This window comes from Lissotriton vulgaris, chromosome 9 (assembly GCF_964263255.1).
Source record: "Lissotriton vulgaris chromosome 9, aLisVul1.2, whole genome shotgun sequence".
NCBI classification, from domain to species: Eukaryota; Metazoa; Chordata; class Amphibia; order Caudata; family Salamandridae; genus Lissotriton; species Lissotriton vulgaris.
In genome coordinates, this window is record NC_141697.1 from 818,610,376 (window position 1) to 818,754,554 (window position 144,179).

Genomic DNA, 144,179 nt, shown 5'->3' on the forward strand with positions numbered 1-144,179 from the left:
TTGACTTACCCCTAAACAGAGCATGGCTTCTTAAGCGTTTTAGCGAGATTGAAAGTCTTCATCACATTCAATCTAGGGACATTGAGTTAGTCTCTTTGTATGGTGGAGTTAGGGTATTGAGTATAAGGGTTAAATTCTATTCTCCTATTATAGTAAATCTGATATTACAGCAAGCCGAGAATTTCCAACGCACAGGTATTGATATTCTCCCTATTTTTAACCTTGGTAATACAAATCCTTCCCTTGGGATGGTATTAAGGGGTGATGAACAAAATGGGGTAGCCTCCCCTCTTAGAGACCTGAAGATTTGGGTCTCTAGGAGAAAACGTTCGGTCTCTCAGGTAAAGCCACTCCCGCTACCTCAGAATTCCTCCCTCATTGAGGATAACAATCGGTGGAATTGGCTGCACAGTGCTTTATCCACAAAAACCAAAGATAACCCCAAATTGTTTCATCATCTTTAACATCCCATTGAAAATTATTTCTTGGAATGCGGCAGGGATTCACAGCAGCCCAGAGAAATTTGATCTCTTATTCTCTCTGGGTGCAAACGTGATTTGTATACAGGAAACGTGGTGTATTAATAGGCTGAATGTTTCGAAGGATTTCTATGCCCTGGAAGTGCCAGCTGCCCCTTCCAAGAAAGGCCACGCTAGGGGGGGAATTGCTTGTTTACTATCAAATAAATTGCATTGGAGATTTTCCCATTACATCGACCCAAGTAAACTTTTTCACGCTATAACTATTGAAAATCTGTTTAACAATTGTATAAAGTCACCCATTGTAATCCTAAATGTGTATATTCCTCCAGAAGAGCGTTTTAATTCCATATTGAAGCAGGTATTTCGATATATTGATCAAATCAAAAATGTGTCATTCCCTCCGGAAATTATTCTTGTAGGAGATTTGAACTGCAAAATCTCCAATGCTAGTCTGAAACTTTTTAGAAATAAATCTAAAGAAGAGGTGCATTTTGTTCCCCAACCACTCTTCCCTGATAAGTTAGTGACTAATAAAAGAGGGAAGATTTTGTTAAAAGAATTAGCGGCCGTTGATGGTCTTATATTAAACGGGAGATTCCCGTCCGACGTGCCCGCTAAATTCACACATAAATCTCCTTTTGGGTCTTCTATCTTGGACTATGCAATAACGGACTACGGCTTGTTTCCTTATATTCAGGATCTTAAGATTATACCTACACCCCTGAGCGACCATAGTTTACTGTTTATAACTATTTCTTTAAATCCCATGATCACTGCGCCTTGGTCTCTTAACGGCAGTGACGCTGCTTTCCACGCTTCCTCGGGAAGGTGTTTCTGGAATCCTTCCGCCATTAATGGGGTACAGGATTTATTATCTGAAACCTTAATAGAATTAAATGAGTGGCGTGGGCATGAAATAGTTTATTTCGAAAAATTCATGCGAAACATCATTTTACATGTAAAAAAAACTTCTCGCCCTAGAAAAGGGGTAGTGGTGCCTAGTATACTGCGTATCCTGAACAAGGAAATAAATAAACTAGTCTGTGAACAATATCTAGATAGAGTTATGGAACGAGAAAAAGAAATTTCTAGGTTAAAAAGAAAGAGATGCAGACTTAAGGTGAAAATAAAAAAGGAAAAGGAGGATAATGTTTGGATCAACTTGAGGGAATCTGTTGTTCATGGTAGGATCAGAGAATTTTGGGCAATAATCGGGAAGGGATGTGGTACAAGACTAAATCCTTCTCCCATCCCTATAGCTGAAGAGATATGGACTACTTATATTCGGGACCTTTATGCAGGGAATGGTATTACAGGTGAAGATATCTCCCTAGATGCAACACCTGAAGGACTCATCAATTACCCCACAGAAGAAGAACTTGAGATGGCTATAAAAAACATGCGTGCCTCTGGGGCAATGGGCCCTGATGAACTCCCCATGATGGTCCTTAAACAGGATCCTTTAAGGTGGAGTAAAATCCTGTATCCACTGTATAAAGCCTGCTTTTTGTCTAAAACGGTGCCTACCTCCTGGAGGGGAAGTATCTTGGTCCCTATTTTTAAGAAGGGAACTAGGGATAGCCCCAGCAATTATCGCCTGATAGCCCTCCTCGACTCCATCGGAAAGGTCTTTGCGAAATGTCTTTTAAATTCCCTCTCCGATTGGGTCGAGGAGAACAATATCTTGCCGTTTGAACAGACTGGCTTCCGTAGGGACCACGGTACGCTAGACAACCTCACAGCTCTCCATGTGGTTACTGATAAATACGTGCAGGTGAGAGGTGGGGTGGTGTATGCCGCTTTTATTGATTTCTCCACAGCGTTCGACAAAGTAGATCGCAGAACGCTGTGGAGATAATTGGCAGCTCTTGGTGTCCCAGCATATCTGTTGGAGCTGGTTCGGTCTCTCCATACAGAGACCTGGTGTAGGGTCTTGTTAGGGGGCGAAAGGGGGCTATCTTATCAAATACCATCTTTGAATGGCCTTAAACAAGGCTGTTTATTGGCTCCCCTTTTGTTCTCCTTATATACGGTGGACCTACCAGCCGCCTTGTCTGCCAGAGAGGGCATTGCCCCGGTGGTGGGGGGGACCCCTATATCCTGCTTGATGTATGCCGATGACGTCCTTATTTTAGACTTGACCCCTAAAGGACTTGCAAATCGGCTACATGCTCTTCATGTTTTCGCTGCTGCCCATTGCATGAAGATTAATATATCCAAAAGTAAAGTTATGTGCATAGCCGGTAAGAAGAAGTGCCGATCTGTAGATTTTGGTTGGTTTATCGGCGGCCAAAAACTGGAGGTTGTAAACTCCTACACCTTCCTGGGGAAAATCATCACGGCTAACTTGAGTGAGAAGCTCCATATTGAGCATAGTTCACGCAAAGCCCTTGCCCATGGCAAAGGTTTAAATTCCCTCTATCAGGCTACGGGGAAAAGGCACTTCTCGTGTTTATTGGAGGTGTATAGATCTAAAATCCCCGCAACAATATTGTATGGTATAGAACTTATAGAGGTGAAATATTGGGACTTTTGCCATAAGATTGAGGGGAAACTTCTAAGATCTCTATCTTCCCTAAATACTGCGTGCTCTTTGGCCACCTGCAGGCTCGACTTTGGTCTTAGGAGCAGCTGGGCTCAGGGATTATGTGCCCTAGTAAGATGGGTGGCCTGCCTGGCTAGAGCGGAATCAGGGACGATGAGAGCTCTCCTCAGAAGTGAATTATTGGGTAAGAGTTTTCTCAACTTGTAAGTAATTTTAGAAAAGCTGTAACCCTTCTAAAATTAGATGAAAACACTTTGTTTTTGTATTCTCTCTTACAGTTAAAACTCGTCTTAAAAGAGGCCTCGTGGGATCTATGTTTTCAGTCTGATAAAAAGTTAATCTGTGAAAAAAGGAATGTAGACCTTCTCCTTAATTCCTATGTGATGAAACGGCCCCACCCCTATGTTACATGGAACCTGCCGCATGGTATTCGTAGATTTTGGTTTCTTTTACGTTACGACTTAGTACCTTTAAATCTACTCTTATCCAAATGGTATGGCTCTTCCTCTATGTGCAATTTATGTAAATTGAGTACCCAGGACTGTATGCATGTTTTACTGATCTGTCCCGCGCTCCGTAAATTGCGTCTCAGATGGTTAAAATTTATTTGTATCCGTCTGGGCATTTCCACTTTAAACGGCTTTCTTCATGCACTTTATTGCCCTCCCAATGAAATATTCTGTTTCCATATTTTTAATTTTTTTAAAGGTTTTTTAGCTATTTATTAACATTCCTTTGGAGATGTTTGACTTTGCGACCTGCTGTAGATTTGTCCTTGTATGTTAGTTTTGTACTTAAACATGTCTCTCAAACGTCATAATTTCTGATATGTAATTGCTCTGTTGTTTACCCTGTAAATTTTATGTGGCCCTCTTTGGAGAGCCAAAACATAATAAAATAAAATTGAAAATTGAATTGTCATCATATATAACTTTATCCGGTCATTTGTACAAAACGCCATCAAAGTATACAAAGATAAAAACATAAATAAATACACAGTTAAAATAGTATTAAACCATTACAAGCATAGGTACAAATGACATCCAGAATCAAATTAAAAACAAACATTTGAGGATACATAAATTCATTCGGCCTAGTCAAGCTAAGAGGGATTCTATGCAACCACCTAGCATTTAGGGTACTATACCATATGTACAGACTTGATATTTTGAGATACATGTACAACATAAGGAAGGAAAAAGTTAAAAAATATTACCTCAATACTATGATAAAAATGTTTTGCACATCAGCCAAAAGGAAAATAAAAAGCGACTGAGGGCAAAAACTATTGGCTCTGAAGTATCTACTTTTAAAATGCTAGTCTGGTGCTGCCTAGCACACAGATTTAAACATAAAGGTTGAATCCATCTTCTGCGCAGCTGCAGTAACTTGGTGCAAAAAAACCGGATGTGTTCTTCAGTTTGGTTGGCATGGCGGCAAGCCGGGCAATGATCTGGAGCTAAGCCAGTCGCCTCTTTCCCTGGAAATTTCAATAGCAGATTGCCATTTCTAAACCTAATGTACAAACTCTTGGCAAAGTAGGATGAAATCAGGTCAAGAAAGGGTTCAAACAGAGGGCTAGATTTGATATTTAAAAAGTTAGATGTTAACTTTCCGCTACTTTGAGTGTTAGTATAATTTTCCCCTACTACGCTTCAGTATGTGGCTTTAAGGGTCAGAATATCACGTTTAGTGGCCCTTTCTGGGTGCTCCCACAAGACCGTCAGATTCAATAGCTTACACCACTTAGCGATATGTCTGAACCAAGGTAGTTGTTTTGCCCCATTATATACTAGGACCTCCCGCAATGAATTACAGTAATCGGTTAATTGTAGAGTGGTCCATAGGCGCAGCCAATAAAGCAGTGGTCTCAGGGCTGCTAGATCACCTATTCTCTTAAACCCAAGTTCATAAAAGAGTGGGGTGAGCGGCGTAGTAACAGGTAGCAAGATGAGAGCCCTTACAAAATTATTTTCGCAAATCATTAATTTGTTTACAGAGATGCATCCCCAAATCTCCATAGGGGCACCACTTTGGGCTTTTGCACAGTAAATTTCGAGGGCTGGTGAGAGGGGTTGGGTATATGATTGTTTTAAAAATCTTAATACTGATTTAGATCTTTTGCATAATACTGGAGAGCTCTTCCTCAACTGATAATCCCAACTGAGCATCTCATTTAGACCTATGCATAAATAATCAAAACTTTTTACCCGCTTGTTAGACCTGGCATCTTTGGCGTGGATTCCCCTTATCCTTTTACCTCTACCTCCTGTATTTTTGATGCTGTGCTGGATTTCGTTTTGTTGGTTTAGATGCTTTGGACACTCTGCCACTGCTGATCAGTGCCAGAGTGTAAGTGCTCCCTATGTAAATTGTTATCATGATTGGATATATACGATTGGCATATTTGTATCACCACGAAGTCCCTAGTAAAGTGCACGGGGTGCGCCAGGGCTGGTGATGACAAATGCTACTAGTGGGCCTCCAACACTGATTGTGCCACCCACATGAGTAGCTCTAAAATGGAGTCTCGGGCCTGCCACTCCAGTGCCTTTGTGCAGTCTAGGAACTGCCGTGTCCTCCTGGTCAGTGTCCCCACTGATCAGGCCTAACCCTTCCCTTTTTGTGCACATTAGTCACCCCTATGGAAGGCCCAAGGTACCCCCCTGGGCAGGGTGCAGTGTATGTGAAAGGTAGAGCATGTACTGGTGCAGGTGACATGCTCTGGTAGTAAAAGGCAGCCATTTTCGTTTTTCACTATTGTAAGGCTATCTTGCTCCATAGGTTAACATGGGGGATGCCGGCTACAGTGGCTACCAGCATTTCTTCCCATAGGAACAAGATAGGACATAAGAGTCTAGTATCCCTGAACTCAGAATTTAATAACACATCTTTTAGGAAAGGTTGTTTTTATATCCTGTGTTTGAGAACAGCACTTTTAGAAAGTTGCTGTTCTCTTGTCTGACCCTTCTGTGTGCCTTGGCCTGTTTGTGTATTGACTGTCTGGTTTGAGAGTGACAGGGGCTGGGGATTCCCCAGGAGGCTGGCTGAGTCAGCCCTAGGCTGAATGACTGCATTTGCAACCTGAGTGGTGGGAGGAGTTAGCACCTGTGCCTGAATAGGGCTGTGCCTGCCTGCCACAATGCAGGCTCCACCTCCTGCTGGGCGTCTGACGACCCTGCCCCTCACTCTGAAAGGAAAGGAGAAGCCAGGAAAACAAAGTACTCAAGAAACACCCAGAACTGGTTCAGACCGGGCTCAGGGCTCATATGCACAAAGAGAACAAAGACTTTAAGGGGTATAAGTACAGGACCCCTGACAACAGAAAATTAGATCATCCTGGAATCAAGAAGGAACCTCTGCCAAGGAGAAAGCTGAATCTGAAGAAGGAATACTTCCTGCTGTTGCTCTGCTGGACTGACCTGTTGCTTTGCTGCCAAGGAGAGGGGAAGGACTTTGCTGTTGTGCTGTGTCCCCTGTCTTGAAGGAATCTCCAAGGGCCTGAGAAGAGCTGGCTCCCTGTTCTGAAGTCCCAGGAACAAAAGGACTTCACCCCCAACTTCCCTGAACTCTGCTGAGAGAGTTCTGTCCTTCCTAGAGTGCTTGATCCAGTTTTGGGGCCTCTGGAAGTTATACCTGTGCTGGGAAGTTTAAGACTAAGCTTGAGAGACTTTTTGCAATTGAAAAGTTATCGCATCGCTCGCTGTGGAGCGCATCCCCGACAGTGCGAGAAGTTTCCCGCCACTACGAAGGTCGAGATCGTCGCAACGCCTGTTGCCGCTGTCAGAGCCGTCGCATCCTTCGTTTGCGGGACGTACTCGATCGGTGCGGGAAGCCTAACATCGCTGCGAGTGTCGTCGCAGAGCCTGTCGTCGCTGGGTGAGATCTCTGCACTGCTTGCTTGCGGACCGCATCACGTCGCTGCGAGTGTCGTCGCAGAAGCCATCGCATCGAGGAGCTGCGAGAGAGAAGGTCACCGCTGGTTTGCCCATCGTCGCCCCGGAGATCGTCGCAACTCCAGAGATCGCCGCATCGTGCCTTTGCGAGAACAAACTTCCTACGGAACCTACGTACCGGAATCCATACAAGTGGCCTTCGTCCCCATACAGACCGGATTCGTTGCAACAGGCCTGCTGCTGCATTAGGGCTGTCGCATTGCCTCCCCAGGGTCTCAGGAGCAACGCATCGCTTGTTTTCCACCGCACCAGCTTCTGCTTTTGGAACTTTGTCACAACTAAAGGTACTGTGTCTGAAACGTGACGCAACTGTGAACTTTTCACGCAACTGTGGAACTTTTCATTACAACCTTAAGAAATCTTTTGAAACCATATTCTTGAACTGTGTATGTTGGATTTTTGTTGTTTTGGTCTTGTGTAGTTTAGATTAAATACCTTTATTTTTCTAAACTATTGTGGAGTCAGTTTGTGGTTTTTTCACTGTGTTACTGTGAGTGTTGGTACAAATACTTTACGCATTGCCTCCTGAATAGCCTTGACTGCTCGTGCCAAGCTACCTAGAGGGTGAGCAGGGGTTTTCTCAGAGGGTTTCCTCCTTACCCTGACTAGAATCAAGGGTCCCTATTTGGACAGTGGTACCCACCTCTGCCAACTAGAGACCCCCAGTTCTAACACCGCTCCAATGGTTCGTGTAAAATCTTAACCTCTTGTATACCGCCCTAGCTTTTCCGAACACCATAAATTTAGTTTTAGAGGTGTTCAGTACCAGTTTCTTTTCTTTGCAAAAGCACATAAATGTATCCAGTAGTGCTTGTAAGCCCATGGAAGTTGTAGATATCAATAGAAAGTCATCAGCAAAGAGTAAGATGGGGACTTTTATATCGTTCATCGAAGGGGCATCATTCTTACAACCCATTAAATAACTAACAACATCATTAATGTACAGGGAAAACAGTGTGGGGGCGAGAACACACCCTTGGGGCACCCCACGTTGAATCGGAATCATTTCCGTCAGTTCCCCATTTTTCCCCCACCTGATCTGGACATAGTTATCCTTGTGCAATCTAGCAATCATTGACACCAAGTTTTCCGGGGCTCCTTGATCAAGCATGGTCTTCTACAGCAGATTACACAGAACCAAATCAAATGCGGCCTGCAGGTCCGCAAATGCTACCTAGAACCGCTGTTTCCTGAGTAGCACATACTTCCATGTCAGCATGGAATACCTGAAGGCTTGGTCACACGTGCTAATTTTTGCACATAAGCCTGCTTGAGCAGGGGACAATACCATGTTAGCATCCATCCAATCTTGGAGTTTGTCTAAAACTTGCCTGGCAATAATCTTCTGGAGATTATCGATTAGACTAATAGGTCTATAATTGGAGGGGATATTGGGATTGCCCCTTTTAAAGATAGCTATTACCTCTGCCCCCTCCAGGTTTCAGGAATATCCCCACCAGCCAGTATACAGTTAGACAAAAGGTTTCTGTGTTGTCCACATATCGCCAGTTCTGATTTGCACAAATCCCCCGGTATCAGATCGGGTCCTGGAACTTTGCCTGTTTTTAATTTACTAATTGCAGACCTACTATCCTCTAGGGTAAAAACTAGCGAAGGGTTTTTATTATTTGTAATCTTGTTGAAAGCGGTGTTAGCTACAATTGGGCAGCCTGATCAGTATGTGAGTCCGTAGTAGCTGTATCATCAGAATATCAACACGAAAAATGTCCCACCCAAACATCCTGTTGAATATGATGGTTATTAGGGCTAGGGTTTGCCACATTGCCCTTAGATACAATAAGCCAAAACATGCAGCTATCTCTGGCATGAGCTGATAAGACCAGATTATTCCAATTTGTATTGGCATATTTGCACTTTGCTTTGCTGAGTGTTACTCTATAGGTGTTGCGGGCAGAAATTATATCCAATCTAGAACACTCCCTTTTTGTAATGCCTTTTTGGCTTTCTTACAGTCATTGTTAAACCAATTGCTGTCCCTTACGCTAGCAGGTCTTCCTGCACAACTCTGTTTTAAAAAAACTGATTGTAAGCCCTGGAAAAGTTCTTTATGTACTAAGATAACATACAAGGCATCAAATAAATCAATACTATCCTTGTGGCTTCACAGGTTAGTTAAGGAGGCAACTAAGAACTCAAAGATTCTAGCATAAAGGTCCTGGTCAGCTTGAACTTTCGGCCATGGGACTCTTCTGCGATTATTAGTTGGGCTTGGCTCTATTGATTTAGAAATGTGACGATAAGCATCCCTATCCAAGGCCTTGCCCTTTAATTTTAAAAGCAAGGAATTATGGTCACTATCTGTCCTTGGTTCAATGATCATATCCTCTAATAATAGCCATATTCTGACATCAACAAAAATTTAATCTATTGTACTTGAGTAGGTACGTCTCTTCAAAGTAGCCTTCCGTCCTATGTCCGATTGAGTTCTTCCATTACAAGCCTGTCCTTTCTTCTGGTTGGGTAGGCTTCAACCTAATGCGAGAAGATGCACACAATCACCAGGACATATCTCAGCCCGTTGCACACAGACATTTTGACGAAGTACATCTCCATTCTGTTGAATTGCACTCCTGATCTTCCTATATGATTCAATGTCACTGTAGTGCTTTTCCTTATATTCATCTGTTGCAACACAACATATCTGTGGCATAATTCTTCAGTCTCCAATCTAAATCCGGGATTAAACAAATGCTGTCTAAACAACCTGACCATGGCATCCCTCCCAATATGAGGGGGTCAATGGAAATGTCCTGCCATTGGGGACAACACTCTGTCTGGCTACATTGGTCTGCCATCCTCATAAAACCAATTATAATCAGCTCTCTCCACACATCCTGCTTGGATCTAACCCTGTTGTTCTGCCTCTGACACTTCCTCCTGCAATCTCTTCACTTCCTCCCAATTATCAGTTGTTGACACTTGAGGGGCCATTAGGATGACGGGCGGACTTTGTCTGCCCGTCATCCTACCGGTGATCTGGACCGCCCGCCATAAGGGCGGGTGTCCCGTGTCCAGTGGCGGGCGCATCCAGCATTCCAACCATTGTGGCGGGCGGTGCACTGAGCACCGCCCGCCAAAATGGCAGGAAGGCATGCTGTGCACTTCCATGCACAGCATGGCAGGCACCCCGTAGTGCCTGCCATGCGGTGCATGGAACTGCTGGGGGTTACCATAGGTACCCCCATGTGCACCCCCACTCCCCCAGAGTCCTTGGGGGCCCTCAACAGGCCCCCACAAGCAATTCCCGCCTGCCTGTCGCCACAGAAAGGCATCTGCAACAGCCCATCCTAATATGGCTGGTGGTGTCTAATAGACACAGGCACCATATAAACCATTTTCCACCCCGGCCACAAGGCGACCGCTGCAGAAAGGCGGCAGATGGTGTTTCCGGCCGCCGCGGTCCCCCCCCCCGCCATAGTAATGGGGGGGAATGGGTGGCGGGCGGGCAAGGATGTTGGGCGGATCCGCCCGACATCCTAATGGGCCCCAGAGTCTCACCTTCAGACTCATTCATGTATTCACCATTGAATGTTTGTGACTCATGAGCACAGTATCTGATGACATGTTCCCCATTGCAGATCGGGGATCCAGATGGTGTCATAAATCCTCCTTGCGACCATAACTGTCTGAAGTCATGAACGAAACCAAAACCATACTGACTATCTGGAAATATAGGCACTCTCAGCTGTTCAAAGACACAGCAAGACCTAGTAAGAGCTATCAATTCAGCCACTTGTGCAGAGAACACCCCTCGAAACCTAGAGGCTTCTCCTACCCCTAAGACTGCGCAGACCGCATACGCAGCTCTCAAATTTCCTTTGTTGTGTCATAAACATGACCCATCCACAAACAGTATGTGATCAGACTCCACCAATGGTTCATCTCGTATAGCTGGTCTTGGCTTGTTGCATAGTTTAGTGACATCGTGACAATCAACCTCACCTTCTTCATTTTCATTCTCCGGGAGAGGCACTAAGGTGGCAGGATTCAAGGTAGCACATCTTCTAAGGGTAATATTTTCCTTCAAAAGCATAATTTATTCATATTTTCTCAAGCAACTGTTGGTTAAGTGGTGTGTGCGGGTATGCGTCAACAAAATTTCAACTGATTGGGGCACAAGAACAGTTAGGGTATGTCCCATCACAATACTTTCACACCATTCTATGCTAACACCAACTGCTGCCACAACTTTAAGGCACCCAGGCAGCCATGTGGCTACAGGGTCAAGAGTATAAGAAAAGTAAGCCTCCGCTCGTCTTGCATTTCCATGCATTTATGTAAGCATCGAGAGAGCAGCTCTCCCTCTCATTTCAGAAAAGAGTTAAAGCTTTATTGTAATCAGGTATTCCCAGTACCGGGGTACAACAGACTGTCTCTCAGCTCTAGGAAGGCAATCAAGCATTTATTATACCCTGCTATCAGATCCAGCCCATCCTTGTGAGTCAGCCTCTGTAAAGGGTTGGCCACTAGGAAAATGGTTAGTATCCATTGGCGACTGTAGTCCACCATTCCCCAAAACATCCGGACTTCAATCTGGGTGGTTGGTGGATTCATTTTAAGAATCGCCAAGATTCTTTCTTGCAACACCTTCCTCGCTCCTTGCTCCATGTGATGTCCTAGATACAAGACTTCTTTCTGACAATACTGCAACTTACTCGGGAACACTTTATGCCCATTCTCAGTTAAGTGGTTCAGCAATGCAATGATGTCTCGTTTGCAAGCTTCTTCGTTATTTTATGCCCCTAACAGGTTGTCAATATAATAATTTAGGACAGAATTACAGGGCATGATCACAGCCTCAAAATTCTTTTTGAGGATCTGATTAAAAATTGAGGGGCTCTCTGTATACCCTTGTTTGATTCAGCACCATACCAAAACACAGATTCTGGTACCAGAATGCAAAGAGGTACTGGCTGACCTCATGCAAAGGAATAGAGAAGAAGGCCTGATACAAATTGATGTCAGTGAACCACTCAGTCTCACTTGGAATTTTAAACAAAATCAGAGCTGGATTCAGTACCATGGGACAACAGGGAACAACACTGTGGTTAATTCTTTTAAGGTCCTGCCCAATGCAGTACTTACTGCTAGGTTTCTGCAAGCTCATAATGAATGAATTACATGGACTCCCCATTATCTCCTTCAAAATACCTTGCCGTATCATTAACTCAATCACCAGAGTAATCCTAGCAATTATTTCAGGGGTCAGATTATGCTGTGGGGTCTTGGGTAGTCAACATTGGGTTTTACTTTTATGCAAACACGCTAAACTCCCTTTAGGAGACCAATATCTTTCCTGAACAGTCCCATACCTCAGACTTCACTGTATCCTTGAGGTATGGCGGCAAGTTCTCATTTGTCATTATGGGATACAACCCAACTTCTGGCCATTGACTTATCAGTTTAAAGCCTACATTTTTATCATGGGTCAGAAATTCTACTTCTTTCAAAGTACAATAGATAGTGCAGTTTAATTAGCACAATAAGTCACATCCTAGTAAGCTCACAGGACTTGAATCACACACCATAAACTGGCCAAAGGGCCATTATTCAACAGGTACTTCTGTTGCGGGGTTTGCAAAATACAGCTTGGATTCTTTTTCCTGAGAGGGGTAGGTTGGTAACTCCATTGTTCTAACAGTAGAGTGGGTAGCAGCAGTATCGATCAAGAATGATACAGGTTGATACTGGGGGGTGGACAGATGTGAGGTCACTTTGATATGAAATGAAATGCGCCACCTAGAATGCAGTCCCTTACCTTGGCTAAGGTAGTGGACATTCTCCTAGAAACACACTCATCTCTCCATATGATGGGGTGACTTCAATGATGAAATGCACACATCACTTGATCCTTATGAGACTCCTGGAGGTCCTACGCACACTACCCTGTTGGCACGTTTTGCTAGCACATTAGGAATACCTGATCTATGACGCCACCAACATCCACATGATAGACAATATTCATAGTTCTCATGGGCCCATAAAGCGTACTCCAGACTGGACTATGTATTTGTGCCCACAGTTTAGAAGGACAAGATAGGACAGGCTGAATACTTAGCAAGGGGCCTCTTGGATTACAACTCGCTCCTGGTGCGATTGGGAACAAGGCCCAGTGGTCCAAAAATGGGGTGGCAGCTTAATGCCTGGCACTTGAGGGATACAGAAGTTCTAAGGGGCCTTCGGGTCATCGCATACATTTTCTTTGTGGAGAATAAAGACACAGTCTCCTCTTGGGTTATATTGTGGGAGGCCTTTAAAACCATGTTCCACGTCAAGGTTAAAAATTCAATATCCCGGGGGGGCGTGGCTTGCACGTCAACGGGAGAGGACGGCTTCTCCGTGAACTCCGCTATGGACTCGACCCGCGGATGCCGTGAGAGCTCCTTTTGCCGTTTGTCGAACCGCTGTGTTTGCTGCAACATCGGCGGAAGGTGCAGAGACCCCGAGGACACCGATATGAGAGGTCTAATTGCAGCGCGTCCACTTTAATTATCGGCGGTTATTTTCTTCTCTCCTGAGACTCGGGCGGCCGCCATTTTGGCCACTGAGCCCGCGTTTGTGTTTTTACACACATTTCTTCCACCGCTTCATCTGCAATGCTTCTAACACTGCTTGGCATAATTGCGTTGCTTATTTCAATGACTTTTCAACTGTATCCTTGATGTTCTTTGCGGGGTGCTTCATGCCATTGAGTGTGCAATGTTTTACCAATATTTTTTGTGAGGAAATACGGCCGCCATTTTAGGGATGCTGGTCTTGAAGAGACAGTTTATTTCTACCATGCCTTTGATGTCACAGTGAATTATAAAGTGAAATGTGCCTTATTGTCTTACAATATACTGCTGTTGGCTAGGGCAGGTGCTTCCTATGATGGTTTCAGACTATTCTCTGTGCACCCCTGCATCATTTACTAGCGGTCTCTCAGCATAGTGCTCAGACAGTCATTCAAGTGATTTTTGGTCATTTACCTAAGCTTCTACTGTCAAACCTGTTCAATTGGCGCATACTTTCTGCTTGAGCACCTTTGAGCTGTGAGGTCACGTCAGGTTTATTGGCAATCTCTGTTTTGCGTAGTGCACGTCCTGCTCTGCTTTTGGCACACCTCTACGTTTTCATTATGGCCAATGACTCACATACTCCAAAACTGTTGCACACTGGTGCCAAACCTAAGAGACCTAAAAATTACCCGCCTTCGCCCATTCAATCGTCCTCAAATCCTGTCCTGGATTCCATTCTTGAGGAGGTTCGTGGTCTCCTACCCTTCATGACTGCTACCAATGAAAAAGTTAAGGAAATTGAGGAGCCCTGGGTGGTTATGGAGGGCAAGGTTCTGAATTTGGAACAACGTGTGGGTGATATTCAAGATGCTTCAGCTAAAATCCCATTACTGGAGCAAGAAATCCACAAACTCAAACTACACACTGAGGATTTGGAAAATCGTAAGCGTAGGAATATTCTACGCGTTTATGGTATTCCGGAAAATTTGGAGGGTTGAGACATGGTGTCTTTCATACGTAAATTCCTGCAGGAACTTTTGGATCTTCAACCTGCGTCTCACCCTCTCAATATACAGAGAGCTCACCGTCTAGGCTGTATAAACTCCAATTCCTCCAAGCCTCATGGCATCATCTTGCTTTTTTTAGAGTTCACAGAGTTAATGTCTGTTTTGAAAGCCGTTAGGCTCAAGAGGCGTCTCCAGTGGTCTGGCCATACCATCTTTATACAATAATTGAGAAAGCGGAAATTCCACTTGCAGGTGGAGGTGTGCACATCTATACCATGACCTGGGTCGTCTTTTGCAATCTTTTTACCATTTCCATAATAAAATCCTTATGACTTTTTCTTGATTTCAAACATGATTTATTTGTTTTACTTTCTTTAGTTCTTCAAAGTAAATTGAATTAATCCATTCTTTTATGACGGTTTACAATTTTAACATTCAACATCTACCCAATGCATTTCGGGTCAGAGTCGACCCTTCCTCAGGGGTCTGTGTAGGAAAACAAGGAATATAATGAGCTATACAGCTACTATTTCAACATAATCGTCATAATACAGTCATCCAATCAAGTACTGTCTAATGTTTTATCTAACAAGATATCCAAGTGAAAACATACATAGAATAATAAAGCCGTATCATTGCGTTCTCATCCCATCTTGATGGTAAACATTGCAGAGAAAAATAACTTTGCCCCTACTCGTGAACTACTGACTCAATAAATCCTAAAGCGTGAAAAGCATACTTCTCACAAAGTAACAATCAATTGCTTAAAGTCCTTCTCGTTACTTGAGTCTAAAGAAAATTAAAGCTCAAATTGAAGGATTAACGTACGAAAACTCAACAAACATTTGTTCTACACTTACAGCCAAATGTCAAGTATTGCGCGCCGCGTTCTCTCTGCCAATCCGAATGCCGGTGTCTTACTCTGGTATACTGTCTCTAGTTTTAAGCGATTTGATAGGTTCAAACCGCGATCACGTGACCGCTAAACAGTTGAAGCCAACCCTGCTCTATTTTCATTATTAAAACATGAAGTGCGGATAAAGAGGGAGCAATTGTAGTAATGAATACTGATTTTTACAAAGACAGTGTGCGCATTCACCTACAAGATACTAACACATATCAGAAAGTAGAGGAGGATCCCACCAATGCATTTTTTGCTACTCTCAAAACTATTCTGGACAAAGCATTAGCAATGAAGTGGATTACAACCAAGACACATCAATTTTTGAATATCAAGTATCCAAGGAGACCTCAGTTTTACATGCTCCCAAAAATCCACAAAAACACAAACAAACCACCCTTTAGACCCATCGTGTCTGCATGTGGCTCACTATCTGAACCACTAGGTCAGAGGTGGAGAAGTGTGGCTCAATGGTTAGAGGAGGCATACCCGGAAGCTGAGGTCAGACCCGGGACCATGGTTCAATTCCCGACGCGGCAGGGTCTGAGCCCAAGTGTCCACGGACTCGATAATTCTCACTTCGGTGCCTACTCGAATCACGGGTTCACACTCTGCAACTCTGGGCAATAGCTTGCTTAATCTCCACTACGGCCCCCTGCGGCGGGATGCCTGGCTTTCACCTTGGGGATGCCCAGTATGGGCTATCTCACAGGGAAAAGCCAGGACGGGTTCCCAATGCAAGCGCCGGGACACCCCAGTTGGGGTAGCTGTGCGCTATATAAGATACACTAAAAAAAATAAAAAAATACCTAGATTGGTTTTTACAACCATTGGTACAAAAATGGAGCACTCATATTAAGGACACCACTTCCTTTTTGAACATGCTGGCGACACTTGAGATCCCAACCAATGAAGGAACATGGCTATGCACTATTGATGTGACAGCATTGTACACGTCCATTCCCCATAATGAGGGAATCGAAGCGATGGAAGGGTGCTTACTGGAAAATGAGATCAGTGGATCAGATAAAGTGTTCATGTTAGAACTGTTACAGTTCACATTACTTCACAGTTACCTTCAATGGGAAGGGGAATTATATGGACAATGCAGTGGCACGTCTATGGGTTTTGCGGGGGCGCCGTCCTACGCGAACACCTTTATGGCGAAGTTCGAAAGTGACCACATACTGAACAATATAAACTGGACACCGAATCTTATCACATTCAAGAGATATATTGACGATATCTTTATAATCTGGCGAGGGGCAAAAGAAAAACTGATTGAAAACATTCAGGTCTTGAATTCACAACATGAGAGGCTTAAATATACATATCAAATGGATCAGCATGAGTTATCTTTTCTGGATGTTCTGATAAACATTAAACAAGGGAGAATCAACACCAGTGTATATACCAAAGAAACAGACAGAAACAGTGGTTTACACTACAAAGGTTTTCATCATCATTCCCTCAAAAAACATTTACCTCTATCCCAATTTATTCGACAAAAAAGAATCACGTCAGATCCTATCAACTTATCTACCACTTTCGAAAACCAGATCCAAAAATATCTTAAACGAGGTTACCCTAACACCTTATTGGAAGAATCTAAAAACAATGTTTTAGCAATGAACCAAGAGACCTTACTTCAAACCAAAGAAAAATCTGAAACCAAACTTACAGTGTGTGTGTTGAAACATTCTGTACAGACTATCAAGATTACTAACATCATGAGACAACACTGGTCATTGATCACGCAAGAACCAGAACTACAACCACTTTTTTCAAAACAAATAACATTTGCATATCATCGATCTAAGAATTTGAAAGAGTTACTCAAAAAACAACCTAACAAGGAATTGGAGACCACTCATAAAGGTATGCAAAGATGCGGAAATTGCATGCACTGCAATAATGTGATAGTTGGGAGAATATTCACACACCCAATGACTGGCAAGAAGATTTCATTGCTACATTCCAGTACTTGTGTCACGAAAGGAGTAATCTACGGCATCAAATGCCCATGTGGGAAACTATATATTGGAAAAACTGAACGCAAGATTAAGATAAGAATCACGGAACATAAAAGCAATATCCGTCTGAAAAATGTTAAGTCTACTTTGGCAACACATTGGGCAGAAGCAGGACACAATATAGCTCAGGTTCGTTTCAACGTACTAGAGGTGATCAAACCAAGACCAGATTTGGATACACACAAACAGAGATTGAGATAGGAATATTTTTGGATTCATAGAATGGGCAGTCTACACCCGCATGGATTAAATGACAGGATAGAATTATCCTGTTTTCTATGAACATTTTTTGGGAAAGCTTTTACTGGTTTCCTGCTGACTTTGTAATGGACAATGAATTATAGTCCCATTCCAAAATGGCCGATGGATATTGAAAAGCTGGACTCTTCACGTTCTCGAGCATTGGGTTTTTCTATATTTTTTCAAAAGTTTTTTTGTTCGTTTTATGCATTGTAATGTTATGGTTGATATATATTGCATTTTGAACTCAGTATTTTATTTTATATTCGCAGCGCGTAAAACAATTCTTTCACAGAAGCATCGTGTTTATATTAATCTGGTTCACTGACTGTTTTTGTCACCAGTATGATTGATTATTTAGCTTGCACTTCATGTTTTAATAATGAAAATAGAGCAGGAATGGCTTCAACTGTTTAGCGGTCAAGTGATCGCGGTTTGAACCTATCAAATCGCTTAAAACTAGAGACAGTATAGCAGAGTAAGACACCGGCATTCGGATTGGCAGAGAAAACGCGGCGCGCAATACTTGACATTTGGCTGTAAGTGTAGAACAAATGTTTGTTGAGTTTTCGTACGTTAATCCTTCAATTTGAGCTTTAATTTTCTTTAGACTTAAGTAACGAGAAGGACTTTAAGCAATTGATTGTTACTTTGTGAGAAGTATGCTTTTCACGCTTTAGGATTTATTGAGTCAGTAGTTCACTAGTAGGGGCAATGTTATTTTTCTCTGCAATGTTTACCATCAAGATGGGATGAGAACGCAATGATACGGCTTTATTATTCTATGTATGTTTTCACTTGGATATCTTGTTAGATAAAACATTAGACAGTACTTGATTGGATGACTGTATTATGACGATTATGTTAAAATAGTAGCTGTATAGCTCATTATATTCCTTGTTTTCCTACACAGACCCCTGAGGAAGGGTCGACTCTGACCCGAAATGCATTGGGTAGATGTTGAATGTTAAAATTGTAAACCGTCATAAAAGAATGGATTAATTAAATTTACTTTGAAGAACTAAAGAAAATAAAACAAATAAATCATGTTTGAAATCAAGAAAAAGTCATAAGGATTTTATTATGGAAATGGTAAAAAGATTGCTATAAGACCACCCACGTCATGGTATAGATGTGCACACCTCCACCTGCAAGTGGAATTTCCGCGTTCTCAATTATTGTATTTTAATAGAGTGTTCCTGGACAAAACACTTAAAAGGAGTGAGTAGCACAAAACCAAAATAGTGAAAAAACAAGAGAAGCAAATAAAATTAAGCGAAGTGCCAGACGGACAACAGCAAAGATTGATTCATACCATCTTTATCTCACAAGATCTTTCCACTGCCACGAACGCCAGACGCAAGGAATTCCTGAATCTTCACCCTCTAATGAGACAGCTGAACATTCAATATGGGATACTGCATCCGTGCTTCTGCAAGATCACGCATAATGGCCGCACCAGATCATTTGATGATGCTCAAACGCTTCGCACTTACCTACAGAGTGTCTCTCCTTCCAATATGGACACTGCTAACTAATGTTTCTCTTTATCTGGATCTTCATTGGGGTTCTTCTTGTTGTCATTTTGGCCTTCCTTGGTCTTTTTCCTCCTAATCTCTGCTCTTCTTCATGTGGTTCCTCTCTTACCTTCTTTTCTTTTTTTTTTCCTGTTTATGTCCCGTATTTGGCAGCTCGTGGGGTTGTGTCCCCTCTCTGGTGTATCCTCGCCCCAGATGTCTTGGTTGTTCTTCTCTTCTCCGATCAGGCTCCTGTGCCTTGATCTGTCTACTTTTTCATTTCTTTTCTTTATTTCATTCCCTTCTTTCTCTCCTATTGCCTTTCTTTCTGTTACCTGGCCTCTTTGCTCTTTCTTTCTCTTTCTCTGCTACTCTATTCCTAAGTGGTCTCTACTTCTAATTTTTCTCTTCATGTTGTTATTTTTTTTTAATTCAGGTGTATTTTGCCTCAGTAATATGAGTGTGTCGGGAGTTCCCTTCTCATGTAACGTATTTGTTTGTTATTTCCCTTTTTGTAGATATCCCATTGCCATTTGTCTGCTCCATGTGACGCTCATCATTTCTTCCTACCATCATGTGTAACTTTGTTTCGTGGAACGTTCGAGGTCTTGGTCACCCTGTCAAGCGTCAAATGTATTGTCTCACTTATCTAAACTTAATTCACAGGTTGTTTTTCTTCAGGAAACGCAATGTTCTGATGTTGAATCTATTAAGCTGAAAAGGCAGTGGGTGGGTCAGGTTGTGTTTTCTCCTGCAGTTCATAAAAAAGGGGGGGTTGCTATCCTATTTCATAGAGCTTTAAATGTTCAGATTGTTTCTTCGCAGAATGACGATGAAGGGCGTTGGGCATTGGCTAAGGTTGTCATCCACAATAAGACAATGATATTGCTAAACGTATATGGCCCGGTGCGCCCTGATCCCAAATTTTGGAAAGATATTAAAGTCCTGATTTCGTCTATAGACTGTCCTGACTTTGTCATTGCTGGTGACTTCAACCAATGGTTGGACCCATTTTCAGATAGATTATCCTCCTGTAAATTTCAACCTGATAAATCTCACAAGAGGTTTCAATCTGCCATTGCCTCACGTCCTTTATACCACTCATGGAAAATGTGTAATTCTGATTTTTTAGAATATACTTTTTTCTCTAATGTGCATCATACCCGTTCGAGAATTGATTATATTATGGTTAGTAAATCTTTACTCCCTTCCCTTCAAAAATCTGTAATTGGTTCCATATTTATTTCCGACCATGCTCCTGTTTCCACTGCACTTGACCTCTCCCACATCTCATCTAAATTTAGTCGCTGGAAATGTAATTCCTTTCTTTTATCAGATACTGTTTTTATGAAAGAAAGTGTGGAGTTTTTTAACAAATTTTTCTCCTTTAATAATCCCTCTGATACCTCCATTCCCAATAACTGGGAAGCTTTTAAGGCTGATTTTCGTGCATTTACTATATCATATGTCTCTAAGAAAAAGAAACTTAATAGGAAAAAATATGAAGATACACTTCAGGAAATTAAGCGACTTGAACACTCTTATTTTTCCTCTAAGTCCTCCTCTGCCCTACAGGACCTAATCCTAGCCAAAACGGATCTAAACAAAATCATCACTAATGAAGCTTGCAACACTCTCCGTAAAATCAAATCTAAATTTCATGGTGGCCAGAATAAAGTGGGAAAAATGCTAGCATATTATTTAAAAATCAAATCGGGACGTAAAAATGTAGGTTCTATCTTTAATGACTCTATTATTAAGCTTGTTTCATCGGATGAAGATATTGCTGAAGTATTCCATAATTATTACCAGTCCTTATACACTGATGATACGCACCCTTCAGATTTAAACTTAGCGTCCTTTTTTGAAGGCCTTCCGCCTCCCCCTTCCCTTCCAGATGACTTTGCTCAATTGGAAAGAGATATTACTCTTCAGGAAGTAACTCGGGCCATTATTTCTCTCAAAAAATCAAAGCCCCCCGGACCAGATGGCCTACCTGTTGAGTTTTATTCTTCTTTTCATACTTTTTTTGCACAAAAACACCTACAATTATTTAATTCCATTATTTCAGATGCTAAGGCCTCTGGATCCTTTTTGGATGCTCTAATTATCATAATTCCCAAACCCGTCAAAGATCATTCACAATGTAAAAATTATCGCCCTATATCTTTAATCAATTATGATTGCAAAATTTTTGCTAAAATCCTGGCTTTGCGTCTTGACTCCATTATTCCCCGTCTAATTAAAACGGACCAAGTGGGGTTTGTGAAAGGTAGACTTGCTGCTGACAATGCTCGCTTATTTTTCAATGTCATTGCTCATAGTAAAAATCTTAAAGTTCTGTTGGCAGCTCTATACCTAGATGCTGAAAAGCTTTTGACCGTATTAACTGGCAGTTCATGTTTCGTACCCTAAAATGGTTTGGATTTGGTCCCTCTTTTATCTCCTTAGTTAAACTTCTTTATTCGTCACCCCCTGCCAGCATTTTTGTTAACAATCAATTCTCCAAATTTGTTTCTTTAACTAGAGGCACGCAACAGGGATGCCCCCTCTCTCCATTATTATTTATTTTATGTCTGGAGCCTTTTTTAGAAAGAATTCGTTCAAATCCTAGGATTATTGGCTTTAAAATCTCTTCTATTGAAACTAAATTGTCTGCTTATGCGGATGATGTATTGGTTTACATGTCTAACCTTGAATCTTCCCTTCCACATTTCCTGGATGAGGTTCGGTTGTATTCCTCTATATCGGGATATAAACTCAATCTATCCAAAACGGAAGTTCTGCCCCTAAACTCGATTTGTTATCAATACATGTTCAATAATACTGACTTTACATGGTGTCCTTCCAAAATTAAATACCTTGGAATATGGTTCTCATCATCCCTTGTTGATACCCTTAAATTTACTTTTGATTCCCTTTTAAAGAAACTCCAATCCCTCCTTCAAATTTGATCTCCCTTATTTCTTTCCTGGTGGGGTAGATTAGACACGATTAAAATTATGATTACCCCTCACGTTCTTTATACTGTCCCCATGCTCCCTTTTAAAATTTCTAATTCATATTTTTCCCGCATAAATTCTACTTGTACTAAATTCTTATGGAATGACAAGCATCCCCGAATAGCCTTGCATAAGTTGATTTGTCCTAAAACTGAAGGTGGTGTTCGATATCCCAATTTTAAAACATACCACTCCGCCTTCCTGATTAAACTATTATTTATTTATTTAATTTACTATAACTAAATACCCTATTATAAAATACTCCCAAACAGTATTACACAATGTTTTCTCTTCTACTCTTTCTCCTTTACAATGTTTTTTATAATCTGTTGTGTGGTATAACAAATTCCTTAGATACAAGGGCAAATCGTTTTACTTTAAACACTGGAAAGAAAAGGATATTTTGTTTGTTCATCAGTTTTTTATTGATGGTTCTATCATTCCGTTTCCGGTAATGCAAAATTTATTTCATTTGCCTTCAACATTTATAAATGAATATACCATTATAACGTCTGCCATTCAGTCCTATTTATCTTCTCTCTCACTGCCTGATATCTTTCCCTCTTTCATCCCTACCACTCCACTTTATCCTCTATTTTCTACTCATCAACCTAAGGCTGCTCTTGTTTATACAATTTTATTATCAACTAATAAGGATCATCCTAAATCAACAATTGAGACTGCTTGGGAAACTGACCTTGATGTTTCCTTCCCCGTTTCGTTGTGGGATTGTTTATGGTCCAAATTGTTTAAAGTATCTATTGCTGCTTGTATTACTCAATCTTTATTTTTCATATATCATAGAGTTATTATTACCCCTGTTAGTATTCATAAGTTTCCCCATACTTCCTCTTCACTTTGTTGGTCATGCTCTAAAGAAATTGGGACGCTTAAACATCAATTATATGAATGTTCCCCTGTTTTGTCATTTTGGAATGAAGTTTGGAATATATGCATGCCAATGTTTTGTTGCTCAGCTTCATTATCTCTACAGAATGTTTTTTTAAGATCTTTGTCAACTGATATTGATATTGTATCATCTTCTGCGAGATTGTTGGACCTGTTTATTGCTATTGCATTTAAAGTTATTTTATTGTGTTGGAAAGATAACTCTAAGCTTTCTGTTCATACTTGGTGGAATTACATTTGTGATGAACACAGGATCGCTATTGCTTCATCCTCTTCTGTTCCCCTAAAAATCAAATCTGATCTCCTCTGGCTCCCCTTCACCACTTATCTTTCTTCCAACTCTACTACTTGACTGCTTTATCTTATTCCCAAGTGTTACTCATGTTCTCTCTTTCTTCTCCTTTCCTTCTTTCATTTCATCCTTTCCTTTCTTCTTCTATCTTTTCTATTCCCCTTCTATCTTTCTTTTCCCTTTCCCTTTTCCTTTCTCAACCTTTACTTATTTCTTGGTACATCTGTTTTATAATATTTATTAATATGTACTTTTTCCCAATATTTATGACATATGTATCGTTTCCTATTTCAAAATTATTAATAAAAATGTCTTTTAAAAAAATAATAATAATATCCCAGAAAACAAGAGGGTTGAGGAATTGGAACGATTAAAGCATCAAATCCTTCACTTGAGGGGCAGTCCATTGACATGTGGGACCCCTTGGTCACATGATAGTTAGAAGCCCTGCAACTAGACTATAGCGTCCTGGCACAGGACAATGGCAGAAAGCAGAGACTGGCGACTCTACACCGACTAGATGAAGTCGGAGACAAGGCAGGGAAACTTGCCTGGCTCATTTGAAAGAGATGGAGGCTAGATGGATGCAGGGTCTTACTGATGACACATGAGCTGCTGTTCAATTGCTGAGCACTAATATTTTGGAAAAAATGTTAAATAAACTGCCAAGCATTTATTAACCTGCAAATAAATGCTTGCCCGTTTATTTATCATGTTTTTAGACCAACTTTCACAATCGCTGACCCACCCAGACCCCCTAATGCCACCCTGTTGGCATCAGTGGGGCCCTTGGTCACACTGCAGACTGTACTTTGTGGCCCCTGGGCCAATGTTTGTGAGTACCCATGGCTTAGAGGGTGTCCTATGGCCCTGCTTTTCCAGCGATTTGATGTCTCGAGCAAGTTTATTTTCCACCAAGCGGGACTTCCGCGTGCGGGTGATGGAATTGGAAGTGATAACGCCTCGGATTGTGGCCTTGAAGGTGTCCCACAGGACATGCCTGTGAGTGTCCGGGAGGTCGTTCGTGGAGAAGTATGTTTGTATCACCTTTGCGAATTTTGGCCACATCGACCTGGTCCCAAAGGGCATGAGGGGGAAGGCGCCACCTTGGAACCGAGCTGGGGTGCTTACCCATTCCATCAGAGTAATTTATAAATGGGCATGGTCAGAAATCGATATGTCTGAAATCGCTGTGGACTTCAAAGAGCGAATTATAGACTGGGACAGAAAAAAATAATCGATGTGGGAGTACGATTGGTGGACATGGGAGTAGAAAGTGTAATCCTGTGCCTCAGGCTCCTTGTAGCGCCACATGTCCCTGTGGCCCAAGGCTTCAAAAAATAACACTTGAGGGCTGCCAACATAGCTCTGGTGTCTTGAAAAGACAAGGTTGTGTGGTCTAGGCTGGGATCCCATACTAAGTTAAAATCACCCTGAGGATAATAGGGTCAGGCTCCTGGGAGAGCGGGTTCTTAATCAAGTTCTGTAGGTATGCATCCTAAGCGTAGTTAGGTGAATAAACATTAAGCATCATGAGTGGCTTATGTAGAAGAAGTGTGAGTTTTGAAAAACGTCCCTCGTTGTTGCGCATGGCTCGAGTGACCTGCAAGGGACTACCCCTGCTGTCTTAGTCTGTGCGGAGGCCCAAATTTGCGTGGGGAATCTCGGGTGGGAAATGCGCTGGGTGTCTATGTTTAAAAGATGAGCTTCCGGGAGGAAAATGGCATCAGGATCATGCATCAGGATGTAACGCCATATTTGTCTCCTCTTGTTAGAGGTGTTGATGCCTTTTACAATAAGGGAAAGACATTTGAGGTGTGCCATTGTCTAATACAAGTGAGATCAGGCGCTGGCAATTGTGTAGGTCATTGTTGGAACTGGGGGTCTCTAGTTGGCAATGGCTTGCACCTTTGTCCAAATAGGGACCCTTGTTTCTAGTCAGAGCAAGGAAGCTACACTCCTAAAATAACCCCTGCTCAACCCCGTGGTAGCTTGGCAGAAGCAGGATGACTTATCTCAGAGGCAGTCTGTAAAGCATTTGTAAACAGATACACTAATACAGTAAAAACAATACAGATGGAAACAACACAGGTTTTATAAAATAGGTATTCTTTATATAGACTTAACACAAAACCCAAACGACAAAAATCCACAATACAGTATTAAGAAAATGAGGTAGAAATAACTCAGTTCACTTTAGATGGTAAATGCGACACGTTTCCCACAAAGTACCTTTGGATGCATCAAGCAAGATAAACAAAAGGTTCGCAGGGAGATTGATGTGTCGGTTCCTTGCTTCGGGGGAGGAGATGCGTTGGTTCCTCAGTGCTTGCGCAGAGTAGGCGATGCTTCTGTTCCTTACCGGAGAGGAGGTGATGAGACAGTATCGCGGTGCAGCCCGGTTGCGTTGCGACAAAATGGCGCCCTGCTGCGATGCGATGCGGTGATCCGGTGCGATGTGAGAAGATGGCGCCTGTGATGCGATGCGACGACGTGAAGAGGATGCATGCACGTCCGGAGGCCGTGCCATGACTCTGTATCTTTGGAGCCGCAACAGGCCCTGCGACAGGCTTCTCTGGTAATGCGACAACACACAGCTGCGACAGAGACACCTTACTCCGGTGATGAGACTGCGACCCCTGTGGTGGCAACACGCTTCTCCGATGATACGACGGTGACAGCTGTGGATGCGACATGCTTCTTCTGTTTGAATCGCGCTTCCAGCTCCCAACAAAATGCAGGATTCTGCAGACAGAATTCCCAGCAAGGAAATTCAGGGGAGAGCTGGTGGTGAAGTTTTGTATCCCTGAGACTTCAGCAGGAGGCAAGCACAGTTCAAGCCCTTGGAGATTCTGCTTCAAGATGATAAAAGTTGCAAGTAAAGGCCTTCTCCTTTCCTTGTCAATAAAGAAACCACTGCAGGCCAACCTCAGCAATTACAACTGGCACAGAGGAAGTAAAAGCTCCTGCAGGTTCTCTCGTTCTTCACTTGGCAAAAGTGCCGTCTTGATGTCCAGAAGTGAATTAAAGTTCTGGGGTCTGGGTCCCCCTTTTCATACACACAAATCCTTTGCCTCTGAAGGCAGAGAGTGTCTGTACCTAGTCCAAACCAGCTCTGGGTGCATTCTGCCAGTGCTCATCTTCTTCCTGTGTCAGTGTGGGCCAGGGTCATCAGTCGTACCATAGGAAGTGGAGCCAGCATTGTGAAAGGCAGGCACAACCCTATTAAGGCCCAGGTGCTACTCCTCCCACAACTCCCAATGCAGAAAGGTTTATTCAGCGTTGTGCTGACTCACCCTGTCTCCTGGAGCTCCCTCAGCCCCTGACACTCACAAACCAGACATGGAATACACAACCTAGCAGAGGCAGGCGTGGATGGTTAGGCAAGAAAATACCTACTTTCTAAAAGTGGTATATTCACCTACAGACGAGGGATATTGGGATAATTTCTGATTGTGGACTGTTTTCAAAGGGGTGAGTAGCTGCTTTATGTTCTTTAAGTAGGTGCTGTTGTAAATACTTCCTGGTTACAATAAAATTAAAATTGGTTAACTTTTTTTAGGAACGTCGTGATAGGCGGAGATATTAGTATACTGGTAAATATTGAATTGGATTCTACATGGATAAGGAGCGATGGTGATGGAACTAGAATTACGGTATGGAAGCAGAGATTTGACCTTTACTGGATGGAACCTATTGAGAGCTGTTAGGGAATTTAAGTACTTATGTAATATTGGTACATTGTAATTTACAGGTGAATAAAAGCGTTTATATTCATGGATACACGGAGAAGTAAGACAAGTGTGTAGAACAGGTGATTTTAATATTCTCTTTCATTTCTCTTTCACACTCCTCGTTTCATTCTTATAAATCCATTACATTTACTTTAATAATTCTAGTGGTGTTTGATCATACGCAGAACGGTTGCCTTACACATTTGGGTGACTGTGGGAATTGCTCCTATCCTTTGTTTTGTTCTTTCCAAGCACGGGATTCCATGAATACAGTGTGTTAAGGTATATCTACGGTACAATGGGATATTATGTGGTACCCTCATGGTAAGTGTATAATACTTATACACTATTTATTTGGGTTGCAGCCCTGAGGAAGTCATAAGTCCTTCAAAGAGCACGACGAAACACGTGTTGGCTGTGTCTGGCTGCGTTTTGAAAATTACAAGTGGATGAATAAATTCTGACTGAAAAACAAGGACTATTTGCTTACATCTCAACAAGGACTGGAATGTAATGTCTTCCTGTATTTTGAGAACTATATGATCTTACGGATATATAAGACATTATTTAATATTTTGAGTGCTCAGGGGGAATTATTATTAGTTTTTTCTACCATGTTCCCTGGATGAGTTAGGATTACAAGATGTTTTAATCAAACTGTCCATTCGGGCCTATGGGGACAGGCAGCCTTGCAATAGTGAAAAACGAAATTGGCTGTAATTCACTATCAGGACATGCCACACACACCAGGGCATGTCTTACCTTTCACATACAATGCAGCCTGCCCTAGGGCCTATCGGGTGGCTAACATGTAGAAAAGGTAAGGTTTAGGGACTGGTAAGTGGTGCACTTACCAAGTCGACATGGCAGTACCAGGCTGCACACCGGCTCTGCAATGGCAAGCCGGAGACACACTTTACAAGCTGCTTCTGTGGGTGGCACAACCAGTGCTGCAAGCCCACTAGCAGAATTTGATCTACAGGCCCTGGGCACACATGGTGCACTATACTAGGCGCTGACAAGTAAATCAAATAAGCCAATCATGGAGTCACTAATCCATTACATCAATATAACATAGGGAGCACGTGCACTGTGGCACTGAATAGAAGTGGCACAGTGCCCAAAGCATCTAACCAGCAAAACATATCAAAAACAGAGGAGACAACATCAAAAAATGGAAGAGAGACTCACGCCAATGGTACCTGGTACAACAGTCATCACTCTCCTCTCCCACTGTCCCCAGTTCCCGCAGAGCAGTCATCTATTGTGGTGGTGCAGGGGAAGAATGGTTAGAGATGCACAAGCGAGGAACAGATCAGGTCCTCTCCCATGTACAGATTACCCAACCAAGGCTATAGGGTATCCTGATGCATTTGTGCTCTCTCCCCAAGATTCCAAAAGAGGAAAGAAAAGAAAGAGAAAAGAGCGAAAAGGATAGATGAAAGGGGAAAACAACAAGTCAAGTCCTCCTGCTTAATTTGGAGTTCGATGTGTTGCTCCTTAAGCGCACTCACGCAGCGCCAGAGCTCCTCCTGAACCTCCGTTCTTGTGTCGAGGGTGCGTTTGAGATTGTCCACTCTTGTGCCGATTCCGGCTACATCTCGCAGAATGTCCTTGAAGCAGGTTTTAACCTCCATTTTGAGAGAGCTAATTTCTGTCTTTATCTCCTGCAGGAAATTGGACATGAAGGCCTGAGTGATGGGGCCAGTTTCACCAACCTCCTGCCGTGTGGCCATCGTGGAGTCCTCCTGAATAGGCGCCAGGGTAGTTTTGGCCCACAGATCTGCCACTGACGTGTCCCTAGGTGCTGCCTGTCCGTCGCTTTCCCCAATTCGCTGCGGGCATGACGTAGGCTGAGAGGACACCCAACCCACAGAAGCCCACGGCAAGGACTAACACTGAGATTCCACCGCCACCAATGGGGTACTACTCTGCCCGGGGCCCTTGAGTGGGGCGATGAAAGCGAACAGCCCAGGACTTACTGCATTACCTTTATGACGATAAAGGTACTTCGGGCGACTTCCAATGATGCAAGTCACCCTGGAAGTATGGGAACAGGTGACAAAATCAATAGGATGGGCCCGCAGAGTCACTAAAGCAATGCCACTATGGAAAAGGACAAGGCTCAGAGAACCTTTTATGCTGAATACAGGCTCCACAGGTCCCAATTTATCAAGTATGCACAATTGCGCCATGTGTGGTTAGCAGAAGGAATAGCATGTGCTGAGCTACCAGAATATGCACCACTTGAGGGAAGATTATTGCAGGAGGAGCTAACAAGCAAAGCGGTGTCCCTCACATATAAGACACTGAATAGTAATATGCCCGATAATCTTGGTAGAATTTGGGAGAAGGGTGAGAGTGATACAGGGGACATGGAAGATACTGATTGGAAGGTGGCCCAAATGCACTCCAGGGAGGAAGCTATTAAGCTCGACTACGCCTCATTCAATATAAAATCTTGCTTAGGGTGTTTAAGGATAGAGATCAATTGCACATGATGGGGAGGACAGAGATTTTGACATGTCTTTAATGTTGGAATGCCAGTGGAGACTTTCTGTATACATCGTGGGGATGCCCTGTCATACAGGTCTACTGACAGGTAATCTTTGAGGAGCTTAGTGTAATCCTAGTGTTGTCTCTCTTGGCAGACCCCAAATGTGTCCTTCTGGGTGGCCCAAATGATGCAGATGCTACTAGATCCAAACTACTCTTTAGTGCTCTGGGCCGACTTGTGGCTAAGCGTGACTTGGCGAGAAGATGGGGGACAACCAAGGTTACCACATTCCAGGAATGGAGAAAGGGGGTGAACCCCTGTATCGTTGCAGATGAAGGTCACTTATAAAAGAGGGGCTGCCCTTGGAAATTCCAAAAGGTTTGAGGTTGTTGAATGAGCTATTATGGGTTTGACCTACTTGAATAAGCTCAAGAACCCCCTATAGATGCAGGCGTGGGCACAACCATAACCTCTGTATCAATCAAAATAAGTATGGAGCATTGTCGATGTACTTATGATGATGATTTGAAATGGAAAGCTCTGTGCCTTTTAATTGTCTGACTAACTATGTGGAATCACTGGTGCCGCTATAACAATGTATTTTGAGAATGTCCTCTATGTGACGATTGTTACTGTTGTGATGACAGTGTGTTTGTTATATAGACTAAAAATAACAAAAGATATTTGACAAAAAAATTGCAATATGGGGTGGCCATTTACCTCACCTTCTACAAATGGACCACTCTGGTCTTTCTCCACGACTGCGCCAAGTACGCAATCTTACTTCCCCCACAGGCACCGTTATTGTGACTGATCAAAGTCGTAGCCCTCAAGCGTCTCAAACATAGGATATTGCTGAAACGCATTCAGATTTTGGACGAAATTCTGATTAAAATTTGGGATTTATTTGGATTAAATCAGGGATCATTTGCATCTTGCTGCAGCATCTGGGCTTGTGGAATCTGCATCACTGGAGGTTGGCACACATTAAACTTTTGCATTCTCAGTCTCTGTACATTCTTTGACTGGGTTATTACTCTGGTTACTGTATAAACCCTGACATCTGAACCTGGCTCTCATTCATCACTCTCTTGGTATTAAGACGACATTCCCACTTCCAATGCCCTAACTTATTGCAATAGTGGTAAGGATTCAATCTCTTCAAAGGTGCCACATAAATCCCAGTACTCAAATCAATTGGCACACCACGACCTCTACCGTGTTGCGGAAACCCATTTCCACTTTGCATCTTAGGAGCTTCCTGCTGATACACACCTTGCACAGAACCAAGATTTTCTACACAGGGTTGACTCTGACTTCCTCTCTGCGCTGCTCTCATCTGTGCCACCATCTATTTCTCCTACAATCACATCTGCCTCATTTCCAATTCATCACTAGAATATAACGCATATCTTAAAATATCATCATTCAATTTATTCTACCAACAAATTAAATGCTGCTGAATCATCAAGATAATCTCAGGTCTCAATCCCATCACAAACCAATTTCCCATGTCTTTAGCTTTGAGAGTCTCCATTCCACTGTGTTGAATAAATACCTACAACAATCTCTCATAATAGGCATGCACGGGGAACATCACTTACAACGCATTTTTTACAACGCACTACCATTACATCGCAACCATTACAACGCAAACCATTACAACGCATTGCGCTGGGGGGCGCTCTAGGATTGGGAATATATTTAATCCTCAGCACAACAAAACCTGTACAAGGGAATGAACCCTTCACTCATTCAAGTAACTGTGGTAGGGATAAGGGCAATGCAAAGGAAGTGTCTATATTGGAGATCTCAAGCTCCCTGACACCTGATACATTAACTACTGAAAGAAATTCCAACATCAAACAAACATCTTTTCAAGAACAGATACACAGAATACTATCCAGCGATCAGATCACACTGGAGCCGGCAACCGCTCTTAACAACAATAATGAACAAAGTACAAAATCAGAGGTCGAGCCAGACACTAAAATCAACTTAGAATCAATAATTACATTACACAAGGCATTGGGATGCATACTGGAAACATCGATAAAAACTTTAAACATGCAGTCGGACAAGCTTGACGTACAAATATATCTAATGGGATCAATGGCCGAGCATATAGCCGGCATAAATAACAAACTTGACAAAATGGCTGGCTCCTTCAACATCTTAACGGAACAAATTGGCTCAAGTCTGCCAGTACACTCCTGCACCTGCCATCCAATACTGGAAAAACTCCAGGATTTGCCACTCATCTTGAAAGAAATTCTGCAGGAATGTAAGCAGACCAATTTAACTGCCACTAGCATTCAACTGAACGACGATTTGATTTCCTTTGATGACAACGCAATTCAAACAAGCAATGCCTGCAAACCTATGATTCTAGAGGCAGTCAACATAACTGTTCCCCACCAACAGCCGGCAGAAGGCAACGACATACATACCAACCTGCGCATTACTTCAAAATCTGACATCGCCCTAACCATTCAACAGAGCAGCACTAAACCTGTTACCACACTCCAACCACCAGAAGCAGAGAACGGAATAAAATTAACCAAACGCCAGAAAAAAAGGGCTAGAAAAAACAGAAATCAACGTCCAAGTAGTGAACTTGAGCACAAGCAGACGTCATCACTCTTCCCTATCTTCACACAAGCCAAAGTTAAAAACAAGAGTGTCACAACGACCGACTCAACCCAGATGACGTCATCTAAAGACAGAAAAACCAAGGATCCGATGACACTCGCAAAAATAAAGGCTCGATCAGTGCGACCAGATTCACCCAATAAAATCTCTCCAAATAAACCACTCCATCTAGTGGAGGTCACCTCTGCAAAAGCCCTGTGCAAAGGGCCCCCCGTGGGTTCAGAGCTCCGCGACCAAACGGAATCAAACGTTTCCACCGATCAAGATGACTCTATTGACGACCATTCAAACAAGCCGCCAGCAGTCAGTCAATCCACACTGGGTAAACCCGATCCTTCCCCTAAACAGATATTAAGCACACAGAATCGGAGCAAGCATCCCACAACTACTGGGAAAGAACTAATAAACAAAAACCATGGAAAAGAAGGACCCAACAGTCAGGTTGTGGAAATGACAATCATTAACGACACAGCACCCCCATCCTCAATCACCGTCCCCAGTTTGGTCACTGACCCCAATAGACGCTTGGCAATTACCGCGACTAGGGAAAACCTTGACCTCATTAGAATAACCTTCCCAACTGACCATAAGGGCCCCAACCCGGAAACCAGTAGGAAAGCAGGGGCTAGTCGCCGCCCGGAGAATTTGTTCGATGCAAAAGAGTGTCCGCTAGCAATGAGGCAAATAACAAGTAAAGTACGAGAAGAAAACTTATCAATCGTACCACGCAAGCGTCCCCTGCATAGTGTTCAATCGCCACCTGAAAACTGCAACTCTAGCAACATGAAAGTTTCAGGGTCTTGGAACCAAACGTACCTTCGCCAAATTGTCAAATTTGGTGACAATTCACCAATGGCAAAGGAGGGTGCCCCCAACGCAGGGAAACTTCTTTTTATTCCCGAATTTGAACAACAAGGTCTGCAAGATCACCTAAACCGTGGAAACATACTTCGTTTAACATCAGCCATCCCTAGTCTTGGCTACCTTACCTCAGCAGACCTCCTGTCGTTTGAGTTTATAACATCAGAGAATGACCCAAAAAAAGAATGTACAGTTACGACATGGAAGGAGGCCGGAATGGTAACCCACATCGTCTCTGAAATGACTAAATTTAATGAATGGGGAATCCTCTTGAAGGAAATAGTCAAGGCAGCGTACCCATCTCCTCTCCTGAAAAGGCAGACCAAGAGCGTAAACTTACCACCAAGGAGTCGACCAACGCACTCGGTCCTACAAGGAACAAGGGGAGCTGGAGCAGCAGATCACGAGCTTCCTCAGTCACAATTGCTACTCCCAAATTGAAAGCCAAGCAAGCCAACTAACATTGCTAGTCATGTCATAAACATTCTTTCCTGGAACATTGCGGGTGCTAAAGACATCATGAACAAAAATGGCAAAGCTGCCAACTGGGACTCCTATGCAATCATAGCCTTACAGGAAACGTGGCAAACTGACCCAACTGACATACCTGGCCGCTGGGGCTATCATGTAAGCGCAACCCGCCTCCAGCGCTTTGGGCGAGCCCGCGGGGGCCTCTCTGTCTACATATCAACATCTTTAAACGTCAGAGTAACACAATCTCCAGACTCAACTGCGGACATGCAAATCTTAAAAATAGAGAGCATAATAATGGCCATAACCAGAACCCTAATTCTAATGAACATATATGGAAATCCAAAAAAATCTTCCAGAAAATTGCTATTCCAACGTATTACCCTGGTAATCACCAACATGCGTTTAGAACATCCAGACTGGGAGATAATCCTCACGGGCGACTTCAACGCAAACCTCCTACAAACACCGGAGGACGAAGTCAACATCAATGCTGCAAATGAAGTCTGGAACGTCCTGCCGCAGGCAGTTTCTCAAGTAGTCAAAAAGGACAAGGAGGGTAAACAACTCATGTGGGACCTCGAAAACCTTGGTCTCCGAGCACTAAATGGAAGAATCAACCAAGATAACCCCCCTTCAATGACCTACATCGGCCACAAATCCTGTTCAGTACTGGACTATACATTCGTTACCTTACCCCTGCTCAGTCAAATACAAAACTTCCACATCATCTGTTCTCTGGATAGCGATCACTCCAAACAACATCTTGAGATCGCAACGGAATTACCCGAACTCGAACTAGCTCCTACACTACCAGGTAACCTCACGACGACTAACTTGAAGCGACTCAAGTGGACAAGTGAATCCCTCCCACAAGTAGCTAATGGCGCCCAAAAACTATTAGAAGACCTTCTGTCTGAGAATGTCCTGAGCCCGATCATCTGGAATAATTACTTGATGCAGCTCCCCAGGACCAACTTAAGCAACGCAACAAGATCCTCTACTAAATTTAGGAACCAATTCAATAGATCAGCACAACCTTTAAAGAGACACCTGAAAAAACTCATACGTCAGGCACGCGGACACACCAAAAACGCTAGTGTTTGGACAGCAGTACGCAAGGTCAGGACCCAATACAAGAAATTAATATGGACGGAAAAACAAACCCTCCAAAATGAGTTCTGGTCCAAGTTATTGCATAACATCAAGAAAGCCGACTCGCGGGCCTTCTGGCTGCAAGTTAACTCTGAAAACAGGACAGCCCAATCAATAGGCATGGCCTGCATAACCTAATCCCAATGGTCCCAACACCTAACGGACACATTCTCAATTAACAACAAGAGTGCAGTCACCATCTTGCCTCTTGAAGCAACAGACAACACAGTGTGGGAAGACATCGCTTCAGTCCACCAAGGGACCAGTGCAAAGGTAAATGGTCCAACAGCTTCATGGCCTAGGCATGATGGCGAACAAAGTATTTTAAAAATAACTGGGAAAAGCAGGCAAGACAGCGCCCCAGGCCCAAATGGCGTTCCGCAAGCCATCTATAAGACTGACCCGCAGTATTGGGCTAGCAAGTTCAGCTTACTGTTCCGAACAGTAACCAACACAGGCAGTATTCCTGAGAGCTGGAGGGGAGCTATTATATCCCCGATCTATAAAGGTGGCGAGCACAAGGATCCAAACAACTATCGCCTGATTGCTCTCCTCGACGCAGAATCAAAATATTATGCGTCACTGATACTTGCGGACCTGGCTGAATGGTCAGAAACGAACAGCAAAATACCATTGAACCAAACCGGCTTCCGGCGCGGCATGGGAACAACGACGAACGCCATGGCCCTATGCCTTATTGCTGAGAAAAGTCTACAGAACTCCCACGATCTGCATACCTGTTTCGTAGACTTTAAAGCGGCATTTGACCGCGTCAACAGACAAATGCTTTGGGCGAAATTAAAGCACCAGGGCCTACCGGACTCAATTCTCTCGCCCATTATTAACCTTTACACTGAAACCTGGATGCAGGTAAAAGTAGACAATGGACGACGTCTGACCAGGAAGATCTACACCGTTGACGGACTAAAGCAAGGATGCATCTTGGCCCCACACCTATTTAATTTATTTATGAGCGACCTGGCAGAAAGTCTGGACAAGGTTAACGCACATCCTCCCAAGTTAGACACCCTTCGCCTAACGCACTTATCGTATGCGGACGACGTGGTACTCCTGAGCCAGACAAGAATCGGCCTCCAACGCCTGTTAGACGACTTGTCCGCCTACACAAAAAGGAACCTGTTAACCATAAACATTAAGAAAACAAAGACAATGCTCATATCACGCTGACGCAAAAATCCGCCAATTTTTCAAATAAACAGCAACCAGCTGGAATCAGTCAATGACTATAAATATCTGGGGGTACACCTAGACAAGCATTTAAATTTCCTGGTGCACTTCAAAGCCATGGAAAGAAAGGGGGCAGCATTATTACATGCCTTCACCAACTTGGCAGCTGAGCTAAAGGGCCCTCTTGTCTCCCCCCTGCTAATTGTAATGAAAGCCAAATTACTGCCTACAATAGCGTACGGGAGCATTTTGCACCATGGGAAAAGCGCCACCCTCCTGGAGAAAATACAAACTAAAGTCTACAAGCGGGTCTTCTTCTTACCGAATAATTCTTCCCCAGCACAAGTCAGACTTGAATTTGGTCTACAATCCCAAGTCTTACTGAAAAAATATGAGGCCATTAAATTTTGGTACTACGTCTGGAGGAACAAGGAGAATAAAATGAATGATGCACTTTGGGGAGCGATCCAGACAAGTCCGAACTCTGAGTACTCAAAATATTTAAAGCTCTCACTGGAGGAAACTGAGCTCGGAGCATTGTGGGAAACAAAACTCCCAGCCCCTTTATTTAACCAGGTAGTCAAAAGGACTGCCAAGAAGCACTCGTTCCTCAACGACAAAATAATTTTCAGTACCCGGTCCCACGCCTGGATGACTATTAAATCGTACACAAAGCTAGCGCCAGCCCCTTATCTAGACACGGCATTCTCGTTGAACCTTAAAAGTCAATTTCTCCATTTAAGGCTGGGCATTTTACCCACACGAGTAGACCATCCTAGATGGAGACCACAAGTAACAACTGAATGCGATCTCTGCGGTGCAGATAACCAAGACTTTACACACATAATCTGCATCTGCCCAGCTATGTACTACGGACGGCGGCACTGGCTCAAGGACAAACTTAACGAGCTAGGAGTCCGCACCTGCCGGTCCGCGATAGTCCAAGCCTTATGCTCAGCGGACGCCCAACTGATCTGTAGACTAGTAAAATTCCTGGACAGCTTCGCGGAGAAAACAAGGCAAGCTGCTGCTTGCCGGACCCCCATCGAACATTAAGATCACTGTTGATAGATAAATCTGTATCACACCAAATCCTGCTATGACCGGCTTTTATAATGTAAACTTTTCTTTTAACTCCTTTCCTTTTCCCATTTATTTCCTTGATAATATTTTAAGAATTCTGTTTTAAATGCTGTACCATACCTTACATTGTAATGGTTTTAATTAACCAAACAATAAAGAAATTTACTTGCTTACTTACTTAATTTACTATCCAACACCTTCCCTGCTATCCACGGGGACTGGAGTTGGAATAGTAAATTAAATAATTCACTATCCAGCGCCTAAAAGCATTATGCGTTGTAATGGACTGCGTGGTAAAAACCGCGTTGTAAAGGCATGCGATGTAAAAGCATGCGTTGTAGTGACACCAATCCGGCATGCACTGATTCTTTCGGCTCTTGAGTAGTCCTGTCAATTTTGACCTAATCAATGTCTTTAGCTGGTATTTTTCCTTTCAAAAAGTCCATCACGTGTTGATACTTTTTCATCACCAACGGTGATAGGGCATGTAAAATCGGGATTCTCTGGGATTCCTTCGCCAGCCACTCTATAGCCACTTTTAAGTTATGACCACAAAATCATTCGGTACCAGAGTGTAAAAGAAAGTATTCAAATCCATCCAAAAGACTTGTGAAATCTTCACAAATCGCTCAACCTGTGAATACCATTCCAATGGCTTTTCTCTCAACTTGGGGAAATCATTGGTGAATGATGCAAGATCACTCCTACTCCAAGGCACATGGTTGTAACCCCCACCAGGCATTGCCCTCAATGGAAAATTTGAAGTACCCTCTCCATCCACTAAATACAGAGATGACTCTCCTTTTGTTTTCTTTTGATCTCTCCTCTTCACCCATCTGCCTTCTCACTTATCTAGCTCACTCCATTTTTGGATCCAATAATGAATCCCTTAATTTGCGTTTTCATTCCTGGTGTACACATACGGCAAATGTCAATCCCATCAAAATATACACAATTAACTTTTCTGCAATTTCTAGGTTCTGCTTAAATCTACATCATCAAGCTTGCTGCCAATTCAGACAATTTATCTTGAGCTTGTCCTGTTCATTTAGTGACATCTTTACACATATTTACAAGTTTGTTCTCTTGGTAGGTATCTAATTGGGAAAGATCAAGGGTTCCTAATATCATTTCATCCAGTTCTATTGACCACATCCACTTTATTTTCCCTCATCTGGGTCTGAATTATATTTTTGCCTAATCCTAAATGTTCACTTTCTCTTGGGGACTAATTTTGGAATCTAATAAGGCCATCTAGTTCTCAGGAGTTATTACCGTTCCGTACATCAGAGGTATTAGATGCTATCCTTTCTCTGGGATTACTATTGTTAACACTCTGAGGTGAAGCTTCTTCGTTTGGACTCTCCTATAGGAGCAAATCCTGTCTGATTGATAGTTGATGCTGTAGTGGCAACATAAGGGGTATTTATCTGAGTTGGGACTAAAGACGTACTTCCTATTCCTGGGACCAAAGGAGCATTAGCTGATGTATCTACTCCAGTAGGGGCTGTCAAAGTATGTGTCATGGTTACTACTGACTCTGGTTTATACAAAGGAACTACAGGACCAATAGTGACCAGAACAGCTATTGCATCTGGGGTATGGGATTGGTGGAGTTAACAGGGGCACTGATTTCCGAACTCTCTCCTATCAGGCTCTGACTCGTATTCACTCCCGTATTTACTGGTGCAGTAGCTACTCCAGAGTGTCCGCCTTTAACTGCACCATTAATTTCTTCAGGTTGGGACACATTATATGGAGGTGGATGTTTTGATATCCACATCCACCTGATATCTAGGAAATCATCATAGAATCACTATCGCTATGTTTGGCTGTGCTCTCTAGGTTTCCTGTCTTATCCTCTGTCTTCTTCCCCTTCTTTTCTTTCTTTTTCTGGGGTTCTTCACTTGTCAGTACTGGGTATAGTCTAGTTACCTCTATTATATCAGTTCTCCATCGTTGTTGTTCTGCATCCCATCTAGTATCGGCCCAGCTACACACTGCCTTTCGGACTTTTAACCAATTTTTTTCCCTTTGCGCAACATGAGCTGCACGCTCCCAAGCATTAGGTGCTTCGAACTCTGTGGACCTAGAAGGAAGTTTCATTTTGTACAATACCCTTCTCAAATTATCAACGATTTTCAAATGAAATGTACCATAGCGTTGAAACATCAAAGCTCCTTCTTTTTCAGTGACTGTATGCCATTGACTCAGCCAAATACATGTCTGAAGGCCCACAATTATGGCATTATAATAACCTGTTGTGTCTTTGGTGGTGTCTTTACCCCCTTTTGAACAGGTATTCTCACATATCCCCTAATACGATTTCTAATAGCCTCATAGAATTTCATTTTCCAACAATGGCAACAATCCCAAATAGAATTTTGATTCAAACAGAAAAGAATTTATTTTTGCCCACATTTCTCATCCGAAGTTAACAACCAATACCAGTGTGGCACTCTATGAAGTATCAACCAATAACAATGCAGCACTAACGCCAACGGTTAAATCTCAGCGCGGCACACAGTGACATTTTTCTTACTCCTCACAGTGGCTCACCCTCATTTACAATTTTTCTTGAGTGTTGCAATACAAGCACAGTAAAAATGCAAAGAATATTTAACAACTTTGTCTGCTCCACTAAATAATCAATAGTATTTAATCACACAAGAAATGGTCTGGAGCGACATTTTCCGTCCTACTCTGATTCACACTCGAGTGAAACCTTGACCAGCGGGAAATCACCCAGATAAGTGTAGCTTCATCTCTATGCAAAAGGATCCATCGCATCAACCATACCTTACTTTCGAACAAAGGTATACATCCTTATTTCAATTTTGCAGCTGACGACTTCTCATGACTAGTACCTTTAGCAGACAATTGCAACCTGTGCTTTCTACAGTGATAACTTCCTACTATCCTGGGATATTAGGCTACGTCGAGCCCAATAACCACTTCAACTCCTTTGCATTAAGTGCTTCCACATCTGCACAACAATTTAAAACATCACCGCATCACACCACATAATATCAGCAAAACACTGCAGCTAGACATAAGCAATTACAATGTGCAACCCTATTGACACTCTCTCCTCTGCTGTTACAACTTAATTTCTGGAATTGCTGGAATATCTCTGGTCCTCCACATCGGGACATGGGCTTTGGGATCAAAACTGGTCTTAGGCAAATCTAGTGCCCTCACATGAATACAATAACTCCCTCTGTCTCAATAATAAACCTTCTAATAAGCTACCATCTGAGAGCATGCAATTGCTTGATTTGCAACCTCTCATCTGATAGATCTTTTTAAATTGACTGAGACACCAAAGAAGTTAGCAATAATAAAACAATTGAGTATTCATGACGTGCATTTAGCCACACAATATGGACCAAGGATCGGTGATTGAAATCTGTACAGTCTCAACAGGATAAGATACACATTAATCACAGTCACAGCAATTCAGAAACTGAGAATTAGAAATAGAAATAGGTGTTCCTTAAAGAAACTCTGATTCTCTCTCCTAAACATGAATAAGTTCTAAAGTTCATCTAATCAAGATTCTAGGTTTATAATAAGGATGTTTCTTAGAATAGGAGTAAAGGTCAGAAGAGGTTGACGCATTTCAAACCCCCAAAAGCGTCTAAAGCTCAACCGTCACAACGAATTCGCGTTCCCTCCCTCGCTGCAGGCTTAAATAAGTATGCGTCTAGAACAAAAGAATACGTTCTTTACGAACCTAGGTTTCATTCCGCCGTGCTCCTAAACTTCCGCCACTTCTAACCTCCACAGGACACAGGGAGAACAACCAGGAGGCTTCATTTCTAGCATAAGTGACGCGGGCTCGATTCCCCGAGCTCGTAAAAACGACTCCATAGCCCTGGCCAGGTTCCCCCGGTAAAACACATAAAAGGTCAGTGCAAGCTTACCCAGCATAAGTTGTGGGCGCAGTTTTTAAATGAGCAGTGTGTCACGAGTCTGTTCTGTTTTTCTATGTGTAGAACATTGTGAAAGCATCTCAACATCCATCCCATGAGACACCATTTACAGGATTTAGAAGGTAGGCGGGTCTGAACCGAGTGGTGGCTTTGTTTGGAGTGATTAATCTCGGAACGATTATGGATTTTAATTTGATATATGCATATCTTTTTGTCTCGTAGAAGTCTTTTTTGGTCCTGAGGAGAACCCCGCAATTGGGGGTTCGAAACGCATCGACCTCGTCTGACCATTGTCAACAATAAAAATTAGAAGGACTGTGTTAGGACATTATAGGATTCATTCAAACTGATTTCTCTCCTTTCTTTGATTACTCAAGTTCTATGAAAAAGTTGGGTTCATTAATTTGGTTTTTCGAAGCGTTCTTTCTTTGACAAAGGTCCATACCTCAGTGGTATATGTTGTATGTAATGTGAATGTATGGAGTGAGTAAGGTATGTTGTGGATGTCATGTCAATCTGTAAAGTGATCGTTTCTAATGAAAAAAACTGTATTTGTTTGTATATATTTTGTATATATTTTGCATATGCACAAGAAATGTCTCTGAAAAAAAATTAAAAGTAACATGATAAATTAAAAGAACTGACTACGCTAGATAAAATCAAGAGGGGGCGATTTTGCGGTGGGGGAAGAGGGAAGCGGCAGATATCTTACTGCTACAAGAGACGCACATGATGGGGACGAAAGTGCTTAGCCTGCAGAGATTTGGTTACCAACAGGTCTTCCATGCTGGGTTTTCCAGGGGCTCCAGGGGAGTCGCCATCTTGGTCCATCAGGTTGGCTTACATTCACGAGAGACAGTGGATAGACCCGCAGGGCCGGTACGTCTTTGTTAAAGGGACGGTGGGTACGGAATCCGTTGTGTTTGGAAGTATATATGCCCCCCCCCCGTTGCAGTGGTCCCTGGCTGAAAGGTTGTTTGCGGTGTGGACGGAAATCCCGGAGTCCCTAGCAGTGCTGGGTGGGGATTGGAATGACGTGATGGATGTGCATATGGACCGTCGGAGACTGCGGGAGACGCTGACTGCTGCAGCCCCAACCCAGCTGAGTGCGATGGTGGAAGGATTAGGCTGGGTGGATGTTTGGCGACACATGCATGCTAAAGCCCGAGAGCATACCTATGTTTCTGCTGTGCATGGTTCCTTCTCGCGACTGGACTATGTTTTTGTGCCCTGTGTGTTTCTGAGTAGAGTGCGGGAGGCAAGTATCTTGCCTAGGGGGCTGTCTGACCATTCCCCTGTGGCCGTGGAGGTTGATTTGCTTAGGAAGAGACAACCGTTCTGATGGAGGATGTCTTCGTGGCACCTTCAGCAAGCTGAATATGTACAACACATGCGGGGTGCGATTGCACACTACTGGCAGGAAAATCTGGTAGCGGACACAGATGTGGCGTGATCTGGGAAGCCATGAAGCCTACTTTGAGGGGAATTGACATTGCGTGGTGTGCGGCGGCCCGTCGCCGGCGTCGAGAGGCCATAGTTGCGGCAGCGGCTCATGTGGAAGTTCTGGAGCGGTGGTGTCAGAGGGAGGGAGATGATGTGGCGGTGCGGCTGCTCCTGCAGATGCAACAGTCCTATGCGTCCGTGTTACTTGATGAGGCTCGACAGGCGTGGCTGGCCATGCGGAGTAGGGTATATCAGTGGGGAGACAAGTCCTGTACTATGCTCCACAGGCTGTGTCAGCGCACCCTGCAGCCACTTGCCCTGCCTGGACTCACGGATGGGGATGGTGTTACCATAACAGACCCGGTTGAACTGGCAGCTAGTTTTGCTCAATACTACGCGGGGCAATATGCGCCGCAGGATTGCCTTTCGGCCGATGCGGTTGATAAATGTATTGCCAACCTGCCCCCGAAGGCAGTCTCCGTCGAGACGCGAGCGGCGTTAGACCTCCCCCTTAAGGCGGAGGAGCTGGCGGATGCGCTGGGGCAGCTCAACACAGGGAAGGCACCCGGGCCGAGCGGCTTCCCGTGTGAATTCTATAAGAAGTTCCATCTCCAATTGGGGTCCCATTACAGGACTGCGCTGGAGGCAGCGCGGGAGCTGGGTCGGCTGCCAGCTGACTGGTGCCACGCTGAGGTGGTGGTTTTTCAGAAGCCGGGTAGGCCCCCTAATCGACATGACTCGTATCGCCCTACATCTTTTCTCAATATCGAAGCTAAACTGCTGGCTAAGGCGTTGGCGAACCGTTTCCTCCCCTACGTGGCCGATCTGGTCCACCCAAATCAGGCAGGCTTTATGCCGCGTAGGGCGACGCGACACAATATTCGACGGGCGCAGACTGCTGTGGACGCAATGGGGGCCACTGGGGAACGGGCAGCCCTGCTGTTGGCAGATATAGATAGGGCTTTTGATTCTGTGAGTTGGACCTATCTGTTCGTGCTCCTGCCTCCTCTTAATTTAGGCCCGGTGTTTATCTTGTATGTCAAACTGCTATATACCGACATCACAGCGTCCGTGCGTGTCTCCGGAGCGGTCTCAGAGAGATTTCCCATCGGCCGGGGGACCCGTCAGGGATGCCCGCTGTCCCCGTACCTATTTGCACTGGCCATGGAGCCCCTGGCCTCTTGGGTACGCATCGACGCTCAGCTGCGGGGCTTCGTGTGGGATGAGGGACTCACTGATAGGATCGCACTCTATGCGGACGACGTCCTCTTCTTTCTCACGGATTTAAATAGATCGGGCCCGAGTGTTGGAAATCATGCGTATATTTGGCGAAGTATCGGGCCTCTATCTTAACCCGCGTAAGTCCACCCTGTGGGTCCTGGGAGACAGGGCAAGTGCTGGCTCGTGGGCGTCGGCCTTGCGGGTGGCGGCTGGGGGCATGATGTACCTTGGAGTATTCTTGTCTGAGTCCGAGACGATCTCGTGGGAGCATAACATGATACCGGTATGGGAGAAGGTCCAAACGGATATTAAAACATGGTCCCGGATGCCTCTTACCATATATGGTAGGTCTGCGATTTTTAAAATGGTCGCACTCCCGCGCCTTTTATATCAGTTGCAGAACCATCCACACCTGATTGCACCTCAGTGGTTCCAGCAGGTCAACTCTATCCTAGGCCGCTTCTTGTGGGCCGGGGGTGCCGCCAGGGTAGCGCTGCGTACGTGCTTCATATCCACATATTGTGGTGGCCTTGCTACGTCAGACCTACTGTCATATTACCAGGCCTCCCATTTGCTAGTACTCAATGAATGGTAGTACGGTGATGGAGGAGACCCGGCATATGCTCTAGAGTGCTCGCTGATGGGGGACAACACGTTGCACACAATCTTATACTCGGCCAGACTCCGGAGGCGGCTGCCGTGTGCCACACAAGTGGTTTTTGCGGTTTGGCGACAAGCGCTGCGTCGCATGGGCTGGTGGGGTAGGTTGACGGTGGAGACCCCATTGTGGCATAACGGGCGGCTCCCGCGCTGGCCTCGCTGGCAGGGTTTGGCGGATGGGATTCTATCGGGATCTCTTCGCTTGGGAACGTTATGTCCAGTGTAACCCTCAAGTCATTCCAGGAGCTCAGGGATGAATTCCACATGCTCAAGACCCAATTTTTCAGGTATCTACAGTTTCGTCACGCGCTCGCACCTAGTCTAGTTGGTTTGGAGTCGCTGCCGGAATTCAGCCCCGTGGAAGCGAAGGTTTTCATGGGAGATAAAAAGGTGTCCCGTATCTACCAAACGCTAGTCACCCACTGTTCCTCCTCCCTGCTTCCATTGACAGACACCTGGGAAAAGGATGTCGGACCCCTAGATGAGGATGATTGGAGGGAGGCATTGGAGTCCCCGCGTGGGACCGCTATCACGGTACGACACCCACTCATCCAATTCAAATATTTGCATAGGGCTTACTATACACAGGAGCGGCTGTGGAAGGCGGGCCTGATTGTGTCCCCAGAGTCCCTGCGATGTGGAGCTGAGATAGGTACCCTGCTGCATACTGTATGATCTTGTGCTTGCTTGACTAGGTTCTGGAATGGTGTATGGAGCTGTCTGTCGGAGGTACTGGGATGGGATCTCCCCTGTACCCATCGCTTGGGTCTTCTTCATGTGCTGGAGGGTGTGGGAGGGAATATTTACCAACGTCACCTTTTGTTATTGGGTCTAGTTGTGGCCAAGCGGGACTTGGCACGGGCATGGAAGAATGAGCGAGCCCCCCCCCTGAGCGCGTGGAAGGCTGGACTGGACTATTTTATGGGGCTAGAGCGCCCAGTGTTCGAGGCCAGAGGATGCCCCCGGAAACATTACAAAATCTGGAAAAGGTGGGCCGATTATAGGGGTTTAACTATGGAGCCTCCAGCAGATCCTGACGACGGTCCTAGAGAGACGCATAGCGCCTGGCATGTTATCAGCACTTACAGGAGGCTTACTGTGATCGCGTGCACTGGGTTAGGGAGGGATAAGGGGTGGGTAGAGGGGTTGTTGGGTGGCTGTGGGAGGTGGGGGGAGATAGGGGGGAGTTGTTATTTTTATTGATTGGGTTTCCAAGATATTGAGACATGTGTTGATATTTGGCAGTGATCTCCTGACTGTGTAGAACTGTATATATGCCTTTACCTGATCAATCAATAAAATTTGTTGTGACAAAAAAAAAGAACTGACTGCAATAAACTAGTGACGTTAGTTCCAACAGACTGCTATGTTTTGTTCATAACGGTTTTTGTTCAAAAGGTATTTAGTTAAGTCCAGCACTGGCAGTTGTGTTGTTGTTTTGATAGATTTGACTTACCCTTACTGGTTAAGAGTCAGGACCCTGTTTTGTTCTCCTGTTCATGTTAAACTGAACATTAGCACACGTTTATAAAATTCTAGTTTGTACAGTAAATACATTTCATTAATACATTTAAAAGTTCACACATGTTAACATTATTAAGGCATACAGTAGATATAGTGTCAAATTATAAATGCAAATTGTGCAGTGATGACGTGTAAGGAATGGAGTCTAAAGTGCGCTACTCCAGGTCTCAGCTTTGGGACCTATTGGCTTTGCCAATGGTTTTTAGCCAAGCTGCACAGCAGGCCAGCTGCTCTGTAGCTTGGGTACAGATAAAAAAATAGAATTTTAAGCGGTGTGGATGGTGGGTGGAAGCAACATGCAGGGCGTGGGTGGACAGGAAACAATACCGAGGGCATGGGTGGGGTGGTAGAAGCAACACAGAGGGGCAGGTGGGTAGAAGCAGCATGGAATGGGGAGCAGAAGCAGCATGGAGGGCATGAGTGGGGACAGAAACAACATGAAAGGCACAGATGGGAGAAAAGTAAACAGGTGAGAGAGATCAACGTAGAGTGCACCAGAGGGGGGAGAAGTTGATGAGGAAGACAGATGGAAAGCACATGCAAATGTAGTCTTTGGAAAGCACATGCAAAATGTAGTGCTTGGAAAGTGAGCAGTGGAAGGGCACAAGTGGAAGCTCCAAGGGAGGGACGAACACAAGAACAGGAAGGAAAGCCCACAGAAGCTGACAAATAGGAAGCAAGCAAATGGAGTGACAATAAAGCCAACTAATGGTAAGCAATGGGCGGGCACTAAGCCCACTAATAAGCTAACGATATGTCTCTCAACAGACCGCCAATGCACGGTCTACTAGACAACACTTAAAAAAGAGACAGCAAACAATTCACCATCAAATTGGGTGCCAAAATTGCAGGAGAATAATACATATCAGTTTCTTTCAAAGATAATATACAACAGTAATATAAACTAATAACAATAAAGACACATCTAAAGAACTTTGTTACTGAAGAGAAATTGACTATTTTTAAGGAGAAGTGAACAATAGAGCTATTCACAAACTGCACTTTGTATTATACAATAGAACGACTCACATACTACAACATGTTAGTCACAAACCTACTTGTAGAGACCACCACCTCTGTAGGCCACTCTATGCCAAGTTCACTGCATCGGCTGCGGAGGTCTCCGCAAACATATGTACATGTTTTAGCGGTAAATGTGGAAGGAACCTGGGGGAGTAGCAGAAAAAAGGGGAATCTTACTTTTAAATTGGAGGGGATTAGCAAGAAACATGTAAATACAGACATCCACCCACAAAAGAGTAAGCTCAGCACAATTCACATACTGCACTTCTAAAGTTACAACAGTCAAAAGGGCCCAAAATAATTGTAAATGCATTCCAGGCTAGCAGTGGCGTAGGTCCAGCACCAAATCTCCTTATTAAGACTCCTGAGATCAATGCATAGGCAAATCTCGCCATTCCTCTTGCGCGCAACCACCAAGGGACTAAGCCACAAACTAGACTCGACAGCCTCAATAATTCCACTTTTCTCCAACCTTTCCAATTCACCCTTAAGATCTGCCCTTAAACTAAATGGAACAGACCTAACCTTGTGTTTCACCTGCACCGAATTACCCTTGACTTTGATCCTATTTTTGAAACCAGCAATTTTACCAAAGGAATCAGAGATAACACCAGGAAACTCCTTTTCATCAGGCATCAGGCATATCCTGCACAACTAACATCTGTTCTCTGGCCCCAGGTCTCAACACCATGCCAAAAAGTCCCTGATGGTACCAACCTAGTATGTTCAGACCACGTACCGCTACATACATTTTACCATGTATCTTCCTTTCCTTAAATTCCAAAACATCTTCGATGTAGCCTTCCAAATCAATCTTGCGTCCCTCATAAGAAACGGGTGCTCTATCCGGAGGAAACAATTTTCTATCCTCCCAAGATTCCTTGAACAAATCAAAGGTAATCATTGTTATCCTAGCACCTGAATCCACAAGAAGCTTTAAACACACATCACCAACCAAAACATCAACATAGGGATCTACTCATTCAGCAGGATCACCCGCACCACCCCATCATCTGTGACAGTAACTATCATATCCTTGAAATTTTTAACAATACCATTCTCAGAAACATGCTCGTCATCCACATCACAATTAACGTTTTCAGCCTTATTCATATTAGATTGGCAAACTTTCGCCAAGTGACCAATCTTGCCACACTTGTAACATTTGGAATTCTTCCCAGGACAAAACCTATTTTCTTTACTATGTGGAGAATAACTACATCTGTGGCAAATATTTTTTTTTAAAGTACTTTTATCATTAATCTTTTCTCTCCTAGCATTGCTAACTTTAGACACAGAGGAAACTACAGCATTGACACTTTCTTTGTTAACACTAGTTGCACTCAATTCCTTGATCGAAGTCTGAGCGAGCTCAAGACTCTTTGCTACTTTTATAATCTAATCAAGCGTGGGATTACCCATTGTGAGTAACTTTTGCTGTATATGTTTGTCACTGCAATGTGCAATAAATTGATCTCTAACCAACTGATCACGAAATTCACCAAATTGACATTCAGCACACAACTTGGGTAATGCACTTAAATACGAATCAACATCTTCACTTTGAAGTTGCGCTCTCTTAAAAAATTTGTGTCTTAGCACGACCAAACTTGGCTGTACATCAAACTTAATAACAGGTTTCTTAACAGTTTCCTGATATTCATCAAGAAATTCCTCTTCACCTAGGCCCAAATCAGGTAAATGTTTGTACACCTCCCTTCCTTCAAATCCCAAAGAGTCAAAAGCAAATATTTTTTCCTCTCAACTCTATATTGTGATGCTCCTATAGCACCAATATAGGTCTAAAAAGCATCAAACCACTGCCTCCATTGTATTTGTGGTGGGCCAGGACTTTCCAGAAAAGGAGGAGGTTGATTCACCGATTGCATAGTGGTTCAGAACATGCGGTTGCCCTAAACAAAATAGCAAAAAGGAACACCCAAGAAGGCACTAAAAAAAAATATATGGCAACAGTAACCCAATTGATGTCCCGTAAACAGCGTGCACAAAAAAAAAAAACGCAGTTCACCGGTTTACAGCTTTAGTACTTATGAAGGTCCTGAAGAAAGTACACAATCCTTTATCGCAAAGTACTCCATGCTAGAAAGCGGGTAGACTCCTTACTTAACAGACGGTGTCACATTCCACAGTAGACACCCCCATTAATGGCTCCAACTCCGCCAAGAATCAGCTTTCACCTCCCAGTCAATAAAATTGAAAACGCGACCCCTACACGTCAGACGCGCAACGCTCTTGCACAACGACGTGACAGGAAGGGTCACGCTGCTGACTGGATGATGCGTAGTCAGTTCACTGAATCCCCTTGCAGATTCGAACACGTCATCACTTGTTCATGGAGCTTGTCCGATAACGAGTGTTCTCGTCTGTCAACGAGTGCAAGGAACAGTCACCCAGCGCCACGGACAACACCAGGAGATCCATAGATATCTGCCAACACCTCAGAAGCTGGAACAGCCAGTCTCGGCAAACGCCACCCCTCAACCTCCTCACCTCTCAGCAACGTCCAATGCTGAAACCGCCGCTGGGGAAACACAGAGATTTCCCTACTATAAACACAGCTGCTGGAGAAGGTAGGAGAGGGTTTATTTTTTTCTTTTTATGAACAGCAAAAATCCGCTTTTTTCATCCGTTTAATACTACTGTGCAAATGAATACTCTTTTTCGACATGAACACGTTTCAAAATCGTCCCGTTGCAGTAGCTCGTAATTCCAGGACACCTCGTCGCCAAAATAATGTGGTATCTTCATATAATAAAACACGAAGTAAACTCCAATTGTAAGTTCTTGTGTTTATTGTAAGATAAATGAGCCACCGCTCCTCTCGCTAAGCCAGAGAGGTACCAACTGTAAAACACAGAACTCGAACCCCACCAGCCCCATGGCAACAGCGAAGTTCTAGAAGATGTGTAACAAACAAGCATATCTAAATACAACAAACTTCATATAAATAAAAGCATTCATGCATTGATTATTGAATTATACACATTTCATGAATTTGTCTTTTCAGCCCCATTAACTTTAAATAAACCTTTATGGTTTGAAAACATTACCATTCTCTGTCTTCCTTGTGGAGCCGAATGTGCTTCATGTAACTAAAAATGATTTGCAGACAAGCTTCAGTTGTAAACTTCATCAGATAGTGCTCTATAGGACCCACATTTGCACAAAGAAAAGCACTTACATGCAGATGTTCCAGAGAGATAAATGAAATGTGTACTAGCTTCTATAACTAATATCCAATACTTATTGACTGTATAGAAAGTGAAAGTAAAGGGATTTTGAATAGCAAAGGAACAAAGATAATATAAATAATGGGCAGCTATGTATTATGCCCAAGTTGATAAGTTACCAAGATTAAGCTTCATTACTATGAATATTCTGCAACACATCTTCTCCCACCTAGGATTTCCACACAAGCACCAAACCACTATCTCTCTTGTAGTGTCTTAACTTGATTACGCCAATGGCCTCTACCACTGACCACCTCTATCAACTATGAAAAGACTTCAAGGAATTCTCAACTCTGCTGCCAGACTATTCCTACATATAAGGTCACAAGCAAACATCTCACCTGCCTTAAGGGCTGTACATTAGTTACTAGTTGCCTGAAGATCCACCTTCAAGCTGCTTTGTATCACCTACAAAGTAATAAATGAAACAGGACCACCTTTTATCTGGAAGAAAATCACAAAATATATATAACAAAGAAACCTCCATGACCAGATTGGCGCCTCGTCACAAAATCCCAGCATACAAGTAAAAAAAAAACATAGATTTTCTGTTGCTGACAGTGTGCTCATTGGTGGACTTGACGGCACCATAACACGATACGTGACACATAGGAGCAGAAGCCAGGAGGTATGAGCATCGAGGTGTGGAAAGCGAACAAATTTCAGAGGGGATTCCAGAGCCTTGAGGTTCAGGGGGAGCAGTAATAAATTATAAGGCTTGTCTGCTGCAGTTACTTATCGTCCGCTAGCTTGCTTGTTGGCTGATCGCTCATCGCTCCCTTGCCACCTTGTTGCTGCTTCAACGAATGGAGAGGCTGGCAGGGGCCATGCGAAGTAGAACTGAGGAGAGTCTACAGGCTCCCTCATCTCCAGCCCCTGTCAAGGCCCATCACCTACCCCAACGCCAGCATCTATCAGCGCTACAGGATCGAGATCTGGACATGGCAAGGGGGGGTGATGTGAGGTGAGGCGGGAGAAGGTGTCCGCAGTTTGAAAAGGTTAGAGATGCCTGGGAAGAGTGGGTGGCAAGGCAAACTTGCAGTGCGTTAGATGCAGCACTGCAGGGTTGAGGGCCGAGGTGGGCGTAGGCGGCCTGCATAGGCTCTCATAGGGCTTTGACACCATGGCTCTCCCCATCCTTGCCTCACTCCAATCCATACATTCATCCATTCTCTTCTCCTTGTCCTCTCTAACGAAGGGAACCAGGAAACCCATGAAGAAGAGCTTGTGCTAACTTAAGAGAGGATGCAGCCATGCGTGCCCAGAGGACCCCAAGAGTTGGGGTTGGGCTGTTTGAGGTCTCCAAAGCACTATTAGGTGCAAACAGGATTGACTGGAACAGCAGGCAACAACAGAAAATAGGTGGCAAATCAGGACAACTGGGAAAGAAAAAAGAGTTCTGCGTTAATTGCGCTAATTGGAAAAAAATCCATTAGCACAGAGAGCATCAGTGCTACCAATATTCTCAGAATTCCATATACATGGGGCAATTGTGGAGGACTGAAGCCCACTGCCTACCATAGCCCTCCTCCTTCGCAGAGCTTTTTTTTCATTACCAGCTGGCCAAGGTAACCCTGCAGGTTCGACTTCTGACTCAAATGCTAAGGATAATGAATCAAAATGCATGAACTCAACATCCACAAAATCGCCCCGATTGTAAATTCTATTTTCCCCAAATCTCACAGCCAAAAATGAATTCTTTACCGCTGATATACAGTGCCTGGATTATTCTATGCTACTCAATGCAGAGTCTCCCACACATGAAAACCCAAGTAGCCACAGGGTTGATTCCCAACTGGGAAGAATAACATCCGACGATTATGATTTGTGCAACAAAAACAAAAAACTATAGGCAATCTATGAGACAGGTGATCAACCCATGTATCAAATAAGTACTAAATGGACCAACCTATACTGAGTATCATGAAGGTCATGTGCAAAACGTTGGATATTATCGCAGATGCGATCACGACGCAGGCCTCATGACTTGACATCCAGTTGGAGCTCACTGTAGTGATGTTAAATGAAGATCGGGTCATGTAGGTTCTTGTAGAAAGTTGTATTTATTAATCAAGTTGACATGAGGTGGAAGTTCATATATAAGATAAGATAGTAAGAATAATCCTGAGGTAAATCCCCTAGTAAATCCCCACCAGGAGCTGTCACCAGTCAGCTCAATCCTCAGCTCCTAACTGACACTAGCATCAGAACATAACATTCCAATCTGTGATAACATTCCAAATGATGACATATGTGAAACAACTAGAAAGCCAACACTACACATCTTCCCCTTATACACATTTAACAATTGCAACCAAAAACTAAGATGTTAAAGAGCAATTACACATAATAATATGATACAGAAAGGAGGTACGTAAATATAGGAAAAGAAGATAATTAAGTAACAATGAAGAAAAAGAGAAGGTCAATTATAAGAAAAGAAAAATTACAGTAACATCTAAGAGGTGAAAAATCAAGCAAGATCAAAACCAAGAAGAATCAACAAAGAAAAATCAAGCAAGATTAGAAGCAAGAAGAATCAACAGAGAAAATCAAACAAGATTAGAACTAAAAAGAATGAACAGAAACCAAGAAAGAAACGGAAAAGGAAAAGAAGAAAACGATAATAAGAATATGGACACCGAACACAAAATTCACGGAATCAGCAAACACACCAATTGGCCAGACTGGCGAAATTGTGAAACAATGAACAGAGTAGTGAAAGGTAGAACCAAGTAAAGCACAAATATGAGAAAGTTAAAAATAAAAAATGCTCTTACATAAAAACAATTCGAAATCCAAGAATCATAGGAAGAAAGGTGAACATTAACATCTAACAAGAGCATGAACAGAAGAAAGGTTACCAGCAAGAATAATAAATTCTGAATGAAACCTGTAAAAACGGTTAGAAACTGACATAATAAACATAAAACAGAGCTACTCGCATATAACACTGAGGAAAAGTTGCCAGAAAAAAATAATAGGTAGTGAAAAACTGGCATAATAATCTCTCAACAATATCACATGCATATAACCCTGAAGAAAAATTGCCAGAAAGAATAATTAATTCTGAAAGAAACCTGAAAAAACAGGCAAAAAACTGGCATAGTAATCACATAACAGAATTACATGCATGTGACACTAAAAACTTTTAAGTAATAAATGAATAATGACAATTCATGTAACGTACGTCTATGCACATAAAAAGTCTTGAAAACCTTTGCGCAAAGGAGAAAATCATAGAGCTCATATATAATCAATAAAATAAGGTTTAGTGCACTGAACCTTTAAAACTGACGTCAGCAATCAATTAATAAACCGGTAAAATGTAGACAATAGAGGTCCACTCATAAGAGAAACGGAACCATTTACTTTAAAATATTCTGTATACCAGAAAAACATTGAAGAAGCAGAAAAGAATACACCAAATAATCACTTGCACTATGCATAGCTCATAAAATCCAATGTACCAAATGGAGAACACCTGTGAGAACAATAAAATAAGAAACTAAAATAAATAAGGTAGTCACCGTTGACTATCATCATCAATAATACAAGAAAATGGTATAGAAGTGCAAGTCAATGATAGCTGTGATATAAAACATCTGCGTCAATTTTAAGAAGGTGCAACCTGAAGAAAAAAAAATATTTGCTGCCTCGCCCTGCATACACAATAATTATGAATAGCTGAACTTACTGTAAAATATAAATGCCTTTGACGGTGTGCATGTCACCGAAAACATGCGTGGCGTTGATGTTGTTGCACTGCCATAAAGCATATAATTAAAATAGAACTCGCTATCAAAATAAATACCTCTCATGGTGTGCATGTCACCGAAAACATGCAACGTTGAAGTAGTTGCACTATAATCACAAATGATGAGAAAGAATAAAACAGTACTTGGGATGTGAGTGAATGAAAACCACTAAGATTACCAATATCCTTGCAACGTGGTTGTCAGCTAAAATCACGAAGGTCCGGTGGTGCCAGACAAAATGGAGGCACGCAAAGCGACGTGGCACCGGGTGGTTCCAGACGGGTCTGCGCTCCTCGAAGCTTTTAGAGCATAGGCCAGTCATAGGAGAGAGTGCAGGCATCATCCCGAAGAGAGGAGAAGCTGGAAGCCACATGAAGATTGCATGCGTCATCAAGAATAAGTGACAGCACAAAAGGTGAGCGCGAGCCCTCTTGCAGAATTTTAAACTTTGTTGAAGGCGGTTCAACTGCCAATGGATGTTACTCAAAAGGAGGCATAACAATATAATAAAATTAAACCAAGATTCATTGTAAATGTTCATCATACATAGATGCGAGCAGAATGAGACGCTTTTTTTTCCTTAAACTTCAACCGTACTTAAAAATGAATTTCGCTTGTAGGTAACAGTGAACGGTAGGTTCGTTTACCTCTAAAGATGTAAAAAGCATCGATAACTCGATAGATTGTTAATGAGCTGCTCATTTAGATCTTAGGACATTACATGAAATCATTGAAATTGAGGCAGATGTCAGGAAACGAAAGCAGAGAAGCAGCACACGAAGGAAAGGCTCTTCATCCGACATCAGCAAAGTAGGATATACATTGCCAGCACATAAATCAGCTGGTCAATACATCAGAAGCAGATGCGTGTAAACGATCCTTCCATTCTCTGCTACTTACCAACACATATTTTACTTTGAACAGCAAATGGTAGTTAAAAAGAAAAAAAAAGGCGTCTCACTCTTCAAAACGCGCATGTTTTTTTTTTCTCTACTAATGATGAAGGTTCGCAATGTTTTTAAACTATGGCTGTTGGTTAATTACTATTTTTCGTTATGCCTCCTTCTGTGTGACTTTCATTGGCAGTTGAACCGCCTCCATCTTAGTTTAAAATTTCCTCACGAGGGCATACAGAGCCGCATGCGTTTACCTTCAATGCTGCCATCTATTCTTGATGACGCTAGCAACCTTCGTGTGGCTTCCAGCTTCGAAGATCCTCCTCTGTTCCTGATGACGTCCCAACGCTCTGCAAGTTTTGAGGAGCACAAACCTGTAAAGAGCCATCCGGCGCAACGTCGCTCTGCGTGCCTCCATTTTGACTGGCACCACCGGACCTTCGTGATTTTAGCTGACAACCATGTTGTAAGGATATTGGTAATCTTAGTGGTTTTCCTTCGCTCACATCCCAGGTACTGTTTTATTCTTTCTCATCATTTGTGATTATAGTGCAACTACTTCAACCTTGCATGTTTTTGGTGACATGCACACCATGAGAGGTATTTATTTTGATAGCGTGTTCTATTTTAAATATATACTTTATGGCAGTGCAACAACTTCAACACCGGGCATGTTTTCGGTGACATGCACACCATCAAAGGCATTTATATTTTACAGCAAGTTCAGCTATTCATTAATTATTGTGTTTGCGGGGCGAGGCAGCAAATATGTTTTTTTTCTTCAGGTTGCACCTTCTTAAAATTGACGCAGATGTTTTATATTACAACTTCTATCATAATTCAATGGTGACTTTCACTTCTATACCATTTTCTCGTATTATTGATGGAGATAGTCAACGGTGACTACCTTATTTATTTTACTTTCTTATTTTCTTGTTCTCACATGTGTTCTCCATTTGGTACATTGGATTTTATGAGCTGTGCATAGTACAAGTGATTATTTGGTGTATTCTTTTCTGCTTCTTCAATGTTTTTTTTCTGGTATACAGAAAATTTAAAGTAAATAGTTCTGTTTCTCTTATGAGTGGACCTATATTGGCTACCTCCCACCCTCGTCGCCAATTGTAGTGATGTTAAATGAAGATCGGGTCACGTAGGTTCTTTTAGAAAGATGTATTTATTAATCAAGTTGACATGAGGTGGAAGTTCACATATAAGATAAGATAGTAAGAATAATCCTGAGGTAAATCCCCTGGTAAATCCCCACCAGGAGCTGTCACCAGTCAGCTCAATCCTCAGCTCCTAACTGACACTAGCATCAGAACATAACATTCCAATCTGTGATAACATTCCAAATGATGACATATGTGAAACAACTAGAAAGCCAACACTACACTCACCAAGCAATTATTTCTTCCATAGTGAAAATCGACTACAGGTTGAAGATGTTGTAAAAGAAAATCTAAGAACACACACCATCCAAGGCACACTAGAAAATCATAGTTGCCTCCCCTTGCTGGAAGTCCCAAAGGTCATAAATGGAATCATAGAAGATTTTCGCAAAATCTGACAAACACCCATTACGTCAGCCAGGAACCAGTTCCTGCATGTCCAATAGCCACCTTCAAGACAGAATCCTCGACGTAAAAGACAGTGGCTCAGTCAAATTATCATACTTGCACGGGAGACAAAATAGAAGAATCATGAAAGTCTTACATGTCCATCATGGCGACACCACTTGCTCTTAACAAGATTTTACAACAGAAGAGGAAGAAGCTAAAGCTAAACGCAACAGCCCATAGAAACAAATTTTAAAATGGTACTGTAAAAAAAACATCAAAGCGCCTTTCCATTCTTCCAACTACATCGCAATCTCTTCAAACCATCACACCACCTCCGGTAGAGCTAAAAATCCAAGAAATTGGGGAAGACCAAAGCAGACATCTGAAAAAGTAATGATAGGTGATCAAATTGAAGATTTTGCAAATCAAAATCCAGGACTGTTGTGCAGAAAAGTGTGCACTCTTCATTCACACATAAATCAAGTATCAACAGGCTTTAGGTCAGAGGGCTTCAATCTGTGGGGCACGACCCCCAGGGTCGCCGTGGAATTCTTGCAAGGAGGGCATGCATTCCACAGCCTCACTTGTGACTGGAATCCAAAACGTTTGTGCTTCGTTTTGATAAAAAGCCAAACGTCCCAGGATGGTTAATTCCGATCAATGAAATGCTTCAGCTGAAGTTTCATTAATTGAGTCTCCTGTGCTGTGAAAAGCCTTCCTGACAGGGTGCCTGCTTGCCTGAATGAAATGCAAATGTGCGCTGTGAGTTAATCTGCAAATGTAAAGGGTGCTTGGGAGAAAGTTCTGGCTTTGATTGATCGAAGATTCTCTCCAAGCTTTGGGATGACAAAGATTTAGTTTGTTTGAGTGGTAGCGCAAAGTTATCAACTGGGCTGTGAATTGGGTGCTTTTAATCATAATTGTATTTAAATAGCACTAGTACGCCGAGGAGGGGTTGAAGGGACCGTTATTTAAAACAAAATTGCATTGCATAGCTCTGGTTTTACTAAAATCTACATATTCACAGTGCTCTTTGTCACAGGCTGTGATCTCGTAGTACTAAAAATACACAAGTCACTATTCTCCACTGCACCAGCCAAGATTTAATCATGTGGCTTTTTGATTACAGACAAACCCCTGCAGTGCATTAACTAATAGAGGTTTATAATGTACTACAATGCATTTCCCGCTGAGTAACAACTTTTTATTTTATTTTTCATTGAAGCTGCCCATTATTGTATATGTAGCTACCTGATGGTGAAACACCTAAAAAACTTACAGAATATTTTAGAGATTATTTATGAGAGGCTTGCACCGCCTGAGCATCACTTTTTTTATGCTACAGCAGTGCAAGAGTCTCAACCATACTTATGAGGTGGTGCAAAGTCACCCTGGATGGCTATGCATGGCCTCATAGATAGGGAGTAATACAAAGCAGCGCAAGTCACTATGTTGCCTTACTCTGCATCAAGGAGGCGTTCCATGGGTGTTCCTATGCTATACCCATGAATTTTGATGCTGCCCAAGATTTACAAACTCACATAAACCTGGGACAGCGCCTAAACCTTATGCCTCCCCAGCGGGGGAGTATCAAGGAGAAATGTTGTAATTTCTCCTCGCTTTACCTATTTCCATGTGTGCTGAATTCTGCAGCTCACATAGAAAGAGGAAAACAACTCTTGGGATTGTTTTTGTGAAGGATGGTGCCCCTTCCTGCATAAACACATTCCTGCCTACACTGGTGCTAGGCAGCAATTTGGGCACCAATACAAGGGAAAATGACAGGAATGCACCGTATTTCATAAATACGGTACAATCCTGCCCTTTCACATTAGCGTAGGGCAGAGCAGCAAGATGACTTGCGATACTGCCCTATGCCAATTCCTTATAAATTAGGCACTTTGTTTTTAGCTACACCTTTGATCATGCCCCCATGCTCACTGACCTTTGGTTTGCTAAACACTGTTTAATAATATTTTCCCCAAGTAAAAAATGATTTGCTGTCAGAATTTGGGGCGTTTGTGGTTGTTGATAGTTGGAGATGATGAGGAGTACCGGGTTCTAAAAACCTTTATCGGAGAAGGGGTTCTTACACTTAAACAAATTTGATGAGGGGGTCTCAGGATCAAAAAGTTTGAGACCTATGCTTTAGGTTAATTCCCCTAGCTAATCTAGAAACTGGTAATGGAGAAAAAGCATCAATAGCACAGGACAAAACGATGCCACCACCTCCAGAGGGTGAACATCATGAAACTGACCGAATACAGGAGACTCAAGAAATCACACCTAATAAAGCCAAGCAAACAAGCTATATAATCCAGTTAAACACTCTAAAATCTCCTTGTGGAGCTACAAGCAGCAATAGCCCCTGCTGCCCAGAGTTACAGATCAGTGATCCTTATTCAAGACCACACCCCCCAAATGAAGGAGCTTGCCCACTAATTGAAGTAAAGATGTAGATCTCAGCATTAGAAAAGGCATCCACGGAAACACCTAAGATTTGACCCCATGTGATTCAACAAGCCTACTTACCGGCTAGTTAGTGTCGATTCTGAAACCCCCTGGGCAAACATAGCAAATCCAACGCATAATAGGGGTCAACCACTAACAATGGGTACTTGGAGATAATCAATAAATGGACCCTGACTAAGCACATGCAGATAAGCACCCCATGTGAAGCCATCCAGGGTAGAAAAAGCAGTATTAAAGAGCTGTTGATTACCATATTCACTCCAGATAACATATTGCACGGGAATCAAGATATTCTCAACAGAGGAAATATCCTGCAACTTATATACTCCTTGTCAGGCCTTCAAAACATAAGATCAAATGACCTGCTGGTGGTAAGCTTCGCTCAATCAAATAAACATGGTGAGACAGAATCTACACACACAATATGATTCAGTAGAAAAATAACAAATGAAATCCTCAACTATGCAAATTCGTTGAAAGCATGGGGTATTCTAATAGTGTCACCAAAACTTTAATTTTACCTCTTTCTTTTTTTTAGAGCACCCAAGTTAAAAAAAAAACGAGTATAAGTCAAGTCAAAGTTTTAATCCATTATTGCAAGCTTCAGCTGGCCTTTACCAATCCTTTCCTCAGCGAGCCAATCTAACCAAAAGGGAGTTCTGTGTAGCGAATATCGCATCACGAAATCAGCAAGCATTTAAAGGAATGCAACAACATGTTGTCCCTTCAAACCAAAACTTTAATCACTTGCCACTATGAAAACCATCACTGGCCGATCAAGTAGCAAATTGTCAATAGGATAAACCCAGAATCTTCAATCCAGAAATTGGACCGAAAGCATACTAAAAAATCATGCGCTGGAATATAGCAGGCTTAAAGTCAAAAATGGATATTACAGACTGGCTTTCTTTTTTAAAACAACAGGACATTTGCTGCTAGCGAAAACCATGGTCTACTGACATCATAGATCTTGACAGTTACTCAACATATCATTTATCTGCCAACAAACAAAACAAGCATTGGCATAGCCAATAGGTCTGGCTTCAGGAACCTTAAGTGTTTATTTAGAAGTAATTTCGAAGCCAAAGCTGCAAATGTTTCAAGACTGTCCCTCGATTCTTCTACAGAATATTAGCCTCATATGGAACAGGTAAGTGTGCGTGCTAACACGAAGACAAATTAGGGCTGCGGGGCGCCGCAACTCTCCGTGAAGGCTTAATGCCGATAAAGTGATTAAATAATACAAACAATGCAGAGCAGTCGAAGCAAGTTCCTCACTTAAACAGTGCAGACCAACTGATTCAAGGACAGCTCTGTCCCTCTGAAAAAAATCTCACGCTTCTCCACGGAAGCCAGTATCGGAAAGGCAGGGGGATGCAGAGGCTCACAGGAAAGCACAAGCCGAATGCTGAACCATTGGGCTTGCATCGCTGCTCATGATGAAAGGCTGAAGTCGGGAGAGCATGTAAACAGGAAGTCTTCAGGCATCTCTCCTGCAATGATAATGAAGTCCAGGGATCACTGAAACAATATCGATGTCAAAAATATTGATATACCAAAATATTGAGTAAAAAATATAGAATGCCAAAATATCGAATTAAAAATATCAATGTTAAAAATATAGACAGTCAAAATATCGACTTTTTTAAATAGTTAAAAGTAATTTAAAAGTAATAAAATAATAAATATAACTAACTTAAAAATACTTAAAATACTTAAATAACATCAGAACTAATAGATAATTAATAAATATTTTAAAGATGCTGATCTTTCCCAAATTCTTATGTCTATTTCGCACAATTCCTTTATTGTTCCCGGTATCCTACTTTTCTCAAATGGATAGAATGGCATCGAGATTCTTATGGAGTTATCATCGGACCAGACGAGCCATGAAATGGTGTTCCCTCCCGAGAATGAAAGGTGGCTGGGGGTCCCTAACTTTCGGCTATATTATTGGCCCATTTTATTAAAACATATGGGCATACTAATATTTTCTGATATTATTATTGACGAAGCGATCCATCCCTCAATCTATGAAATACTATTAGGTGAGGAAGTTTCCCAATCTTTGGTTAAAATCTTAGAAATTATTTATTACAAAAAGACTAAGTTCAAAATTATATTAGCGGCCGCATCAATATGGAGGCAGATCAAGAAGAAATTTATTAATTGTGAAGATTTTAATTATTATACTCCAGTATTGAAGAATCGGTTACTCCCCGAGATTTTCAATGACCAAATTATAAAAAGATGGTATGCTGCAGGGATTCGCATATTAGGAGATCTTTATGATGGCATTCAACGTTGTCCTTTCTCTAGCTTACAAACAAAATATAATTTGTCTAGATTTGTTTTTTTCAAATATCTTCAGCTTCGTAATTTCTTGGAATCAAAGGGTTTACTCGATCATATCTGTATGAGCAAGAATAATATTCTAGAAGTAAGTAGAAGGGGGGGAAATTGGATTAATATATCAGCTAGTAATGAATCAAATGGATGATGATCTAAGTGTTATTGAGAATAAGTGGCAAAGGAAATTTGGAATCGAAAATGTTGATATAGTATTATCTATTGAACTATAAACTAGAGTGTTGTTTAACGGCTCATTTATTAGTATGGCAGCTTTTCGCTTTTGTATCACTTCTCGTTGGCTTGATCCTGAATCTCCTGTTTTCAGTCAGTGGCAAGCTAAAATGTTGTCCACATATCAACTCCAAATGGCCATTTATAGATCTAAGAGTGTTACAAGGAAAGGATTTGGGCTAAATGTCTGGGCTCCAGTCCAAAAATTGATTTAATTTTCTAGGTCGTAGAAGCTATCCGTCGCCAATTGAAATAATCTATTATGTATCATTATTATTATCTTCATGTTTATTAATTATGTACAAAGATAAGTATGCTGTGATTCATGTACAATGTCTTACTGTTTGCTGAATTAAAACTAATAAAAAAAATAAAAATAAAAAACCAATTATATTTTAATTAATTACCAATTAATTCAAAATAAATACCAATAAATAAATTAACATATTTAATTAATTATAATTAAATTACTTCCCGCCCTATTCCCCTATAAACCCACAACCCGCTACAGAAAATAAATTACAAAAATTAACATATTTATCAATTAATCAATTAAAATTAATTACCACTTATATTTTAATTAATTACCAATTAATTAACAGTTAATTCAAAATAAATACAAATAAATAAATTACCATATTTAATTAATTATAATTAAATTACTTGCCACACTATTCCCCTATAAACCCACAACCCGCTACAGAAAATAAATTACTAAAATTAACATATTTATCAATTAATCAATTAAAAATAATTACCAATTATATTTTAATTAATTACCAATTAATAATTAATTAACAATTAATTCAAAATAAATACCAATAAATAAAATAACATATTTAATTAATTATAATTAAATTACTTCCCACCCTATTCCCCTATAAACCCACAACCCACTTCAGAATTATATTACGCAAACATTAAAAATAATATTAACTTACTTATCTCAAATTCGATATTTTTGTTGTCTATATTCTGCCCATTCAATATTTTTGTATTCTATATTCTGTCCATTCAATATTTTGTCCATTCTATATTTTTAATTCGATATTAATGCTATTCTATTCGATATTAATACTATTCTATTCGATATTTTGGTAGTCTATATTCTGTCTATTCGATATTATGTCTATTCTATATTTTTTACTCGATATTATTGCTAATCGATATTAAAAACTCGATATTTTGACTGTACACCGAAGTCCGGACATGCAGGGAAAAGGTTCCTCTGGAAATACTCAAACGAGTCCGCAACAGTGCAGGAGCTAGGGGAGTGATAAAAAAATGCTGTTTTTTTTAAGTCAGAACGTGCAGCAGCAGGGGCAGAGGAGAGAGGAGGGGGCCTGCGTGATTCCCTTGCGGGAGCGAGCAGCAAGGCGCGATAATTGGTAACATATGGCACCAGCTGCTCGCTCCGGCAATTGAATTGCCAGACTGGCACGCGTTGCCATTCGAAGCAATGCAAGTGCACGTTTTTGACGGGAAAGCTGTGCCGCTTACTTAAGGTCTCTTTCCTATGCAACGCATGCGGGCTACGTAGGCGAGACCTAAAAAGGGCAGACCCACAGGGTGCTTTACCACTTGGATAACATCATCATTGGGAGGAAATGCTAAAACAACCCATCCCATAATAAACAAGAATATACAAATCATCGACCTAAGTAGCAAGGTGTGGTCACTTGGGATTCTGAATGTTTATTTTCATCCAGGTGAATGGGCTCTGGTCAAGTCCGATGATGTCCTGCTCTTCAAAGGCCAGCTTTTGGCGAACAGATTGGAAGAGGTGCTGAAGTTGCAATGCGAAAGCATGCACGCAGTACTCACTTGCACTAAAAACAATTACATATTGGTTTGTGGCGACCTTAACTGAAAAATACTCCCTCTAATGCTGGATCAGTGGATAATTGGCAAAGATAGCGCATGGATCATCCTCCTACCATCCAAAGAGCAATGCACGGGCACAAAGAAGGGGGATTTTATCTTGGAAGCTCTAGTCGGGGAGGCATGCGCCCACTGAACCGTCGTACACCATCAGACAACCATCCAAAGCCCTATTTTAGAGCTGGTCATAAGGCTAAGTACTATTGATCATATGGTGATAAATATCGAAGCATGACACTTTGACGATGACATGAGAGTCAATGGTAGGATTAAAAGCGATTATGACCCACTACTCTTGATCAAAGAGTATCCAAATCGGGCTCTCTCTAGACCTATTTCAAAATAACATGCAAGCGGCCTAAACAGTGCCCTGAAATCAAACAGGAAGAATATTGGCGACATCAACGACAAATGCGAGATAAAGATTTATTTACACTTCTAGCCATAAATGGATGACCCTGCAAACTTCGATCCTAATTCCAGATAGAGAAGAGGGGGAACAACAGCTGGAAATATTCGAAGAGCTGTTGGCTCTTATATAGGGAACTGTGATTTGTTGATGTTGTGTATTAATAAGTTATTTTATTCAGTCACGTACATGAAAGATAAGGTGACTGCGTAAAAAGAGAAAATAAATTTAAAAAATGAGAAATTAATAATATAATATAATAACAAGTGAGGGTTTTCTTCGTTTCACAATGGGTACAGTGCCACATGGTCTGTGCTGATGCTCTGTGCCCAATAGCCCTGGTCGAATTACAAACTGAACACTGGCATTATGCATGGCGTTGTTCATATCCATTAGCAAGGATATATAAGCTTCCCTGCTGAGGCATGTCAAAATAAATTGAACTTGTTTTTGTGAGTTTCTAAAATAGCAGATCTTCTTAAACCCTTTGTTGATTCTTGTCTGCTTCCCAGTGCATCTTTTAGCACCACCAATCAGAGACGTTTTAAGGCATGGGCAATTGACCTTTGGCCCAGGGCCCCAGCCTTTCAGGGAGCCCCTTGATAGAGCTAGCTCGGTTCTGCAGAGTCTTGCCCTGGTAACCCTGAATAATTCTTGCACAGATTGTAATAGACTCTCACACACCACCCATATTCAAAATAAATTAAAGGAAAACAGTATTTAAAAACAGACATTTTGCAGAGAAAAGTTGCGTTTGTTTCATTCTTTCATATCAAAGCAAGGCCTCACATATTCATATGTAACGGAGATTATTTGCAGTAATATAAGTGCACTGTTGCTGTGCCAATTCACTATCCCTAAATATTAGATGTAAACACATTTAGAATATGGACCAGTGTGCCTGTCCACTGTCAGTGGCCTAGCCAAAGAGGTCATGGAGGGGTAAAAATGGATCATAAATTCAAAGCTGTCCCGATCAGGGACTCCCATAATACGTTTGCCCCAGGGTCCCCCAAATCCTTAAAATGTCCCTGCCACCAATCCTTCATGTCCCTCCCAGATCTAGAATCCTGAAGCCGGTACTGCTTTGCGGCCCTACGTACTGGTTGGTACGATTGGACAAAAGCCTTTTAGGGACACTGATCGAAACGTATTTACACAAAGTAGGAATACTTGGGCGCAAGGGATTATCACGGAAAAGGAAGCCTTACACTGAACAGGGTGAAAATAACGCGTTCGCCCCTGCCATCCACGACCCTATCTGTTAAAAAGCAAGTGCTGAAAACGAGTTAAGTTACGTGGAATTGATGTTATCGTGTTTAATGTAACCTATGAACTCATTTTCAAATTGCAAACAATTTTAACATAGAGAGAAATAAGTAAGCTCTTTTAGAAATACACATTAATGGCATTCAATATCGTTTTAGACAAATGGTGCTTTAAAATTGCAATTGTGGTGTTTATTTTCCAAACGAAACCTCCTTATCTGCAGGAAAACTTACTGTAGGTTAGACTAGATGTGCCAATTGCCATTATAAAGTGCTGCCAAAAGACAGAATTACATTTTAGTTTCATCAAGTATTGAAAAAATAACAAACTCCAGCGCCTGCGAATATCCCAAGCAAGTTACTATAGTGCCCTCTTGTGGCTAAGAGAATTAACTGACAGATTGCCCTAATTTACTTTACTTTCTCATGAAAGAAATGAACCAAAACCACAAAATTAATGAGGCATCTTTTTTAAGGACACGAGTTTGTAGGCATTAATAGTCTTTTAATGGCAAGATTACACCTCGTTAGATGCCCAACAAAAGGCTATAGGTTGTTCGCTGTCAAACACTACGTATCCGTAGCACTTGTTTTGGGCGATCAGGACTTACTTGTCATCATAATACTTTGACCCACAGAAAGCGGTGTAGAGAGGCCAAAAAGAGCGATAGAAGGAGGGAGAGAAAGATAGGAAAATAGTGACATAAGCAGATTGGATCAGAGATGAAAAAGAAGCCATCCAGAATGAAAAAAAGAGAATTTTGGGCTGTCAGAAATAAGAAGCATGATGTGGAACTTCTAAACTAGGCAAACTTAATAATTGACAACGCCCAGCATTTGGTAGTGGCAGGCACCAAGAGAAGTTTAGGCTAGTGTACCTTTTTTTCATAAAACTACTCAACCACTGGGTGCAGGTGACTTATAACGAGAAGTAGTTTCCTTTGACCTGCGAGAGGTGACTGTTGTTTTTCTTGTAAAATGATTTCACTGGCCCATTACAGGGGTCTATCAATTCCCATGAGTGTGTGCTGTGGTTGTATGTGTGATGCCCTGTTTGTGGACACATCTCGCTCAGCAAAAGATGGAGGATCCATGCAACAGACTTAAGGCCACACCTGGGCGTCCAACGCAAACATTGCAGCCAGAGAACTCCACACGTGGATCTCCAGCTGTGTAGACAAGCTCACCCAGGCACACAATGCCCCAAGAAAGCCACCTGGTTCACCACAGATCTCCAAGATGCCAGGCACACCGGCAGACGCATGGAAAAGAACTGAAGGAACACCAAGACTTCCGACAACCACTCCACCTACGAGAACACCATGACGGACTACCACAACCAAATCAGAGCAACCAAAAAGAACTTCATTCACAACGAAATCCTCACCAACTTGAGGGAACACTTCAGTGTCATTCAGGAATTCACCAAACCACGCAGCGAAGCCACAGCATCACCCCGTCCTAGGAACTCTGCAACAAACTTGGAATCTACTTCCACCTCAAGATCAAAACACTCTATGACAATTTCATCAACCACCCACCAGACACCACAGCCGCCCGCCTCCCCAAACCGACAGCCAGCATCATCTCCAAATGGACACCAATCACGACCAAGGACTCTGCCACGACCATGAAAGGCATCCACTCGGGGGCCCCCACCAACCCCTAATGCACCATCAACACCTCCTTCAGAACAGGTGGAACTGGAGCGGGAGGTGACTTGTGCTAAGCTACATGTCCTTAATCTTAAGCAGCATGAGTATAGATCGTTGGTAGATATCAAGAGCGTGTACAGAGTTCCCCACACGAAGTGGAGTAAATTAAATAAGGGAGTGACTCTCTCTCTGAAAAATGTTTGGTCGTGCAACAGGGAATAAGGTAATCCCTTGACGGAATTAAGGATGCCTCACACAATTAAAAGGCTGGACGACTGTTGCCATCCTACCTGATGATTGTATTGTGTCATCATTGGCCTCCTGCTCCAACGACAGGCTGGCGGTGCAATGCCTGCCGGGTAGCACAGAGTGCTACTCTTTGGCGGAGTTCTTTTATTCCTGGCCAATAGATGCGTGTGTGTGAGGGGCCTAAAGAGTGCAGTAGTGAGCGTGAGTGGAGAGTTAAAAGAGGTCAGTGGAGTCCATTGAGAAAACTTTAATGGTGTGGCTCACTGCCTCGTTAAAATGGGTGAAGGGAGGGGTACCGAAGCACAAAGAATAAGGTGATTTGGCCTCGTTCAACCCTCGCCTATGGTGCGGTCAACATGTTTCATGCCTCTAAGGCAATTCTTCAGGACCTAAGTAAGCTCATCAACTAGCAGGAAATTTCGAACCATTAGAAAGAAACTTCGCATACAACCTGCATGGTATGGCAGGAAGGAATCCTACGTGAGTTCCCGCCCTAGGTATGGGAAGAGAAGAAAAGAAGGACACAATCATTCCTGGGCCCATCAAGTGGAAATTTGCACGTGGAAACATAATGCTAAAATAGGTATGGTTCAGTGGCCTATACCAAAACACAGTGAAGGTGCAAGAGAGAGAGAGAGAATAAATGGGGAAGGGGTTTACACTGTGTGTGCCATATGTCATCAATGGTATGAATACATTAGTTTGATATACATCAGGCTTTACACTCCATGCTTAGTCACTCATCTGTGTTTTACAGCCAAGGGGTAGTGTAATTGTTAAGTTAAAAAAATTGGAAACAGAACCATGAGCACTTCAATGGGGGAAGGAATAATGGGATCACCAGGGTGGAACACTATCAAGAAGTCCTTACCCTTAATCCCTGGTAGACGGTCCCCACAGACTGTCCTTGTGGGGCCTGAGCTGTAAGGTGGTTACCTAAATAGGATACAGAATGGAACAGCGGTGGGTGCATCGTCTCCAGACAGATGCACATAGGTCCTAACTATAACTCCCTACTGGTGACCGCCAGTAGGATATATATATATATATATATATATATATATATATATATATATATATATATATATATATATATATATATATATATATATTTCCCGGTCCCCCCCCTCTGTCATGTGGGAGGATTGTTTCCAAGGCATAGAACTTGAGAAGTGTCCAGTCTCCGTTGTGCAGTTGTTCCATGTGCTTGGCCACAGCGTTATTACGATCTTTATTCACTGTCGCTCTCCCACGTCACCTCTATCACAAACACAGGAAGTGACGTTTTGTAAATGTTTTTGGCGGTACCCTATTGAAATAGGAGGGGCTCACTAATGTTTGCTGTATTGACCGTGAGAAAGCTGTGAGTGCACAGCGAAACGCGTCGGTGATTTTTTGCTGAACAACTGAATGCCATTTGGTAAATAAAATCGAAGGAAATCTATTTGACACCGGGAGTGCGTTTTCATTTCTTTTTCTCGGAGGAGAGTTGGATATATTTAATTAAAGGCTGGGCTCGGCCGAGGATCACGCACCGGAGTTAAGCAGCGCCAGGGGTCTGCCAAACCGGAGCCAAACTGGGGACATATATATGTATATATATATATATATATCCAAACCAAACCTCCTCTCCAAAGACAAAGGGGCCGACACATGCTCGGTGCTTGACAGGAGACTTTAATTTGCCAAATTCATCTGCTAACAGCAAACAACGTTACATCAGTGAAACGCTGGGCAGACGCGTTTCAGGCCTTCGCCTTTCTTCAGTGCCGGTTTCACTTCTGCGCTGACATCGCACCTGGGGGCCAGATTTAAATACGGCAGTCCACTCCTACAGGAGTTAGTTGTTACGCCCATTACCCTTACATGCAGAAGACGCAGGTCCCAATCCTAGTCCACTTCGGGTTTTGTAAGAGCCGCTGCAGGATCCTTAATGCAGTGATTAGGTTCCGAACACCATGTGGTGCCCCACTTTACTAGCCACGGAAACAAAACACCTCGGACAGTCTTTTGGGAGGCATTGCTGGTAAGTCTCTTTAAAACACACCTTTCCCCATTTGGTGCGGGGACCTCTCTCCCCAACAGTGGTGAAAATCGCAGTCGATGTTTGTGCCTGTTGGGGGGGCGTCGCGCTGTATTTTCAATACACCACCAAAACTTGCACAAGCTGGCGCGAAGCTCCAGAACGAGAGGGCGTGTCGGTAAATCGGTGCTTGCAAACCGATTGATACGTCCAAACCAAACCTCCTCTCCAAAGACAAAAGGGGCCGACACATGCTCGGTGCTTGACAGGAGACTTTAATTTGCCAAATTCATCTATATATTATATTACCGACTGGCGGTCGCCAGTAGGTAGTTATAGTTAGGATTATTTTCAATAGAAAATCTCAACATTCTATTGTGAATAACTTTGGCGCCGGTTGAGGAATCTGCATGAAAAATTCCTCAGATTTGCCTCGCGGCGCTCCGGTCCTTCCCTGAAAGTTTGGGGGGGATTTGTCAAGCGGGGGCCGAGAAAAAAGGGGGTCCCAAAACGTGTTTTCCCCATGTTAATTTCCATAGGGCGGTCAACCTCACTTTTAGCCCGAACGGCTGAATGGATTTCCACCAAACTTGGCAAAATTGTAGGGACTGGTAGCACGATGTGCCTTTGCTATGTATCAAGATATGTGCTCCAGTGGATTTTGACTAATTTAGGTTCCAAAAACTATATATATCTATAAGCGCGCCCCGGTACGCGCACCGGGGCGCGAACCAGCGCGCTGCGCGAGTTCGCGCGCGGAAAGCTGATTAGCTCTCGGGTGTCTGTAAACATTCCAAACAGTCCGGAGCGGCCGCCATCTTGTGTCTCGGTAGGATCGAGACACAAGAGGTGGCAAAAACAATGGGGGAAATGACCAAAAGGGGGCAGGGTAGACCCCCCCCTGACCCCCTAGGTTTGATGTGGGGGCCATAAAAATTTTAATTTTTTTTTTTTTTTTCGCGGGTGGAGCACCGGGGAGCATACCGGGGAGCGTACCATGGGGAAAAAGAATGACAGTTTTTTAAAAAAGTCGCTGTTTTAAAATAATTGTTCTTTTTGTTGTTTTTTTTATTTAAGTACCTACATGTAGGTACCAATGTAGAGACTAAAATTTAATGTACACCGTCTTCTCTGTAGATATCTTGCATGTTGTTACAGAAGTTATTGTGGTATATGGAATCCATACCATAGTCTGTCAGGAAAGCAGAAACAGATACTTTACGCACTCCCTGAGAAGTCCTGGGGGATCATGGGTAGTCTATCCTGCTCCCTTATGATGAAAAAGAGATGTAAAATACACAAAGGAGATAATATAGTGGGAGAAAGGTAGTAACTATGAGCAAACTTACTATGTAACACAAAAAAGTTGCACAGTATACTATAAGTCTCACTTTAAATTATAATCATGTTGGTACTATTTCATGAAATACATATAATAATGAATAATGTCTCAAACAATTTTTAATTATTAAATATAAATGTATTGTTCTGATTTTTCAAAATTTAAAAGAACTTCTAACATTAGATCATCTGGAATGTCCTCATTTTGATTCAATGATTTTATTGTTTCAACACTGTCAAGTAATTGTTGGTCCAGAGACTGATCCATAAAGTCCAAGTCATCCATATCTTCCTCAGGATTGTTCTCAACAACAACTTCGAAAGAAATATTAATTTTGTCTTGTTTTCCTTCCATTTTCTTGCTGTAAATTTCATAAAAAATAACTATATCAGTAGAGTTAGGGTACTGTTGGGTTTAAGTTCAGACAGGTACTTCTGAGTTTTTAACAGTGAAGTAATTTTTGGGCAGTGTATGGTTTCAGGCAGGAAGTAGAACTATTAAAAAGTGCATGTGATGAAGCCTAAGAAAATTCATAATTATACCAGAGAAGCCTAACTCAATCCATAATTATAACAGAGAAGTCTATCTCAACCTCTAACTCTTACAGAGGGACAGTATATAACTATCAGAAAACGTTTTCCCAAATTAACTTAAAGTGCACAACATAGTTCCCCTTCCAAATTAACAACTTACCTTTTTCAAAGTAGTTGAAGTTTTCTGTGAAAATTCTTTCAAAATGTAACTCAGGTAGTATTAGTCAAAATGGCTGTGTTTCCCTCTCATTTTTCGTATAAATTCACTAAATTGACAACTTGTATCAAAAATGTTGTGGCTTCTCAGTTATCAATTTCACGAAGAACCTTTGCAACTGTAGCTATTATTTATCATGACGGTCCTTCAACAACATCAGGGCATTATACAGCTTATTTAAAATGTCGAAAAGGTTGGACTTACTGCAATGATACTCATTTGACTTAAAACATTCTTACCTAGTGTTTTTAGAACCAAAGTTTAAGTAAAGGTAATTGGCCTATGAAGACGGGAGCAGTTAATAAAAGTTAGTCTACTGTTTAAAATTATATTGTGAGTAAAAGTGATCAACATAATATAAAAAATCCAGTTCTCCTATAAGTACTATAAGTGGATCTCATAGTAAGTGATATAAGTATTATAGGAAATGTTGAACATGAGTGATCCAAAGATGGGAATATGAATATTTAAACATTGTGAAAATGTCGTATGAGCTTCCTTTCAAAACATCGGGTAAACGGTAACTTCAGAGTTTGATTTGAGAAATTTAAAAACATACTGATATATCTGACACTATTTGGCCGTAAGGAAAGGTGAAGGAATGAGCAAAGAGTCATGACTTAGCACAAGGAGGAAATGAAAACGTTGAGAATTATTTCAGATGTTCTAGAGGTTTTTTTATAGAAAGTCGATGACATGGAAATTTAAAAGAACAGCAGAGTATTTTCCAACGAAAAGGACCTTCACGATCTACTATTTGGCCTCAAGGAAAAGTAAGTGAATGAAAGATTAGTGTACATATATGATTTGTAAGTTTATATGGGTTTTTTAAAACACAATCTTTTAGATTGTGTTTTTTTCCCGCTGTCATATGATGAATAGTTTGAACTCACTGTTTTTAGTGAAATTCAATATATTCTGAGAACAGCAAAAATAAACTATCTAACATGTTGTACAAGTTATTCTATAGTTTGTATTGTGTAATTTATATTGTATTCCCATTGTCTCACACTCACTTTCCTTTTTCCATCCTTTTTTCAGCTCTCTTTACTCACTCGCACTGCCTTTCTCTAACTCTGTTACATCGCTGTTCCTTTACTCCACTTCTTTCACAACCCCTCAATCCCATTTCAACTGTCTGCATCCCCTCTCTCCCTTGCACCACTTTTCAGCTTTCAGTCTGTCTACTTTACTTCCTTTTTCCGTCTTTTCCTCCTTTGCTCTTTTACTAATTCCTCTTTACTCACTCACCTCTTTTGTCGCACTCTGTCACGATAACTCACCCATTCTCCCTCACTTATCTTTCTTTGCTTCTTTCTTTTGTCCTCTTTTTTGTTCTCTACCTCTATGTCCTCAGTCCCTCACTCTCCTTGTGTTATGCTCACTTGTGTTTATCTACCTTCTATCATTTCTCTTAGAACAACTTCACTGCTCCTCTCTCATCATTCTTCACCCCAGTTCTTTTACTCCAGTTCCATTATTACCCCGCATTTCCTATCTTTCAGTGTCCTTCTCTTTACTTTCATCACCGAATCACATTCTCTCAGTACCACTGCTTTAGTCCTCTTCCCCTCTCTTTCCTTCTTTTGCTCCTTTACTCATTTTCCTTTCTTCATTCATTGTACTCCACTTCACTCAGTCCTTCCCTTAGTCCCTCTGTGTACTTACTTCCTCACTCCTTTTCCCTCAATCCATCTATATTATCCTCACTCCCTTCATCCCTTCATTCTGTGACTCCCCTTCACTCACTCTGTCATCTTCCATTCCTCTTTTTTTGTAAATGGATCCTCAATCAGACTCCTTTCCCTCTCACTCATTCCCCTTTTACTTACTCCTCTTTCCTGATTTAGTTTTGCTAACTCACATTCTTTTAGTATCTTACTTACCTTCAGTTCATTTCTCTCTTCTTCTCTTCCTCTCTGTCACTGAATTTATCTGCCTTACTCTTAGTAATTTGCTCTCCTTCTATTTCTTTTTCCCTCTTTTTGTCCTTCCACATTACTTTATTTCCCTTTCTGTATCCTTCACTCTTGCTTTATTTCTCAGTACACTTTATGATTTTTAACCTTTTGACCTGTCTCTTCTATTTTAAAATATATATTTTACTAATTATAACTTATTTTTTCTTCTCTCTTTCACAGATACAAAGAGTAGAAAAAATATGTAATTAAATTTACATTAATTATATGTTAAGTGTGACTAAGAAAATGTAGTTTGTCATCACCCTTTGCTTTAACCTCACTACTTTTCCCTCACCCTACCTCACCCCTGTTTCCTTACTCTGCTTCCCTCACTTATTCTTATCCTCCCTGTTTACTTCTCTTTTCCTTACTTTCCTACCACATTCAACTTCTTTCAGTCTCCCTGCTCACCTACACTCCCTCACTTACCTTTTTTTTCTGGTTCACTCAGTCCCTTTCTGTCACTCCTTCCTTTACTCTCTCTGTCCTTTCTCTCTGTCACTCCCCATGTCTTTCCTTTTCTCAGTTACTTCCTCTAACACCTTTTCTCTGTCTTACTATCTATTACACAGTCCCTCTGTGTTCCTCCCTCTAGCTCTCTTTCTCTTAACACCACTCTCTCTGTCCCTTTTCTCCATGCTCACTCCTTCATTATTTTCTTTTCTGTTTTTTTTTGACGCGCCCCGGTACGCACACCGGGCCTGCCGAAATACTGCGCTTACCAGTGAGCGCACCGGTATGCGCACCGGGAGCGCTCCAGGGCAAAAAAATAAAAAAATATGAATATACATAAAAAAATAGTATTACATAAATATACAATATAGGATTCATTTTATAAAATATTACATTTCATAGCTATAGAAATTTGCTATTAAAAAACCTTTGAAATTCACTGAAAAAACCATAGGTTTCACACCACTTATAGTTAGGAATTAGCATTTTAAAAACCTATGAAATTCACTGAAAAAACCATAGGTTTCACACCAGTTATAGTTAGGAATTAGCATTTAAATAACCTATTAATTTCACTGAAAAAAACATAGGTTTCACACCAGTTATAGTTAGCTGGAAATTTTACTGACATAAAACCATTGAAATTCCATGTTATAGTTAGTTGGACTCACTATAACTTGCGCGCCTGCAATGCACTTCTGATGACGTCACATATTACATCACTCATGACATCGTCAGTGACATCACTCATGACATCACTGATTACACCATCCTTGTGACAGAGTAACAGACCTCCTTTCAGTGTAATGTAACCCTTGAAACACATATTCAAAAATAGAAACAAAAATTTTCATATAAATAGAGATACCCTTACCAGTTACAACAACCAATTCAGTAATACCACCATTTATATACACATCCACTCATTCACCAACAGTTCTATATAGTCACTCATACATATATTCACTCATCATATGTAGTGAAACACCTATACATCTTGTTACACACTGACAGTCACCCAAAAGTTACTCACACACATAATCACACATGCAAATAAACTATTGAACATCCATTTATTTACATATACAGCTATACACACACTACCACCGTACTTCTAAGGAAACTTGCACATACTTACTCTCTTAAACAATCACTTATAGAAACACATACTTATTTAAACAAGAACTCTTTCAATCTCTCATTCTAACATATACTCACTTATATACATCAATACTCACATATACTAGATTAAAACATATGAAGTTACTGATAAAGACACTAGTGAGACAGTCTTTCACTCACTAACACACACATATACACACTCATCCACCCATACAGTCCTGCACATATGCTGTCTTCAAAACACATACAAACAGTGAGTCAGTCATTGATGCATCTATGTGCTAAGTCATACCCCACCAAACCATACAGACACTCATACTGATACTAAAAACAACATCTAATAACCCATATACACACACATGTATCTACTCACAAACCCATGCAGCCACTTATTCACAAAGTGAAACACTAATACATATATTTAAATATTTAAACATTTCTCACTAATATATGTATTCACTAAGATACACTTAATAAGCCAGTTAACCAATCAATTTTTTTTTAAACATCCATTTAGACACTTATTTAAACATTTATTTTTCCATTGACTTTTACATATACATATATAAAACATATTTCTTTTTCAGAAAGACACACATTCACTGGAAGGTGTCATCAGTGATGTCATGAGTGATGTCACTGACCATGTCATGAGTGATGTAATATGTGACGTCATCAGCAGTGCATTGCAGGCGCACAAGTTATAGTGAGTCCAACTAACTATAACGTGGAATTTCAATGGTTTTATGTCAGTAAAATCTCCAGCTAACTATAACTGGTGTGAAACCTATGGTTTTTTCAGTGAATATATATATATATATATATATATATATATATATATATATATATATATTCACTGTTGTGTGGCCTGGAGTACGTCGCGATTGCAGCGTGTTTCCGTGATGATTAAACAGGAGTGCTTGACAACACTTCAAACCGGGCCCAGATCCGTGTGGGAGAGGCGCTCTGTTGTCGGAGGAGTTACAGAAGCGTGGAGCTTAATTAGAGTGCCCCCCGGCTGCGAAAATTCAAGGAACAAAGTTTAGATGGAAGGGCCACCGAGTGATGCCCGCCTCAACCAAGGAAATTGACTTTTAAGCAGCTAGGGTTTGCGGAGGAACTTTCCGAAGCACGGCATACTGGTTCTCATGGCATGAAAGAAATAAGCTGCACAGTGGTTGTGAGACTGTATTTGCACACGGTAACCGAGGTAAGGAACTTTCCCTCTAAAGGCACGTGTTGCACTCGGTTTACGGTGTAAAAAGTGTGGTTTTGCCAAGATCGACATTGGGAATCCAGTGATGTGAACTGAGGACAGTCAAAGAGAATTCTGGGAAGTGTAGTCCCACATATGAATGCTGAAGCCTACAAAGAACTTTTACAGCAAAGGACACCTTTATAATTCACCATTTGGGGGTTACTGTGAACCTGAATGAAGAAATGGTACTCACCTTTGCAGTTTCAGGGTAAAATGACAATTAGAACATTAAAAATGTATGAAGAGAGAACTGTCCCCTTTAATTCTGGAAGTATTAGGACTTGGTCCCTTCTCAGTGTCTAAGGAGTTACGTTGTATCAGACTCTCAACGAACCCACTGATGCAGCTGATGGCATTTGATGAAGAGTTGTGATACTCGAAACGCGTTATGCCTTACTCTTTTAAATAAAGCATTTTGACAAGTATTGCTTGTGTGGCCTGGAGTACGTCGCGATTGCAGCGTGTTTCCGTGATGATTAAACAGGAGTGCTTGACAACACTTCAAACCGGGCCCAGATCCGTGTGGGAGAGGCGCTCTGTTGTCGGAGGAGTTACAGAAGCGTGGAGCTTAATTAGAGTGCCCCCCGGCTGCGAAAATTCAAGGAACAAAGTTTAGATGGAAGGGCCACCGAGTGATGCCCGCCTCAACCAAGGAAATTGACTTTTAAGCAGCTAGGGTTTGCGGAGGAACTTTCCGAAACACGGCATACTGGTTCTCATGGCATGAAAGAAATAAGCTGCACAGTGGTTGTGAGACTGTATTTGCACACGGTAACCGAGGTAAGGAACTTTCCCTCTAAAGGCACGTGTTGCACTCGGTTTACGGTGTAAAAAGTGTGGTTTTGCCAAGATCGACATTGGGAATCCAGTGATGTGAACTGAGGACAGTCAAAGAGAATTCTGGGAAGTGTAGTCCCACATATGAATGCTGAAGCCTACAAAGAACTTTTTACAGCAAAGGACACCTTTATAATTCACCATTTGGGGGTTACTGTGAACCTGAATGAAGAAATGGTACTCACCTTTGCAGTTTCAGGGTAAAATGACAATTAGAACATTAAAAATGTATGAAGAGAGAACTGTCCCCTTTAATTCTGGAAGTATTAGGACTTGGTCCCTTCTCAGTGTCTAAGGAGTTACGTTGTATAAGACTCTCAACGAACCCACTGATGCAGCTGATGGCATTTGATGAAGAGTTGTGATACTCGAAACGCGTTATGCCTTACTCTTTTAAATAAAGCATTTTGACAAGTATTGCTTGTGTGGCCTGGAGTACGTCGCGATTGCAGCGTGTTTCCGTGATGATATATATATATATATATATATATATTTATATACAGCTCCAATTCCTTGTAGTTTAACAGGAAAATAGTACTCGTAAACGAACTGATGCTTGCACTCGTGTTTATCAGCACAGAGTAAACAGACGCGTTTCGGCTTCAAGCCTTCCTCGGTGTCAATTACACTTCACAGATTAGCCATACATATTGTGTTTGTTAAGCGTCAAACATAAAAGATGGACTACATTAACAAATCATACTCGGGAGCCATGTGGGACTGGGAGCCACAATATATGCCATTCGCTGTGCTGACCGCATTAAGGGGAGGGAACACAGTGCCTCGAGATGAACTTACACAGAAGGAGCTAATTGGGGAGAGGCTCGTTAAGGAGGAAGACGCTGAGGAAGGCACATATGCCGAAATGCATTCGTCAAACCCGGGACCCTGAAATAAACGGAAGCCTGTTCTCGACTCCCCGTGTGGCCTCTTCTCTTTTCTTTGGGAAAGTATGAATGGTGATTTATACTGCGCAGCCAGACGCGCAGAAAAGAGGCCCTGCAGCTTCAAGTGATACTGGGTTTAACTGGCAAACACGCTGCTTGCAGCTCAAGGACTATCGAGGGATCGATTAACCCAGATATCCGCCAGGATTTTCAGCGCGGTGGTAACTGACAGAGGTATTTCATCTCGAGGGGGCAATCTGTCTCGCATCTGACAGCCCCAGTTTTCTACTAACCTGAGAGGAGGGGCGCTGCAGTCAAACGGGGACACAGAGCTGGCACCGCGATGTTCATCGTCCTTCAAACCACCCCATCCATCTGCAAGGGCACAAAACCACGTTGTTCTCCACTCCTCTACACCAGCCACCTGACATTGCAGACACTATGCATGCTGGGATTTGGAGTCCGCCAAATTCAAAACGGGCTGCCATTCGCTGTGCTGACCGCATTAAGGGGAGGGAACACAGTGCCTCGAGATGAACTTACACAGAAGGAGCTAATTGGGGAGAGGCTCGTTAAGGAGGAAGACGCTGAGGAAGGCACATATGCCGAAATGCATTCGTCAAACCCGGGACCCTGAAATAAACGGAAGCCTGTTCTCGACTCCCCGTGTGGCCTCTTCTCTTTTCTTTGGGAAAGTATGAATGGTGATATATATATATATATATATATATATATATATATATATATATTCTTTCATACCATGCTTCACGATAAAAGACGGCGCTGACTCCGTGAATCTTAATCCAAACTTTTATTCTTGATCAGTTTCTGCTTAGACGCGTTTTGGCTTTCCCGCCGTGTTCACTACATCTGCCGTGTGTTTAGGGCGCACATATATACAGAAACATCGGTGTGTCATTGTCTTTGTGTTACAGGTTAAAACCAGATGTTGCCATGGTTACACTTTGGCATTTAGTTCATAGACATAAACAAGTGCATGACTTGCACTTTAAACCTGTAACGTTAGTCTTTTCACACTTTTTTTACAAGGCAGGTTTAGAAAAAACATTTTAGAATCAGGTATTTTTTCACCAAACAACCGTGCTTTCGTGTTTATGACATTCTCTTCATGCAGCATGTTTAAATTGTCACAGCCGCATTAATAGTCATATTTCACCAGTTTTTTGAACGAACAGTGGAAAAAGGTGTTTACACAATGTTCTACGTAGCCCCACACGTCCCTGCCATTGTAGTTCCGATCCACAGGTCCCTACTATAGTTGGCCGTATGGTTTGCCTGTATGCTTATTCCCCGCTCGGAATCATTTAGGGAAACAGTTGCCGTATGCAGAGGGACCCTGACTGTTTCCCCGGGTTGTGTGTGTGGGACTTATACTCTCTCGTGTCGTGTGCATTCGGTGAGTCTAAGTAGTGTGTGGCACCGCAGTCATTCACAGGATACGAGACGCGCAAAGTGCAGTCTCTCTCGCTATGTAAGATATAAAACGCATGTTTATTTAAACGATCTCTCCTGTATGTACGTTTATATAAACGGAAATATAAATAAGGGTGCACGGACATAATATTGACCCCACCAGAGTTTAATGGCCAGGCACGATTGAAGAACCCCCTTAGTGAGTGGCATAATGTAGATAAATGCCCAGGCATAATGTTATATTGATCATGCATTAGGACCCTCCCAGGTATATGGATTTTCAGCTTGAGCGCGTGTCAAATGGCAGTGTTCCATAACGCTTAGGCTTGGTAAACGGAATGACTCAGTAGTCCTAGATTACCGTTTTATTGGTGGGATTTAGGCTGTAGGTTTAGGGGACCCTTGTGAACAACACTCCTGCGCATACAGAGTAAACAGACGCGTTTCGGCTTCAAGCCTTCCTCTGTGTCAATTACACTTCACAGATTAGCCATACATATTGTGTTTGTTAAGCGTCAAACATAAAAGACGGACTACATTAACAAATCATACTCGGGAGCCATGTGGGACTGGGAGCCTCAATATATATATATATATATATATATATATATATATATATATATATATATATATATATATATATATATATATCCGTTCCAACTCCTACTCCTCGGCATAGGTACCGACTCCTCAACGTAGGTACAGACCACAAATACTGCGCTTTTTTTTAAATTAAGGGTGATTTATTGATCTTCTGTCCCCAGCATGACGCGTTTCGGCTGCAACACGGCAGCCTTGATCACATGACTTAAAAGAACCAATAAGTGTGCTTTATATACTGTGAATGTCCCCTTTGAGACTTAAGTACAACATAAACATGGAAAAAATACTTCATAAACGGAGCAGCTGTCTAAGATCCAGTTAACAATATACAATGGTCCATGTGCAAAAGGCAGATTCATTTCATATTAATATATACATATGTAAACACATAATAAGGTACATTGATATATTTACACGTTATTTACACAAAATATATCGTTCCATACTAGTACCTATGGAATAAAGTGCATTGCCCATCAAATCCATGACTCACTCCAAGTTATGAATATATAGCCTCAAATTGATACAAAAGGTCTCAAATTACAGGGAACGTGCAAAATATGCTGTTACAAAAAGTGCAAAATAGTGCTAATGTGCAAGATTGTGCTTATTAAAACCGAGTGTCATACTCAAATGTTAATAGGGAGTACATTGGTGGTGGCACGTTGATTGAATCTCTATTTATGAAGAGTTACATGTCACCCACTAACAGAAGTAAATGTATAGAACAATCATAGCAACGCTGATAACCAAATTTAGACACAGCTAGTAATGTAGCACAATGGAAACATTATGGCATAGTGCCCAATACATGATAAAAAGCTCGCTGCGGGAGGTGCGGGGCCAAACAGGGGTATAAAATCCGGTAAATATTATGGCATAGTGCCCTTTCAATGCTACGTGGACAGCTTGAAGGAGTGTGGGGTTTTACAGGGGTACCCAAAGCTATTTGGACAGAATATCCATTCATGTCCACTCGGTGTATAATATATCGAAAGCTTCAACCCTTGCCCCTACCCAAACGGATTCATGAACGTTGGTACCATGGCAGGATGATTATCAGTGCTCCCTATACTGCACCCTCTAGAGGAAGCAATAAAGGTCCTCCCCCGTATTTAATCCATTTGGGATTCTGGTATCTAACAACACGATATATTTACTCTCAAGCTGTCTCAACGCTCTCTCCCTGTTCCCCCCTCTGATGTTTTTAGGCACCGCATCAATGATAAAATATCTCAATTCGTTTAGATTTTTGTTGTGGACCAATTCAAAATGCCGGGCTACCGGATAATTACCATCCGAATTGACCACAGCTCGTAGGTGTTGCAAAATGCGGTTAAAAGCCTGCAGTTTTGTACTACCAACGTACCTGAGTCCACAGGTACATTGGAGCACGTATACTGCAAAGTCTGTGCGGCAGGTGAAGTGATCCCTAATCTTAATAGGATTAGGGTCAAAAGCAGAGCAATACTCACTGGTGTTTACACCAAACTTGCAAGCCCTGCAAGATATACATTTGAAAAAACCGCATTTGTTAGAAATTCGATGAGGTTTCATTATTACCTCTGGACTGGATTTAACCAACATGTCCCTCATGGATGGAGCTCTTCTGAACACCACCCCTGGTTCAGCTGGTATGAGGGGGGCTAGAGTGATATCTGTCTTTAACAGGGGCCAATGCTTTTTCAAGATTCCTCTCACTTTTTTGTGTTCTTCATTGAATGTTGTTACTAGACTGATGTTATTAATCTCTGTCTCAACCTCCCTTTCAACTGGACTAGATGTAACATCCACATTTATGGAGGCCAGATAATTATCCCTGTCCAGTTGGTTGGCTCTGTCTTTCGCCTCTAATAAAAGGGCGACATCATACCCTCGAGCACAGAACCTTTCCAGCGCCTCATTCTGACATTTTTCCAAATCTAATGCGGTGCTGCATATCCTCCTCATCCTAAGAAACTCCCCATAAGGGATGCTTCTAATCAAATGGTTAGGATGGGAGCTACTTGCGTGCAATATAGCGTTGCCCGCCGTGGCTTTCCTGTGCAAGCGAGTGTGTAACCCCCCATTCTCAATGTAAATTTCCACATCAAGAAATTGGATGAGGTGTGTACTGATCTGTGAGGTGAAACATAAATTGAGATCATTGACATTTATCATATTGACGAATTCATTAGCTGACTCCAACGACCCTCTCCAAATCATACAAATGTCGTCAATGAATCGCCAAAAATGTACCAAGCAATTGGGAAAACAATCAGCGAGTGTTCTTTTGAGGACATGCTCCTCCCACCACCCCACATGTAAACATGCGTAGGTGGGAGAGAAGCATGCCCCCATAGCCACCCCTCTAAGCTGCTGGTAAACCTCCCGGTTATAAAGGAAGTAATTATTGTTCAGACATAATTCAAGCATACTCATTAACATATTGCTATGTTGACTGTAAGATATACTGCGTTTGTTTAAATAGTATCTTACTGCATTTAACCCGTCTTATGTGAGATGCTAGTGTACAGTGAGTTAATGTCTAAAGCAATAAGAATAAAGTCATTTTCCCACTTGATACTATTGATCTTAGAAAGGAAATGGCCAGTGTCTTTTATGAAGGATGGTAAATTTTCCACATATTCGTGCAGGAATTGGTCCACATATCTTGAGATAGACTCCAGTAAACTCCCCTGGGCAGAGATGATTGGACGCCCAGGGACCGGCAATGTTTGTTTGTGGATTTTTGGAATTAAATAAAAGAAAGGAGTAATTGGGAAATCATTTTTCAAAAAGGCATGTTCTTGTTTGCTTAATAAACCAAGATGCTTCCACTGATTCAATTCCTTGTGGGTCTTTTCTTTCAGGCTCTTGATGTCATTAAAGCTGCCCTTTTTGTAGCAGGTGGTGTCACTTAAATGTTTTTCTGCTTCCGCCATGTACAAGTCCCTTGGCCAGATGACAGTGTTGCCACCCTTGTCAGACTTATTGATTATGAGATTCGAATCACTCCTTAATTTCTTCATCAGTCTTTGGTATTGTCTTTCCATGTATTTAACTCTTTTCTTTCTACGTGTAGTGCTCATTTGTAATCCTTTCAAATCTTCCACAACTATGTCACAAAAAGCATCGATGTTATCTTTTGGCATGATTGGACAGAAAGTGGAAGGAGGCTTGAAGGATGTCACACAAGGTTGATTCATTGGAATCCCTGCCCTGGAAAGATTCTCCTGAGTGGTACCTGGTTCAAACTCTACATTTTGCGCCAATTCATTCGCCACTCTCAGAGCGTTCACATCTGAGATCTGAAACACTTTTGAAGGTTGGGTCTGGTTGGTGATGTTTGTAGCCCGAACCTGAGCGTTGTTTAGTTTGAAATGCTTCCTTAATTTTAGTTTGCGGATGAATTTGAACACATCTATGCGTGTCTGCACGTAATTAAAAGAATTTTTTGGACAATAAGACAACCCCAATGAGAGGAGTTGCATCTCTGCTTTGGATAAGGTGGTATCGGACAGATTGATGACAGTGTTGTCCTGTGCCGCTTGCACTTCTGTTGTGTTAGGGGTTGTATTTGATATTAGATTCTGGGCCTCTGCTGGATTTTCTAGGGTTAGGTTAGGTGCTGCCGTTACCATTTCTTCCCTTTCCCTCTGCCTCTCTTTACAAAGCCTCTGCCTTTTGAGTTTTCTCCTTGCGCTGCACTTTTTATTTGCTTTTCTTCGTTTAGTTTCCGCTGTTGGCGAGTTAGCGGTCGCAGCGTTTTGTGTCTGTCCTCCACGAGAAAACCCAATTCCTCAGATGGCGTATATTTGGTAGGTACTGATCCTCGACTAGTACCTCCTGCTGCCCCTTCATCTGAATCATAACTGCTCGTTGTTGAGCTCATTTCTGGTTCTGATGCCTCCGATCTCTGTTCATTACCACCTGTTGCCTCAACATTTTTGGCTGCCAGTGCTTGTCTTTTTGCGTTGTCGAATTTTCGCGCAAACGTGAAAATCCTACCAGTTTCGTAGTCATTTTTATCTCGTGCAAACTTATATTGCTTGCGCTGACTAATTGTTTCCTGATGTTTTACCAGTCTGGCATCTATCTCCTCTCTTGTATGTTATATTGATCATGCATTAGGACCCTCCCAGGTATATGGATTTTCAGCTTGAGCGCGTGTCAAATGGCAGTGTTCCATAACGCTTAGGCTTGGTAAACGGAATGACTCAGTAGTCCTAGATTACCGTTTTATTGGTGGGATTTAGGCTGTAGGTTTAGGGGACCCTTGTGAACAACACTCCTGCGCATAGAGAGTAAACAGACGCGTTTCGGCTTCAAGCCTTCCTCTGTGTCAATTACACTTCACAGATTAGCCATACATATTGTGTTTGTTAAGCGTCAAACATAAAAGACGGACTACATTAACAAATCATACTCGGGAGCCATGTGGGACTGGGAGCCTCAATATATATATATATATATATATATATATATATATATATATATATATATATATATATATATATATATATATATATATATATATATATATATATAGTTTTTTTTTTTAGAGCTACATTTATGTTATCCACATATATGTTTTATACGCTTCCGGGGCCCCCGCGCATGGGCGGGAATATTCATGTGCTTATGACTACTGATGAGGATCCCCTGGAAGAGAACACATGTAAACATGCTTGTTGTGCATGCCATTGTAATGGAAGCCAACGTGATCCATATTGATTCCCCTCCCCTGACCTTTCACAATATGGAGTGTAGGCCAGTGCTTCCAGACAGTGGAAATATGTTGACCACATTCCTGTAGCTGGAGGGAGGAGACAGCACTGAAGTGCAGCAGCAAAACTTAAGATATTCTATGAGGCCTTCTGGTAAGCAAGGAGCGGATTAGTGTTTCTGAACACTGCCACTTTGGCATATGTTATGGACGGGACAGCATACTTGTATTGTATTGTAATTGCATTTATATAGTGCTTACTACCCCTGACGAGGCGTCATAGCACTTTTTCAGCGAGTAGCACGCTACTCCGGGACCCATAGAGGATTAGTGTTGAATTAGTGTAGTTAAACATGCGAGTACATTTTAAGTGGTGGATAGGTTAGTCGGTTATTTGGATTTGCAGAAGGATAGAGGAGGACAAATGTTTGTATTTATATAGCGCTTGTTGACGCACGCTATTCAGGAAGCCTACAAAGGATTAGTGGTGAATTAATATGTTGAAATATGAAGTAATTTCAGTGGTGGATATTAGTCAGTTACTTGGAGTGAGAAGGATAGCAGAGGGATAAAAGGGGAAGAAAGATTTGCATTCATATAGCACTTGTTACCCCTAAAGGGTGTTGAATCGCTTTTCTGGCGAGTAGCACGCCACTCCGGAACCCATAAAGGATTACTGTTGAAAATTAGTATACTAAAAAATATGAAGTAGTTGGAGTAGTGGATATGTTATTCAGTTATTTGGGTAGTATATTAGTATAGTTTAACCCCTCCCATGCTGGTGACGGAACCGCTCCGTCACCAGCCACGGACGCGCTGTGCTGATGACGGAGCGGTTCCGTCATGGCCCGCTTGGCGCGCCTGCGCATCGCGGATTCCGTACCTACGCTGGACGTTCTGTTGAGCGGACAGGGCCATGATGGAACCGCTCCGTCATCAGCACAGCGCACCCGAGGCTCGTGACGGAGCGGTTCCGTCACGAGCATGGGAGCGCCGCGCGGCCCCCCCTTCCCCCTAGCGCTGCGGCGGAATTGCTGCTGCAGCGAAGGGATTAATATGGAATTTGAAAAGTGAACATGTTAGTCTGTTAATTTCGATTCAAAAGGATAGTGGATGGATAAAAGAGTGAAAGATTCTTTTTTTTTTTAATGTTTAGGTCTTAGCAATAGGAGGAGGCTGAGTGAGATGATGGCTAGAGGCAAGATGGCGTCCGTGGCGTGGGCTGTGTGAACAGCTTTTTCCTCTCCCTCCGTCCCCGGACTACCTAGGACGAACGACGGCGCAAGACGGCGCAAGATGGCTTGCCTGAGCTGAGTTATTGGGGTCGTGAACTTCGGTTGACTGGTGGAGCCTGGGGAGCCTGCATCCGCGTCTGGTGGGGCCGGTGACGAAGCAAAGCTGGGCCGCTCGAGGTGCCGCTCGGAGCGGCTGAATCAGGTGTGGTACGTCCAACTCCGCGGCCGTGCTGTGAGCCCACTGTGCTGGGAGCCTGGGAGCCCGGGAGCCCGGGAATCAGAAGATTCAAACCCAGGTGCGGTTTGTTTGACCGTCAGAGCTGCAGCTGCAGCGCTTGTGGAAAATAAAAAAAAAGCGGCAGAGTGAAGGGGAATTGTTTGCAGAGCTTGACACAGCTGACACGGCTGACCTCAAGACGTAGAACCCGAGGAGCTGGAGAATCCGAGCCGGATACGGAGCGATCTGGGCAGCATGAATTTGCGGGCTGTTTGGAGCTTCAAAACACGACTTTAGGAAGCAGATAGCTCTGAAGGAAAACTGCTGCAACATTTGGACTGCCTTTGGACTCAGAGATACAGAGTTACAAGTAATAAAAGTGAGTACATTTCGCAATTTTTGTAACAAATTGCAATAACTGTATCAGCTGGATAATTCGAATGCCGAGTGACCTAATAGCGTTTTGGCGCAGGGCGCCACTTTGGAGATCTCCCCTTCTGCTTCTACTCGGTGGACTTCAAAGCCCGGTAGTTTGGGGTCGAGGAGGCAGGGTCATAAAAAACAAGAAAATGCAGGCTAAAGGAGCAGAGAAAGGAAGTGAGCCTACGGTAGTGAGAGTGACTACACGTGGAGGTAAAAATAAGGAGCCAGGTATGGGGGCTAACATGGAAAACCCAAATGATACAGCTGTAAGGTCTGCAAAGGCAACTGTACGGAGTGATATAACTAAAGACTTATGTACAGATGGAAATGCTGAACAGGAGAATAATGAGAGTGTAAGAGAACCTGATGATGCTTTAGATACTTTAAAGCCAATTATGGTCAATACTATGGGAGCCAGGGAGAACAAAACAGTGGAGAAAGGAAAGGGTCCTGTGGCTCCTCACTCCTCGAAGAAAGGGACTCAAAATCTTACACTTCCTGCAATGTTTGAGAGGCAAAGTGCTCGAAATAATGACTGCTTAGTGGAAACAGCAATAGTAATAGCAGAAAATGGGGCATTAACCACAAACTCAGTAACGATATCAAGCTCCCTGGCACAACATGAGGGAATACCCGTGGTGCGCACAGACATTTCTGATATCGCACAAAATAATGTACAATCTCAAGAGACTCAGGAACAGGAACAGGATATCCACGAGGGTAAAGTTCTTGGAGAAGTAGTCTCCTTAGATATTGATACTGTAGTAACTCAACATAATCAAATGAAAAAAGAGCTCGGCTCACAAGGAACTTTGTCAGTACCAGAGTCTGGTGAAAACGTTTATTCACTCTCTGAAAAATCGTCTGACGAGGATTGGGTGGATGATGTTAGTGAAGCTAGCAGCGCTGATGAGTCAACGGGGGAAAGCAAGACCTCGCCTAATTGTAGTGCTTCTACTATAAGGAAGAGAATTAAGAAGAAGAAAGAAAGACAACAACACAAATCAGATGACCCTCAAGCATCTGACTTGGCATTAGGGGATGTGAAAGAGGAGAGGCAAAGGTCGAGTGAGACAAGAAGGATCGAATTAAGTGTCTCGGAGACTTCGCCCACACAGGAAATCACCCTTGTCACGATATATGAGACCATAATGAGTCATAGAGCCGAGAGCATGACAGAAATCACACGTGTGCAGGCCACATGCAGCAAAGTGAAAAATGCAGTAAGACGGGCGATAAAACTGGGAACAGAAACTGCAGACAGAGTCACAGAAACAGAAGCGCGTATATCTGTACTCGAAGATTATGCTGCAGTACAGAAAGAAGAGCTGGAAAGAATTAAGGCACATCGTGATGATTTAGCCAATAAGTTGAGTGAACTTGAAAATCATGCCCGCAGACATAACTTACGCTTTCTTGGGATTCCGGAGGGATTGGAAGGAACAAATCCGTGTAAGTTCATCGCAGAATTACTGAAAGAAGCCTTTCCGGAGTTGACCACGTGGGAATGGACAAGAGAAGTACAGAGGGAACACAGGTTTCCTTTCAATGTGCGGAAACCCCGTCAAGGACAAGAGAACCTCCCAAGAGCAATATTAGTCTGCTTCATAACTTTTTAGCACGCGAAGACATTTATGACCTCGCTAGACCAGACTAAAAGGCTAAAGCTAAGGGGTGTAATTTCTTTGTTAGACCAGATTTCTGCCAGGCGACAGTCTCTAGGAGATGGCATTTAAGGCAACTAATTCCGGACTTTCAAAAGAAAGGTGCAGTTGTATATTTGCAAAATCCGGCGAAACTTAAGGTCATGTTTAAAGGTCAAACCAAGTTCTTCCAGTCAGAAATTCAGGCGAAAGAGTTCTTAGAAACTCTATAGAATTTGGTGATAGAACATAATGGTGACATAATCTACATATTTGTGTAATCGACCTTAGATAGTAGCTGTCGACTATATGGTTGCATAGGGGAATGTGGGGGGGAGGACACGATACTCCATCATTGCAGGGACTTATGGTCCTTGGGCCTCATGAGATGGGAATGTTGGGCGGGGGGAGGGAAGGGCAGGATAGAAGGGGTGGGGGGAAAAGGGGTGGGAAAGGGGGGGCACGGGGTTCAGGTGACGGGGGTGAAAATGGCACCAGCAGAGGATTTAAAGTTGGTTTTGCCTATATCTAAAATGTATGTTGAGAGGTTTTTTCAGAAAGCTAGAAGTATAAGAATGATTAGAGAAATCAAATACAATGGCTAGAAAGATCAAGATATGCACATTAAATGTATGTGGTTTAAATGATCCTCGGAAACAGCAAATATTAGCTACGATTATACAGATACTGGGTATAGACATACTTTGTTTACAAGAAACCCATATTGCATTAGCTTATAGAGAATACCTAAAGAACATGGGGATGGAATTGGTAGTTTGCTCTAAACAATCCGGAGTTAAAAGAGGGGTAGCGATATTAAAAAAGAGGGGGTGGGTGGATTGCATAAAGACCGCAGCAGATAAATGGGGAAAATGGGTGTTAGCAGAATTTAAGGGGGACGGCAGGGGTTCACACTTTGTAATATATATGGCCCAAATCTAGACGACCCAGAAGTATTTAACTTCATTAATTTAGAACTGGCACAGTGGACTACTCCAGTTCTATTGTGTGGAGATTATAATATTAATGTGGAGTCAAAGGCTGATATAAGATCCAATTCAGCATATTGTGGTAAGAAAAAACTTGTATACACTGCTCTGCGTGGGTTACTTCTGGAACATGGCCTTTTTGATGTTTGGCACGAAAAGAACCCGAATCATCCAGGGTTTACGTTTTTCTCTGCTCCACACCAAAAATTTGTTAGATTGGATTACTTCTTCATTTCACATACTTTTTTAATACAAGCTAAAATTCAGATCCATCCCAAACTAATTTCTGATCACAACCCGGTAGTGTTGAAATTAAATGTTGAAACAGAGGGTAAAATTGAACGATCACGATGGTCTTTTGAGCGTAAATTATTATTGGAAGCACAGTATTGTCAATATATGTCTAAAGTAATAGAGGAATTTTTTACCTTCAATAAAGGCACAGCAACCCATGAAATGGTTTGGGACACATTTAAAGCTGTGGTCCGGGAGGAGACTCTCAGCTACTCCGGGTTTAAGCGTAAACAACTCCTAACTGAACAACGGAAGGATTTTGACGAAATTATAAGAGCTGAGGAAAGGCTGGCAGAGGTCCTAAGGCAAGGAGGGGAATCAGACTTGAGTAAATTGGTCCAAAAAGACCTCTCGATTAAAAGAGCTAATGCTTATTCTAAAATAGCTGATCTAATCGCCAATAATTATACTCAATACAAGGAAACAGTATACGAGTTTGGGGAAAAAACGGTAGGTTGTTAGCGAAGAGAGCAAGGGAGAAGCAGGTAAATAACGATATCTTGAAAGTCAGGGATTTAAAGGGGGCCATACAGGAAACTAGAGGAGGAGTTCTGACTGCTTTTCAAGAGTTTTAGCAACGTCTTTATAGTGAGGAAGGGGACTTTATTGAATCGAGTGGATATTTAAAGGAAACAAGTTCTGTGCCTTTATCGGAGGCTCAGCGTTTGAATCTTCTAGCACCCCCTGAATGGGAAGAGATGGAGACAGCGATTTTAGGGCTGGCTCTGTATAAAGCTACAGGGCCAGACAACATTCCGTTGGAGTTTTATAGAACATTTAGAACACAACTTAAAAAAGAACTGGTGGAAATTTGCCAACGAGCTTTTGAGGGGAGAGCCCCACAATCATGGGCGGAAGCAATCATTGTCATTTTTAAAAAGAAAGGAAAAAATCCCGAAGAGATGGGGTCTTATAGGCCAATCTCTTTACTGAATACTGACAGTAAAATCTACTCAAAGCTTATAGCAAACCGGCTAAATGATCTTATGACAGGGATTATCTCCATAAGACAACATGGCTTTATACAGGGTAGAGGTACCACGGACCATGTCAGGCGAATAATATCCTTGCTTGACTGGGCTCAGGGGACTGGTTCCCCGGTCGGGGTGGCCTTGTTGGACGCCGAAAAAGTGTTTGACAGGGTCACCTGGGCCTTTTTGTGGTCAGTGGTGGAGAAGATGGGGATTCCCAGAGAGTTCATTAAAGCAATAAGAACACTTTACATTCAACCGACTGTGGTAATCCGGATTTCGGGCTCTCTGCCAGGGTTGGTGCGGATAGCAAGGGGGACAAGACAGGGCTGCCCCTGTTCCCCCTTGCTATTCACTTTGTACATCGATCCTTTTATCCGAAAGCTGGAAAAGAATTCTGCAATTAAACCAGTACAATTAAATGGCTGGGAAATAAAAGTCTGTGCCTATGCTGATGATATAGCCGTGGTTACGGCAGAACTCAACACGGCACTACCCAATATTATAAAGTCAGCGGAGGAATTTGGCCGTGTCTCTGGCTATAAATTGAATATTGATAAAACTCAGCTTATACACTCTGTGGTTGGATGTCCAGAGAATATGAAGATAGATAAAGAGGCCACATATCTCGGAATCAAAATTTCCGCTACCATTGAGGACATTATCCCTATTAACCTAGATCCAGTAATAGTATCTTCCAATAGAATTTTAGAAAGGGTTAACAATCTGAAACTTTCTCTACTAGGTCGAAGTAATTTGATAAAAATGCTTATCTTTCCTAAATTCCTATACATATTTCGAGCCATACCACTGTTAATACCATCAGGCTATTTTGCTCGTTTAGAGAGAATGAGTTCCAGATTTTTATGGGGGTACCGCCGGGCAAGGAGAGCGCTAAAAAGTTGTGAACTATCTCGAGAGAGAGGGGGGTGGGGCATGCCAAATTTTTAACTTTATCATTGGATGGCAATAATGCAATACATGGGCGTACTTTTACTACCGGAAGACCATACAGAGGATTTTTTGACCCCATCGATTTATGAAATGCTCCTGGGGACAGAGGCGAAACAATGTCTAAATCGGATCATAGAGCCAAGTTACTACAAATAGACCAAATTTAAGATATTTGACACAGCCTATTTTATTTGGCGATCTGTTAAAAGAAAATTTCGACTCAGTATAAATCTAACGAAATACACATGTCTGCAGAACTGTTCTTTTTTGCCAGCGATATTTCAGGATGGGGTAATGTATAGGTGGAATAATCTAGGCATCAAGAAATTGGGAGATCTATTTACAGAGAAGGATTTTGTTTCATTTGATTATTTGATGCACACTTATCATATACCTCGATCTGATTTTTTTAAATATCTTCAGGTACGTAGTTTTTACTTGCAGAAGTTGTCACAGTCTCTAATTTTTGGGGGGAATATTGAAATTTTAGAAACGATTAAACACCGGCAAAGAATTGGATCTTTGTATCAATTAACTTTGGAAAAGAGGGAGGATGATTTAGATGTGGTAGCGATCAAATCGCAGAATAAACTGAATATTTCTTGTGTAAACATAGAGAGAAGTTTAGCAATCGCTAGAAATGTTTTAATGAATGGATCACTCATCAGCCAGCATTACATGTCTATCTTCGGACTCTATTATACACCAGGGAAGATAGCTAAATGGAGTGTAGGGCGCGGGACAAGTTGTAGTCGCTGCAATCTACATGGGGCCGATGCAATACACATGTTTTTTGAATGTCCGAAATTGACAAGATTTATTGCTGATGTAGAGCACTTCCTTACAATCGAATTGTTCATTCCATTCAAATTAACCGCATCTTTAGTCTTGTTTGGTTGTGAAGAAAATACGACTAATTCGATTTTAGATCCAGTCATCGGATTTGTGTTCATATGTATGTCTGCTTTTCGTTGTTGTATAATGTCTGGCTGGCTTGATGAAGAACCACCAAATATTATTTTGTGGCGAAATAAGCTCTTATCTATGTATTATCTTGAAACCGCATTATACAAACTGAAAGGTATAAGAAAGAAGACATTTGGTCGCAACATATGGTCCCCAGTTACTAATTGGATAGGAAATTGAGAAGTTTTTGTTATCGCTTCTGGTCTTTATCTATAATGTGCTTCAGTTTATTGTCTTTTTTCCCTTCTCTTTTTCTTTTTTTTTTCTTTTTGTTCTTACTTTGTATTCTCCCTGATTAATGGTGTATAGCAACTGATTTATAGTTTTAGCAACTCTGCTTATTATGGATTGGAATCATATTATTGTTCCTTTTGTTGATTGGATGTTTTTTTTTTCTCTCTCTGCTGATGCCAAAAAACGTAATAAAAAAAAATAAAAAAGCAATAGGAGGAGGCTTTTGGATGAGTAAAAAGGAGTTTTGGAGGGGAGGACTCAGTGGATTGGGTATTGCTACATGAGAAAAAGGGCAGCATTTCTGGCCCTAGTCCCGACCAGTCTCGAACAGGCTCGGAGAGGCTCAAACAGGGAACTGCCTTTGTCCTCTCTGCCCTTAACAGGCTCAAACAGGGAACTGCCCTTGTCCTCTCTGCCCGTACAGGCTCAAACAGGGAACTGCCCTTGTCCTTTCTGCCCTTAGCCTCGACGCCCGGGCTGAGACGCCCTAACCCTGGCCTTTTATAGCCCTAGTAATCAGGTGACCCCTTCAGCCAATGGGAACCCTAGCCCTAACATTATCCAATCACAACACTTAGCCCTAAAATCTAGAACCAATAGGAGACCAGGACCTCACAGCCAATCTTAGCCCTAGTCCAAGCACCCAATCAGTTCAAAAACCCTGATCTCTACGTCCAATAAAGGCCCTAGCCCTCACGGTAGCCCTAGTTCCTACTTCAAATAGAAAGCCTAACCCTAGTCCAGCAACTAATCACACCAGAAGCCCTAATCGCTACTTCCAATTAAAGGTCTAAACCTAGAACTAGTCCCACCCTACTCCCAACAACCAATAACATATGATGCCCTAGTCCCTACTTCAAGTAGAAATTCTAACCCTAGCCCTAGTCCCAACCCTACAATGATTGAATCACAGACCCAGAAACAAATCAGAACCCTTAAATACCCAACCAATGAGGAAATTAACCCGAATCCAATAGAAACACCAGATACAACCACCAATCAGTGTAGACATGTACCAACCACTAGCAGACCATATAAGGTCCCAGCGACCTCAGACAAGGTTTGCTGGCCCGGGAGTTGGAAGCTGCTTCCCCTGTTCGGAATCCCCTAGGAGACAGACAGGCTCAATCCACACGTTGGACTACAGCAGGTAAGGGCCTCACTAACTTGAAATCTAACAATACTGTTTGAATAAAACTTTACTCCCCTGCTTGCCAAAAAACGAAGTGCACAGGCCCTAGTAAAACAGTTTAAACAGCTCATAGAAGCACCCTCTGATGTAGAAAATCCCTGTTGTTGGGGGGTGGGGGAGGCACGGGGGCTGGTTTCACTGGCTTGTGAACACAAAATAGTGTCTGGGAGTGCACTGTTGTAACATACAGATCTTAGCAAAGAGAAAAGAAGAAATTTAGAGGGGAAAAACAGAATTGTCACCATGGAACGGGAGGGACAAACTACAGAGGTTGGACTGCAAATCCCACAATTCAACACTCTAAATGGAGGCAATCATGGGCAGGGAAAACCACTAGTTTAAAACACAACACAGATGATAAAATATGCAATTACAGGCAGGCTAAAACTACAATTGTTAACTGTAACAACCACAGGCAAAGACAGTAAACACAGAAAGTGAAAATCGTTTTTTAAACAACTTTTTGTCTTGGGAAGAGACAGCACTAGTCTGTCTCCTTACCACTTCCTGAACTCTGCTCACTGCAATCTGGGGCACAGGTAGGCTGCAACTCACAAGATGGAGGAGATACATACACCCCCAAGCTTGCAATTTAGTCAGAAGCCAGAGATTTTTACTCCGCGGACGCATCCATTTCTAGAAACCGATGTGTACACCCCTCACACGGAAGCTCTCGACAGAGAAGTGCCAAGGAATGGTGTAGCAAGTGCAGGGGCATTCTGGCCCTGTTGAAGTCTGATTTATAGTTTCATTTTAGGAACGACCCAGCCTGTGGTCTGTTCCTTCATTACACATTTGTTACATCACTGGTCCAAGTTAATTTTACGAGAGGTTTTGCTCCGAACCCCAGTGGGGTGCACATTAGTTGTTCTCATGAGCTAGTACACTCATTAATCAGTATTGTTAAAAACGGGGCACTGCACAAGCACTTCGGCGTGTGTGTGGGGGAGGAGGGGGTCCACAGGTTCATCAATAGTTAAGTGAGCACCCAGGACCACTAATGGAGGGGAGCGAGACACCCAACTTATCTGTATCTTTTAGGTGGGTGGATCACCTAAGACTGGGAGAGCAGCAGTGCAGGAACCAGTGGGTATAATGCACAGCAGGAAGAGTAGGGTGAAGGCTCGCACAGCAGATACAGCGGGGCAAGGAGGAAAGTTGAGATTCTGGGGAGATGCTCAGCATTGGAGGCAATAAAAGCAAAGGCAGGGGTGTGAGGCAGGCAGGGGCCCAGACACGCAGAGCCCCCTCCCTCCCCGTTAGCCCAACTCTGGGCTGATGACAGCCATGTACAGAAACCCCTCACTTATTTGTGCGTTTTACAGTTGCTTTTTTTTTATTTTTATTTTTTTATTGTTTTTTCCCCATTTTATACAAGGGATGTATAATTCAGCAAGCATAACACAAAAAAAGAGAGAAAAAAACAAACAGCAAGGAGATACAAAAACAGAAACAGGAATCAGAAAACCAGTCAGTGTATATCCACATGTCATAAGCCGAATTAAATAAAAATATATCACATAAAGGAAGTTTCTACCAGAGACTGTCCCCTATTAGGCATTAGATCCAGTCAGTAATAGCGGCCCAAATCTTGGCTCCCATTGCGCTCTTCCTTCTCCCCTTGGTCTTATATATAGCTAATTCAAAATTATACATCTCAAGTATTCTTGCCCGCCAGCTCAAAAATGACGGACACTCGGGGCTAATCCAATCCTTCGTAATGCATGCACGAACCACAGCCATACAGATAAACAAAAAATATATCATTGCATTGGATCTTGTATGAGCGGAGGTATCTGAGCTAACACCAATCAGAATTAGTTCCCCCGGTTATGCACACTGATGATCCCCTTATTAATCCTAAAAATCGTTCAATAGTCAAAAATAATTCATCTAATTTGGGACAAGAAAAAACATATGAACTGCATCCGCAGCAAATAGATCACATCTATTACATTTAGTCCCAGAGGATGTCCCCTATTTAGAGATCTTACTTGGGGTATAGTACAAATCATATATAGCCATGTAGTGCTGAGTGCGCATCCTCCCAGTCATCAGAACGTGATTCGCAAGCCTTAAAGATTCTGTGATGTTAACTCCCTCTTGACCTAACTTCATTACCCACTTATCTTGCCATATCTCGACATCGACTTGGAGTAACTCAGTCGAATGAACATAAAATTGACTGATAGGTGTTTTTTTCATCATTCTTTCAATAAGGGGGAACTTTCTCAATTGATGTTCCACACCGGGACCTAACGTATTCAAATAGCTGCGAATTTGGAGGTATTTGAAAAATTCATGTTTGGCCAAACCAAATTTTGTTTGTAACTCAGCAAAAGATGCCAGCTGTCCGTCATCACACAAATCTCCTAAACATTGAATTCCTTTTAGGCACCATCTATCAGAAATTTGATCACGGAAGATCAATGGAAGTAGCCGGGCAGATTCAAATGGGGTATATGCGTTGAGATTCGAAACCCCCAGTTGCCGCTTGACTAGTCTCTAGACAGATTATGCAGCTTTAAGAATTTTTAATTTAGTTTTCTTAAAATAACTGGGTTCTATTATTTTGGCCAGACAACCGCTAGCCTCGCCCCCCAACCCAAATTCGTAAACTGGAGTACTATGGCAAGGCAAAATTCTGGCCCTATCCCCCACTACCAAAGGACTAATACATTGCAGAACCGCTGCCCAATAATAGAACATAAAATAAGGCATGCCTCAACTACCAAAATTTTTTGGCACTACAATCTTTCTACAGGCCCTTCTCTGCCGCCTATGGCCCCACAGGAATCTAGAACTGATCCTCTCTTACCTCTTAAAACATGAGACTGGGAATTCAAGTGGGATTGTTCCAAACATATATAAGAGCTTAGGTAATACCATAATTTTTAAAACGTTTGATCTTCCATAGAAAGAGAAGTGTAAGTGATCCAATCTTTCCAACATTGAGTTTACTTTGGTGAGCACAGGATTCCTATTTAGCTCTGGGATGTTACTGACTGGTAAAGAGATTTTAATTCCCAAATAAGTAACTTCTGAGACAGTTGTTACATTGTCAGGAGGTTTCCCCCCCAAAAAAAGGCTCTGTGTTTTGGAAATATTTAACTTATACCCTGAGAAGGACCCAAACTGAGATGCCAATTCATCAATTGCCGGTAATGCGGTGACAATATCGCTAGTAACAACAACAATGTCGTCCGCATAAGCCAGAGCTCTATAATCTATATGCCACAATTGGACAGGTTTGATGTCATTAGCCTGATTTAGCTTATTCTAAAAAAAATCTATATATGAAGCACATAATAAAGGTGAGCACGGGCATCCTTGCCGTGTACCCCAACCCATTGTGAACAAGCCCGACTCTTGGCCGGCTATTTGAATACAAGCAACTGGGGACGGATATAATTACTTAGGCGCCTGCCGGATCGTAGGGCCAAATCCCTTCAGTCTTAAAACCTCCCACATGTATGGCCAGGAAATCCTGTTAAATGCCTTCTCGGCATCCAACGGGGTTATCCCCATTGTGGAATTGGTTGCTTGTGCCCAATCCACAAATGATATCAGACGCCGAACATGATGCAGTATCACTAAGTTGTGTGAGAGATTAGGGTTTGGGTAAAGAACATGAAGCAATGGCGCTCTAGCATGTACAATAGTCAGTTGTGTTCGCTACGATACAACGGTGCAAACTGGTCAGGGGAACAAACCCAGACAGAAAACAGCCCCTGTATAGGTAAGGGACATGTCCCATACCAAACAAATAAGTACAAGTCCTGTGCACACGCATGGCAATCTTGAGTTCTTATGTAAGAACCAAACGAGTTAGGCAAACTGTTCAAATGAATATGGTCAAAGTCTAATGTACTTTGAATTGTTATTTTATCGTGCCATCTTGATCAGTACACACAAAGAAACAACCAGCCGAAACGTGTTTCGTTATACCGTGCGAAGGATGTGACTCTTCAGGGCTGTAAGTATTCTTCGTGGGAGAAGCTGGCGCGCTGGTCCGGTGGAAGAACCGGCCGTGCGGCGCAAAAAGGGGAAATAAATCGGGAACCCGCTGGGTTGGAGTTTCCGTCAAGTGGGGAACTTCAAAGACAAAATATTAAAGGGGATCTGTGTTTGGTAAAGAAACTGAGCACAGGTATGTGCAGCTGGTAGAGTCGGGATCCAGACATCATTTTGGGTCATCTATATTGGGACCATAAATTGTGCAAATGGTTATTGAAAGACCCTCTAACCATAACTCAATAATCACTGATTGGCCAAAAAAATCTTCTTTTACGCCCTTGCACTCTCCCTACCCAAATATTTTCAAGCTTGACACCCCTCTCGTTGTTGACCCCTGACGTGTACAGCCTAGAAGCTCCATGCCCAGATTCTTTAGCCACCTCCTATTGTTCAATGCAATATGGGTCTCCTGTACACAAAGCAAATCCACCCTCATTGATTTAAGAATCTGGGCCATAATCCCTCTTTTTTTCCTATCATTCAGGCCGCAAATGTTCCAAGAAAAAACAGAAAATGTAACCATCATAAAACAAAAATTGCTTTAACATAGCTGAATCTTTATGCCTAGCCACAAGAGTGCATAGCAATATTAATGCAAGAGATGCAATTAAAAAAACTGTATTCACCCAATCCTTGCTGCTACTCAGGTACTAAAACCCATCTATACTGTTCCTTGCCCCACCACCCCAACCGCCCTCCCCACCCTTACCACCCACCCAAATGAGGCAGAGGTACTGAATAGTCCCTATTTGTGATGGAGAGAAAGGGTTCAGTGCCCTCCACTGACCCCCCTATCCCCCTGGTGCAGAAAAACAAAGCCTTATAAATTGCCTATACTACAGTCATCCCACTAAATTGTACCCAGAACATCCTTTGCAGCAATCTCAGAAATGAAAAATAACGTTTTATCCTTATGAATAATTTTGAGCTTTGATGGATTTAGTAAGTAGGCCTGTGCCCCTTTAGGTTGAAACAACGGGATCAATTGACGCAAATGCCACCTCTGCTGAACTGTAGCTTGACAATAATCTGGGTGTACAAAAAATTCACAGCCATTCCCCCTTCCCTAAAGGTCCGGCTTTGCTAAATCATACAGAGATTCACGGAGCAGAAAATTATTTAAACAGAATAATATGGGTCTAGGTTTACCATCCGCCCCCCCTAGTACCACCCCGCATATGAAAAGGGAATCGGTGTACTTTCTGCAGTTCAAGTTCCCACTTCCATTGAGTCAATTCAGGGAAGGCTTCAGAGAACAGATCGATAACAAATTAACAAATGTCTTTGCCTTCCGTTCCTTCCGGAACACCTAGTACTCGCAAATTGTTCCTCATGGATCGGTTCTCTAAATCAATTAACTTCCCGTTTATATCATCCCGAAGAAATGTAAGGAAGACACATCCACTTTCTGCTGTACAATTTCATCCACAATTAGGGAAATTCTGCCCTCTGCTTCCCCGATCCTAGCAGACATCTCAGTGCAGGTCTTGACGACGCGGCGTACCATGTTTTGAAGCTTACGAACTGCACCTTGCATCTACAGGTCTTCTGCCTTTGTCTCCTCGAGGTGTGACATTATAGCTTGGTTGATAGTGACTAAATTAACCTCATTCTCTATCGGTTCACCAGGGCAAAATATCACTCCATGCGTGCCTACAGAACTACCTACAGAGCCCCCCCTACCATCATTCACCCCCCCCCCCAAGTTGTGGTAAAAAAGTATCACCCAGTATGGGGGACCCATCGTTGCCAAGACCGTCCCTAGGCGGTGAGTTAGGCACTTCCTTTACTTCTTTTGCCGCCTGTTACAGTTGCTCAGTAGGAGACAGCCCAGATGTGAGAATCGATTCAGAAAAGGGGGTGGTGATGAACAGAGTGTCTGAATTAAGCAGACCACTCTTACCCAGTCCAAAGATCAGGGCTTGATCCATCACCGTTTTTTAGCTCACTGCACCATCCCAGCTCAGAAGCTGGCTACATGCAAATTAGTCTGTTCCTGTCCCAGTGCATGATGGGAACAGGGCAAACCAAACTACCAAGCCAATTCTTGTACTGGGAAGGAAACAAGCTTCCGGGGACCGGTTTCTGGCATTTCAGCCGTCGTCGGCCCGGCTTGCTTGAATCCTGATGGTGCAGTGAGCAAGGGACTCATGTCTGAGTATACCCTGCCACACCTATAGTGGCCAAAAACGATTCAGAAAAGGGGGTGGTGATGAACAGAGTGTCTGAATTAAGCAGACCACTCTTACACAGTCCAAAGATCAGGGCTTGATCCATCACCGTTTTTTAGCTCACTGCACCATCTCAGCTCAGAACCTGGCTACATGCAAATTAGTCAGTTCCTGTCCCAGTGCATGATGGGAACAGGGCAAACCAAACTACCAAGCCAATTCTTGTACTGGGAAGGAAACAAGCTTCCGGGGACCGATTTCTGGCATTTCAGCCGTCGTCGGCCCGGCTTGCTTGAATCCTGATGGTGCAGTGAGCAAGGGACTCATGTCTGAGTATACCCTGCCACACCAATAGTGGCCAAAAACGATTCAGAAAAGGGGGTGGTGATGAACAGTGTCTGAATTAAGCAGACCACTCTTACCCAGTCCAAAGATCAGGGCTTGATCCATCACCGTTTTTTACCTCACTGCACCATCCCAGCTCAGAACCTGGCTACATGCAAATTAGTCTGTTCCTGTCCCAGTGCATGATGGGAACAGGGCAAACCAAACTACCAAGCCAATTCTTGTACTGGGAAGGAAACAAGCTTACGGGGACCGGTTTCTGGCATTTCAGCCGTCGTCGGCCCGGCTTGCTTGAATCCTGATGGTGCAGTGAGCAAGGGACTCATGTCTGAGTATACCCTGCCACACCTATAGTGGCCAAAAACGATTCAGAAAAGGGGGTGGTGATGAACAGAGTGTCTGAATTAAGCAGACCACTCTTACCCAGTCCAAAGATCAGGGCTTGATCCATCACCGTTTTTTAGCTCACTGCACCATCCCAGCTCAGAACCTGGCTACATGCAAATTAGTCTGTTACTGTCCCAGTGCATGATGGCAATGGGGCAAACCAAACTACCAAGCCAATTCTTGTACTGGGAAGGAAACAAGCTTCCGGGGACCCGTTTCTGGCATTTCAGCCGTCGTCGGCCCGGCTTGCTTGAATCCTGATGGTGCAGTGAGCAAGGGACTCATGTCTGAGTATACCCTGCCACACCTATAGTGGCCAAAACGATTCAGAAAAGGGGGTGGTGATGAACAGAGTGTCTGAATTAAACAGACCTCTCTTACCCAGTCCAAAGATCAGGGCTTGATCCATCACCGTTTTTTAGCTCACTGCACCATCCCAGCTCAGAACCTGGCTACATGCAAATTAGTCTGTTCCTGTCCCAGGAAATGCCAGAAACCGGTCCCCCTTAAGCTTGTTTCCTTCCCAGTATAAGAATTGGCTTGGTAGTTTGGTCTGCCCTGTTCCCATGAAGCACTGGGCCAGGGACAGACTAATTTGCATGTAGCCAGGTTCTGAGCTGGGATGGTGCAGTGAGCTAAAAAACGGTGATGGATCAAGCCCTGATCTTTGGACTGGGTAGGAGTGTTCTGCTTAATTCAGATACTCTGTCCATCACCACCCCCTTTTCTGAATCGTTTTGTCCACCATAAGCGTGGAAGGGTATACTCAGATGTGAGTCCCTTGCTCACTGCACCATCAGGATTCAAGCAAGCCGGGCCGAAGACTGCTGAAATGCCAGAAACCGGTCCCCAGAAGCTTGTTTCCTTCCCAGTATAAGAATTGGCTTGGTAGTTTGGTCTGCCCTGTTCCCATGATGCACTGGGCCAGGGACAGACTAATTTGCATGTAGCCAGGTTCTGAGGTGGGATGGTGCAGTGAGCTAAAAAACGGTGATGGATCAAGCCCTGATCTTTGGACTGGGTAGGAGTGTTCTGCTTAATTCAGATACTCTGTCCATCACCACCCCCTTTTCTGAATCAGATGTGAGAATCATCGCTCTACACCTGAGACTGTCTGCAAAACAGCATGGTGAGGACGCTTGAAAGAACATCTGATCCAGGTTCTACAGTTTGACAGTGCATTCACATCATCAGTCTGCCAGCTGTGCATTAAAGTGGGATCCCAAATACAGCACTTTATTCCATTTCCAAGCCCTCCATTACCAAAGAAGGGAGAGTTGTGCCCCGTGCTTGCTCAGAGAGCTGCTGTGCAATCAAGGATGGTGTCTGCCTGACAGCCAGACTGGCTGTCTGAAGCACATGGACATCACCAGTGATCTGGATCACTTGCCTGAGTAGCTGTACACCTATCCTGCAGTGCCTAAAGCCTACCTGGCCCTGCAGGATGAGACTGTGGTGGAAGGATCAAGGTCCAGAACATCCTAAGTGGCCTTGGGGCACACAGAAAAAGCTGACTATGGGCAGTCTGGGAGACTCCTGGTGCCACAGCACTCCTTCACCCAGACTCTCCTTTCAGTTCCTGGCAAGAACCACAATTTAGTGATAACAATTGTGCCAAAGCCTCCATCTTGGCTTTGTCGAGTTTCTATCAACAACACATGAAGGACTGCATATGCTATAGAGCTAAAGGAGGCCCAGCCAGGGGCTACACCCAGAGTCCAGTAGGCCCAGGTGAAGGTACAAACTACTGAATGCAAGTGTTCCCCATGGGACTGCACCTGCAATGGTCTAGCAGGGGCCACTTCCTATCAGAGCAGGCAAACTTTACGTGACACAGGACACAGGACACAGAGCACAGCGAGCTACCAGATGGCCACAAAGTGAAGACTGGTCAGGCACACCGGAAAACATAGCCCTGCATCAATAAACCAGGAGACTCCATTGAAGGCTGCCAGTGTACCACTGCTCTCATGAGTGCCACTGAAGTGGAGGATGGCTCGGAGAGGACTTGCTCATCCCTCAGAGGAAAAGTCTCAAGATAAGAGTGCGCACACTCTTTAGAGGTGATTGAACTGCACCTAAGTCATAAAATCATACATATTTCAAAAGCCCTTAGAGAGTCGGATGCCAGTACCTGTTGGAGGAGGCAGATGGATAGAAAGGGAACAGGGGGTGCAGCATTATAGTATTTTTGCAACTGTGCAATTAAAGTACTTACTCTTTTGAAAAGATTACAGGACTGAATATGTTTCATTGGATCTGCTGATTTTTAAACTCTGAGCTGACACCAACATAGGTCCCTGAAAATTATGTGACTGCTCACCCTTGCTAAGTCAAGTGCAGAAAAGGTTGTACTTGGCCCAGTTTGCAGAACCATAAGAGGTTAGGGCCTAGGACAAAAGAGGCAAACTACCCAACCCCAAAATACTGCAATTCATGTGATAAAATCTACTGACCAAAACATGAAGGACACATGTATTTTTGGAACATGCAGAAAATCGAGTTTAGGAATACTGGTTATTTGTACAACTCTGAATTTGGAGTTTCCCCACTTGTGTGGCAAGGTCTCCACCCAGGAACACATACCAAAGCTAAAAAAAAATTTAAACTGGACTCTCAAGAGACTCCAGGATGGGGCACTTTGCATGGACACCACTACCCTTTTCTTACCCCGATTGCCCTGCAAACCGTAAATGATGGCTAAAAACACACATTTATCTGATGGACAGAGCCATAATCTGCCGGGAGCCGCAAAACACCTACCCTGTGTTCCCACAATTCTCCCAATAAATGCCATACCATTTTGTGGTTAGGCCCATCTCTCACAACAGAAAAGGTCCCAAAACGTAGCATGAAGACAACAAGCAAGGTACTGTTTTTATCAGGAGTGTCAGAAAGTTGGGTGGTAGGAAAATGCTGCTGGTTTCATCTTTTCCCCTTAAAAGCTTAAGCAGCCATTGTTGAGGATGTTTTTTTTGTTTTTACCTCCTTCAATGTGTCTACACATGAACGCAGTAGACTCAATTCTACATAATGTCTGATTTCAGAAACCATGCTGCCAAAATCAACAATATCAGATTCTGTGCCTTTGCAAACAGGTGAAATTTGGTTGGACGAGTCTCATGTGGTTGAAACCTGCAGCAAATCCAGAAACCAAAACTGTCTGGGTCATTCAAAACAAAGGGGATCATCACTACATTATAAATTCGAACTTTCATTAGGAATGCTGGGATTAGTGTAATCTAGGACAAGGTGTACATTATCATCTCTGACCAGTTAATCGAAAGGTCATTGCCCATGATATCTTTGTTCCCATCCCCTGCATGCAAAGCTTAGGAATATGCAGTTTTAGGATGTAGCAAACAGATTTATTTGGGTAGTACCCCAAACAACCAAAAACATTTCTTACCATTATTTATCATCTGGTATCATCTCATGGGGTTCTTCAGAGGGGCGCCTTAAGAAGTCCGCTTCGCAATTTTGATTATGGTCAGTCTTCCTGCCTGTGACACAGGAATCTCAATCAATCTACCTCCCAGTTTGTTCTGATACTAAATCATAATGGTGGTGTCCATGTGTGCAAAGATGCTGGTTGGTGTCAGAAGGTAAAAAGGTCATGAAAGCCAGATGGCTCACCCTTCTTCTTAAACATTGACGTTAAAACAATGCTCCTTTTGACCACAGATCCTGAACTAAGAAATCACCTATGTGGACATACAAGCTAGAGGGGAATGTATAAGTAACTGTTAGGCCCAGTGGGTTTTGCAGACTACAACTCCATAAACAAGGTTCTTTCAATTCTACCAAACAAGATTACATTACTGCTAATGAAAATCAGGGTTTCGCATCCCATATGTCTAATTATTTCCCCTGCACTGTTGCATAGAACGTATGAAGTTTTGCGTTCTTACGAGTTGACAGTTTCTGCAGATTGAAGACGCACTGACAAACGAAAAACGTTCTTGTATTGTGACTAATACTTCACAGGTTGTAGGATTTCTGAAACTGTTCTGGGGACCTATTTGGTGTAACGGGTGCTCACATGAAGGTTGTCACTTTTTCCAAACTAGAAATTTTGAAGCTAATCAATTTGTTAGAAAACAGGGATTTTTGCAGAGCCCCCCCCCCCCCCCCCCCACACCTTTTCACTTTTTGCCCCCATTTGGACTACTGAATGCTGGTTTTCAAGTACTCAGGAGCCTGCTAACCATGTCCCAGTGCTCTTTCTCCAAAACTGATGTGTGTGAACTGGCAATCCAATCTGGCAAAGACTTCACCTCCTTATAAGTCCCTAGTATATGGTACCAGGGCTACCCAGGGTACAGGTGGTAAAAAGGTCCCTAGAGCTGCAGCATGGTGTTGTGCCACCCTGGCTGACCCAAGCAAACCAATTACAGCAGGCCGGCTGTTGCAGACTACAGGAGCAGTGCATACTGCTTGAACAACTGTGCCATCACCATGTGTGGCACAGCCAAATGAACTGCTTTTGGTATGTCAGTTATCCCCTAGAGAAGGCCTACTGTACCCAGGAAGCAGGGTGCAGCATATTACGTGTGTGGACACGCAAGAGCAAGGTTATGTCTCTAAAGTGTCTTTACCATTAAAGTTCACCATCAGTGATAGAATTGTCCATTATATATCATGGGACTTGTACCTGGCCGACCCGGATTGCTAGCTCCCTTATTGTACCACCTAAATATGTCAAGTTTGGCACCAATCAACACTCCTTCCCTCCCTTGACATGAATCTGGTGTCAATGGAAGACTCAATAAACAAAAGAAGAGTGTCTGGGAGGAGGATAGGCCGTTCTGGGGAGCACAGTAACAACCACACTGGGATGTTAAGGAAGGCCCTCACTCACCACCTAGTGATGACATGCTTCATCATCGGGCCCCACCAAAGAGACCGAATGTCTCTTTGGTGTGCTGCAACGCCAGGATTACTGCGGAGCGGGTTGGTGAGTATAGGGCGTGTTGTATGGAAATGAACATATAGTGAGTGATGAGGGTATTTAAAATGTCAGTAGTGTATCTGAAGTAATTTATTAATTGATCACTAAAGACAAAAAGGTATAAAATATATGTGAGGATCCAGTCCACTTTTAATTGAGTGGTGGGATCCTAGAGAGTAGTCAACATGTTTCTTGCCATCGAAACGGTGTTAATTTACCCGGCAATTCGTCAGGACTGGGTGTGATAAACCCTGGCGGTATGGGCACTCTAAGGCCCATCCTTATCTAGGGACGTGAGATGTGAAAATTATAGAAAAAAGTGAGTGAAAAAGTGCAAAAAAATTAGGAATAATTGATTAATTCCTAATTACTCCTGGTTTAGGAGGCTTCTACTGATCGTTTCTGCACCTGAAAAATAAAGGGACAGAGACACACAGGTAGGACAAGACAAACATTTAGAATTACTCCTTGTTGTCATCAGTCTTATGGTGAAATTGGTGCTCCAAACGTGAAAGACACTCTAGCTGTGGAAAAATAGCGCTATGTTTAACACCACCTGGTAGCCAAGGGTTCGCAAGAGCTAGGAGAGGTGTGGTGTGCTATTTGTGGTACAGGCTAGTAGTGACTAAGGGATAAAATAGGTGAAAATCTTCGTGGAAGATTGTCAGCTTTGCGATCAAATTAAAAGAAATATACAGATAGTAATCAGGTTAAAATTGTCTCACTTTTAAGGTGTTGGGAATGAACACCATGGGTCTCAGGAGGGGGGTGGGAGCGTATTCGGCACACCCTATATCATGGCACAACACAAGAAAAACAAAGTCGGCATCAGAATTATGACAACCCCTTTTGCAAGCGGGGCGCGATCAATACTTAGCTCCTTGCAGGCAAGTTGCTCCTACTTACGCCCTCGACGCTCGGCACCCGTAGTGTACCTACGTCGCCCTCGAACCGGACCCTGAAGATGATTAAGCGGGTTCGGTTCATTCTTTTAATGCAGGGTAGCGAGGCGGCAAATGCTTGCGGGTGGGCGTGGTCACTTGACGTCGTTGGACGTCACGTAGGCGTCGCTTACACGGGAGCGTTCCATTGGTTAAGGTTGCGGTGTACTCACAGGCTGTCAGATAGGTTGGGCCGCCTACTGAGAAGGAAAGAGTCTTTCCGTTGCTAAGGTAACCGGGATTGTAGAAACATACGCGTTGTACCGCGATGCTATTGCTGATTCAGATGGGCGTTGTTATAATGGTATTGGCCCGCCTACTGAAAAGGAAAGCGTCTTTCCGTTGCTTGGGTAACCGGGATAGTAGAAACATCCATAAAAATAAACGCGTTTTACCGCGATGGTTACTGCTCTAAGTTGTTTGTATTGAGGCAAGGAAATATATTAATGACCCAGATATGTAAGATGATGAGAGGTCGTGAAGGCCATTGGAATTGGCGCGACCTGCTCATGTGGAATCGAGGGTTGATGTTGTAATTGCATCTGAAATTGCAAGATACTGATATCACAAGACTCTGACATGGTTCACTTAATCACTGTATTCCAGGGGATGTCGTCATTCAGACCTATAAGGTGGGTACCCAGCCTGTAGACCCACCTTTGTTCTTTTTCAAAAAGTAAATTATGAGTGTTTTTGGTGCCATTTACATGCTCGATGACAGTCCAACGCATGTCGTTGGGAGTATGATTTTGCTCCAGGAAATGGCGACTCAATTTGGTGGTCAGTTTTTTGCACCTGATATTGGAGCGGTGTTCACCTATTCTCTGCTTCACTTTGCGGGTCGTCATTCCTACATAGCGTAGGTCGCAGGAACAGGTGATCAGGTAGATAACATTGTCCGTATTGCAGTTGGTATGACATTTTTGTGTCCATGTTTTACCAGGTTCAAGTTCGAGGGTTTTTGTGTGTGTCGTAAGGTGGCACACACTGCAGTTGGCAGAGGGAAAGTGTCCAGTGATTTGAGGAAGACCCCAAATTTCTGTGATTGATCTTTCCGCGGTGGGTGTCTCGGTTCTAGGTCGTGTGTGTACAAGGGTGTCCCTCAGGCTGCGCCCTTTTCTGAAAGAGAACAGTGGTTTCTCCCAATTAGTTTTGATGCTTGATACAATGCGCCAATTTTTGTTAATTGATTTCTTCATGTAGTTGGACATAGCACTGTATGTGGTTACGCAGGTCAGTGGTATGGTTTGATTGTTGTTAACCTTATCTTCCAGGAGAGACTCACGTGGTTGATTGCGGGCCCTCTTGTAACCTTTGTTAAGTATCTGTGTGGGGTACCCACGAGACTTCAGTTTGTCTGTTAACTCTACAGACTGGGTTTTGAAGTCTTGAAGTTCTGAACAGTTGCGTCTGATTCGCAAATATTGTCCATATGGGAGATTTTCTTTTAGGGGTCTAGGGTGGAAGCTCGTAAATTCAAGTAGGTTGTTGCGAGCAGTGGGTTTTTGGTAGGTTTTTGTTGACAGTTTGGTACTGCAGATCTGGATCCTGACGTCCAGAAAGGTAATCTCTGTTTTGCTTAGTTCGGAGGTAAATTTAAGGTTGGTGTCTAATGTGTTAATCCAACTCAGGAAAGCTTTTAATTGCTCATCACTGCCTGTCCATATCACCAGGACATCGTCAATATAGCGCCTCCATATTTTTATGGAAGACGTCCAGGGGCTATTGGGTTGTGTTATGTGTCTAGCTTCAAAATCAGCGACGTACAAACCCGCTATGCTGGGGGCAAATGTACTGCCCATTGAAGTCCCCGTTGTTTGTAGGTAGAGTTTGTCTTAATAAGCAAAGAAATTCTCCTTAAGAGCTATGGTGGCACAGTCTAGGATAAAGGCCTTGGGAGTTTGGTAATCCCAGTTGCAAGAGTCCAAAGCCATCCCCAGGACCTTGATGGTATCGTCCTGGGGGATGCTGGTGTACAGACTCTCAATGTCTAGTGTCACAAGGGTGACTGTGTTTTCTGGGAAGTCAATGTTTTGGAGTAATTGCAGTAAACCTTTGGTGTCCTTGAGGTAGGTTGGGGTGTTTTGAACCAGGGGTTTCAGATAATGGTCACAAAACCGAGAAAGTGGTTCCAATAGGGACCCAATGCCTGACACAATCGGTCTTCCCGGTGGTGGTAACCGGTTTTTGTGTGTCTTCGGGAGAGTGTAAAAATATGGTATTACACTTTCACTAGTGCTGAGAAAGTCAGCCTCATTTTTGGATATTTCTCCATTTTCTTCAGCTCTTTTAACCAGAGTGGTGATCCGTGTTCTCAGCTCGAGGGTCGGGTCTTGTGTTAAGGGAGTGTAGTTCCGTCTGTCAGCGAGGAGGACTTCACAGGCCTTTTCATAATCAATGGTGTTTTGGATTACTAGACCCCCGCCCTTGTCTGCTGGTTTTATAGTGATCTTGGGATCATTTTGTAGGGATCTAAATGCTTGGTATTCCTCTGTGCTGAAATTACAGTAGGTTGGAGCAGCTTGGTAGGTTTCCAGGTCTAAGAATACTGCCTGTTCAAAGGCAGTGATGGCAGCCGGTACTGTTTGGATTGGAGGGTTGAAGGTAGAGTTCAATCTTAAACCAGTGTCCCCTTTGCGTTGTGCTTCGTTTGGGTCTTCTTTTCCCTCAAAAAACGCTTTCAGCTTTAGTTTCCTGAAAAACGCTGAGAGCTCGCAATGTAGTTTAAACTTGTCTGGGCGGGCAGTTGGCACAAAGCCCAGACCTCTTTCAAGGACAGCAGTTTCAGTTGGGGTCAGCACTTTGTCAGACAAGTTGTTTATCAGACTCAGATTCCGCTCGACCCTGGTTGTTGTTCCCTGTTGCGGGTGTGATTGCTCACTGCGTCGTCGGTCTCCCAAGACACATGGTTCGTTGGTTGACCCGCACCTCTTCTCTTTCCCCTTCCTCTCCGGCCCTGTTCTAAAAAAGGCTGGGGATAATGAGGTTGATAGTTGGGAGGGGGAAAGAAACCTGGGTTCCAGCCCATCATAGGATATGGTGGTTGGTGAAAGGGGAATGGGTGGCCCATTGTGGGCATTTGGGGAGGCCCTGGCCATCTAGGTGGTTGATTGTGGTAGCCTTGTTGGCCGCGATTATTTCGGTTGCCTCGATTTCCTCGTCTTCTTCCTTGCTTGAATGATCCAGTACTGGATCCACTGCTGTTAGATGTATTATCATCTGACATGTCTTCATTGGAAGGATTGTTTGTGGGGGCTGTGTATGTTGGAGCTGAGTATGGATATACTTTTTCATATTCAAATTTATTCAGATCTTTCTGAAATTTGTTGACTTTTGCTTGGCTCAAGTTATCCTTATACTCATTAAGCTCCTTATTTATTTCATCGAGTTTCTTTTTGTAACCCGTTATTGCTGCTTTGAATTTGGACTCGGTTTCTTGTATTTCGATTTGGAGGGCATCCGAGAGTCTTAGCGCTGTCTTAATAATCAACGCAAGCCAATCGCGGGTGCAATGCCACGCGATCATTGCCCATTCTTTTCTGAATGTGGCATCACTCAGAAAGATTCGCGGGGCATTCGTGACAAGTAGTCCACGTGGTGCTATATTTTTTAGGAGGTATTGTTTCAGTATAGTCCCATGTAGGATGGTGCGTATCCTGTCCCTTTTAATTTCAGTGAGTTTGTCCCACTCTGTGGTGTGAGCTATTACCTGAGAAATGGCAGGGTCAGCAAATTGGTCAGAGTCAGATAGGATATCAGCTATTTCAGATTCAGAAAATGTCAGTCCAAGGTTAGCCATGATGAACCCTCAATGGAAGACTGGCATGCCACCCAGGTGGCACTTTAGAGGTTGTCTACCAGGTTGCCCCAGCTTCACTGGCTCTGGCTGACCAGGCAGAACTTTCCCACACCTATTGCCGCCAAGACAGGGTTCTGACCTCCAAGGGAGTGTGATCACTCCCAGGAGTCACAAACAAAGGCTGGTTGAAGGAGATCACACATCCCCAGCAGGCTAGTGAAGTGGCACAGAGTGGTGAGCTTTAAAGGCAACACTGCCTCTGATATGCATCTGGGTTTCCCCCAGAGGACAACCCCTCCCCTTGCCCCAGACAAGCTTACACCAAGCAAAAGGCAAGAAATTAGGTATGCAGGAGTAATACACCTCCAGGAAGGTTGGTCACACACCCAGGTCGAGCAGCCTGATCCGAAAACCTAAACTAGAATTCTGCCATCTTTAGGAAGGCAGAAATAATGGGTTTTGTGTAGAAAAGGTGACCCCCACTCGGATGTGATCACCTCAGGGGTAGATTAGCTGCAGGGACTAGCTGCCCATTGGCTACTAGCTCCCACAAACCTAACTCCACTAAATCTAGGATTTAAGGGACCCCCCCACCAACACCTGAACCGCAGATCCGTCTCGAATCTCAAGCTCCTGCAAAACTCCGCTTCCTCCCATCCACCAAGGCCCTCCTTCACTCTCTACTGCAATCCCCGAGACACCTGCACCCTCGCAAGCAGCCATGCCTCCTCTTGGAGGAAATTCTGGCCCTCCTCCTTACCTACAAATCTGCCCCTGCAACTCCTAGTCCACTAGACCTCGGAGAGGAAGAAGTTCTAGACCTCCTCATTAGCTACAAATCTGCCCTGGCAACCCCTTGCTCTTTAGTCTTGAGCGACAAATATGCTATCTGCACTGTTGCAATCAACCCCAACAGTCCAGCTACCCTCCGCAATAGAGGAATCGTTGATAGCAACCTAGTGCTAGTACCCATCTCTGCTCTCTGCCCCTACTCATGACACTCACTCCGACCTCTCACTATCTGACCTCCTAATCAACTGCAGCTCTGTAGTAAAGCATACTGCGGATGTCGCCGATCTCACCCTGAGCCTAAAACCTGACTTAGAAATCCTGACCGAATCCTGGCACAAAGAATCCTCATCGCCCTGCCTAGTCCCTCCCAACTATAACATCATTATACTGGACAGTAACACAAAACAAAAAGGGGGGGGGGTATTGTCAGCATCTTCTGCTCCAACCTCCTCATTACTGAACTTATGGCAGATCCACCTGACTCCTGCAAATACCTTGCACTCTCCATTTGCAGCAACACCACCCTACTGTGCAGACTGCACATCTTTAACCACCCCCAGGCATCAATGATACCTTCACTGACCACTTCATGGAAATCATCACAGCCAAGGTTTCCCCCAGCTCAAAAGACATTTTACTTAGCGACTTCAATCTGCACTGGAACGACCCCAAGGACCCAAAGGTCAACGGCATTAAAGACTTCCTGGCCGACCTGGCCCTTACTCAAGCCTTGCACAATCCCAACTCACTCGAAAGGCGCTACTCTAGACTGGATCATCGCTAAGGAATCAGCGGTCAAGCTCATCTCTATAAACCCATGCGATTGGTCTCACCACCACGCTATCGCCTTCCTTCTACCTGACTTCCACAGGACAAGAGCACCACAACCCGTGATTCCCAAACGTTTGGTTAGAGACACCAAGTACGTGGTTCATGGGAAACTGACGTTGGGTCAGAGACACCAAGAACGTGGATCACGGGAAACTGACCCCCCCAATATCACTTTGGTCAACAACCTCACTGAACATTACTCCACAACCTTATCCAATATTCTTGAAAATCTTGCTCCGCTAAAACTAAAAAGAACCCAAATTAAAGACAGGAACCCCTGGTTTAACATATCCCTCAATAATAAGAGGCGATTCCCCGCCGGTAGACAGAACAAAACTGGAAATAGCACCCATTAGCAGCCCATCTAAACCTTCTCTGCCAGGCCAGAAATGCCTATAACAGGAAAGTCCTCAAGTCAAAAAAAGAATGCTTCAGAACAGAACTGGAGAACGCCAAAAAAACAGACTGTGCAAGCTGTTCGAAATGGTCAAACACCAATCCAACAAACTGGCAAAAACCGCTAAAGAAACCCCCAAATCTCTAATATCATGCAAGGAATTTTCCTCCCTCTCTTACAAAATCACTGCCCTAGGAAACAAGCTTAGATCCGCCTCTTACTCCCCAATCCCTTTGGCTCTGCTTCATCCTTCCGCACTGCCTCCCAGACATCACCTAAAAACCAAGCGCACTGGTCCAACTTCAAGGTCTACGACGAACATTCCGTCTCAAAAATTCTATCCTCCATAAACCCGAACAACCACGTTAATGACCCTCTCCCCTCTAACTGCCTTGCCGCTGCCTCTCAGGCTATCAACCCTAGATGAACTGCAATCATCAACGCCTCTCTCCTACAGGGATCGATACCAAAGACGGCCAAGTCATCCCTATCTTAAAAAACCTACGCTGGATCCTGCTTCCCCTGACAATTACAGACCTGTTTCTAATACCCCACTCCTAGCTAACGTTCTGGAGAAATGTGTGCAACAGCAGCTGAGCCAACCCATCACAAACTTCCATCTACTTGACAACTTTCAATCCGGGTTCAGACTTGGGCACAGCACTGTAACCACCCTCCCCCACAAAGCCCTTGACCAAGGCAAAACCTGTCTCCTAATCCATCCTCGGCTTTCGATATGGGCAACCACGAAAAACTTCTTGAACGCCTCAAACTCAGGATGGGACTGGATGGCCCCATTCTCAAATGGTTTAGGTCCTTCCTCCAGAACCATTTACAGAGATTCCTCATCAATGGCACCTTGTCCGCTCCCTCTATGATTATGGTTGGTGTCCCCCAAGGATCAACCCTGTCCCCTACCCTCTTCAACCTTTAACTTGAACCGCTCAAAGAGGTGCTTCACACCGCCAATATCTCCTACCACGTGGCCACATCAACTCGATGGCCAAAACAGCCAGATTTCACCTGAGCTAAGAAACTTGAAACCTTTCCTTGACACGCCCAACCTAAAAATGGCAATCCAGGCACTAGTCATCTCCAGACTGGAATATGGATGATCTACCCTCGCAGGTCTACCCAGGATCTCCCTGGCCCATTAAAAGCCTGCCTCAATGCTGCCGGCAGACTTCTAACAGGCTCAAAGAAATTCAGCAACATCTTAAAGCTCTGAATTGGCTTCCTCTCAAGGCCAGAATCCAACTTTAGCTGGCTTGCATCACTCACAAGGCTTTATACTCCAATTCCCCTGCATTTCTCACCCAGAAACTCGTGATATCCGGAGGAGCCAGAAATTCCCGGTACGCCAGAGACGTCTTGCTCCAACCAGCACGCTTGCAAGAAAAGAAAAAGTACAATCGGGCCTTCTCTGGGGCCGCACCAAGAATTTGGAACTCACTACTGTCTGCCATTAGAAGAATTCCATCTCTGGCCTGCTTTAAAAAGGAGGCCAAATCCTTCCTTATGGGCAAATTCCTCTCCTAACTCTTGCTCTACAGTCACCTCAGTGACCTTGTTCTACCTCCTACTACAGCCTTGCCATGGCTTCTCTGGGTAATATCCACCAGCACCTCTGGGCCTCCCACCCTGAGATCTGAGACCGCTTGTTTCGTATAAATTGTATCTACCTGTTTTCATTCCAAATGTATAAACCCTGGGATCCGAGCCCGCTTTGTCGTGTTCATATCTAGGACCCTAATTCTACATTCCCGATTTATGCCCTTGTGAGGTTATAATCAATAATATCCTGATACAGGCATAAAAATCAGATTCATATTCAGTAATAGCCCATGCAATCCACTGTCTTTTTCTCCAGCCGAGAAAATCCAGCTCCGGTGTTTCCAGCCTACCCTTGCGGGTTGCTGGAATATCGAGTCCTGAGGAAAGAGATACCAGACCTCCCACATTCTATTACCAAGGTACGGAGCTGACTAAACCCTTGAGAGAATTCTTGATGCAGATTCTTGGCAAAATAATCTTAACTAACTTAACTTAAACTGCTACTTACTCATCCCTTCCCATGTATTAGGCTTAGGTCAGGTACACCGGGGTAGGCTTAGTTAGAAGCACCAGTTGAGTACGTTAGTCAATGTATTTATGTATGTATATATTTTATCCATTTTAAAGTATCATATGGCTAAGAAACCATATCAATGCTTTTACAGTATTATTTCATAATACTACTTTTACTGTACGCACTTTACTTTAAGTATTGCAATTGTGGCAATTCACTTCTCTTGCATGAGAAAGAAGACTGCTCAATAAATAACACCTTTTTATTGAAAACGCCAGTCTCTCTATTTCTCTGCACTCTGGTGAAACTAAGTATGCACTGCTGACTGAGTGAAATAGCTGTCTATTGTTTTCACACGACTCTAGATATACACTCTTATTCTGAGGGAGCAAAGTTGTCATGTTTATGCGGTTGTCGGAAACTGAATCCCTTCTTGTCTGAGCCAGGAGAGGTTGTCCCTCCCTATTCATTCAAAAACGTTTCCAGTGACCTCTGAGCTAGCTGGCGCAAACCTAAATTAAGTTTAACATAGTCAGTAGAGACCTAGTTGACCTCAGTCCTACGTCTACACTGCTGTTTATGTAATTCCAATGCGCGGAGCCTATTGGGAAAATAGGAACTACACTACAGCTTGTTTCTGTAAAAAGTATCTATTTTATCCCTAATGTATCCACTCTCCGAAGTTTTTTTGCATATCACTTGTCTATCCTGTAAAGTGCTCTGATACCCTTGTGGGTCTAGTTTGCGCTCAATAAAACACAACAACAAAAAAAAACATAAATAAAATCTGAACAACTTTCATCAATAAAGAGGAGACCCACATCACCTACAACAGAACTTTGCCCACATCACCAAGGTAAACAAGCATTGGCATAGCCAATAGGTCTCGCCTTTGGGAACTTATAAGTGTTTAGCCAGAGATATCGACTTTACCTATGTCTTTAAGCTGGGCTGTACAGAAGTCAACAACAGTTGATGGACAGAATGCAGAACAATGCCATACATTCACCCCAGTACAGAGATCTGGGCCTAAATCCATCGTTTTTTTGCTCCCCATGAGATCCAGTTTGAACCCAGCCATATGCAAATCAGTCTTGACCCTGTGCCCCATGGGAACAGTCCAGCCCGAACTGCCAAGCCAGGTCTTCCCTGGACTGGGAACAAGCATCCCAGGAGCGGTTTCGGGCTTTCAGCCCTTATCAGCCAGGGTAGCTTGATTTCAGTGGCATGGAGAGCACTGGACTCACGTCTGAGCATACCGTCCACTCGGGGTGACAAATGCAAAAACAACAGTTGATGGGCAGAATGCAGAACAATGTCATACACTCACCCAGTACAGAGATCTGGGCCTAAATCTATCATTTGTTTGCTCACCATGCCATTCCAGTTTGAACCCAGCCATATGCAAATCAGTCTTGACCCTGTGCCCAGCCCGAACTGCCAAGCCAGGTCCTACCTGGACTGGAAACAAGCATCCTAGGACCGGTTTCGGGAATTCAGCCCTCATCAGCCAGGATAGCTTGATTCCAGTGGCATGGAGAGCTAAAGAATGATGGTGGATTAAACCCAGATCAGTTGACTGGGGTTGAGTGTTTGATTTGCTCAAACGCTCCATCCATCATCCCCTTTGGTATCACTTTGGTCGCCCTAAGTTGGCAGGGTATGCCCAGACGTGGGTCCTTTGCTCAATTTGCCACTGGATTCAAGATAGCCTGGCTGATTAGGGTTATGAACCCGAAACCGGTCCCAGGATGCTTGTTTCCGGTCCAGGGAAGACATGGCTTAGCAGTTCCGGCTGGACTGTTCCCGTGAGGCACAGGGTCAGACTGATTTGCAGATGGCTACGTCTGAACTGGGGTGGTGGAGTGAGCTAAAGAATGATGATGGATTAAACCCAGATCAGTTGACTGGAGGTGAGTGTTTGATTCGCTCAAACGCTCCGTCCATCATCCCCTTTGGTATCGCTTTGCACAGAAGTCTGCAGCATGCTATGCTGAAAAGTTATAATAAAGAAGAGTCAGAAGCATTTTTGTTACCTTAGATATGACCAAAAAAGCAATATGTACAACTGAACAACCATATTAAAGGAAAATGCTACTTACCAGTATGCATCTGTTCTTGGCATGTAGAGCTGCAGAGTTACACACTGTGCATAGATAGCCACGTAGTGTTGGGCCCGGATGCTTGCAGTTTGTTTTTGTCCTGAAAAGTTCTTTGGAAGTCACGAGATAGATGACTCAATCAATCAATCAATCAATCAAAGACATTTATAGAGCGCACTACTTACCCAGAGGGTCTCAAGGCGCTTGGGGGGGGGGGGGGGTGCTGCTACTGCTCGAACAGCCAGGTCTTGAGCTTCTTCCTGAAGGAGAGGTGGTCTTGGGTCAGGCGCAGGTCGGACGGGAGGGAGTTCCAGGTCTTGGCGGCCAGGGAGGAGAAGGACCTTCCTCCTGTTGTCGTTCTTTGGATGCGGGGGACGGCGGCGAGGGTGTGACTGGCTGATCGTAGATAGCGTTTGGGAGCGTAGAAGTTGATGCGGTTGTTGAGGTAGCTCGGGCCTTGATCGTGTAGGGCTTTGTGTGCGTGGGTGAGGAGGCGGAAGGTGATTCTTTTGTTGACGGGGAGCAAATGCAAGTCTCTCAGATGTCCGGAGATGTGGCTGTGTCGTGGGATGTCGAGGATGAGTCTGGCTGAGGTGTTCTGGATCCGCTGGAGTCTCTTCTGGAGCTTGGCGGTGGTTCCGGCGTAGAGGGCGTTGCCGTAGTCCAGTCGGCTGGTGACGAGGGCCTGGGTGACCGTCTTCCTGGTCTCGGTGGGGATCCACCGAAAGATCTTCCGTAGCATGCGCAGGATGTTGAAGCATGACGAGGAGACGGCGTTGACTTGTCTGGTCATGGAGAGGGAGGAGTCCAGGATGAAGCCCAGGTTGCGTGCGTGGTCTGTCGGTTTGGGTGCGGTGCCCAGGGCGGGGGGCCACCAGGAGTCGTCCCAGGCGGAGGGCGAGGCGCCCAGGATGAGGACTTCCGTCTTTTCTGAGTTCAGTTTCAGGCGGCTGGTCGTCATCCACTCGGCTACGTCTTTCATCCCTTCGTGAAGGTTGGCTCTGGCAGCGGCGGGGTCGTTGTTCAGGGAGAGGATCAGCTGGGTGTCGTCAGCGTAGGAGATGATGTTGAGGTTGTGTTGGCGTGCGATGGCCGCGAGGGGGCTCATGTAGACGTTGAAGAGGGTGGGGCTCAGCGAGGATCCTTGAGGGACGCCGCAGATGACTTCGGTGGCCTCTGACTTGTACGGTGGTAGACGGACTCTCTGTGTTCTTCCGTCGAGGAAGGAGATGATCCATTCCAGTGCCTTCTCCTGGATTCCGACGTTGCTGAGGCGCTGCACTAAGGTGCGGTGGCAGACAGTGTCGAATGCCGCGGAGAGGTCTAGAAGGATGAGGGCCGCTGTTTCTCCGTTGTCCATCAGGGCTCGGATGTCATCGGTGGCAGCGATGAGGGCGGTCTCGTGCTGTGGTTGGCTCGGAAGCCAGACTGTGAAGGGTCGAGGGATCCATTCGTCTCGAGGAAGGCGGCCAGCTGTTTGTTGACGGTCTTCTCGATGACTTTGGCTGGAAACGGGAGGAGCGAGATGGGGCGGTAATTCTTGAGTTCGGTGGGGTCCGCTGTTGGTTTCTTTAGTAGGGCGCTGAGTTCGGCGTGCTTCCAGCTCTCCGGGAAGGTGGCGGTGTCGAAGGAGGTGTTGATGATGTACCGCAGGTGGGGTGCGATGACAGCGTCGGCCTTGTTGAAGACGTGGTGAGGGCAGGGGTCGGTCGGAGATCCGGAGTGGATGGAGTTCATCATGCGGACGGTGTCTTCGGTGCTGATCGGAGTCCAGGCGCGGAGGGTGGTGGTGGGGGGCGGTGGTTCGGTCGTGGCGTGCGTCGGTTGAGGGCTGAAGCTGTTGTGTATGTCCGCGATCTTGTTGTGGAAGTAGGAGGCGAGGGAGTTGCAGAGGTCTTGCGATGGGGTGATGTTGTTGTTTTCGGCGTTGGGGTTGGAGAGCTCTTTTTCGATGTTGAAGAGTTCCTTGCAGTTGTGTGCGTTGTTGTCCAGCCGGTCTTTGAATGCAGTTTTCTTGGTGGCGCGGATCAGTTGGTGGTGCTTCCGGGTGGCAAGCTTGAGGGTGGTCATGTTGTCCGGTGTTGGCTCCCTTCTCCAGGCTTTTTCGAGGGCTCGGCAGTTCTTCTTGGAGCTCTTGAGTTCGTCGGTGAACCATGGGGCCTTCTTGCTGCCGGGTCTGCTGCGCGGGGTCCTCAGTGGGGCGAGTTCGTCCGCGCAGTTGCTGATCCACTTCGTGAGGTTGTCGGGCCTGGCTGGGGTTCGCTGAGCTGGCGGGAGGGTGCTGGCTCAGGGAGGCGGCGAGCTGGTCGGCTGTGATCTTGCTCCAGCTTCTTCGAGCAACCTGTTGCTGGTGGTGGTGGATCGTCGTTCTTCTGAAGGTGAAGTGGACGCAGCTGTGGTCCGTCCAGTGTAGTCCAGTGGCGTGGCTGAAGTCGATGTCTTTGCTGGATGAGAAGACGGCGTCGAGTGTGTGTCCGGCGAGGTGGGTGGGGGTGGACACCAGCTGCTTGAGTCCGAGGTTGGCGAGGTTGTCGAGCAGGGTGATGGTGTTGCGGTCGTTGTTGTTCTCCAGGTGGAAGTTGATATCCCCCAGGAGGATGTAGTCAGCGGAGGTGAGGGCATGCGGGCTGACGAAGTCGGCGATGTCTTCGCTGAATTGTGTGCGTGGTCCCGGGGGTCGGTAGATCAGGGTGCCTCTGAGGGTGGTCTTCGGGTCGGTGCGGATCTGGAAGTGTAGGTGTTCGGCAGTAGTCAGGGTTTCGTCGGTGTTGGTCGTGATGTGGATGGTGTCCCTGTGGATGATGGCGATGCCTCCTCCAGTCTGGATGTCGCGATCTCTCCGGATGATCTTGTATCCCTCTGGGATGGCGATGGCGATGTCGGGCGCTGAGGAGTTGTTCATCCAGGTTTCCGTGAGGAAGGCGACGTCGGGAGCTGTGGTGTCGAGGAGGTTCCAGAGTTCGATGGCGTGTCTGTGGACGGAGCGGGTGTTGAGCAGGATGCACTTGAGGTGGTTGCTGCTGGTGTTAGGCTTGGCGGGTGCTGGTGCGAGGCAGGTCCGGATGCAGGTGAACTTGCAGGCGTGACAGCTGAAGGGTCCGTGGGTTCGTCTCGGGGTAGCACGGTAGCATCCCGGGATTCGGCCGGTGTTGAGTGCGTTGAGGGTGGCGGCGTCGTAGGTCCGGCGGGTGGGCTGGTGTCTGCGGGGCCCAGGGGTCCTGGCACTGGGCGCGGTCCAGGCACGGACGGGCGCAGACGGGCTTACTTTGGACCACATTGCGCATGGGCATCGGCTCCATCCTCAGATTGTTTTTTTGCCATTAGGTAAATGATGGAGCTTTGCAAGAAAAGGAAGGATGTCCATGTAAGCTGTATCTAATTAAGATAATACTGGAACAGATAAGGTTAGCCGTGGAGACGTGTGGGCGTGCAGCTCTACATGCCAAGAACAGATGCATACTGGTAAGTCACATTTTCCGTTCGAGGCATATGAGCTGCAGATTACACACTGTGCATAGATTGTATAGCAGTACCCACTCTTAGCGGCGACCACCCCCATCTGTTGCAGTCGTTTAAAATAATGTTTTGAGAACAGCCAGGCCCACATTTGCTTGTTGTTTTGTTTGCACATCTACACAATAGTGTTTTGTGAATGTGTGCGGTGTAGACCATGTAGCTGCTCTGCAGATGTCATCTAGGGGAATGTTCCCTAAAAATGCTGTTGAAGCCCCTATTTTCCTTGTAGAGTGAGCTTTAGGAGGAACAGATAACGTACGTTTAGCTTTATGGTAGCAAATTTGTATCCATTTGACAACCCATCTAGCTAACCCAGATTTTGATATAGGGTTGCCTTTGTGTGGTGGTGAGAAAGACACAAAAAGTTGTTTGGTCTTACGAAAGGGTTGTGTTCTCTCAATGTAGTATAGCAATGCTCTTTTGACATCTAGGGTATGAAGAGCTCTTTCTGCTACTGTCTGTGGGTAGAAATTTTGGATTAGTACGGAGAACGACCTTATTGTGATGCATTTGCAAGTAAGGTCTTGAATGGTTAGTGCTTGTAGTTCACTAACTCTCCGTAGAGAAGTAATAGCTACTAGGAACGCAACCTTCCATGTTAAAAATTGTACTTCACATTTATGTAAAGGTTCGAAGGGAGGTCCCTTTAGTCGTGTGAGAACAATGTTCAAATTCCACACTGGTGAGGGTAGTCCTCTGGGAGGAATTATTCTCTTCAGGCCTTCTATGAAAGCTTTAATAGCTGGTACTCTGAACAGAGATAGATGCTGTCTGTTTTGAAGATATGCTGCTATAGCAGCAAGGTGCAGTCTAATAGACGTGCAGGCTAAGTTACATCTTTGGAGGTTTAGTAAGTATCCTATGATGTGTTGAATAAACACGTCTAGGGGATTGATATTGTTGTTGTGACAATATATTACAAAGCGTTTCCACGTAGCTGCATAGCATGCTCTAGTGGTTGGACGTCTAGCTTCTTTTATGATGTTCATGCAGTCAGGAGGAAGGTTAAGATATCCGAATTCTAGGATTTCAGAAGCCAGATCGCAAGGTTGAGCTGAGCTGGGTCCTGGTGTCTGATCTCTCCACATTTCTGGGTTAAAAGGTGTGGAGATAGGTATAGTTTTTGGTGCGGTACTACAGACAGTTGTAGCAGTGTGGTGTACCACGGCTGTCTGGCCCATGTTGGAGCAACTAGGATGAGGGTTAGAGAATGCTGCTGTAGTTTGCATACTACTAGTGGCATTAGTGGTAGAGGCGGAAAAGAGTACTCAAATCTGGCTGACCAGTTCATCCATATCGCACTGCCTTTGGACAGTGGGTGTGGATGTCTGGCGGCGAAGCTTGGGCATTTGGCGTTTTGGTGGGTGGCAAAGAGGTCTATCTGAGGTTGCCCCCACATCTGAAATAATGGTTGAAGAACTTGCGGATGAAGTTCCCACTCGTGGATCTGTTGTGTCTGATGATTCAACAGATCTGCTATGGTGTATTTTAACTCCTGGAACATGCTGGGCTAAGAGGAATGTTTTGAGGTATAGCCCGCCATATGTTCTGTGCTAGCTGAGAGAGTTGCAGGGAGTATGTTCCGCCCTGTTTCTGTATGTAATACATGGCTGTCACGTTGTCTGTGTGGACTAACACAGCCTTGTTTGATATTTGTTGTGGAAAGCTTTTAATGCAAGGAATATGGCTAGTAACTCCAGATGATTGATATGGAGTAACTTTTGTTGTGGTGTCCACCTGCCTTGCATGGTGTGTTGTAGTAGGTGGGCTCCCCAGCCGGAGAGCGATGCGTCCACTGTCAAGACTATCTGAGGAACTGGCTCTAGGAACAGTCGCCCTTTGAAAAGGTTTTTGGTGTTCCACCACTGAGGAGAATGATGTGGAGGAGGAGGAAGAGTATGGGGAGGAGTTGGAGAAGGGACCCTTAATAGAGAGGTTTCAATGTCTCTCTTCTTTGGAGGAGGAGGAGGTGCAGGCACCTCTAGTGGTCTCTTCTTGGAGCCAAGAGTCAGTTGGCCAGCCTTAGGATCCTTTACGAGAGTCTTTTGAGTAGGATCTGGTGTAAAAAGCTCTTCTGTGGAGGGCAGATCCTTTGGTGTCGAAGTTCTCGATTCCAGAGGCTTTTTCGGTACCGACTCAGTAGCTGTTCTAGGGTCTTTCTGCTTAGAACGGTGGCCTTTTGAAATGTCCTTGACCGGAACGTGCTTTTTTGGTTCCGGGGGCTTTTTTGGCTCCAAAACATGGAAGTCGGGACCTTTAGGCAACTTTTTACTCGGCTCAGAGTGCGGTTTTGGCATCGATGAGCCGGTGCCAGTCTTCGGCGCCAAGTCCTGGGGTGTCGGAGTAGCGGTCAGCGTGAATGAGTAAGATGGCTTCTTTTTCGGCGCCGGTAACAGATCGGCACCGGGATTTGGCTGACTCGAGCCTGAGCCGCTTGAAGGCTTAGTAGGCTTCTTTGCCGAGCCCGAAGGCAGGGCCTGGGAAGCAGTCTCTCGGTATGCACCCGAGCCCGAAGGCGAGGGTGTGACTGAAGCCTTTTTGGAGGGTGTCGAGGAAGGCTCGGGTCGACGTTTGTACTTACGACCCGTTGAGCTGGAATGATGTCCTCGACGTTTAAGTCTTCGGCATCAGAGTAGCTGGCGCTTTCTTTGGCCCGCTGCTGTTCTGGCGCGTCGACGCCCTCTTCAAAGATGTCGTCGGGATCGAAGCTGACGAGTGAGCCATAGTACTTCGAGCTCGTCGATCCCGAATTGTCTCCTTGGAGCGGAAAGATGCACAAGCTTAACAGTCTCTGGCCTTGTGCTCCGGTGAGAGGCAAAGTTGCACACCTCATGGAGATCGGTGTGGGGAAACTTCGACCCACATTGAGGATACTTTTTGAATGGCGTCCTTTCCATGAGCCAGAAGATGAGGCCTAGGTAGGCCCGAAGGCCTTCGTCGATGACCGGAAAGGAAGACTTCAAAATTATCGAGATCCCGCGGAGATGGGAAACGCGTTCGAGACAACACCGTCGGAAACGGGTGAGGGATTGCGCGCCTAACAAAAACTCTGTGCCTAACGAAAACCATGTTCCAAACCGGAGTGCAGGAAACACATCTGAGCCCGATGGCGGAAAAACCAATCTGAGGATGGAGGCGATGCCCATGCGCAATGTGGTCCAAAGGAGGAGTCACCTATCTCGTGACTTCCAAAGAACTTTGCAGGACAAAAACAAACTGCAAACATTTGGGCCCAACACTAGGTGGTGATCTATGCACAGTGCATAATCTGCAGCTCATATGCCTCGAACAAAGTATTAAAAATAATGTCCTGACTTTTTTTTGTCCTTTCAATGCTGGCAACTTGTATCTGCCTGTCCCAATAGTTGGTTGCTAGTGGGTTTTTATTGTTATGGGGGTATAAATAACAGAGGGTGAAGGTCAGTTCGTTAGTTAGTGAGAGTGAGTGAGAGAGTGAGTGAGTCAGTGAGTGAGAGAGAGAGTAAGTGAGTCAGTGAGAGAGTGAGTGAGTGAGTCAATGAGAGAGTCAGTCGGTAAGAGTGAGAGTCAGTCAGTAAGAGTGAGAGTCAGTCAGTAAGAGTGAGAGAGTCAGTCAGTAAGAGTGAGAGAGTCAGTCAGTAAGAGTGAGAGAGTCAGTCAGTGAGAGCGAGACAGTGAGTACGTTTTTTAGTCAAGAGTCAGTCTTTTAACGAGAGTCAGTCAGAGAGAGTCAGTGAGTCAATGAGAGTCAGTGAGTCAGTCAGTGAGAGCCAGTGAGTCAGTCAGTGAGTCAGTTAGAGTCAAAAGGTAAGAGAGAATCAGTCAGTGAGAGAGCGTGAGAGTCAGTCAGTGAGAGAGAGTGGGAGAGTCTGTTAGTGAGAGTGAGTCAGTCAGTGAGAGTCAGTGAGAGTCAAAGTGAGAGAGTGTCAATCAGTCAGTGAGAGTGAGCCAGTCAGTGAGAGAGAGTGGGAGAGTCAGTCAGTCAGTAAGAGAGAGTGGAAGAGTCTGTCAGTCAGTCAGTGAGAGTGAGTCAGTCAGTGAGAGTGAGTCAGTCAGTCAGTGAGAGTGAGTCAGTCAGTCAGTGAGAGTGAGTCAGTCAGTGAGAGTGAGTCAGTCAGTGAGAGTGAGTCAGTCAGTGAGAGTGAGTCAGTCAGTGAGAGTGAGTCAGTCAGTGAGAGTGAGAATGAGTCAGTGAGAGAGAGTGGGAGTCAGTCAGTGAGAGAGAGTGGGAGAGTCAGTCAGTGAGAGAGAGTGGGAGAGTCAGTCAGTGAGAGAGAGTGGGATAGTCAGTCAGTAAGAGAGAGTGGGAGAGTCAGTCAGTGAGATGAATGGGAGAGTATGTCAGTGAGAGTGAGTCAGTCGGTGAGAGTGAGTCAGTCAGTGAGAGTGAGTCAGTCAGTGAGAGTGAGTCAGTCAGTGAGAGAGAGTGGGAGAGTCAGTCAGTCAGTGAGAGAGAGAGAGAGGAAGAGTCAGTCAGTCAGTGAGAGAGAGAGAGTGGAAGAGTCAGTCAGTCAGTGAGAGAGAGTGGAAGAGTCAGTGAGAGTGAGTCAGTGAGAGTGAGTCAGTCAGTGAGAATGAGTCAGAGAGAGTGAGTCAGTCAGTGAGAGTGAGTCAGTCAGTGAGCGTGAGTCAATGTAGTAGTAGAAAGCTTTATTCGATTTTAAAACAGATTAAAATCATGAAAGCAACAATCATAGTATACAATTTCATACACAATTGTTAAAATACGTTTAAAAATATTATTAAACAGTTAATTACATTACCAGAATAAAGTCTTACATAACTATAATTTACTAGATAGAATTTTGAGTTTAGTTTCTAGCAAAGAAATGTGTTCTATAACTAAATATTTGTACGATTCCAGGCAGAACTGCAGTACACACTTCAATATTGGGCCATAAGATTTTGTACCACAGAGAGACTACAATTGATCGTGTTTGCAGCGAATTTTCAAGCAGTTTTTAAGGAACATTGCTATGCTCTTTGCATTCAATACTGATTCAAGGTGTTGTAATGCCAAGAGTGCAGGGCGGCATCTACGCAGGCCCTGTGATCGCAAAAATTGAATGATCCAGCGCTTGAGTGGTGATTTGTAAAATTTACAAAACCGTAATACATGGATGGTAGTCTGTTCGGAAATACCATCACAGGGACATCGGACAATTGTATTAGACCAGTCTTGTCTCTTTGGGAATGTAACTAAACGGAAGAATATGTTGAGCCTAAATCGTGTCAATAAATATTTTTCATAACTGGTCAGACAAAAGGTGAGATATGGTTGTATGCCCTGGGTACATTTGAGGTTCCGTGACGATTTGAACCCGTGTTTTCAATATTGTCGTAAATACATAATTTTGGTATCAGTGAACCGCAAATGATCCATTTAGCATATCCTGGTGTTTTCGCTACACTACGGACAAGAGCACTCCTGTTATGAACACATTTCTGATCTACCCATGGCATCCATCTTAGACCTCGACAGCCATTTTGTATTTCTTGCCCTCACATAGTCAATGGACACGCAGTGACCTCTTTCACCTAAGGACACGTAAGCTTTAGCCGGCGATTCACCTTGCTAGTGACACGTGCACCTTAGGACAGAAAACGCCATGGCTGCATGACTCGGCAGAAGCTGCCTCCCCAGCCTGGGGCCAGCCTTGCTATACTGGTTCTCGTGTTCGTTGGCCTGATCATGATTAGGCGGCCGAAGCTGGTAGCCTTGCCCATTTACGACGCACAAACATCTCTTATCCTGCTTTTCTATCTTCTGCACCTGGCTCTGCTCCTTTCCTTCTGGGCCTTTATTAGGGGGAGGTAACGAAATTTACGATGAGGCGGTCCGGCTCATGAATGAAAAGTTGACATGGGATTATGATGGAACAGTGGGAACCCCTCGTTCGTAAAGTTTTGACATCAGATATTGTTGACGATTCCTGTGTAACGCCAAATATTTATTGTTTAGGACACGAAGGTTTAGAAATGTACTAGCATGTAAAGAATTTGCCCCAAGCTGAAATTTTAGTATTTAAGGAGCAACCCACTTTGTACAAATCGAACAGGCTCCTAGATACTGCCCGTGTGTAGTTTCTGTGACTTCTGTGTCCCTGCAGTAATAAACCTTTGGTCTTTGACGCCACCATCGAGAAGCCCGTGTTTCTGTTTATTTGTGCACCGAGACAGGTAGAACTCCGGGGTCTTCGGGTGTTATCCCTGACACCTCTGGACGGAACCAAAAAGTCCAGAACTCCAATTGGCGCCCAACGTGGGGCGACGTCATTCGGTACCGGTCCAAAAGCCTGAAGAGTTCGAGAAGCTTCGTGTGAAGATTCCAGAGGGAGGCGCCCCACTTCATCGATCCCGGCATATCGCTAAAGTGGCCCGACGTTCTCTTCCACGAGGGTTCCCGTTCGGACGGCTGCAGTGGTCCGTTGCCTTGACCGTCGCCCTGTCTTGGACCCGAGGTGCAGACCTTAGTACGGCGAGACGTGACGGGTTTCTCCTTGGTGACGTCTTCAGTGCCTCAGTTAAGTATTAAGTGGTTGCTAGTTGGTTACTTCGTAAGGGTTGCTCCTGTTTGGATAATCCTTTTAGTTTTTGGTTTGGTTTGGTTTCGTAAGATTATCACTGGTTGTTCTAGTTACGATAATCATTTGGTTTAGTTTGGGTATCGATACATTTGTTCGCTTTGGTAGGCCTAAGTTCTTAGTTCGAGTGCGCACCTTCGTTTGTGTTTTGTCTGTTCTGTGTTCCGGATTATAAAATGGTAAGTCGGAAAAATTGTATGTTGTCGTGTTTTGGTTGCAACAGTGATTCCCGGTTGGAGGACTCATGTCTGGTTCCTCCGATTGGAACTCCTCTTTATGATCTGTACTGTAAGTTTGGTGTGGGTCCTATATCTTATAACGAGGTATGGATCCGATATACAGAGAAAGACGGTGTCCTTAGTTGGCCACTGCATGGTAGTTTTGAACCCGAAATTCTTGATAATTTAGAAAGAAAATTATTTAAGAAGAAAGCCCGGCCGGCAATGTTTGATTCTTTCCGTTATTGGCGAAAAGAATCCAAACAGAGAGAAACTAAAAAGTTAAAGAAAGAACAGAAAGAGCAAGAGTTGACTTTAGAACAGTCTGCCAAGCAGCTGCAACTCAACGAATCTGAGAAGGCGATGGAGGTGGCCAATAGAGAGCGTAATCTAGCGATAGACAAGTGCTATCCTGCCTTGCCATCGAGTACAGCTAAGATAGTAGAGGACCCCGAAAAGGATCCCCTGTTGTCTTACTTGTTGAGGTCACCCCCACCGTATGCACAGGGTGCTACAGCTCCACCCTTACCGAATGTTCAATTACCGGTTGCTGGACAGCCTGGTATTCCTGCTCCTGCTCCCCCGAATCAAGCTCCTGTACCTCCTGTGGTCAATGTTAATGTTCCTTCGGCACCCCCTCTTTCAGGGTTGCCGGCTCCTTTGCCTATGCCTGTACCGCTCATACCTGTTGTTTCACAAGCTACTTTGCCTACCACTCCTACTGTTCCTGTTGTATCTGTTCCGACTGCTACTCTACTTACGGCTTCTGCTAGCATTATGACTCCGCTTTCTGTTCGTCGAAGAATCACTGATTCTGTCTCTAATATTCTATCTCCCTTCTATAAAACTTTAATTAAGACTCCTGCCTCTGACTCCGTTCAGAGGCGTAGTCAGCTTCCCAGTACTGAAGAACGGGGAATATTAGATTCCACAGCTCTTAGATGGATTTCGAAAAGTGGAAGATATAGTGTAAGAGATGTATTAGATACATTTATGCAATGGAATGAACCGACACAGCGATATGTGTTTGATGAAATGTGCTCCCTTTTGCGTGAGGAATTAGAAGAGGATGACTCTGAATCAATTCTAGACGAATTAATTCGTGTTCAGAAAGAATTTGCTGCAGGTATGATAGTTGGTCAGAGTATAAAAGAAGCGATGGAATTGATTTTGAGTTATAGGAACGATCCATCCCTTCGTTCACCAAGGGAGTTAGAGAAACGTAGTACGAAACAAGGTCGCCAATATCCTATGAGGGAGGTTCCTCCAATTTGGCGTGAAGCTGTACAAGCTTATGCGGTCCGTGGTATTGCTGCCGCTCCGGCCCAATTCCAGAGAGTGTGGATACACATTCCGTGGAAACGAGCCGAAGTGTTAGCAGTGAAACAGGCCTTGCCAGATCCACGTAAAAATCCAGCCGGATACTACAAAGAGTTAGCGCAGACAGTTGAAGCTTGCGTAATGAACTTAGCGGACATTGACATGTTATTTGGCAATGAGGTACCTCAACCAATTTGGGCTAAAATTCGTAAAGAAAATCATCCAGTTGCCCTAGGTGGTGATTGGGCAGCTATAATAGCGGCAGATGGTCAACAAATAGGTGGCTCTAAACCCGAACCTCTAATTGCTGATTTGCCCGGTAGAATAATCGATTTAATGAAGACTCTGATGCCAGCATTGCGCGTTAACTGGGACAAGTTGTCCGCATGCAGGCAGAAGAAGGACGAAAGTGTCTCCGACTTTTTCACAAGGTTTGAAGAAACTTTCGTAGATCACAGTGGTCAGGATATGAGCACGGAAGGAGGACAGAGACTATTTGTTCATAAATTTGTGCACAATCTGTTACCAGAGCTCAGTAATAAATTGAAGGATTCTGAAAGTGCGTGGGCTGTCTCTACGACTGCGCAAATACTTGCAACTGCCCAGTACTATGAAAATAGGGATAAAGAGGAGAAGGAAAAGTCAGATAAGAAAACGAAAGATTTAAAAACTAAAGTTCTTTTGCAACAAGCATATCCGCCTCGCACGAATCAGACTAACACACAGCAAGGGTCATATCAAAGGACAGATTATGGTTCTCAGAGACCGCAATACCAATGGAATCAGTGTGCTTACTGCAAGAAGGAAGGCCATTATAAGAATGAGTGTCCAGTCTTAGCACAAAATAATGCTGCAGCAGCTCAGAGAGGTCGTGGTGGTTCTATGCAAAACTCTAGAGGTCGAGGACGAGGTGCTATGCCTCCACAAACAAATGATCGCCCTTCTAATTATTTTGATCAGCGAAATGGACAGTCTGCCCAACAAAATAGATCTCAACAGTATCACGTTGAAGACTACTGTGAAGCTAGGGAGGAATTTCAGCAAAGTGAGTACTAGGACAGCCATGGACAAAGAGAGGGAGTAGTATCAGTTCCAGTAGATCAGAGTGGGCCTTATGTCGCAGTAGCAACATCAGGTGTAGTCGAACCGTTTCTGTTGGATACCGGTGCAGCAAAAAGTTCTATCATACATGCGAAACTCCCTGGCGCACCTTTGTCTGGCTTAACAAATGTTTCTGTAGGTTTTTCAGGCGCCCCCGTGTACAACCCCGTATCTGGTCCTTTGTCTATTTCTGTTGGACCCCGTCAATTGAAAGCACCCTTGATTTTGACGACTGGTTGTAATGAAAATCTGCTTGGTTTAGACTTGTTAAAACGCCTGTACGCGACATTGTACTGCTCTCCGGCAGGAGTACAGCTTACATTGGGTAAAAGAATCATCTCCCCGATGTATTTGTCAATGGATGCGCTCCCACCAGAGCTGCGTTCTCTCCCTGATACTCTTTGGGCGACTGGTCCTAACGATGTAGGTCTCTTAGAAATTCCACCATATGTAGTCACTTTGAAAGCGAATGTCAAATTTCCACGAATCCCACAATAAAAGATCTCTAGTGAAGGTGAACGTGCGCTTTTATTGATTGTGCAAGATTTGATCAAGAAAGACGTAGTAAAAGAAACTAGAGGAAATGTCTGTAATAGTCCTGTATTGCCAATTCTGAAACGCACTGATCCTTCAAAGCCTCCAGTCTATAGATTTGTAATCGATCTTAGAGAGGTTAACAAAATTGTGATTCCGCAGTTTCCTGTGGTTCCAGACATTACTGCATTGTTAACGTTGATTCCTGCTACAGCCACATGGTTTTCAGTTATCGATTTGAAGAACGCCTTTTTCAGCATTCCGATAGCCGAGGAAAGCAGAGATATTTTCGGCTTCTCTCTAGGAGGTCGAAGCTTCAGGTTTAAACGTGCTCCACAAGGCTATTGTGAGAGCCCGTCCATTTACAGTCAGGCATTAAAAAGTCAGTTAGATTCCTTTGTACTTCCTCCTGGTTCTGCTTTAGTGCAATATGTCGATGATCTTCTAGTGGCTGCAGATGACAAGGAAACTTGCAAAGCAGCTACAATTTCCTTATTGCATCATTTGTCTAGTTTGAATCACAAGGTGTCACCTTCGAAAATGCAATACTGTTGCCAAGAAGTGACCTACTTAGGTCATCTCTTGTCAAAGGAGGGAAGAAAGTTGACCCCAGAGAGAATAAAAGCAATTACGCAGATGAATGTTCCTAGCACACAGAGAGAAGTGCGTGCCTTTTTAAGTATTACTTCATACTGTAGGCAATGGATCCCAAATTTTTCTCTTTTGGCAAAACCATTGGTGGCCTTGACTGGGAAAGGTGTTCCGAGTCCGGTGCCATGGTCTGCCGAATGTCAGCAGAGTTTTTCTGAGCTACGAAATGCACTGTGTTCAGCTCCTGTGTTGGGTACACCTGACTACAGTAAACCATTTACACTCTATGGTCACGAGAGAGAAGGTTGCGCGTTGAGTGTTCTGACGCAAAGATTTGGTGATAAACAACGCCCTTGTGCGTATTTTTCATCAACATTAGATCCGGTAGCCAGAGCATTGCCTAGTTGTTTGAGAGCTACAGCAGCAGCTGCAGCTTCCATTCGACAATCTGCTGGTTTGGTGATGAACAACTTGCTAGTGGTCATGGTTCCTCATGCTGTGGATACACTCATGAACCGAACCAAGACACAGCACCTTACCAGTGCTAGATTATCAGGCTACGAGCTGACACTGCTAGCGAGTCATATTCAGATCAAAAGATGCAATGTATTGAATCCAGCAACATTGTTGCCGACTAGTCAGGAGTCGAGTGATTCGGAACCACATGACTGTTGTTTCAGAACCGAGGAAGAGACAAAAGGACGAATTGATCTTAAAGACACTCCATTACCAGATCCAGATGGCACGTTGTATGTTGATGGGTCATGGTTTAAATTGGAGAATGGTGATGTGACAGCTGCCTATGCAGTAACAACTTTGAGTACGATTGTGGAGACTGCAAGAGTGAGTCAGAATTCTGCCCAAGCTGCAGAATTGATCGCGTTAACAAGAGCGTGTGTTTTAGCTAAGGGAAAGAGAGTGAATGTGTTCACAGATAGTCAGTACGCATTCGGCGTGGCCCATAGTTTTGGCCGTTTGTGGAAAGAGAGAGGTTTCATTACGTCCCATGGGACTAAGATTCAACATGGTCAGCTAGTTAATGACTTGTTGGAATCTCTAACCTTGCCGACTGAAGTTGCGATTGTGAAGTGCAGTGCTCATCGAGCAATCACGGATGATGTTGGTCGTGGAAATGCTTTTGCTGATGAGACCGCTAAACAGACAGCTAGAAATATGATGAGTAGGATGTATGTTGCAACGTCTGCAAGATGGATTTCTGAGTCTGGAATGTGTGAGGATACAGTGGAAAGTGTGAAAGAAATTCAGAAAGAGGCGACTGAAGAGGAAAAGCTTGCATGGAAAGAGAATACGGGTAAATTGGACTCGAGTGGGTGTTGGATTGATTTATCAGAACAGCAGCGTTGGATGTTGCCTGATGCGTATGTGCTTGCAGTAGTAACGATGGCGCATGGAGCAGCGCACATCAGTTCTAAAGGGATTTGTAAGATGTTGGCTCCAGTTTGGAAGAATGATGGGATTAGTAAGTGTGCAGAAAGAGTGGTGAGAAATTGCATGATATGCCTGATGCATAATCCTGGCAAGGGAATCCCCACTCCCGCTGGTCACTTCGCTCCCCCTTCCTGCCCCTTTGAAGTGATCCAGTTAGATTTCATTCACATGGATCGTTGCAATAATCTAAAGTACGTCCTAGTGGTAGTCTGTGCTTTTTCCAGATGAATCGAAGCATATCCACTAAAGGACAATACTGCCTTGTCCACTGCCAAAATCCTTCTCAAAGAATACTTCCCCAGGTTTGGAATGCCACGGATTGTATGGTCAGATAACGGAAGTGAATTCGTAGGGAAAGTTATGCAGAGTGTGTGTGCCGGCTTAGGGATAAAACAGAAGTTCCACAGTGCGAACCATCCCCAGTCTGCTGGTTTAGTTGAGGGTTACAATGGCACCCTCAAACTGAAACTTGCTAAAATACAGGCCTCCACGGGTTTGTCCTGGCCAGATGCACTACCTTTGGCTCTGTTATCCACAAGAGCGACTGTACATTCTAGAGTGGGGCTTAGCCCTTATGTAATTGTATTCGGTCGACCTGCGAATATTTGGGGGGTACCTAGACCGAAGGAGTTTAAGCAGCTGGAATATCCAATGTTAATTGATTACCTTTTCGACTTGACTGCTAAATTGAGTCTTATTCACCAACAGGTTTTCGATGCATTGCCAAAGCCACCGGAGAGTCCAGGCCATCAGCTGAAACCGGGTGACCAAGTGGTCATCAGAAATTTTGGACGGACGAGAAATCTCCAACCCAAATTCGTTGGACCATTCCAGGTCTTGTTGGCGACGAGGACTGCTATACGTGTGGCTGGCAGAAAGAACTGGATACATGCGACGCACGCAAAACGTGTGCCCCTTCCACTTCCTTATGACAACTGGGTGAAGAAAGGAATCGGTGCCTCTGAAACTGAACCAGTCCCCAGGTTCATCCCTTTCAGCGATGCAGAACTGATCCCTGATTCACCGAACTCTGACTCCCCTTCTGAAACTACTCCTTTGAACTCCGAACATTTGTCTTCTGCATCAAAAGAACATTTGCCATCTGCGAACGTGAACATTGCAACATCTGCTGAAAATACACTGTTTCCGGATCAAACAGCTCCAGGAAAATTGAGATACAACTTACGATCTCACTCAAAGGACAAATAAAGCAGGAAACTGCCTATTTTACATATTTGAATCCTGATACATTGCCTCCAGCCAGGAAGTTTGCTAATATTTTGTATTGTTATGTTGTTTTAATTGCCTTGCCGTCTGGGTAGCCGTAGGGTCGTGGCTGTGTGCCTAGTTGAATCTGCGGGGGTCAGACACAAGGTCGATCTTTCTGTTAGTTCTGGGAACTCCCAGGGCTGATAGAGGCATTTTCAACTACGTACACATCATCAGTGGTCGCGAGCGGTTGTAGAAGATGGAGCTTCCTGAGCTGCAACGAGAGAATGTAATTTATGTTCGCAGAAACAGACTCTACAAAATTCTTCATAGCAAATGCTTTTTGATGCAATGTGCAATTACGTTTTTGATTGTTTTAATGACGTTGGTGGGTGGAATCGTCTTTTGTATGCATTTAATTTTTACACCGGTAACAACTACAGTACCTCCCCTTGATCCTGTTTCTTCTACTGTTGCTTCTTATCATTCTTTTCACTCGTTTCCTGAACACGAACAAGCTCGACGCTCAGAGTTCATTAATAACACTTTTGTACAGCTCTTGCATCAACACCAACTGGTAGTTAACACAACAGACTGCTGGGTGTGTGGTTTGATACCCCACACTATGGATAAAGGCTTTCCCTATCTAGTGTTGCCTTTTAGCTATAATGGATCATTTCAGGCCTTTCAGACTATTTTTGTCTATGCCCTTGAGACCTATCCTCCGCGTCCACCACGTTCCACTAAATATAACTCTGCCAATAAAGCTTTAGTCAAGGGAATCATTGACATGATTAAAGACGTCAATAACACCCCATCTTACCCTAGAGATGAATTACGAGTATATTTGAGTTGGAATTCTACAGAGTATCGCATTAGTTTGGGAGAAAGCAAGCGTAAGAGCTCCGCTCCAGTCTGGGTCGTACCTCACCGAGGTCAAGTCTGTTTGCAAGGAAATGGGAGAAACCCGAGAGCTCAGCTAGGGAAGAGTGAGTGCGTTGAGACTTACGTGTTTCCGTCTAACTCTTCCCCTGCCTTTCTTACTGCTAGGGGTACCTACTTCATCTGTCAAGACAGAGCATATACATGGCTGCCTGCTGACTTTTCAGGTTCATGTTATATTGCTCGACTGTTGCCTCCAACATACACTGCTTCTTCAGATTATCACAAGACCAGAGTAGCAAGAGGTGTTTTCAGCAAGGAAGATACCGCTGGTCAGGAAGCTGGAGACTTCTTCAAAGGTTTCCTTCCGTTCTGGGGGCCTATGGCCAATAGTAGAAATCTACGTCAGCTAACACGGGTAGTTGAATCTACTATTTCAGAAACTGCTGGTGCCCTTAGTAATTTAACAGCTGAGCTTCAGGCGGATCGTCTCATGACGTTGCAGAACCGTATGGTTCTAGACGTAATACTTGCAGATTGAGGTGGGGTATGCAGAATGATCCAATCGAGCTGCTGTGTTTTTATTCCCAATAATGCTCCGACTGTCTATGAAGCGATCTCTAAGCTACACAAGATTTCCGACTCTATACACGTAGACAAAGGAAACTGGTCCTTAATGGAGTGGCTTTGGACTCTACTCTCAGCGTGGGGATGGAAGGTTCTAATGGTCATTGGTATCATCCTAGTGTTCCTGTTCTCGTGCTGCCTTATTATCCAATGTGGTCCCGCTCTATGTAGTCTCTGTGCTGCAACCTGTTTCAGAAAACCACCTGCGTTTGGAGACAAGGTACGAGAAAGTATGATGATGCAACAACATGTTACTGACCTGATGAGCATTGAAATAGACTCTGACATAGACTGAGTAATTGCCTATGTAAGGGCAAAAGGAGGGTCTGAGGTTCCGTGACGATTTGAACCCGTGTTTTCAATATTGTCGTAAATACATAATTTTGGTATCAGTGAACCGCAAATGATCCATTTAGCATATCCTGGTGTTTTCGCTACACTACGGACAAGAGCACTCCTGTTATGAACACATTTCTGATCTACCCATGGCATCCATCTTAGACCTCAACAGCCATTTTGTATTTCTTGCCCTCACATAGTCAATGGACACGCAGTGACCTCTTTCACCTAAGGACACGTAAGCTTTAGCCGGCGATTCACCGTGCTAGTGACACGTGCACCTTAGGACAGAAAACTCCATGGCTGCATGACTCGGCAGAAGCTGCCTCCCCAGCCTGGGGCCAGCCTTGCTATACTGGTTCTCGTGTTCGTTGGCCTGATCATGATTAGGCGGCCGAAGCTGGTAGCCTTGCCCATTTACGACCCACAAACATCTCTTATCCTGCTATTCTATCTTCTGCACCTGGCTCTGCTCCTTTCCTTCTGGGCCTTTATTAGGGGGAGGTAACGAAATTTACGATGAGGCGGTCCGGCTCATGAATGAAAAGTTGACATGGGATTATGATGGAACAGTGGGAACCCCTCGTTCGTAATGTTTTGACATCAGATATTGTTGACGATTCCTGTGTAACGCCAAATATTTATTGTTTAGGACACGAAGGTTTAGAAATGTACTAGCATGTAAAGAATTTGCCCCAAGCTGAAATTTTAGTATTTAAGGAGCAACCCACTTTGTACAAATCGAACAGGCTCCTAGATACTGCCCGTGTGTAGTTTCTGTGACTTCTGTGTCCCTGCAGTAATAAACCTTTGGTCTTTGACGCCACCATCGAGAAGCCCGTGTTTCTGTTTATTTGTGCACCGAGACAGGTAGAACTCCGGGGTCTTCGGGTGTTATCCCTGACACCTCTGGACGGAACCAAAAAGTCCAGAACTCCACATTGAATTGTTACAATGTGTCGATTTGACACTTTATGTATTTCTTGGGCTATACGTATTTCCCTTAAATGTGACAAGCAAAGCGTCCTCAAGGTCTTTCCTGAAATAGTAGTTAAAATGGAAGGTTCATTAAAATAAATAGAAAGATCCATATCTTTAAGAAAGTTATGTACAAAGGACAGACACGGAATATCTGACCAGTGATCTAGGCCCAAACAATCTAATATTAGCCCTCGTGTTAGAATACATTGCTCCGTGGACCAAACACGATGCCACAGTAAAATTGGCTGAATTGTAATATAATCAGCAATGTAATCCATGCCCAATTCGACATGACAAGCAAACGTTGGAGAGCATTTTGGAACGGCCAACAAATAACGAATGAATTTGTTCGCTACCCTCTGTAAAGTATCCACGGGTATGTAACCCCATACCCCAGCACCGTATACAGCTACGCTTTGACACTTTGCATTGTATATTTGTATGAGTTCTGTTAGAGGGGGCTTCCCTATTTTGCGAGCAAAGCCAATAAGGGCAGAAGTGGCTCTCAGAAACAGGAGATGCCTGCTAAGAATGGCCGGTTTCCAAGAAGAGATGTTATCAAATAGGATACCTAAATATGGATAGGTTTTGGTGCAATCCAGTTTGGCTTTATCAATGTATATCGATTTTTTCCTGGGTGTCTTTTTACCAAAGTGCATGACAAAGGTTTTTTTTATATTAACCATTAGCCCCAGTGAGGTCATAAATTTACAGTAGAAATTTAGCTGATTTTGAAGTTGCCATGATCACTGCATCGTCCGCATAAAGTAACGCGGGAATGGGATGACGGGCGATTGCTGGCAGGTCCCTACTCCCCTCTAACATGGCTTTCTCAAGTCCGTTGGTATAAAGATTAAATAAGAAGGGAGCCAGGACACACCCCTGTCTGACTCCCTTAGTAACTGCAAAAGGGGGGTAAGCTCACCATTTACCCCAAATCTGTCAGAGCGATCCTGCTGACTCCAACGCGCCATCGGCTCATCTACAGCCACCGGTACCACGAGCGGACCTTTACATTCCTGGCCGCTTCGGAAGCCATCAGCCCTAACGTCCTAACCGCAGTACGAACAGCACCTACTGCAGCTAAGTATGCCTTCATGTGTTGCAACTAGTTTTATGCCCTAATATTTAGCACATACTAAACCTTGCCTCTCAAAACGCCTCTTCTGCCCAGATTTAGACTGAGAGCCTACAATTAAAACGGAGACCGGCATTGACCAAATGGGCACACTTGATATCATCAATTAAACTTCAACCCAGACCGTTTTATAGAAGCAATTTTGGTGCAGAAAATCTCTCACAAATTTCTTAAAAGCACATGAAATTGGGACAATTATTTTATATCTCAAGGAATATATTCTAAGTCTGACCAGATTTGATAAAGCAGTGCACAACCTGAAACTCATCCCTGCTGCATAACCTTAAAGTTGGGCTCAGAATTCAATTTCTAAAATGGATGTCGGGCTATTACCCTAACCAGCGAAGACATCCAACAGGATTAAAACCCCACTAACAGACAAAAGTCTGGCGGTTTTATGTTAAAAGGTTACATTCAGGCAAAAGTTTTTATTTCAAAAAGTCCTGAAGATGATCCCCCTATAATTGAGCTTGGGATCGAAACGCCCGTCGACTGCATTTAGAGTGTCCCATACTTAGAATTAGTCTTTATTAATGTATGGATGATTCACTCCAGGACACACTGTTGATTTGAATTTGTGTCAGTGGCCTGTTAGCTCACTTTTGTTTGCCTGATATTGTTTGCACTCACTGTCTTCTTCACTTCCTTTCTCACGTACGGCACAGGACTGTGCCTTACAGTAACCTTCATGTCTTTGGTTACCTGTTTTACTTATGCATTGAGACGACCTATTTCTTGAATAAACATTCCCTGCCAGGCTGGGCAAGGGATTTTTTGTACTATATAGCAGCCCATAGTGGTCTATATATTATCTTTAATTCTATCTGTTTATGCTGGGGACCACTTGTTTTCCTCAAAATAGGGTCTAGTATTCCCATCGTTCAAGAAGGGTGATTTAACCACTTTCCAAAACATTACGCTATCCTTTCTATGACAGCTCTCATGGAGCTTCTCCCACAGAGCTTTTTTCCTTTCTTTCCTACATTCTTTTTTGGCCGAGTTATAACACTTCTTCAGCTTCCTAACTTCTGGTTGGTTCCTCACAGATTTACATAGGGCCTTTTTCAAATTTGAAAGAGCCTTACGGCAGTCAGTATTGAACCACCCCTTATCATGTTGGGAGTGCTGTTTTTGTTTTCGTTGCAGCTCTTTACTAATTACCTTAGTAATATCTGTTCTGCCTGGGTATCCAGATTTAAGCAGGTTTCTAACATGGGATAGGCTCCGGTAATGACCGCGGTTGTTGTGACATCCGGATCTACTTTGTTCCATTTAACCGAGTAGCCATTAATTTTATCTATACTTATGGCCTTTTGGGTTAGTAATCCATGGTTACCAATTATATTGCATGCAGTTTGCAATGAAATAGTAACACTATTAGGGAAGTGGTGACTACTAATGTCATCTCCAGTTAAAAATGACAACAACTCATCCTTCATTGAATTGGAGGTCAGAATAAAATCTATTATGCTATGACAGCCCCTACCGTGAAAAGTGGGAGAAAAATCAATTGGCGGTTCGACTAATTCATTTGCAAACCCCAGTCCTAGGGAAAATAACTTTTCGTTTAGAATGTTCCCAGCACTAGAGTGTGCAAAATGTGTCAAAGGTCTCCCTCCCTCATCTACAATACCACAGCTTGGATTATTATACTCTTTACATAGAGTAATATTAAAATCGCCACCCCAGATCAATTTTGAAGACGAAGAGGGACATTTATTTCGATGCTCATCCAGAACAAGGATTAACCTTTTTAAGACTATCCGAAAGTCAGGTAATGACAGGTTGGTATAAAAATTTACTAAAAAATATGTGTGCCCTTGGATCGCTGTGAGTTTAAGTATCTGATAATTCTCTTCAGGTGATATTTCTACAATTTCCTTAAATGAGAGGATATTGGATACATATACCGACAGACCTCCCTTGGGTCTGCCATAGGGAGAAGGACGTGCACTTGAGTTATACAATCTGTACCCCTGTAGGTGAATAGCAGATACCGACCAAGTTTCGTGGCAGGATATTATATTACAGTTTCTAATTTTTTCTAGCCTGTTAGGTTGATCAGCTTTAGGGCGCAAGCCTGCTATATTCCAGAATGTAATGGAAAGAGTCTGAAAGCTAGATAATAGGGCCTTGGGGAAGAATGGGTATGAGTTTCTACAAGTTGGTCCTGCGACACAGGTGAAGGGTCTTCTGGAGAAATCCAAGTCCCTACAGTCAAGATACTATTATCCAAGGCATTATTTTGAAGGTCACTGGAGGACAAGGGGCTGCCGCAAATGTCCACCAATAATGGTACATTATTATCTACAGTCAGGTTATCTGGGGGTGCGGATTAAAGTTATCCAAAGAAGTTGGAATAGTTCTCAGTCATTCTATATCGTCTATTCCTGACAGAATGTTAAATCGATTCTGGGTGGGGATCAGGAATGGTCTAGTAGACAATTTGTATTTAAAGTTGTAATCCTGCCTTAGAGAATTATTCCATAATGGGAGATAATGATTACCTTGAGGCTTAAAGTAATCATTTTGAAAGTGGAGTGGAGGTCTATAATAATCAATCTGGGGTAAGGGTAGGGATCTGGGGCGGACATTCTGGAATCGAGATAGAGGACTAAAGTGATCCTCTCGATAATTTAAGTGGGGCCTAAAGCAATCCACCTCACCCCGGATTACTGGTCTAGTATACTCATCATGATGATAAGATGGCAGCCTAAGATTATTAGGAGGGGTTATCAGATTTCTAGGGTAAAAGTAGGTCAGATCGCGGGCTGTGATTGCATTGCAGTCCTCATGGGGAAACCAATCTAAAATGTATCTGACTGCCCTAGCATCTCTAAAGTTTATTATAATGATATCCCCTGTGATGTTCTTTATACTAGGACCTAGCCAGGGAAGACGTCTGGCATGTAGAATTTCACCGTTCATATTTGGAGGAAGTGGTCGATTCTTCCTGAGCCAAAATATGACTTTATTTTTTAATTGTATATGGTTCTCATTTTTGCCATCTTCCAGAGCCGGGACTCCAGTGAGGACTACCACTAGAGGGGCTGCTTCTGGGGTTAGATCTACTTTAAACCTCTTCGAATAGGATGGCCTTACAGAGTCTTCCCGTTTGTTAGTTTTGTGGGGATTTCCTGGGGGATTAGTTTTAGGTTTTTCTTGAGGGTTAGATTTTTCTCCCGCCTGTGCCACTTTGTCGCTGTTTGATGCCTTTTGCCGGGATTTTTCAGTGGGTGTTGGTTTTAAGGGTTTCGAATTTAATTGATTTATAGTTTTAGTTTTGGCTTTGGCCGCCATTCGATCAGTTACGTTTGGGAGTATGACATTATTAATAGGCACTGATGATGGTGCTGGGGTTATCTTAATTCCTTCTTTAATTACATCAATTGCCTGTTCTAGGTTCTCCAGCTGTTGGGCTATTTTTTGTAACCTTGCTACTAAGGGCAATATGAAAGATCTAATTAATTTTCTATGTTTCCCATTAAATCAATACTAGAAGGATCAATCAAAGGGTCAATCAAAGGGAGAGGTGAGTCAGTCGCTGATACTGGTGGTGTAGGAACATTCGTTGGTGAGCTCTTAGATTTGGATGAGTCTATAGTACTGATCTTATTAGCCTGTGGTCTTCTCCCCACCTTTCTCCTTCTTTTCGGCGGAGGGCCTTGTGGTCGTAAGTTTTTAGGGGGTTTATTACGATTTTTAGCAGGCTCTGTTCATGGTGTCGATATATCTACCAAAGTATCTGCTTCCCGCGTCACGTTACCTGAGGAGACAGAAACATTTATGAGCAAGTCTTTATTAGGATCGGGAGGGGGGTAATATCTTGAAGAAGTAAAGGAATACTTTCTCCAGACGATATATCTAATCCCTCACTTTCTCCCTGCACACTGGGAAGCGGAGACATGGCTTGCTGCAGCGAGCCCAGGGATGAGCGTTTGTTTTTAATTAGCTCAATGGAGCGACGTCTTTTTGCCCGTCCATCGGCAAGTGCAATCTCCCTGTCGGATGCTGCAGTAGCCCTGATAAGAAAGTTATCTAATGTCCCTTGTTTTTCTCCTCCACCTACTAGGGGTGTTACTATGGGGGCAGATGTAGTCATTATGCTAATTTAACACTGTGATTAAGTCCCCGAAACACACTTAGTCTGTGTATAGTCACAGGCCTACGATTGAACACCCAAAACACTATGATCAGCACAGTTGAGTATGCTGTAAAAAGGATAAGAAGACAAAAATGCTGAACCCAGGTACATGTAATAAGAACAATCAGCCTGACCTTGCCATGGGTAGCACCACGAACAGAAGGGGGTGGCCCAGCCCGGCCTCTTCTGGCCTATGAGGGCCCGCCCTTTGCCTGGGCTTCGCCCCGGTCTTCGCCCCGCATGCGCAGGAATAGAAGGAAATAAGTAAGTAGGAAGGGGCAGGGCAGGAAGAGGCTCCAGGTGTGGCGAGTGCCTGGCCGCTCTGAATGCTGGGCCTCGCAGTCCTGGCCCCGTCCTTACTGTCCAACAAGACCCAAGTGCCTTACTAATTTCACAGCCTCGGGAATTCACAGCGCAGAATACTCCTTCGTGCGGCAGTAGAAGTCCGCGGGATATAGGGCAAAAGTCTCCTTCAATGTCCTCGGCTTGCGAGTGGCCCCCGCGAAGTGGGGGCCATGAGCCGTTTTCTGGTGCTGCTAAGGGGCGGGCGGGAAGAGGCTCCAGGTGCGGCGAGTGCCTGGCCGCTCTGAATGCTGGGCCTCGCAGTCCTGGCCCCGTCCTCACTGTCCAACAAGACCCAAGTGCCTTACTAATTTCACAGCCTCTGGAATTCACAGCGCAGAATACTCCTTCGTGCGGCAGTAGAAGTCCGCGGGATACGGGGCAAAAGTCTCCTTCAATGTCCTCGGCTTGCGAGCGGCACCCAATGTTTTTACTTTATTGCAGGATTCTGTAACTTTAGACCTACGCACAAAATTGGATTAGGGTCAGCCCTAAGCATCAAGGAGAAGTTGTCTTAGCTGGTCATTGGGGTGAATCCATGCTATAAGGAGTACATTAATGCAAATTCAATCCTCTTTCCCTTCATGTATTCGGCACAGCTGATTATGCTGCAGATTCGTGCGTAGATAGCTTGTAAATTACGAATCACGGACTAGTGAACGTGAGTCAGTCAGTGAGCGTGAGTCAGTCAGTGATAGTGAGTCAGTCAGTGAGAGAGAGTGGAAGAGTCAGTCAGTCAGTGAGAGAGAGTGAAAGAGTCAGTCAGTCAGTGAGAGAGAGTAGAAGAGTCAGTCAGTCAGTGAGAGAGAGTGGAAGAGTCAGTCAGTCAGTGAGAGAGAGTAGAAGAGTCAGTCAGTCAGTGAGAGAGACTGGAAGAGTCAGTCAGTCAGTGAGAGAGAGTGGAAGAGTCAGTGAGAGTGAGTCAGTGAGAGCAAGTGAGTGTCATTGAGAGTGATTCAGTCTGTCAGTGAGAGTGGGAGAGTTAGTCAGTGAGAGGGTCAGTCAGTCAGGGAGAGTGAGTCAGAGTGAGAGAGTCAGCCAGTGAGAGTGGGAGTCAGTCAGTGAGTGTTTCAGTGAGAGTGTCAGTGAGAGTGAGTGAGTCAGTCAGTGAGAGAGTGGGAGAGTCAGTCAGTCAGGGAGAGAGTGTCAGTCAGTGAGTGAGTCAGTCTGTCAGTGAGAGTGGGGGAGTTAGTGAGAGAGAGTGGGAGAGTCAGTCAGTGAGGGAGAGTGGGAGAGTCAGTCAGTGAGTGAGAGTCTGTCAGTGAGAGTGGGTTAGTCCGTGAGAGTGAGTCAGTGAGAGAGTCAGTCAGTAAGAGTGGGAGAGTCAGTCAGAGAGTCTTTCAGTGAGAGTCTGTCAGTGAGAGTGAGTGAGTCTGTCAGTCAGTGAGATAGAGTGGGGTAGAGTCAGTCAGTGAGAGAGTGGGAGAGTCAGTAAGTTAGTGAGAGTCTGTCAGTGAGAGTGAGTGAGTCAGTCAGTGAGGGAGAGTCAGCCAGTCAGTGAGAGTGAATCAGTCTGTCAGAGAGAGTGGGAGAGTCAGTCAGTCAGTCAGTCAGTCAGTGAGAGTGGGAGAGTCAGTCAGTGAGAGTGTAAGAGTCAGCCAGTGAGAGTGGGAGAGTCAGTCAGTGAAAGTGAGTGAGTCAGTCAGTGAGAGTGAGTGAGTCAGTGAGAGTGAGTGAGTCAGTCAGTGAGAGGGAGTCAGTCAGTGAGAGTGAGTCAGTCAGTGAGAGTGAGTGAGTGAGAGTCAGTCAGTCAGTCAGTGAGAGTGAGTCAGTCAGTCAGTGAGAGTGAGTCAGTCAGTGAGAGTGAGTCAGTCAGTCAGTGAGAGTGAGTCAGTCAGTCAGTGAGAGTGAGTGAGTTAGTCAGTCAGTCAGTGAGATTGAGTCAGTCAGTCAGTCAGTCAGTGAGAGTGAGTCAGTCAGTCAGTGAGAGTGAGTCAGTCAGTCAGTGAGAGTGAGTCAGTCAGTCAATGAGAGTGAGTAAATCAGTCAATGAGAGTGGGTCAGTCAGTCAATGAGAGTGAGTCTGTCAGTCAATGAGAGTGAGTCAGTCAGTCAATGAGAGTGAGTCAGTCAGTCAATGAGAGTGAGTCAGTCAGTCAATGAGAGTGAGTCACTCAGTCAATGAGAGTGAGTCACTCAGTCAATGAGAGTGAGTGAGTCCGTGAGAGTGAGTGAGTTAGTCAGTGAGAGTCAGTCAGTGAGAGTGAGTGAGTCAGTCAGTGAGAGTGGGAGAGTCAGTCAGTGAGAGTGGGAGAGTCAGTCAGTGAGAGTGGGAGAGTCAGTCAGTGAGAGTGAGTCAGTCAGTGAGAGTGAGTGAGTGAGAGTCAGTCAGTCAGTCAGTGAGAGTGAGTCAGTCAGTCAGTGAGAGTGAGTCAGTCAGTGAGAGTGAGTCAGTCAGTCAGTGAGAGTCAGTCAGTCAGTCAGTGAGAGTGAGTGAGTTAGTCAGTCAGTCAGTGAGATTGAGTCAGTCAGTCAGTCAGTCAGTGAGAGTGAGTCAGTCAGTCAGTGAGAGTGAGTCAGTCAGTCAGTGAGAGTGAGTCAGTCAGTCAATGAGAGTGAGTAAATCAGTCAATGAGAGTGGGTCAGTCAGTCAATGAGAGTGAGTCTGTCAGTCAATGAGAGTGAGTCAGTCAGTCAATGAGAGTGAGTCAGTCAGTCAATGAGAGTGAGTCAGTCAGTCAATGAGAGTGAGTCAGTCAGTCAATGAGAGTGAGTCACTCAGTCAATGAGAGTGAGTCACTCAGTCAATGAGAGTGAGTGAGTTCGTGAGAGTGAGTGAGTTAGTCAGTGAGAGTCAGTCAGTGAGAGTGAGTGAGTCAGTCAGTGAGAGTGGGAGAGTCAGTCAGTGAGAGTGGGAGAGTCAGTCAGTGAGAGTGGGAGAGTCAGTCAGTGAGAGTGGGAGAGTCAGTCAGTGAGAGTGGGAGAGTCAGTGAATGAAAAAGAGAGTCAGTGAGATAGTGAGAGTGAGTCCGTCTTTTAGTGAGAGTGAGTCCATCTTTTAACAAGAGTCAGTCAGTCTTTTAGTGAGAGTGAGTCAGTCAGAGAGACAGTCAGTCAGTGAGTCAAAAAGTGAGAGAGAATCAATCAGTCAGTGA